The sequence below is a fragment of the Pelecanus crispus genome, chromosome 3, assembly GCF_030463565.1.
Source record: "Pelecanus crispus isolate bPelCri1 chromosome 3, bPelCri1.pri, whole genome shotgun sequence".
Lineage (NCBI taxonomy): Eukaryota > Metazoa > Chordata > Aves > Pelecaniformes > Pelecanidae > Pelecanus > Pelecanus crispus.
The window spans coordinates 121,668,209-121,812,387 of NC_134645.1; the positions used below are offsets into that span (position 1 = coordinate 121,668,209).

Consider the following 144,179-nt stretch of genomic DNA (forward strand, 5'->3'; position numbering starts at 1 on the left):
CACAGCTACAACTGGCTCCTCTGTCACTACAGTGCTAGTTGCAGAAGGAGATATTACTTCCTTTTCAGTTCGGCTCTCAGTCCCAGGAAATGGTTGTTCCTTGAAATCCATTGGTGTTGCCAGTAATGAGGAATTAGTCGGTTCTCCTGGGATTCTCCAGGTGTGAGACTGGTCGGTCAGGGGACCTGCAAAACAAAAAAACAATTATCCTTGGCCAGTTAATTAAGAGACCTATTAATAATATCTTCAGGATGGTAGTCTACAGAGGATACCTAACCTGCATAGCCAATTTTCATAACAACAGCAGTTCAGTTTGTAACTCCTTATCTTTTTCAGTGGAATAACGAAGGGGCAGACCAATGCGCTATTCAGCAATACTTTGTTAGTCATCTGCTTCTCTCCAAGGCACAAGTGCTTGTCTGTTTGCGGACAGGTCGACAAGGGGGACGTCTGTTTTCAGTACACTGGTTGCTCAGGATGGTTATCTGACTCTTTTTCCCATAAATATCTTTTATGTGATTCAGAGCGGTCACCCATACTCAACACCTTTAGTCACTGGCACATTTGGCACCAATTTCAGAGTCTTATTCCTGCAGAATTGAATCTAAAATACAGGCATGTGACTGGAAGGAAGCAGAAGGATACCATGCTTTACCTTCCAATAGCTTGCTCTTTCCTCAGTAGCATCTCCTCAACTTCAGCACTTGAACACCAAAGGTCTCTCTCGTGCAGTTTAGTAATCATTCTGACAGACTTTTTCCCCCCACCCTAAAAATCCTTTATTCTGCTTTTAAAAAATTATGGCCCGTGGGAACTTGCACATCTGATGACAGATAAAATTTGCACTTGATGTATGTTGGCAGGTTAGGGCTTACGCACCCTCAAATGCTATCTCCTACCAGCTCATAAGAGAGGACAAAGGCCCTTCTTACAGTATCTCTTCCCCACAAGTAAAGAATCACTCCAGTTTCATAACATTCTTCACGCAGTATTTCATATTAGCAGTGACATGGAGTATACCTGCTTCTGCTCCCTTTCAAGTCTCCTACAACTCATTTTCTGCTAATTGTTAGTATCTGAAGTAATACAAGATTAATAGATTAGGCTCTTCCTCCGTTTCCAACTCTCACATTCTGGGGTGGAGGTGTGTGTGTGTGATTCCTCTTTCCCTCCCTTTCAGCTTGGATGCTCATCAAGATCTTGATTGCCACATTCTGGAAGGATCAAGCACTAACACTACAAGTGCTAATAACTCACCTGCACCTGAACCTGAGAACGCATCGTCATCATCACCAGACGAATCAAGATCTTCAGGAGGAAGGTTCAGATTTGTAGTTTGCTTTGAAGAGAAGGGGAAAAAGTGTGTTAGTGATGAGATTACTTAAAGTTATCATGTTGCCTGTGCAGAGTCCTCTAAGGGCTCCTGCAGGTTACACAAACTTTCTTTGTTCAGATTGCATTTTCTTGTCTGTCTTCATTCCATCTGCCCTCCCCAAAAGAGTAGTTCTGGTTAGTCTGTTTGGTGTTGGAAAGGTCAGTCTTGCTGTCTCCCTTCTCTGCGCTGCTTCCAGGCTGCCCTTGCTTTGGGAAAGAAGCAAGCAAGGAATCTGTTCAGAGCTGCATCCCGGTAGCAGCCAATGTTCAGTCCTTACACACATAACCATTCTGCTTCAGGTTCTGACTGCTCATGTCTTCACTATCTACTAACCACTTCATCTGTGAATTACTGCATTACTTCTAAGGAGCAGAAAAGAAGCGGGGACAAAGTAATTTGGCTTCTCTACCTTTTTAAGGCCTTCCAGCACTGTTCACATATCTGAAACTACAGCATCTAACTGGAAGTAGAATGAGATTCCGTTCTTTTAAGTGTGGGTGCTCAGACTAAATCCGGAGATAGAAGCCAGCCTTCCATGTAGGAGAATGAAGCATAAATGGAGAAAGCTCAGGGCTGTAAGGAGTACACTAACCAGCACAGAAGTTCAGTTGCCAAAACAAGAGGCCAAGCCCCTGTTCTACTGCACCTGTTTGTCATAACAAACAACATTCAAAGCTGTTCCGGATATCCAAAGACAGCAGTAAATAAAGCAGAGTGATTACTTCATGCATCTTATTGGCCTCTGCTGTATACGCTTACTGTTCCTATCAGTACATCATGCTTGACTCTCAGCTCACGACTAGCCCCAGGTTTATTTCTGCAGGGCTCCCATTACCTACCCAGTCATTCTCCCTCCTCAGATTTCAAACCAAAGCCCTATAAGTCACTTCTGAATTTCATCTTTCCCCACCCAACTACATTCCCTGTTTCCAGAATTTTGACTTCTATCCCATCCTCAAGATGGCCCTGTCATCCCTTTCCAGCACTGCCCCATCTGCAAGTTTAGGAGATACTGCATTGCACCATCCAAGCTGATCATGGTTTTATCAGTGTGAAATCTCATTTTATTATGTAAAAACAAGAACATACGTTCTTGCCAGCTCTGCACCCAGGCCCACTGTATTTCTCTAGCTTGCATTAACAGTGTCACTTAAAAATGACTGTAACACTCATTTTCATCCTAGGAAGAAGTTAGTCAGCACTAGTATGATCTGTCAAACAAAGCAGCTGAGCTCTCTCATTGTCACTTTATTATCTACATGGCTGTATTTATTGGTCCTATTGCCTTTTCATTCATTTAAGATACCAGGTTTATCCAGTTTTCTCTTCCTTAATACCTTACCCATTCCCCACATTTCCATAGAACAACTAGTTTCCAAGGTGGTTAACTAGCCCATTAGATTCGACCTCTCTGAAGACAAAGTATGCAAGCTGCCACCAGCCTAATCAGGCCCAACATCTTACCCCTTCTAGGCAATCATTGTAGTTAGAGATGATTTTTTTTTAAATAACAAAAAAGTAAGAAGAAAAAACCTCATATAGACATTAAACTTTTTAGCACTTTTCTTCTTTACTGGAAAAAAAAACAAACCAAACCACTTTTCGTCAAGCTTCTGCAAGCATATTTCTACAGTAATTTCTAAGAAGAAATTGCCCTTCAATCTTTTGTTTGCTGCATGTCATGCAGTAATTTGGATTTTTAGATTTGTCCCCGCTTGTTTACACTATGCTTTTGCACTCATCCATGGAAAGTTGGTCAGATAAGTACTTCCTGTATGTTTTCCTTCTTGTGTCAAAGGTCAGCGACTTGCACAAGCTGATCTCACTACACTTCAAATATTGAAGAGTATGAACTGTTGGTGCAGAAAGAATATGGAAAGAACTGCCAGGTTTCCCAAACTCCGCTCCCTTGAGCGCCCTTTCCAGCACGTTCAGAAGTGAAGTCAGACTTCAGAAATTGCACCATTTTGGTTGATGGGGGGCTAAGGGACCATTTTTCTCCCTCCTTTCTTGCACTAGCAGTGGCAAGCACAATCCTTTGTTCTCTCACCCAGCTTGGTTTTGAGTGCAAAAGGGGGAGTGCATTCTCCTCCCACTGGGAAGACTCTACCATGAAGCAGCTAGAAAGCAATCTCTCCAGCTTTGTATTGAAGAAAAGGACTGCTGATACAGTTTAAGACATGTCACCATAAAGCCTTATCTAGGATTGAGACTAACTTCCCCCCAAATCTGAAGATTCAGGTTTAGCTCATACAAGATTTCCAAGGACACCTGGACAGATTTGATGATCTGCAGACCTTAGGAACACTCCTGAAAGGATCACAGACTGCCAGGAAATGAAATAGCAACTCTTGATCCTGACTGCCAAGCCAGCACCCCTTCCCCTTGTGGTGTTAATGGATGAGGCTTGTTCAGTCATGCCACGCTTCCTTTCTTGTTATCCAGCATGTTCAGCCAGACTACCCTTACATTCCCCCTCACACCTGAGCTTTTAGCCTCTTCCCAGGCTGCTGCACGTTCTGCTTCTCCATAGCCTTTGTCATGTACTTGTTTGAATCCTAGTTTGATTTCTGTATCTTAGCAGGGATAGCTAGGTCCTCCTCAGAGGAGGAAAGTCCAGTGCACCCCAGTCTAAACCAATGGAGACCCATGCTGTTCCAGTATAGAGCTGCCCAGCTGCTGCTCAGCAGCCACCCTGCAAACACAAAGGTGGACTCAGACCAGTTCCTGTCCCCTGAGGCTGCCTACTGTACTTCATGAGAACAGTAGAAAACATGATTCAGGATTAAAGTCTGCTTTCCACAGCTTTATATGAGTATTCAGTGAAGTTGCACTAAATGTGTCCTTCTACTAGTTATCCCAAAGGGTCCTGTCCCAAGCTGCTCCTCTGGGAGTTGCAGTATCTCCCTTTGACCAGGTAGTTTGAGGCCTGGGATCTGAGAAGGACTTTCTTTCCCCCAAATACTCAAGGGACAGTATAGGATTATGCACATGTGGATACCATGCAGAATATCCAGAGAGTGATGTAACTTCATGACATCATCCAATTTCATGACACATGGGCATTAAGGAACATTTGCCTAATTTATTTAACTGTACGGTTATATAAAGACTACACTTCTTCCTCCACAGACTATAGCTTTAGTAGACATGAAAGGCCTTTCCTTATGGCACCACAAAACACAAGTCCTGCAGAAAGGTCATGCTTCTATAATGATCTGCTGCTGAAGGATTTCAGACACAGCAAGGTTAACATGAAACACTGACTCAAGACAGCATCGGAAGGGATTGAACTAATTTGGGTTTGCATCAGGAAGACAGACCGTGCTGTTCGGACAACAGACACCTCATGGTCAAGGCTCTTCCATGACCTTTTATTGCAGCTGAGTTACACCAATGAGAAAGGTTTTGATTAGTCAAGAGGATTAAGGGCGCAGAACACGGATTAAATCACCAGGTTGTGCTATCATATGAAAGAGCTGAAAATAAATTCCAGCTTAAAGCAAGATTGCTCTACCAACAACTTTGCATTACTTTAGCTCAAAATTTTTTTTGCAGACTGTTAGATATAATCAGTTAATGTGGACGTGCTTTTAGAAATTACTTCCATCATCATCTAGTTTATTTTTCAGTCCACTGAGACTATTTGTGGACCATTCACATTGTAACTGATGCCAGAGAAGCTGGATGAACGCATTTAAGTTCAGGTAGTGGATCCTTTGAAGGGTCTCTGATGGTATCTCATGTATTCTAGTCAAAAACTTCTGATTAGAAATACTTGCCTAGCCCTTTTATTTGGCATCACTGAATTTGGTTGCATGTGAAGGGTAAAATTTTTAACAGCATTTTTAATATGCATTAACCAGTTCCTACTAACCAGTGGAAGACCCCCTTCCCTAAGTCCCTTCCCCAGGTATCAAAGCAGCCTGTTTAGGGGAAACCCTGGGGAGACTGTTAGCCTCTGCTCTTGCTGAGCGCTGTATTGTTGCAGAACAATAGTTATTCAGTTCTGCTGGGACAACCAGAAAGCTGCTTAGCAGCATCTTCAATTTAATCAAGAATGGGCCAGGCTTTCACAACTCATTAACAATACTATTGGCTCCAGAAGTCTGACAGACTCCAGACTTTTTTTTTTCTCTTTTCCCCCTCTCCAAAAAAAGCATCGTTTCTAACTATTTTTCAGTCTTCATCTTGGTCGCAGTCTTAGTACGTGAATCTTTCTGTGCTTATCCCATCAGCTGCCAGAGTTCCCTCCTGCTAGAGCACAGATCTGAAGTACTCTCTCATGATGAGAGGGAGATTTGGAGTTTATTAGTTGATCTCACCCTGCCCAAACTGGGAACCACATTTCTTTAATTTACAGCCATAATATATGTAGAAGGAAGAAGCTGTTTTAAAACTGGTCTTTGAGGTAAGCAAAAAACATTGTCTTTGCCACAAGCTGCTACAAGCCCTAAACTAGATTAGGGATGATTTATATCCCACTCTTATTAATCCTAGTTAGCGATCAGCCTATTACAGCAGTGTCAAAAACCGTTCAAATCCTCCATTATCTGAATAATGCTGTTAAATTTGCACATTTGTTTCTCCTAATAAATCCTTCTTATTCAGCCGAAAAGGAATGAGCTGTAATGAGCTCTCTCCCACCTCAAACACCTCCCTAAGCATCCTGCAAGGTTCTTCCAACTTTATGGGAAGCAAAACCAATGGTTTGCTCTTGTTTAAGAGAGACATATAAGAACAAGACAAGCATTTGCTGTCTAGTTTGACACTGGAGCATCTAGACAACGACTTTCACAAGGATTTGAACAGCTCTAAAATAAACAGAAAGGTTTGTCTTTCACCTTTTTCTATATATTGAAGAGCAGAGCTAGTCCTGCTAACAGAAAAGCTATTGGAGGCAGAGCAGCCTGAAAAGCTTCTAACCTCAAAATACTGATACTAGTGTGTGGGAAGACAAAACCACCTGCTGAAAGAAATTATAGCTTTGTTAAACCTTGATATTCTGCAGTTAATAGCCCACGCATGATTAAGTCCAATCCCAGATGTCCATGGTTTGCAGACAGCTTAAATGGTTAAGGGGGGGTAGGAACAAACCCAAAAAAAACAACAACAAAAAAAACCCACCAGCCTCCTCACCTTACCCCCTTCTTCTGCAAGCGTTCACACTGCTAGCATTAACTTGACCATGCACACCTTTAGTTTTAACAGTCAGCCATAAATTCTGGAGTAGGTGAAACAGAACTGATGCTTTTATATGGCAAGTCAGAAGTGAAGCTTGTGTGCAAGCCTGCTACATCAGAAGTCAGTAGCAGTGTGGCACTATCTCAGCTAAATGCTCCTCCAGTTGTTTCTCCTGTTACTCCACTGCTCAAGATAAGCACCAGTGCTGCTTGGTGACCCTGCATGTTAATGAAGCAGTTCTCTTCCTAGAAGAGCCAAAGATGCAGACTAACAGCACAGGCCAAAGAGCAGAAGGACAGCTACAAACTGTCCCACGAACAGTCCATGGACTGGAAAGCCTGTATTTAAGCAGTACTTTTATCCCTGGCTAGTGTTCCAACCAAGGCTGTTCAAAGCATTACAACTATCTGCCCTCCCTATTTCAGATTATGTCATTTCCCCCCTCCCTCAATGAACTTTTGCTGCCTACCAACAGGCTTCAGCATCCCCACCCTTCCATCCATCAGTTTATGTCAACTGGAGTAAGGCTGGTTAGTGGCTCACAGGGCGCTCCTTCCAAAGGGAAGTGGTCAGGCAGCCCTCGTGGAAGGTAAAGGATGCTCTTTTGCCCAGCAAGAGGTAAGTATGCCAGTTAATCTGGCTGCTTCTCTATCAGATCTTTACTAGTATAAAGAAATCTAGAAAATCTTGGTCAATTGAGTTCTTACTGGCCTTCTCTTCTATTTTTGGCTGGTGACTTGAGAAGGGGACTATCTTTGAGAGAGAGGTCCTAGCTGCAACAGCAGTTGAACCACCTGATCATCGCACGGTAGCCACCTCTTGGCACTCGGGCTCTTGAGGCAGTGAAACACCTTCCAACACCTACTCAAAATAGGATGAGAGCTTTTAGGATCTGTTCCACTCTAGGCAAAACAGACCAGACTGTAAACTCTGCACACTGTCCACTAGGCTTTGATCCTCCTTTTCTCTCAAGTTTTGTGGCCACAGCTGTAGAAGCATACTCTAATCCTTTGAACAAGATGCAGTGGCCAAGAAGAGCATCCAGCTACTCCGTATGCACAGCAGCTACAGTCACAATACTTCTAGAGGCTTACCTGGTAAGTACCACAAAATTGCCCAATCAGCATTACATTCTCCTTACTGTGACAGGGCAACTTTTGTAATTAAGTAGGGCTGAAACACAGCAATCAATATGCCAAGAGCAAAAATGAACCAGCCTGTCACCATCAGGTTGGGTTTCACATTCTGCAGTGGGGCCCTTTAAACTACCACCTCCCACGAGAGCGTGTCACTTCATGCTTCCTGAACCATCCCCTGCATAGCTGTTTGTGCAGTCTCATGGTGAAACAGATCAGGGAACTGGTCTGGTTAAAAAAAAAAAAAAAAAAAAAAAGGAGAAAACACCATGCAAAGAATTTTCCAGCAGGACCAGTTCCCCAATGCTGCTCGGTGCATAAATGCACAAGTGTTTATATTGGCATAGGGCAGAGCACGGCAGCCAGGTGCTTAAGCAATTTATAGAGAATCACAGCCTGGGTTCCCGGGATGCTGACACACATTCACCTACCCTGCGGCAGAGGGGCAGTAAAATACCCTGCCACTGCCCTGCATTATGGAAATGCACACCACCACCCTCAGACTGCAGGCAACATGCAAATCGGAGGCTGACTCAAAGGGCCACGCAGGTTTACACAGAAAGGAGCAAGGAGGGGGGTTGGCAGGGAGAGTTCTCTTCTGCAGAGTTTGTTCATGATGGATAAGGTTTGTTCCCAAGTCTGACAACAGTGCTTTTAAGTCCTCCCTGATCTCCCAAAGACAGTAGCAAAGGCTAGATAGATGCCTTATTCAGAAAAGCAGTACTGCTTTTGTCTTGAGCCACCTGAACTTCACAGGAGGTCTGGTGCGATTGCACTAGGTACTGGTGCTTGACTGGTACTGGACAAGGAGTATATTGCACGTCCTTCAGCGGGAGAGGGCTGAGCAAAGCCAGGGGCAGCAGGAGTCCAACAGGTTTACGGACACCACAGCCAGGGAAGCTTGTGGCCATGCAACACACACAGCATCAGTGACAGCACGTCACTTGTGGACTCTGCTAGGAGCGTGGAGAGCACCACATCAGTTCTGATGCAGAAGAGCTGAGCTGCCTCCCAGTCCTCTCTCAGCCAGCTCCACTAGAAGTCTGGTCAGTCTTTCGGCAATACAGAGAAGTGACTTAGAGCCTGTGCCCCTGCTTTTTCACCTGGAGGATCTCTCAAACAGGTAAGTTACTACACACTCATGCCAACCTGTTCCTTCCAGCCAAGCAATACAGCCCAGGCCGATGACTGAATCTCACTGACAGGTCAACACGTCCACAGACGTGGCACACAACAAGCCCTCGACTTAACTCTGTATCGGTGGGTGGCAGGTGTGGGTTGTCACAATATGGCCAAAGGTGGGGTAGCTTTTGTCTCCCACGTTCAAGGCAGCCTGTGTTTTGAAGATGCAGTCTAATGAGAAAGCTCTTTTCCCTACAGCTAACCTCATGAGAAGCAGCCAGTTCAGTTTTATGCTATAACTGCTTTTCTTTAAAGAGCCTCCCCTGCAGCTCTTTAACATACTTGATAGTTCAGGCATTCATTGCTTCAGATAGCATGAGAAAGCCACAGTCAATGTATAACCTCAGTTGTGCAAAGCAGGTGCAGCTCAGTGAGGCCATACAGCTAACAGCTCCAGTTCATCCTGGGGAATTAATATCAATGTATTTCAGCTGGCTTGAGAGATGAACAGTGAGCTGCATAAGCCAAGACTAGACAAACCTAACTTGTCTTAAAACCCTCTGACTTAAAGTCACCAGCACTTCTTACTTTGCAGGGTAGCAAAGCCAGCAGAGAAGATTCAGTCTTACAGCAACAGCCAGTGCATCTGCTTGTTTAGAAAAGCACAGATGGGGAATTGCTCAGACAAAGCCAGCAGTGGGCTGCCTGTCCCAGGAGCCCTGACAAAGTAAGGTTAAAAGAAGGGAGTATGCCGCAGGTCAGAAAATCTTTATGAAATGGAAACCCATCCAGCAAAGGACTCTAGCAGCCCAAAACCCACTACCCATGCATCTAGTAACTACACCACAGATAAACATGACCCTCCTGATGGGAGAAGAAATTAAAAGTGACAGGATCCAAGGTCCCTGCTGGCTCTTCCTTGCCCTGCAGCAGCACAGCCACATGTCCCCTGGCTACCACATATTCTGACATGGCTAGTTCACAACAGAGCATACACGCAGCCCCTGCTGTGGAGTTCAGACAGGTGAAGTTGAGCAACACACCTCAGACAAGTCATCAGCAGTTATGGCCACTTACATGGAGACTGGACTTTGTAGTGTTGCCCTCCAACAAATATAAACACATTGACCTTATGTCTTCAACAGCTGTCCCAGCAAAACCAGTCCCTATCCTTAGCCAATTATTCCCATCCACTCACAGTCCTCTGTTGCCATGAACAAATAGTCTCGCTTGCATCTAGGTGTACATTAATTTCTTTGCCCCGTCTCTTGCCACCCACCCACCCTGTCTTACGGGATCAGCACTGAGAACCGTCACAGAATCATAGAATGCTTTGGGTTGGAAGGGACCTTTAGAGGCCATCCAGCCCAACCCCCTGCAGTGAGCAGGGACAGCTTTAACCAGATCAGGGTGCTCAGAGCCCCAGCCAACCTGACCTTGAATGTTTCTAGGGATGGGGCCTCCACCACCTCTCTGGGCAACCTGTGCCAGTGCCTCACCACCCTCATTGTAAAAAATTTCTTCCTTATATGCAGCCTAATATCCGTCACTGGAGTGAAACTCACTACAGAACCACCAAGACTTCCTGGCAAGTGCAGTAGTGGACTTCAGACCGCCGATTGCTCCCTGACAGTATGCATGGGCTGGAGAAGCCAGTCTCCTCTCCCCCTAAAGCTAAGAAACAATCCAGCTCCCAGTAAAGCAGAGCAGTTAGCATTACAGCCCTGAGAGTGATGAATGTAGTCCAAGACGGGGTTTAAGGGAAGAGCTGGAAAGCAGCTAGCGTCTCCATTCGTCCCATTTGAGACTGCCTTCTTTCAGTAGGCCTGTGAGCTCAAACTGGTCAGTGCGCAGCAGCATGCCATGCGCCAGGATGCTGAGAGGCTCAACCCTGCACGCTCCCCTGCCGAGGCCGTCACTGCAAAACAGAGCGCAAGCCTTCAGCACACCAGCGTCAGGACACAAGAGAGGCAGTTCAAGGACTTTGGTCCCACAGGAGCACAACTTGCTCTTTTCATCTTAGACTCATAGAACCGTTTAGGTTAGAAAAGACCTTTAAGATCATCAAGTCCAACCGTTAACTTCAACCGTTCAGCTCAGGTCCCAGCTCAGAAATCAGAGACATGTCTATAGCAAAGTGTGACGTGGTCTATGGCATCTCAAGTCTTCAAATTAGGCTGATGGCACACTATGAATCACCAATGCCTCTCAGCAGCCCCAGGAAAACATGTGTGTGCCTCCAGTCCTAGGGAAGCCTGTTTCCTGGAGACAAATGCCATACAACTTGGCTGGTGGAACTACTACCCATTTCAAATGAGCTCCTTGTCAGCCTCTGTGTCATCAGCAAATCTACCACAAGCAACCCGACAGCTGCACGAGTGTTCTGACCTGAGCAGATGTGCTCCCAGAAGTCAGAAGTGACCTCACCACCATGCCCTCATCACCATGCCACACAGTATTCTGGGGGGGTAGGGGAGCTGTTCTGCTTTACCTGAGGAAAGGAAGCCAATGTGCAGCCAGGAATACTTCCTGCCTCCAGGAATTATTATCAGGCAAGAGTAAGTGCAACAGCATTCAGTATCCAGGCACATGGCTAGGAGAAGACCCAGGTTCTTATCTCAATCCTGGGAGTTGCCCTCTTCTCCTCCTTGAACTCTAGCAATTACCTAGTACAAGATGTGCCAGGGAGCCAGGAGACAAAGCTGTAAGATCTTGAAGGATCACAGAAGCATCTTCACTCTATTAGTGACACATATATATGTTTCTAAATTGAGCAAACTGCTTGCAGTGCTATGTGAGGTCAGTGAAATCCCAGTTTCGGACAAAAATCCCTAGTGTGTCAAACTAAGGGTTTACTGGCAGTACGTCTGGTTCCTAGCAGTTAGGAAGTTATTTAAACCTCAGCAAAAGATGAGCTCACAACCCTGGAGTACTAAAGGTCTCAGGTAAAGCAGGTTAGTTGGTAAACTTAATGAGACTACTTAAACCTACAAATAGTTAGCCTTACAACAACAAAGCTGACAAGGTATTCTGATTAGTTATGTAAAGTTGCAGTGGAACCACCCAGACTTAAGGTTTTATAGGAGGATATATCCTATAGCAACTGTCTATGCACAAGACAACAAAAGTTACTTTCCATTTGCTGACACTTCAGTGGCAGAAACACCTGTCAGCTGTAAGGCCTCCTGCTATCAAACTCTGTTTTAGCTTCCCAGCTGATCTGCTCATAGCTTACCCTACAGGACATATATTAAGTCCTTCATATCATGACAACCAGCCTGAGACTCAACAATCCAAGACCAGGCCTTCTTGATTGCTTTTGTAAACTCCACATTTTCTCCAGGAGGCGGCACAATGAAGTCTCCAGTGCTTGTGAAATGGGTTTTTTGCTAACTATCTGTATTTTCCATACACGCATCCCAGATATCTGTTGCCTCCAGATGCTGTATTTCATTATAAATCTCATACCCAACTTCAGTTACAGCACCTCTACCAACCCTTTTCAGGCACACCCCCCTGTGAAGAGCTGATTGATCAGGGCACTGGAATTGTGCAGAAAGAGCTGCCTGGCTTGAACAGACACTGTTCCAGTCTCCATCTCACAATGTGCACACCAGATGGCAGGACCGGTCACGCCCACAACCTGATCCCTCGGTGCTGCTATTTGTCCGTGTGTTGCAGAAGACCTTGACTATTTGCAAGGGAGCTGCAGAAGCAAGTTAGACTTCAGCAGCAAAATAAGCCAACAGCTGGCATTCAGCAGCTCCCTTCTGATTTGGACACGCTCCCTATAGCTAAGCTCTAACCGGTTCTAAGAAACTGTTCTTGCACAGCAGGACTCACACCAGTCAGCCACCGACCTGTTAAGAAGGAACTTGTGAGTCTCAGTCAGCAGCCAGTTGCTGGACTCACGCAGACCATGCAAGCAGTTTTAGAATTTGGTTTTGATCCATTACAGGGCAGTTGCTGCACCTTGGCAGGTCTTACACTAACACACAGAGTTCAGTGTATTTTTTGCATTTGCTTCTATGCCTCACCATTTCCAGTTTCAAGTAAGCCAGCACGGATGTGAAGAAATCAAGTCTCTCCCTACATTATGAGGCATGCTATCAGGCCTGCTTTATCCACAAGATCTTAAGAGTGTTGACTAAGCCTAGACCATTTAGAATGCAGAAGTCATCCCTGCCGAACAGATGCAGTTACACCAGCATGACTAAGCCATGCACAAAAGGACTGAAACATCTGCACCAGATGCAGGAGCCACGTCTCAAGTCAGGAATACCCTGATTCCCCATCCCAAGAGTCTTCTCGAAGAGGCACTTTCAGAATCACCCCTTCCTTCCACATAGCATCAGCAGGTCCTGAGCGCAGGTGCTGAAGAAAAGCACCATGTAAGTGTTTCAGGTGCTACTAGTATCCTCAGAATAAACAGCAGTAGGCCAGATGGTCTTTGGGCACAGCCTGGACCACATTTCACTGAATTACTCTCTACGTAGAACACAGTTCAGACTGCACAAACTCCCTTTGAGAAATACATGTGGTGGTGCACCCTGCATTCGCGACAATATGCATGCTCATAACGGTACAGCAAGTGATCTACCCATATAAAATGGTGCAGAGATCAAGCTCTCTGTGCCTTTTCCTAATGGTCTCTGTGTTCAGGTTTACATAAGCGTTGTTAATCCTGCATGTCAGACAAAGTTCTGACAGCAGTTGCTTACTAGTGCCCCGTTTACAGTTAAATTATGCAACACCTCAATGAGATTATTGTGTACTGGTGTACTTCCAAGCTGAGTCATGAGGGTGTTGAAGCATCATTTCAAAACTGAAGCATCAGATGAAATCCTCCCATCAGAAACAGTCTTAAAAAAACCTGCTGCTGCAATTGCACTCTAGTCACCTATAGTTCTACTCGTTTCAGAAATGAACATAAGGCATTTCTTGACCAAACACCTACTGGATGAAACTAATCGACTCCGGCCTAGAGTCACTCAGTTGCACTGTTTAGCACCACATCTGTACAGCAGAGCCCTGAACAAGGGACTGTTACAAAGACAGAATAAATCGGAGAGCTTCCCTTTGATCCAAGCTGTTACTCAAGTCTCACTGTAACAGATACTAGCTTCAGCTACCTCATACATTCATTTTTGGGTATACAGTTTGTTCAGCTGTCTTCCCCATGCCCTTGTTTCAGAGCAGTCACCAAATCAATTGAGGAGGTTAGAATTTAGGGGGAGATGCTACCACATTTGTGGAGTCTAGATGCTCTCCTGCCTCATATGGGCAACCGTAAGACTTGCGGTTTGGACATCCCTGCATTTTACGTATCTATACTGTGAAGAGACAAGAGACATCACTAATGCTACCTCTGATGGACTGACAGGCATTAAGGCAAGTCAACAAAACAGTACTAAAAATTGCAAGGCAATGTGAAGTGCTTTAATACCAAGTTACTCCTAGCACAACATGTCCATATTCAGGCAAGTTTCTGGCAGGGAGTACCATCGGGATAGCTAGGTGCTACATAATAATAGATCAAACTTGTAAGACACTGTTCAAACATCACTAAGTTAAAGATATTTCATATACAAATAAACTTCTGGGTCTACTCGCTGACTACCAACTCTAGTCAGCGCAATATATCTTTAAAGGAAGTAGAGCATAAAATGTTGAAGGACCACCTTATGGGCCAATTCTAAAAGCACAGGCTGAATCACTGGCATGTACCAGCACCATCACTACTACACTGAATGCTTTGCTGTTCCAGGTTTGTCGTATTCCCCTCGCAAACCTCAGCTGATGGATTGCACAGGATTTCTCACACAACTGTAGTTGCTCATCCTTCTGAAGCATCCAAAAAGGTTGAGTTTTCAGTAGGAGAGTTGTGATCTCCTATTACAAACTTTCACTTTCTTTTATTGGATACTGCAGTTTCCACAATTTCATAATATTCTGGGCCTGCTGCCAGAGACCCACTGGCTACATCCATACTAGTAAATTAAACAACATCAGGGAATGTCCCTGGGCACTGGAACACAATCTATACCATCAAATTACTAGAATGATCTCTGGCACAGTTTCGAGCCTTGCCAACTGGTATGCCCCCAAATAATGCATGTGAAGCTTCCCCAGCAGGCAATCTGGTGGTGGGGGAGTGTTGAAGGATAGGTCAGAAAATAAGATTTGCTATACAGTTGGGACTCTAGCATTTAAGTTGGTCACAGGACAACTAGTGTCCAGCCTGTTTTACCTACTAGAATCAGCGTAAGGAGGTTTGGTGGATCTTTTTGACCCCTTTTGGCTGCATGCTGGGGAGGTGGGGGCATTCTGAGCATTTAGCACTTTTCAGCTACTACAGTAATAACTTCTAATTATTTATAATCGCATCTTCCAGATTCTGTAGCAAGAGGCTCACCACCATTTCACAGCTCTGTGCAACTACAGATGCAGACTGAGGAACTTTCTGTGAGTTAAACATGCTTCCGAGCAGAGCTGATGCTGCTGGAGAGTTAAGCTAGCAGCTTTCCTCTTCAAGACCATGAGTCAGTTGATGTAAGCACACGATAGCAGAGCACTCCTTTGCCACTGCCCAGACATGCCAGAGTCAGCCTCTTTTGTTAGGTGCTTTGTTCACTGATGGGAAAGTAGTCACAATCTAGATGATTCCTCCATTAGGACAGAAAGAGATTTAGAAGTCAAAGCTGTCTAGCTGCAGGCTGTTAGGCAAGTTTCGATGCAAGCCTCACTACCACTTTTCCACTGCACGTATGTGGCACTTATACCCTGTTAGAGCCAGTGAGGTGGACAAATCTCATTTGGCCATCAAATCTGCCAGTGTGAGAGTCTCTATTACAGTTTCATAAGCACTGAGCAGAGCAGGGGAGTGAAAAATATCACACTATTAGTGTTTGTGTTAGATATGAATTCAAGCAAGCTTTGTGGTTCTTCTAGTTTGGGCTTTTACTCCTCTTACCCCTCAACTTCTTGACCAAAGAAAGCCTGCGCTCTGTCTAAAGAAGATATCTATTAGCTGGTCAATGGAATAACAGGTTCTCTCTTCTGCAGAGATGCTCTTACCCGAGACTGATGTTTTCGTAGACAGACAGGCTGCTCTGAGCTCCTGGAGCTGTGCAGAGCACAGGCACCATATCTCCCAGATCACCACCCTGGTGTCAGGGCATACAGCCTCCAAATCCTGCTGTGAGCTGGTCAACAAATAGCACACAACAGGGATAGACATCTCTGCATATAAATATATACATACCTGTATTTATATTTCTCCACTCAAAGCATACAATAAGACACCAATATGATCCTCATTTGTGACAGGAAAGAGCCAGGTAGTCTCTCCCTACAGCACTGTAGCTGCCAGCTTTGATCCCCAGGGAACATACAAAGGCTCCCTACCAACATAGCCACCGCACTACCGCTGCTACGACATGGAGCTTCACAAGAGCTCTCATCTGGAAATCGTTACGTTAATCACTGCTTGCTTGCCAGATGGTAGACTGGCTCCACTCTCCCCTGCCCACCTCTGGCTTCAATATACAGTCTGCTCATCTAGTAATCCCTAGATGCAAGGGGCTGGACTGGAGCTGCTGACTGGCTCTGACCAGGATGTGTACCGCCACCAGCATTAGAAACTAATTAGAAGAGCTTTCCTGTGTACAGCGCAGGACAGTCATGGTCTACAGTGCTTCCCAGAAAGCATTCGGCATGCTTCCCTTACAGCTGGAACGGAGTTCAAGTTTCCTTCCATTTAAGAGGCAATAAGGTCCTCATCACGTGGCACAGACAAAGAGCAACACCCGTTCTCTAGCTATGGCTTGTATACGCTCAGGTGATGGAGCCAGGGCACTCAGAGTTGTGGCATGAACTGGCTGTAATTTGCAGAAGTCTAGTTGACAGGAGTGTGTGTCTGGGACTGCTTACAGCCAAAAATCAAGACTGTCAGCCTTTGTTTCCATGACTGGCATACAAGACATTGTCATTACAGGCAGTGCAGAAAAGTTACAGGGTGGAGTATGACAAGAACGCAGAGCCTCCATGAAAGGCAAGATACCCATGAGTATCTTCAGCTGGTTGGCAGGCAGTTCACCATCTTTTATCAGTGTCTTTGATTTAGTCAGGAGTCATTCTGTGATAGGAATCCCGAATACTTTTCAGTTATTAGAAAAGCCCCGAACACTAAGAGGCAAAATGAGTGGACATTAAAGAGAACCACACTGCAAAAACAAGGGCTACGTAGAAGATAGTTCTGCCAGAGAGCACAGCAGCAAGACACGTAGAGTGAAGCAGCAAGAGCTCTTCAACTGATCAATACCCAAAGGAGTTTCAAACCAGAAGCCTAGCAGAGGAAGCCATGACTTAAAACACCTCTATGACTCAGTTGTAACTGCAGCTCCAGTGACTCAACGGGAAGTTCTATTACCAACTCCATCCAAATCCCACTAACACACTGGTTCCCATCCAGCAAAGCAAGCCTCACTGGTAAGACTGGTCTCAGCAGTGAGATACAAACATTACAGTCAAGCATGGCAAGGAGCCCAAGCTAACAGATTCCATTGGACCCATGCCGGTTCCACAAGACCCAGAACGTCGACTGCAGCCAAGCACTGCTTGAGAAACTGAGAGGTTGGGAAACCACCACATTAGCAGATGTTGCTCCACAAGACTTGCTTGTAGGAGGTCCAAATGTTATCTCACCTTGAGGTAAGGCTTCACAGTGCAGTAACTTTTCCACTAGCATCTCCACAGTAGAAAGTGCACTATCCCAGATAAAGCTCATTTCTGCGGTACACCAGTAGCCTAGCAGAGCAATAGTTCATTTGAAGTACGCTAGTCAACTCTAACTTAGAGACCTGTCAACAAAATTGACACTCAGCACTCCTAAGGAGACACCACGTGCTCTCTGCATTTTAGAGTACCTTCTCAGCTCAGAAGATAAGTGAACCTATAAGAAACACCAGAAGTACTTGCACTGCTGGTCAAAACAACTTCCACTTTGCAAGTTCACTGCCTGTATCAAAGTCTAGCAAGTAACAAAGGCTCCTCGCTTCTAATCCACAAATAAAGTGCCTTTAAATACTAAAATGCTCTGATGCCTCCTCAACAGCTAACAATCTCACCCCAACCCACCCCCCCCAAATATATCCACTTATGCTTCCGCTCATATTCCTCACTTCAGAACGCTGATACAGGACCCAGCTATACTCCCCAATTTCTTCCACAGCCTTTAGCAGAGCAAGACTATGCTGGGGGAGCAAGACTGTTTGGAGGCACTGATCCAGTTGCGCTAGAAGAGCGAGCTGTTGTTGTAGCTCAAAGCTGATGTTTCCCACTGCTTTGCTAGTTCTCTTGGCACAGAAACAGCACCTGTCCAGTCTGTCTGTTTATGGAGTTACCATAAAAGTAAAAAGACTATCACTTCGAGCTAAATTGCTCTCAGATAAAGACACTAAAGTAAAGGTGTCTATGCTCCCCTTATAGGCAAAAAGAGATCTAGTCAGCAAAGCCCCAGCAAAGCAACTCACCTTGAAGTAGACGTGCAGGGGCTGGTCAGATAATCGCTCTCTTTGGCTCCACTGATTACACTGCCATGACTATAATGAGAGCTTAGGCACCTAGCACACACAGAGACACCTACATTTAGGTGCCTTAACATCAACTGAACATTGTCCTGAGGGACTAGTGCTATTTGAAGTACCCTATGTCTCAGCAAGCGCATCAATCTCCAGCTGTCCTGGAGTGCTGTATTAATAGCTCTGAGTTAGTAAAGAGTAGGAGACACCTAAGACAAAAATACTAACGCTGCAATGCTGAAGCACTGCAATTTTATCATTGACAGCACCTCCTCAGGAAAGGGGTCCTGTCTTCTCTCTCCCAAGAAGCTCCCTCCTCCCTGTAGCAGGCCCTACTAAAACCCCAGCTCCTTAGATGCCAGATGACACAGTGTGGAATGTTCCTCCTGGAGGCATTAGTATGGTTCTTGGATACAGGAGTGACTTCAAACAAGGTTAGGACAAAGTGCTACTACATAGGCCACCTGGAGACATCTAAGCGCTAGCAATGCAAAACACATACTTAAAATGGACCGATTTTGCTGCTAAATCAGCAGGCTACATTTCAGGTTAGTGCACTAGCTTAATTTTAGAAGGCTTACAGGTTTCTTGCACTTGCTGTAACTTGTCTTGGGTTGTTAGAGAGGATTGTTTAGTTTCCAGAAGTTTCAGTGCTGCCATTAAAAATGTTAGCTCTTCTAGCCACTTGAAACAGAGAGAAATCTGGAACAAGACTACAAGCTTGCACCAGAGCCCTCTTACACAACACAAACCAGAGGTTATTTGTCACTGCTCTAATCAGAGTTGACCAGATACAACAGAGTCACCATTTTACCGGGAGGTAGCCACCAGCAAATGAGCATTCAGATGGAGAAGCGCTGTTTATAGCGCTTCATAAATAATGTGACGCTGCCTTGCATGTACTATAGAAGAAAGTGCTTCCTTCTTATCCACTGCCTACATGTTTAATAAGCAAGCTGGACTACCTAATTTCTTCTAATTAGTTTATATTCACATAGGAATGACATCACCCTTGGAAAAAGGTTTTGCCTGCCCTGCTAAGCTTGTGTTAACCGCCAGCATGCACCTACACCAGATGAAACAACCAAAACCCCGTTTTCCCTCACGGTACAGGCTGGATTGTCCACCGCCCTCCTGCAGCAGGCTACACATCTTCGCCCAATTGGCTTCATGGCAGGGTTATACCATGTAAAAGCTTCCGTTTGAGAGAATAACCAGGTTAATCCATTAAGATGCTTCAGCCTTCTTATTTCAAAGAAATCAATGCCCCCATCGTAACAAAGGCGGCGATTACTCTCGTTTGAGCAATAAAGCATCACCTTGAAGAAGAATAGGAACCTCCCCAACCATTCCTATGGGTAAGAGTACTGAGAAAGAAAATAGCTATCATTTGGCCACTTTCTTGTTCCTGCTTATTACTTCTACGACAACATGCATGGACGAGTCAAGTCACGCAGGAGTAGCCAAGGGTCCACCGATGTGCCAGCAGCAGCGGCACGCTTTCTGATAATCAGACCGCCAAGAACCCAACACAACCATGCCAGCACCCACAGCACCGCGATCCGGCGCAGGCAAAGGACTGCGTAAGGTCACTCCGCTTTCTGTGCCCAACACAAGAGGTTTTCTGCCACTTGATGCAAAAGCACAATTATTGCAGATGGGTGGGAAAGGCAGCTTAGTCCGTGTCATGGACATTTCGACATGGGAAAAAGACCACGTGATCACCAGAAGGGAAACGGCCTCAGCACTGAGTCACCACAGAGAGCCCCGAGGACTTGCGCTCCTCCATGTGTTCACCCAGGAAACCCCTCGATCTGAAGGGTCATCCAGGCCTGCGTGTCTCTTACGCACAGGAAAACTCTAGACAAGCATTTACTTCATGTCCTTATCATTTCTGGTAAGGAACATTTGTCATAGGGAAATTTTAGAATCATAGAATCGTTTAGGTTGGAAAAGACCTTTAAGATCATCCAGTCCACCCATTAACCTACACTACCAAGTCTACTCTAAGCCAGTCAAGGGTAGACTAGACTAAACCATGTCCCCAAGTGCCACATCTACCCGTTTTTTGAACACTTCCAGGGATGGGGACTCCACCACCTAATTTTTATCCAAATGCACTACAGAGGCTGCAAATTAACTGCAGTTTTACCGCTTTATTCAGCGGAAAACTTACTCAGAAGCTCTGAGCAGAGCCCTCTCCCCGTGAAGCAGGGTTGAGCACGCTCACGTGCTTGTCATTTTTAGCCGTCTCACGACTACTCACTACTAGGCGGGCTAGCAGGGTACGTGTCCAGATCTACAGGTAGAGCTCACAGGCAGCACGGCACAGCAAAACCGGAGGTGTTTTGAGCAGCTTAGATCCTGCCGTGCGCTCTGTTCTGCCACTCCTTATCCAGCTGCCGCCGTAGCTCATCTGCAGGCAAGTTTCAAATCAATTACTCCCTTTCAGAAAGAAAAAAGCGCCAGTTTCGACTTTGATGGTCCTGCCTGCCGAGACAAAGCCTCGCGTCCCACTTTTTCCCTTCGAACGCATCCAGAGAAGACTCGGCGAGCGACGCGCACGCAGGCCTGGCCCGCACCGCAGGGGGAGGGGAGGGCGACCCGGGCTCTGTGCGCCTCGAGGGGTGGCTCACGGACGCCTGCCCCACGCTCGCCAGCCCCAGACCGGGGTCGGGGGAGGCCCGCAGCGGGGCGCAGGCCCGGGGCGCCGCGCAGGCCCGGAGCGGGGCGCAGGCCCGGAGCGGGGCGCCGAGCAGGCCGCGCCTGGGGGTGCCGGGGCCGGGGCGCCGCGCCGGGCCCCTGCCCGCGGGTGACATCTGGCGGCGGCTGCTGCGCGCAGCGGAGCGCGCCAGGGCCCAGGGCCGCCCGCCGGGCCGCTCCCCCGCGCCGGGGCTCCGGGACAGCGGCAGCGCTGCCGCCCCACGGCAGCGTCCCCGCCTTCGGGAGCGGCGCGGAGCTGAGCGGGGACAACGCCGCCGGCCACGGCGCCCTGCCCAGGCGGCTCCGGTGGGCTGGGGGCAGCGGCGGGGCGCCGCGACGGCGAACGGGGCCGCTCTCCCGGGGCCGCGACGGCGAACGGGGCCGCGACGGCTCTCCCGGGGCCGGGGCGGCTCTCCCGGGGCCGGGGCGGCTCTCCCGGGGCCGCTCTCCGAACGGGGCGGCCCTCCCGCGGCCGCGGGCGAGCCGGGGGACTCGTGCGCCGAGCGGGCCACCAGGATTTTTGGTTTAGTGGCCAGAAAGAAAAGGCGTCCGGGCGTAGCCTCTGCCGGCCGAAGGCTCTCCGGGCACAAAGGCGGTCGGGGAGCAGCCGACCCCGAGCCCCCTCCGGCGCCGGGCTCTGCCACGGGCACGGCAAGAGCAGCCCCGTTTCGGAAGTCACCCGTGACGGCGGAGCGCGGGGCAGGGCTCCCCGGCCGCCGCTCAGCCACAAAGGAGCACATGCGAGCGCTCGCCCGAAATCACCGCTCGCTCCCCTCCGGGGCGCACCGCGCCGGGGGAGGCCGCCAGCACGCCCCCCCCCCCCCCGCCCCGGCGGGGGCACCGGGCAGCGCCGCCCGCCCCGCAGCGCGCCGGGGCGGAGCCGCCGCAGGTCGGGAGCCGCCGCAGCGGGTCTGGTTTGAATTAGGGCTGCCGGGGCGGCCCGGGCTGGAGCCCGCCGCCCGCACAAAGGGCCACCGAAGCCCTCCTGGCAGGGCAGCGCTCCCCTGCCATCACCTGCGGAACGGGGGAGCCCGCAGCCCCCCCCCCCCCCCCAGCCCGGCCCGGGCCCCGCCGCCCCACGTGCGCCGCCCCCCGCCCCCGCGGGCTCACCGGGACAGCAGCCTGGAAGCACAGGGCCACCAGCCACACGGCCACCACGGTTATCATCCTCCCTCCTCGCCGGGCCTCGGGAGCGCACAGCCTGCCCCTTCTTCCCGCGGTCCCCTCCGTCGCTCTTGCCTCGCTCCTCTTAGCGTTCCTTTCAGTAGCTGCCGGTTCTCCCCTTTTCTATTTTTGGGTTTTTGGGGTTTTTTTTTCCTTTTTTTCCCCCCCCCTCCCACTTCACAAGCCGCCGAACCAGCCTCCCAGCAGCGATCTGCGGCGGCGAGGAGTTGAACTCTGTCTTTTAATGAACCCACTGCAACAACCTTCACCTTACGGCCACCCCCCGGCCGGCCCCGCCTCCGCTCCCCTCCCTCCCCTCCCCTCCCCTCGGCTCCCCGGCCCGGCCGGCCCCGCCGCCCGCCCCCGCTTCCTGCGCCGCGGTACCTGCGCCGCCGCCCCCCGCCCCGCGCCGCCGCTTCCCTCCCATCGCATTCCCAGATTTCCTCTGCGGCAGCGGCGTTCCTCCCGCCGAGCTTCCTTCCTTCTCGCTAAAAATAATAAGTAATATCGTAATAATGGTGTTAGAAGCTCTCTTCCTTCCCTTCCCTTCCCTTCCCCGCGCGGGACAGTCGCGGGGGCGCGCTGCCGTCTCCGCTTCCCCCGGCGCCGCTCCGGGGCGAGGGGAGGGAGCGCTCCCCGGGCTCCCCGCTCCCCGCCAGCGGGGCTTTCTCCCCGAAAAAACAAGGGCTGGGGTCCTCCCTGCTGCCCGCCGACCCCCGGGGCTGCCCCTCCCCCGCCCCCCCCCGTCCGCCCGTGCCTTCGTCGCATCCGATTTTCTGCTCGGAACAGGTTTTCTGGCAGCGTAAAACGCTGCGAGAGGTCCGTCGCAAGAAGCGCCGCTTTGAAAGAAGCGCCCTCCTGCAAATCGCCCCTTCTTCTCGAGTTAAAAGCAACTTTATCGCTCCTCAGCGCTGCTGCGGGTCGGGCTTCGCGCATCTCGCCGTAGACGGCAAAAACGACGCAGGCAACCATCCTGCAAAAAATGCACCACGGGCTGAATTTTATTACCCTGCTTACAGGGTCAGGGCTGGAGTTCCTGTTTGCTTCCAGTCGATTCAGTTGTCTTTTGTGTTTTTTTTTTTTTTTTTCCCCTCGCGTGTGTGTGCCAGCTCATGTTGAACTGTTGGCTATAAAGAATGCAACTGAATATGTGTGCAAACATTATAAAAAAAAAAAAAAAAGAAGGCAGTTCTTAAGAATTAATACTGCTGTTGGGAGCCACAGGAGCGCACGCTGGCTGCGTGGCCAACAGGCACCGCATGCCCACGGAGCGGCGGGATGGACGAGGGCTGTGGCCAAGCCTGCGGGCACGGGGCTGTGCCGCCCCAGGACTGCTCGTGGGGCAGCGGTACCTGCCCCATCCCATTTGGGATACCCCAAAAAGACCCATAACCGGTGCTTCCTGGTCACTCAGGAGGCTTTCGGTGGGTGTTGGCCCAGGATCCCTTCCCACAGCTGTGGCCCAAAGGCTTAATAGACCTAATTAGATATTCAATGTGGCTAAAACTGTTGTGATTTTATCACGTGTCTTTAATTAGCTTGCTTTCTTTCCCTCTCTCTTAAATTACTCATGCAGCCTCCTCATGATGACTCCTACCACGCTGTCTTTCCCTCAGATGAGCCATGGCTGCCATGTTCTTCTCCCCACGATGGGGCTGGCGGGGAGAAGATGGCACCCATGGGGCCCCACAGCCAAGATGGCTGCTGGCGCATGCGGCGGCCAGGCGGAACGGCGAGGCGGGGCGAGGAAAGGACGCAAAATAAAACTTATAGGGGCATGTGGGTGCCTGGCGGGTGGCTGTGCCGGAGCAGCAGCTCTCGGGTGGGAAGGCAGGCTGCCGCTGAGGGATGGGAGAGAGCGGCCTTTCCGAGCCACGTCTTGAACCTGACACAAGCAGGACATTGGAGATGAGACTTTTGGGATGGGGCTCAGGACAGAGATGCTTGGTGCTGGGGCCTGCAGAGCGAGAACATCACCTGGGCTTGGTGGGCAGCTTCTGATGTGCAGCTGCAATGGGAAACTGGGAAGTGCACGCCGGGCGTCTCCTCGGCCGATTTCAGCGTTGCAGAGGCTGGTTTGGCCAGGGCTGCGCCTGATGCTGGACCCTCGCAGCCACGGAGAAGCGAGGAAACACCTCCACGAGGGCTGCTCCCGGGAGCGGCGGCAAGGCGCCGGCGGGGTTGCGCGACGTATGGTTTTCATGCACGCGTGGGCGCATGTGTGTTCGGGGAGACGGTAGATGGAACAGTGCTGTGGTACTTCTCGCTGCATTTGCTAGAAAACATTCAGAGCTTGATCGGGATGTTCCAGTCAGGATCTGTGAATGGGGCAAGGGAAGAACAATGCTGCGTTGGGAAGCCAAGTGTTTTCAGTGACATTCCCGTGCCCTCTGCTTGATCACTGAAGCATGCTAAGTATTGTGGTTTCAGTCAAAAGAGCTCCATGCTGAAAAGCCAGATGAGACTTGTATGGAAAAGAGTTTCTTGGCAGCCCTGAGCTCAGGGGATGATAGGAGTTGGTTGCCTCTGCCCAGTACAGTGGAGCTGTGGGGATTTCCCAGAACTGGATCAAGGGCTTCCAGCAGTGTAGCCCAATTGAACTCGGCCTCCCCGGGGATAAGGGGCTGGTTTGAACTGTGTCCTGCCATGGGAAGAGGGGAAACACAGGCGGGGGAGGAATCCAGCCCGCTGCTTCCACTACCACCAGAGGCAAGGAGGGGAGCAGGGATGGCGACTGTTGCTTTTGGGCAACCGCCACCATTCTTCCCTGCGTTGTGCAGCAGAAGCCATCGTTCCTTATCCCCTAAAGAATGCGAGCATCCCACGGCAGCAGGAGCTGCCTGCCAGCTTTCCAGGTGTCGGACCTACCCACAGTAGTGTGTGAGGATGCAGCCACTGTCACCGTGTGTCCTCACCTCGTGTTGGCCCACCGGCAGCGGTGGAGCCTGCAGAGCAGATGACTGCCTCTTCTCCTGGAGTCTGGTGCCATGTGTCCTTGGGTGGTTTATTAATGGACTGTGACCAGATGGGGTGGGGTTAGAAACAGCTGATTCTGTTCCAAGTTCCTTAACAAGGGCTGGATCGTACCTGTGACATCGAGCTGGATAGGTTCACACGTCACATCTCAGTGACTTCACCGGTTGACAAACTTGTTTGAGGATGTTACAGCCTGACACCTTGGGATGGAGAAGGGAGTATATTCCCTAATATGCAGTGGGAGGTTAGAGTATATGCAAATACTGAGATTGCTTTAAGGGTACAGGCAGTTGCCTGCCTACTGGGGTCATGGAGTTGACAGCTCACTGCTAATGGGTGCTATCTCTGGTTGGCTTCAGATGGTTGGCTTCCCCGCTAATGATTGCCTGTTTCTCAGTTGTTGCTTTTGTGCCAGAGAGAAAACTCTTTTTCTTCTCCTATTTGGTAGCTCAGTTAACTAAAGGAGGATTCTAAGAACAGGAAACCCACAGCTCCTCACGAGTTTCACTTCTTTCAGCTATAACGTGTAGATGAGGCTTTGAGTCAAAGCCCTGAATGTGTGTGGTGATCGCTGAACAGGACAGAGAGGAAAGAAGGTGCCTTCATGGGGCAGTTACAGGATGTTAAACACGTTCAGTTAAATGTGTTCAGATTGAGCCTGCCCCAGAAACCAGTTGGAGTGAGGTAGGAGATGCACCCAAAACAAGTGATGGTGTCCGGTAAGGGCTTGAAGTGCTGGCACTGACGTTCCCTTCGGTGTCTGGGTTTTTCCAGCAGATGATGCCTCAGGACGGTGAGCTGGCAACGAGAGGTCTTGGTCAGTGGCCTAAAAGCTGGGGATGGAAGAGGAAGGATTGTTTGTTCTGAGAGGGCTGGGAGGAGGTTGGGGCAGTGTGGCTGGTGGTCTGTTTGGGGACTGTGGAGACCAGGAAGCTTTGCAAAGTTTCATTCCTGGCTAGCCTGGAGCTTCTCTACTCCTTCCCCTTTAAAGTCCCTCTGGCCGGTGTTTCTATTACCCATGGCTCACACAACATCCTCCTCTTTCTAACTCCATGCAGTAACAAAAGAGCAATCTGCCCATTCCTTAAATCAATACCGAGTGTAAGAACAAGTCTGCAGAGGAAGCAGCCTGGACCTTCAACCCTGCATTACCAAAACTTGTCTGCCAGCGTGCAACATTTGGCATCCAGTCGCTGCGTTGGCTCATCTTCTGGGAGCCCAGACATTGCGGTCCCTGATTTTTTTTTTGTCCAGGGTGGTGGCACTGAATACACTTAACTCTCTTCCTGCCTCTTCCCATGCCTTGGCGATTCCTGTGCAGTTTGTTTTGGATGTCCTTTTGCACTGATGTAGAAATAATTGATTCTGACCCTTTCAAATGCCAGCTGTGATTTATAGCAGGATCACCTGAACCCACCCAGTATGCTTGCACAGTGATATCTGATTTTGCTTGTTCTGTCCGGCCGCCTTTGCAGTGAGTCAGACATCTCTGAGCAACTCCATCTGCCTCCTGCCTTTCACTCCCAGGAAGTGAGAGACCAAAGGAGGCTCCCCTCTGGCCCCCCCCGCAAGGCATGGAGTGTGAAGTTAGCCTGAGGGGATGTCTGCTCTGATCTCCTTTCTTCTCCCCCATGTAATGCTCTGATGGAAGGGATGACCTTGCTTATTTGGACAAGAATAAGCCTTCTTGCAAAAACTCCAAGGGGTTTTTTTCAGCCTAAACAATGCAATGTTTAATGGTCCAAGTGTCAGTGTAGCTGCAGTGTTGGCTTTATAGATACCAACTGAATCAACTTGGCTGCCTCTCCCAAGAATTTAGTGGGTTTTTTTTCTTCTCCATCTCCTTTCCCTGTGTCCTGCTAACAAGAACTTCTGGGTGGACACTGAAAACTACATATAAACGTGTCTGTGCCACTACTTTAGCAGAGCTTCCTTTGGCAAAAGCCCAGCTGGCAGTAGCATGACACTTTTGTGATTGTTTTTGTAAACAGCTGTAATAAAACCAGCTGCGTTTCTTTGATGCTGCATGTGAGGACCTTGTAGGATCCTGCACGCTCCTGACAGAGAGCCTCAGAACTGGATTTTGGGGGCTGGTGCATCAAAATCTACAGAGGGGTTTCCCATTAGCCTCCATGGGGTTTGGCTGAAGTACGTGGATGTTGCCCACAAGAAAAGACTGATTCGCTCTCTCTTAATGAGGTCTTTTGCTATAATAGTGCCTGGTGCTTTCACTGTTCAACAATTTTGGCCCACCAGTCTCAGGGCTTGTGGACTAGGCAGGTATTTCTCAATGCACTCACCTGAATAACCACCTTTTTTTTTGTTTCTTTCCTTGCCCAGGGAGACACTCTCCTGCATTTCTGTGATTCACTTACCCATGTGGTTAACTCAGGACAACTCGCTTGCAGCGACTGGCACTGATTTGCAGTGCGTGATCCCTCAACCTCTGTGGCCCTAAATGATTTGAGCACAGAATGGGGTTTGCGCTGGTGTGAAAATGAGCGCAGAGAGAAGGTTATCATGATTCCCGGGAGCATACAGACGGGCTGCTGCTGCTGCTGCTGGAGCTTTGGAGAGGAGAGAAGCGGCACGGGGAGGACAGCCCGCCTATCTCCATGGCATCCCCTGCCTGGTACCTGCTGCCTTTCCCTCTGGCAGCCAGGATGGCTCTTCCAGGGGGGTTTCCATTGATCCTGCGGTCCCATGAGGGAGAGGAGCTTTCTTCAGACCAGGACTCGCAGGTTGGATGCCTGAGCTGCAAACCCTCTGACCGTGGATGAGAAATTGGGCCCTTCATAGCTGCCTGCCATCCTGCAAAATAGGGGCTGTGATACTTAGCACCTTTTTAGTGCCTCAATGACTGCCGTGAGAATAAAAATATGTCTAGTTTTAATCCTACAGCTGGCTCTGGCAGGGCCACAGAGACGCATTATTTCCCTGGGAGAGGTGGGGACTCCAGGTCAAATGAGGTATAATCTCTTATCAAAGGACTCCTGTATTTTCTCTGTGTATTCCTTTACTGTCCTCGTTGGTGACAGAGGCTCCTGGATGCTCGAATCATTAGCATAAAACTTCAATAAAAGTTCTCCTTGTGGGATGTGGTGCCTGTTTCTCTCTGACCATACCAAATCTACAATGTACTCTTGAAGCTGGCTGTCAGTTTTTGCATAAACCAGTACTGTACTGCTGGTTAAAAAGTTCCAAATGAAGGAGAAAACTAAAGAGTTTTAACCAAAATATAGAAGTATTCAGTCCACATGAAGCATGTTAACTGTATGCTTCAACACTGTCACTTTTAAACAGCCAGGTGACTTGGGTTAGGTGTTTGTGCTACACGGAGAATTTGAGTAAGCACGTATAGCTCCAGGAATTCTGCCAAAGCAGGTTTAATACTCCTACGTATGCAAAAAAGCTGTGGTCTTGGAAGAAGCAGATGCTGTAGCAGAGCAGTCATGAGAGCAGGGTTAGGCTGCATCAGAGGTTTTAGTTCAATTTTAGTAACTGTTAGAACAGACAACATTTGCAGCATTGGGAAAAACACTGTCGGGTTTTGGGTTTGGTTTTTTTTTCATAAAGCTGGTGTGATCTGGACGCCAGGCTCACTAAGAGTCTCCGAGGAATGCTGCTGTTGGGCTAACTTCAGGTTTTATCATTTACTCCTTCTATCAATCGTGACTATGTGTGCATTTGATATGATATAACATACAGGTTTTCTTCCCGATTAACCAAAAGGATGCATCTTGCTGTAATTATCATCCTTCATTTAGCATTTTGAGGTCACTTACCCGTTTCCGCAGATACCGGCTGCGTGTGCAGTCACTCCACTGCCGTATCCCTCCAGGCGGTACAAGTGTCTCTCAGCCCTTGCTGTCATAGCGTTGATTCACCCATTGATTCCCCACCCATCCTGTCTCATCCTTCACCCTGGACCTTCTCACGCATTCATTAGGAGAACGCCTTTTCCCAGCGCCTGTTGTCACCCCACCTGGGAGTGGGGTTGGTGTAACCCCTACGCCAGGTATGTTGGTGCTCCTGTGCCACAGGGATGGAGCTGGTGCAAGGCTGGAGCAGAGACCAAGGTGTGCTTGGGCTGCCTGCCCACCAGCACGTGCTACTGGCCACCAACCACCACCACGGGAACTTCTGCCCGGGTGGGAGGCAGGGTGCACGGCCAGAGGGAGGAGAGCGGGGGGGCACGGGGGGGGCCATGCATGGGTGCAGAACTGGAAGAAAGGGGGGGAGCAAGGGCAGTAACCCCATTGGGCTGTGGGGTGGGTTTCTGCAGTGCTGACCTAGGTGTCTGGGGGGAAGAGAGCACCTACATGTCTGGGGGTGGGGGGGAGAGCTGGGGTTTTACCTTGGGTTTAAGCTTTGTTTGGCATGTGTGCATGCTGCCTGCCCCACTCTGAGCAGCACTAACTCTGGCATGGTGAACACAGATATTCTAGTTGCTTATTTTTTCCCTTTCTTTTTGTTTCCTTTTTGAAGTTTGATTTCTTTTTAGGTGATTGTGCAGTTAGCTACTATTTTTTAAAGATACCACTGGGTTCCCAAGGTCCTCCTTCTCCCTCCCCCTTCCCCTTCTCCCAGTATTTATAATCAAAAAAGTCATTATGGGTGTTTATTACCTGGTGGTTACAGTAGCTTTGAGCGTGTGTGTGTGGATGTGTACGCTTTGTTTCTCCATCTCTCATCCCGTCCTATTCTGCAATATAAAGCTGTTCTCACTCCCACACCCAACAAACCCTTTGGGCCTGTTCCTGCCTTCTCTTCCCTCCCTCCCCCTCTTAACCACTGATTTATAAGAAGATCCTTATTGGTTTCTGGTACCTTTCAGGTGAAGAGACCCATTGTCTGTATGAAGGTGTCCAGTGCCATCTTAGATGTGCTCTGGAGTGGAAGCCAGAGGCCAGGCTGAGGCAAGCTCCTAGGGGATGTTCGCCTGCCCTGTCCCGGTGTCTTGGATGCTCAAGGGTCTCTCACATGGCACCAGATACCTCAGTAGGCGACAGGTTCCCGGTGCATGTGTCTGCATGGAAGTGTCTACACCGAAACAGAAGTGGTTTTAAGCTGGGATGGTGTCTCCCCCATAGCCTTGCTGATGGAGCGTAGCTGCGCGACCCTTGTGGGAGCATCCCTTCTCGAAGTGGATAGCGGGAGCCATGCAGCACTTCACAGGAGTGTAGAGTGGGTGACCTCTAATGCCCTGATCAGATCTCTGGGCTTTTGGTTCCCCCCGTGTGGAAGGGGTGGCACATGGGGCAGGGCTGGATGAGAGCCCCTTTCCCAGCAGGATGCTAGCTCGTATGACTCCCAAACTGGGATGAATAATCAAACCCTGGTTCTCATGAGACACATGACGTTTCAAGGAAACAGGAGACATCATGTGAATTTTGGAATACTTAAGATAGTCAGTTTTCAAACAAAAAGGCTTTTTAAGAGCCAAATGACACAGTTGAATGAGATCAGTGTATAGCCTGGAGCTCTGACAGGGGTGAAGTCCGCTCCACTTCATGCAGGGAGTTGGAATTGACTCTGTGGCTTGCATTGAGTTTGTCCGTCCTCAGCTCTTCAGCCCAGCTCCAGCCCTCTGTAATCCTTGCTTGACGAGGAAATGCTCTGATTGTTTTACCAGCCTCTGGAAGCCAGTTTATAAACAAAGGTGTGGAGCAGGGAACAGCACTGAGGCAGACCCACTGAGCCCAACGGAGAAGCAACCGAGCTGAACCCTTCCCCAAGATCCTGGCTTGTACGAGCAGATGGTCTCCTGAAACCTCTCCTCCTGGATGGATCCTGGGGCAGGGCGAGGACTGCAAATACTTTCTGATGCTGTATTTCAGCTCTCTTACAGAAAGGGAGATAAGGATTGTATAGGGGAGGAAAGAGAGGTCTTCGTTCCCACGAGGGCACCTCTAACTTCTGGTTCTGCTGAGGTAGACAAGGAATAGGGTGCCTGTATTTTTGCTCACGGGAGAATATAGCTGTGAATGTGCTGTCGTGATCTCCCTTGGTGGCCAGGCCGGCTGGTCCTTTCTGCCACCACCTTCCCGTGTGTTGCCCTTGCCGTAACACTCCCCTTTCTTGCAGTTTCCACTGGCCCTCAGTAAGCAGTTGTACATCTTACTTTTATTTTGGGACCTACATTAAGTGAAATCTGAAATGGCTCTGCTTCCGTAACACTGTGAAAAGCCCTTTGACAGGAGCAGACTGGTCTTGCAGCCTGAGAGGGCACAGCAAACTTGACCTGTAAGGAGAGGGACCTCAGCAGGCCTGGCCAATTCCTCACCTGTCCCCACCGGTGACATTCCTCTGCAGTGGCCGAGTACCACGGCAGCTCCCCGCTGCTGTGGATACGATCTGCAGCCAGCAACCCAAGCGAGCGTTTGTGAAACCGTAGCGTGTGAACCCGCCTTGCGATCAGCAGCCAAGCAGGCTGCGTTCCTTCAACAGCCTCCACCACCTGAGCACTGCTGCGCTGGGGAAGGGTTCTCTCCCTCCCTGCCCCCCTTGGCTTGGCTGGGAAAAGATCCGGCAGCGGAGCTGGGGAAGGGCTGCGGTGCTGTGCAGCTGCCAGGAAACCTGAACCCTCCAGGCAGGTCTTAAGCTCAAGCGAAGCTCGGAAGGGCTGCTCAGCTCAGCGTAGGAAGGGGTTTCTCCCTGTCCTACGGTCCAGTACATCAGCTGTGTCATCTGCAACGTGCCCCTGACTCTTGTTTGCAGATCTAGATACGTTCGGGCCAGGTAGGTCCCGCGCAAGCAGAGGAGAAAGAGGCAGAAGGCCTCTTGTGCCCAGCGTACTAACGCTGCTGAGAGGGAGAACATTTTATTCCCATGTTTGTTCTTGCTAACGAAACGAAGAGGGTCCTTAGAGTAGGTCTTCCCACATTTCAGCTGCTATATAAAAAGCCTCTGGAGTGTTTCCAGTTTGTTAATGGTGGGGGAATGCTGCTCCCAAGATATATTTTGCATTAAGTGAGTCTGGGAGAATCGAGGTGGAGACAAGGATCTGGAGAGCAGAACCTACTCACTCCCACCTGTGTGCTTTAGGAGTCATGCTCCATCTTGTGCCATTTGTGATGCAAGGAATGGTTCAAGCTGTGCTAAAAGCCCAGCCCAGATTCAGGAGCAGAAATTGAACCCACCCAGCTCCTGTGGTTAGGACATACTCCTGTGAAGTGAGGGAGGTGGGTTCAAACCCCTGAGGCTGATAAAGGGAACTAATTCAAGCATCTCATTTGCTGGGCAAGTTCCCTAACCACAGAGCTAGCATGCAGAAGGAACAGGCTTCGTCCAAAAGGCTGATGGAGGAAACACTCCTGCAGCACCTCGCTGAGGAGCACCAACAGTTCGGTTAAACCCGTAAGCTTGGTCTTCCCTACTGGCTGTCTGCCCCCGATGCAGGGCGGTAGCTTCCCGATAGCCTCTATGGTCTGGAGCTTAACACGTAACGTTGGGTTTTGGTTCACTCTCTTGGATAAAGCAGTTGCCTCCTTTCTGTAGCATGGGCACCACACTAGCAGGGAAAAGCCCATGTACCATGTTGGCTCTGGAGTGCTATCAACACTTGATGGACATCCTTCCATCCTTTCCATGTTGGAGGAGGTGACCTATGGTTGGTCTTTCCCCGATAACGGCGCTGGTTTCTAACCCCTTCTGGTGATGGAGTGGGGAGGCCTGGGCTGCTCTGCCACCCAGGAGGGCTGGCACCCCAGGCTCGTTCTGCAGCATTGCTCTTCCTGGGCGGCAGGATCTACATTTGCTAAGTTCTCCCAAACCTCTCTAGCCCAATTCTGCACACTAGCCCTTGAGGAACCAAGCAGAGCCCTGAGAGGGATATGCTAGCCCTGACAGGAACCAAGTTTCCCTGTCCCCAAAGCAAGAGGTGGTTGAAACAGCAATCTTTGGGCACAGAAAGTGTCTCCAACCACAGGAAATACTTCAAATTGAAACTCTTCAGGCAGAGTAAAGCGTTGCCCGTAGCACACACTCATCAAAACACCAGTGTCGCCCATGGACTAACGGGACCTTGGGATCGCTTCAAGTGCTACCAGCAGCTTGGTAAGACGGGAACCTTGTGTTCAGCTGACAGACGCTCCCACCCCATTGCGGGCTGGGGACAGGGCTGGGACAGCTGAGATCAGAGAGATACAGCACGTGGCTTTTCCCTTTCCTTCCTCGAGCAGCAACGCAGAACTACGTCAACAGCAACACTACTGAACGAAGCTACTGAACGATCTGCCGCTCTCGGGATACGCGACGACCAGCCACTGCGCTCTGTATAAAATTCAGCATCAGAGCACTGCGGCCGACCTGACTGCAACCATTCAGTAGCAAACTGCTTTTCTGGAGAGTTAGCATTGGGTTTTCTCCTCAGGCACGTGACCTACGTACAAGTTGCAATTTTAATGACCACTCACTAGATCTTAAAATGCTTTTGCAATTGTTCTCTCAGCTTTACTTCCCTGAACAACATGGTGGGAGGAGTTGTCACCTCACTGTTTACCGATTTTCCTAGTTACTAGTATGTTGAACATCAAACACTCTCACAGAACAAAACTGACTGACAGATCAACCTAATTACCATGCTACTATGCACCGAGTCACGAGCACCTCTTCAAATGCCTGTTCCTTACAGCAGAGGGAAGAAGGGCGACTAAATCAGTTTCTGAATCTCCATCAGCACTCTAAAACATCTAGACATTATGCCCCCAGAAACCTCAATCCTGCCCATACTCTGATGAAAAAATATCAGTGGATCTAGCAGTCAGCGATGGCGGTAGTAGCATTATGGCTGTTCTGTCCATAAGGGGCCACTTAGGCGAGTTCTTTTAACACCAAAAAGCAGACCCACGCCCCTGCGGTTAAAGAGACCAGTTTGCTCCACCCCTTAAGCTAAAAAATAGTCCTTTGAAAAGATCCTGGGCAGTAACAGAAACGAGTGTGGATCCAGTGATGCCACAGAAGCTAACAATCCTAGCCCTCTCAAATGCTCCAGATCTCATCCTGGGTCCAGTGGTGTATGCAGAAACTGTCGTCAGGCTGTAGCCTTAACCATACATCGGTAAAGATTTCCCATACGACAGCATGGTTTGGCTGCTCAGAACTGGCCTCTGGAAACTTAATGGTCAAATACAGGGTTCTTCAACAATGGACTGATTCCCATCAGATCACTAGAAACGAGCACCTTTTCAAAGCTGAGCCCCGCAGCAGACAAGTCACGTAACCGAGAACATAAAGAATGGCTGGTTTCCTACAGGAAAAACACAAGACCAGACGTATTTCACACAGTGTTATTCACACATTTTCATTTTGATTTTTTACAGTATATACATGTGAACATTACATTATTCAATATGAGCCACCTGGAGTCAAACCTAATCAAACTGGTCCATAATTATAATCTATATCAAAAAGCGATACTTGAGCAAAAAGTCTAGTGGTTCTACCCAAAGCCTAAATTACTTGAAAGGAAAACCAGTGATTTTCATGTTCCTGGATAGAATTTGTGCAAAATGATTTTAGGAGAGCAAGTGGAAGATTATGTTCAAGATACTGAAAGCACTAAGGACTGTTTAAATTCAACCATGGCATGAGTGCTACAGGGACAAAGTACTGGGACATTATCATTTCTGCCAGTTCTACCTGGACATCCCCGAAAGCATAACTTGCTGTCTTACACGTTGACGAGAACGTCGGCTCTGTGGGTTGTAAGACACAGCATTTGTACACAGGGTAAAAATAGTCACGGAGGAGAATTAATGTGTCCAAGAAAGTGGGTCAGAAGTCATCCTTTGTGTGACTACAGGAAAGCTTTGGCTGCAATGACAGGGCTTGTACCTCTGGAGAGGAATTTTGTGAACTGCCATGCAAAAACTACTTGGCAATTAGAATTGTGCTTACTAAAAATAATTAGGCCTACTACATCACTTAATGCAGGCACTAAATGACAGATTCAGAAACTGGAAGTCGGCCAGAACACACGTTGCCATTTGCCTATTAATGAGTTAACGCTACCATTAAAAAAAGTAGCGCTTCAGATGTATGCTTTAATAAGATTTATGTAAACCTGATATAAACAGTAATACAACAGGATTCCTTATACAAGTTTATACCACTACCATTTTCTTTCCTCATGATCAGACCCCCACCATAACAGCTTTTATTTGATCAATGCTCAAGACACTGCTTTCAAACTAACTTGTTGATCAAAACTTTAGGTTAAGCCATCCAAATGAATGTTTTACACAAAATACTTACTTCAACAACATACAAAGCACTTTCTTTATCTTTCAGAAACTGAATATACAAAGTAAGCTTTTTCCAAAATATTTCCATAGGCAAAGGATTAAAAAGGATTTTAATTATACACATATGGTCACAATTCTGCCTTAAAAAGATCATTGGGAAATGTACATAAGGCCGCTTGTAAATGTACATCATCTTAATGTTACTGTTACAATGTCATATGTCCAGAGAAAAAAATTGACAGTATCATACATATTTGCTTTATGCTGGGAGAAGGCTATTCAAAAATACAGTACTCTTCTGTACAAAAAAATCATGCCACATTTATTAAGATGGAAGAAGCATTGGTTTCTGTGATAACCAAATATTTCAGTCCGTTTCTTACTATGCTTATTATCCCGACTTAAAATTTGAACAGATTGATTTCCCAAAGTGTCCATATTAACAGAATCAACAGCTATGTTATAAACAAAACATAATGTTTCTCACAATAGATAAAAAGAAAGCCAGTTCATATTTCTGAAACCATATAAAGATAGAATTTAAAAAAATCACTCTTGATTTGCTGAAATAAATTTACATTATACAACACTATATGCCAGGGGGGGAAAAGGGAGTGGGGATATGAATATACACTAAAATGCAAATTTTCATCCCAAAAAGGGGTAAAACAAATTACATTTACAGCATGAAGGTTTACAAATGTACATCTGTACAACCAAGGTAAGCATCACTACTAAATTAGCAAGGCTTGTAATAAACATCGAAACGAGAGATTTGTTTTCAAACTGTAAACTTACACCTATTAACTACACGTATACAATGCATATATTTATAGGAAGCAAAAAAGCTATCTGAATATTTAATCAATCATGCTTAAATGTTGAGCTATCAAGTTTACTTTTCAGTGGCCCCTTTTCTCTTCGTCAATACCTATTTTTTGCATCTACAGTGAGAAAGCAAAATAAATGCTCAACACTTTCAAATCCTTACAATTCTATATGCAAAATAAAAAAATACAAATCTCTACCCTTCCTGCGTTGTAAAACTGACTGTAAGGTTAATACAGGGTTCACTCCTTTTCCAACAGTGTACTTTACTGAGTGGTGAAGTACCACCATCATTTTAATCCCTCTGCCTTGTACAACAATTAAATATATAAGTATATACAGCACTTTTATTTTTAATACATCGCTAGAGAAAACCTTAGGGCACCATTTTAAAAAACCTGTATCCACAGCAAGTGATGAAAGCTAATCTTTTAAAATTTCCATTGTTTTGTTATTCCCTACTTTAATTTACTGTGCCCTGTTTATTATTTGGATAGTACGTTGTGAACCACCAAAATACAACTTAACTTTTCAACGTGTTAAATAATGTTTATGCAGCTGATCAATTTTAATCTGGTATAAAAGACTTCACACAAAAGGGAAAAATAAGGATTAATTCTATATACAACTCTATAAACCTGTTGTGCTATGATGCTGGGTAGACCTACCAGATTGCAAGCCAGTGTATTAAAAGAATACTGTACTTTTTCCCTTTAAAAACTATTTCAGTGACTTTACAAGGTAAAAATTTACAAAATATGTGACAGCTATTTTGATACAATTACATCATATACAGGCATTCTGTGCTTTGCCAGCCATCCAATCTGATAGGTCTCCGGATCAGGGCTGGAGATATTTTTTTCTTTTTTTTTTTAATAATTCACTCCCCAAAAATATACACAAGAATAAAAATTTTACAAATGGATGAACAAAGTCAATAAATAGATTTAAAAAAATGAGAACATTTATAGTTAAGTTGTATGTTTTGATCATTCACAATTCAGTTTTTCTTCCATTTCTTTTTGTCTTTTACAGCATCCCATTTGGTGGTCCACCAATTGGCCCCAGATCAGCACTGTTCTTCAGGTAATACTTTTCCAACTTGGCCAGAATGTGTTTGCCATAGGTGTATTTACGCAGAGTTGTGATGTGGGGTCGAATCTGTAAGAAGAAACTCGTTATTTCCCCCCCCCCCCTCAAATACTTTAAGTATGGGCTACTACACTTCAAAAATACTACGCTGAAAAAATGTCAGAAGCCTGTATTTCAAAATTTTGGAAGTTTCTGGGAAGATGTAAAATTGGTGATTTTGATTTGCCAAACAACTGACGTACCTGTGGCAGGAAAAGGGAGGTAGCCCCGTGGCAGGAGTGCCCTGTCGGTGACTGGGGGAAGCAGAGCTCAGCAGGAATACAGCGGGCCCTGCGCTAAACAGCCTAGAGCAATTACATCAACAGCACTTTTGTCCATGTCTGCATATTCTTAAGTAGAAAATGTGCCCGTATGTTAGGAAGTGTGGGAATCTCTTTTGGGGGAACTGCAGAATGGATTTATACCAGCAACCAGCAAATAAAAAAAGAAACCTGTGTTTCTTCTGTTATATTAATAAATATGACAGAGAATACATTTTTATATTAAAAGTATTCTCCCAGAAAAGCTGGCACAAAGAGAGGATATGAAATACAACTTTTGAAACTTTTCTGTAGATTTACATTTTTAGCTCAGTGCTCAGAGACCTGAACGTATTCTGCTTTATCAGGCTCCACTGAATTTAATGTTTATGCATCAAGTTCTAGATTACAGAACTAGCGAGCTTTACATCTAGAGGGAAAGGTATTCCAGCAGAAAAATTAGTATAAATAACGTTTTCCGAACCAATAAAACTATACAAAAATATATACCTTGTGCATTATTATCTTCCGCTGGGCAGGTTCAGCCATGTCAATCATCTTCTGAACAACATAGTTGGCATACTGGTCCTTCATCATGGTGTATAAGGCACTGTGAGGACCATCATTCTGGCAACAGACCTCATCAATAAGTAAAGCTCTTTCAGCACGAGAAGCGTGAGTTACACATTTTTCTACCACATTGCTGAAAAATAAGGCAAATGCATTCTGTGACTTAAGATGTGACATTCTTTTAAGTAGCAATTTTAAATTCATCTGAACAGTTCAAGTGTCTTACACCACTAAAGAGCGCACTGTATATGCATCAAGTCCTGATTTCCAAATCTTTAGTCTGTAGTGGTCAAGGAAGTTAAAGGGTTACACACACCCACTCATATAAAAAAAAAGTAATTTTCTGATACTTATTACTTCGTAGGTGATATTTTCCACTGGACCTACAGTGGATATACTGGACCTCAGGTTGCAGATGTATTCTAGTACATCTATTTTGGTTGTGGGTTCTTTTAAGACACAACAGAGAAAGCCAGATACGAGGCTTTTTTGAATAAAGGTGCTTTTCAGGAGCATGCCTAGATCGGAGATACTGTCAAATATTTCTTTTTGTAGAGGAAGTCTCTGACCTTCCAGATATCTCAGAAGCTGGAAAGACCATCAGTGCTTTTAAGACAGCAAAGTGATTCTGGTCCTAAGTTTGTGCTTTAGAAATTAAGCAAATTCCAAGGAGAGCATTATGAACAGTTCTATTTAGGCAAAGAAAAATAAAATCCAGATAAACTTGCTAGTTTGCGTATAATCAACTTCTAAAACAAATGCCCCCATAATGTCACAGTGCATTTGTACTTAACATTGATGACAAGGTTAGCCTCACTAAATCATCCGGGATGAATTCTGAGGTGAACCACCACTTTCAAGGCTAACCTTTTTATACTTGTAAATTGCTTGGCTGGACTGATAGAGTCAGGAGGTCCCAGCTTATCACCATTAGCGTATCAAGCAAGTTCTAGGAGAGCTTTTCACCTGGCTCTGGGGATCCTTACAGGGAGACTTGGAACCCATTCCCTGCACTTTTACAAGGTGAACAAAAACCATCCCCATAAACCCGTGGAATCTTCTTTGTTTTGCTACAGAACAGCATTTCCCCTTTTCCTTCCCCAAATCTAGTATAAAATACCACTGCCGTTAATCTCTATAAAAATAGGAGATGTCAGGAGGCAAGTTAAGACAACAGAAAAAACCCTATCCTTTCCTTTTCGTAATACAATAAATAAATCCAATACTACAACTTAGGAAAGTAGTGAACCTTTAATATATGAAGGCTGTGCAATACCTGGCAAATTTATGCTGACTCAGAGCTAGAACTTTTCCTCTTATTTCTGAAACTATTTTACTCTTGTCTTCAGGACGACCGTGCTCCAGTACATGTTGAATAACGTAATTTCCGTACTGATCCTGAAAATAAGATGACTTCAATTTTCTTTTGTGTTCATACCAAGTAATCCATACAGCTTTTGTATATTTCTATAAACTTTCAAATTACTATTTGCACAGATATAAGGAAAAATACGATAATGTCAACATTATAGAAACAAAATGATGTAAGAAATATTGCATCAAGAATTACTTAATGGCCCACAAAATTTACAGGCAAAAATGTAAATAATCTGTAAAAAAAGCATTTTGCTAGAGTACCTTTTATCCTCTTAAAGAAAGAAGTCCTCAAAATTAAGATCATCATTCTTTAACAGCCATAATATCTCCCTGAACTCTGGTTCCCCAAGACAGTTATGTTTTAACTAGAGACTTGTATATACAAGAAACCACTGAGAAAAACTAGACTGGGAATATGTAGCAAAAGGCAATTCTTGCCTTTTTACGTGTGGAAATTCCTACTGAACACTGAGTCCCTTCCAGTATTTTAAACTGATTCAGTTTCAAAGCCATTTGTAGCACTCATTTTGTTTGTCTGAGACCAAGACAGGGAATCGTGTTGTATAAGGTCTTTTGCCTTCTTTTAGAAAATAAGCCCTTTTTGTCTAACAATATGCAATGTGTATTTTTGACAATGTTTTTGTGTTTAGGCATTATTAGAAGTTATCTGAAGGACACTTGAATGAACCAAGATACACTACAAAAAGGCAATCTTTGCAATAAAAAAAATATACTAATTCTGTGCATTTACAATGTATATTTGAAGCTACAGTCAAAAGTGTAAGAAAAAGGCTTTTTATATCTTCTTTGCCTCCCAACTTCCAAATTCATTTTCATTAAAACTATGGAAGGAAAGAAAAACAAAAAAAATCAATGTCTACAAAACTGAAGAGGCAATGCATTTAAACTATTTCTTAAACTAAGAAATAGGAATAAATTATGTCAATAAAAAGCTCTAAAATGCATTAAAAAAATGAACATACGCACTAACCTGCACTAGCTGTTCTGTGTGTTGATGCAGTTCTTCTAAGATTGGCAAAGTCTGCTCAGCAGTACAGTGTTCCAGAATACGCTGAATTACTCTACAACCATATGGATGAGTTGAAAGTACAAATACCTTAAAATAGGATTGCAAACTGAAGTTAAACCAACCGGAGTTTACAGATATAGTAATATTACCATGTTCGACATGGAATTGAATATGCCAACTACTTCTATTAAAAAAAAAGTTTTGCCTGCCGATGTCAGATTTCCATCTCCAGCAGAAGTCCGGAAAAGATGAAAATCCATTTTTTCGTGTGTCAAGGACTCCAGTAATTATACAATTAACAACCCAAGTTTCCATTACAATGTTTCTAGCCTACTTAGCTGCAAAGGAAAGCCTGTAAGTATGACCCTCAGTTAAGCACTGTTCACCTTTCGAGCCTTCCTTTTAACTTCATACTTCATTTTCAAATTTTAAGATTTTGACATTTATAAAAAAGGAGTTCAGTTATTGTGGCTGATTTTCACTAACTTCACATTCCAGCATATACAACAGGCTCCCTGTTACAGATACAAAGTTTGTAAATAAGTATTCAAAACATATAGTCAAAATCTTGCTTATTCCTTTTGCTTGCTTCTCCAGAAGCCAGGTTTGTGTTTCAGGGATTAATTCAGAAGGTTTAAGAGTCAGTGTTGGTCAGAAGTGAACACAGAATCTTGTCCGATTAGACATAGATCCAAACGATGCAGGCAGGTGAAAAAGATACATATTGTTACATGACATGACTAAAGTGTGGTATTTTTCATTTGCCACTTCAGATTAGCTAGTATTTTTTATACATAATTACTTGGAGCTGAGGATGGATGTCCAGTAAATAAACAGAGTCATTTTAGTCAAGGGGCTCTATTTTCCGTTTAGAAACTGCATCTCGTCTATCCCCATACACGCCTTTTGATGTAAAAAGACCCGACCCTGGAAACCTTGGTATGCCATTTACTACTATGTAAAACAATACCTCAGGTATTGCGGTTGTGTAAAATGTGAGAGAAGGATATTGTAGATTTTGTTAAGAAATACATTTGGCCATCCATTAAAGTAAAATCTAGTAACACAGCCAAGTTAGTAAGATTTTTACAATTCTTCTTGAGACTATAAAAGTACACGTTTGTCTCAGAGTATTAAAATCTTATTTAGCTGCAGCATATTCTCTAGCCTGCAGCACAGTATCAATCTTATATTAATAACTTTTTTGGAAACAAAACAAAAACCCCAACCTTAAACAAACAAATACTGCCTCCCTTCACTTCACACTAGCCCATACGTAGGGAACAGATTAGTGTATTTCTTCAAAGTATTTCCTTAATGATAGACATTAATTGGGAAACACTGAAAGACAGACTTGCAACATAAGCAACAGAAGAAGAAAATGGAAATTTTAATGAAAAATATAGGCTAAAGAGCAGATACTTTATTATTACATCAAAAATGGCAGCGTTAGAAGTTAGAAAGGAAATCTGAAATGGCATATCACAAAACTCAAACAGAAAGCCTGGCCTTACACCAAATACCTCTATTGGTATTTATAATACATCCAAACAGGTCTTTCTAGAGTCTCATCTCCAAGAGATTCATCTTTTTTACAGCATGTTAACTGTCTCTTCAACAGCTTTTCCATTTTATCATCCCTTTTTTATCCTACTTAAAACAAGCTGACTGCAAAGTGTTCAACACTGTCTTGTATATGGAAATGATGGAAAAAGATCTGCAAATCAAAGCAATCCTACAGAAGAGGAAATGAACTGTTGACACTACCTGTCCTTTGAATGCATCAATGATGAACTGGAGCGACTGGGGTTGAACGCACTCAATACATTTTTGTACAACATGGTTTCCATTTTGATCTTTCACACATTTCAGAACATGACCATCCAACTCTTTCACCATTTCATTCTGAAAAAAAAAAAAAAGATTATCCTTGTCTTTACAATGATTCATCCTAACTGTCCAATTTTCACATTCACTGGCGGTTTACTTGTATACCTCAGCAATTCAATTTAAACAACTGGTTTAGTCCCTAGGGCATTTCATAATGAAAGGAATGATCAACAATTTAAGCAAGTAAAAAGATGGATGCAATAAAAAGAAATAAAATAAAAAAGTATTGCTCTAACTTACAATTACCTGCTGGTCAGGTGAGATTGACTCAAGTGCTTTCTGAATAACACGACAACCATACATCTGTAGGGCTAACGGCAGAACATGACCACGTATGCGTGTTGCTAGGGCTAACTTTTGATCCAAGCTTCCAAACTAAAAGAAAATAAATACGCTGTTAGCAAACGAAGACATATCTCAGCATGCTGAAATTTACATGTCAGACTAAGTACTTTTGTGATGTATTACAGGTTTACTGTGCACCTTGAATGATTTTTCCCTTTGTATTTTTGGTGGGTATATTTACCAGAAGCTTTTATATTCTAAATGCAACGTTTTGTAATATTCCACATTCCAGTCACATACCCGCTATCAAATGCATGACCTTGAAACACAACAGAAGAGATTGAAGTAGTTTATACTTGACTATCTGTAGGAATATTTAAGTGCAATAACCCACTTATTTAGACAAATTATACCAGGCAAATTAATTACAGGTTACTGTAACATATTAATTCAAATCAGATTTTCTCAGATATCTCAAATTTGTACATGTCAGTGTATCTTACATCTTGTATACAGTAAGCTAGCTGTAACGGGAGGGGCCGGGGGGAAAGATTTCAACCCCTGACGTATCTTCTCAGTAACTTCACGTGGCTTGAAGGATCATTCTTACCATAGGCACTTTGGGAAATCTCGAAATACTTGGGGTTTGTAGAGCAAAATCAGTATGTTTTTGTACACTGGCTGTATTAGAGTACACTACAACCAATGTTTTTCAGCAGTAGCTAATTCCCGCCCATATTATTCCCTCCACAGTGCTACTACAACCTTCTGTGCTGGTCCATGTTGAGCAGAGTAGAAGCCAGTCAAGCTTCATAATAATACACATAACCCTGTTCACAGATCCCCATGCAAGCTCCTGAGTTAGCATGGTACAAGAGACTACCCAGAAGTGATCACCTGGACAATCAGGTTGGTGGCACCAGCAATATTCATGCAGCACTGCTGAGAACTGTCAAACCCCACACCTGTAGTCACTTCAGACTCTGAAGAAAGCTCAAACAACTTTGCCTTCCTACTTAAAAAATGAACTAAGTCCCTTACTACACCCAAGGCCTAGTGCACTTGTTTCTTGAGAACTCTTCTGCAGAATTAAGGTGAAAACACTCATTGACAATGACTATCCATGTATCCCTCCAACCTAACATTATGGAAAAAAACCAGCAATTGGTGACCCTTGAGCAAGATCAAGATCTTACATACCATACGTCAGCCATGCTTTTCAGAAGATATTCTGATTTGTAAAAAAGAATATCAAGTAAAAAAAAAAAAAAAAAAAAAGCACATTGTTTCACAGATTACTCATTAAAAAGTACATTCCTGTTTACAGCAACTATCTTATTTCTTATTGGACATTTTCCAGCTTCATGTTCTATCCACCCAGGTATTTTGATATGGTCCTTGATTTAAAAGTACACTATGCTAGATGCCTTTCCTACATATAATTTTTTCCAGGACACAGGTATTGCTTTTACTTCTCTCTGTAAGTCAAATCTTGTAACTCTTTGATAACACCTTTTTTTTTTACCCCATCTTTTTAAACAAAAACCAAAGCTGTTTTAAATACAAGTTTTAGTAATATTGGATGTATCTTATGACATCCCTTCCTCAAAATTCTTCTGCCTCAATACATTTTATGTGAGTTTCTTCACATGCAGCACTGGATGAAGTTCACACAGCTATTTATTTGGGTGTAAGAGCATTTTCCAGACCCACTGTTTACCAAGGTGCAGTAACCAATAAAAAGTATCCTTCAGATCTTTATGTTCCCCATTGTCCGCCAAAAGTCTCCATAAATTACGCTAAAAGGCTTGCAAAGCCTGAGTGTTCAGCCTGTATATTCACCAATGTTCACCAACATATGCACCACCAGTGTAAAGAGAAACTGCGACAGTTATCGAAAAAAGCGGGGAACACAGAACAGAAAACACGTGTGCAGTGTTATACGCTTGGGTTCTCTGGTGAAAGTCCAGTAGAATTCTGCTATGATGTTAAGAAAAAAACAGTTAAGTTTAATCAGATTTTACAGCATTTCACTCACATTTCTGTTCATACACTTAATGTTATGCTTACCTCAAAGAACTTCTGTATTACATAGTTTCCAAACACATCAGTCATCAATTGATATGCTGCTTGCAGGATCTCATTAAATACCATCTGGCGCTCAGCTGGAGTAGCTCGCTCCAGCTTTTGCTGTATAAATCTAAGCGCAAAAAAGGTACATTATGCTTTACATAAACAGGAAAACCTCTCAAACACTGTTTCAATGAGACACCTCAAAATTCTAAAGCAGGTATTCAACATTTATAAAACTTATTAAAATGAAAGTAGTGCCTTTGCGTATAAAAGGATACATTTTAGTAAAATGATACTGAAAACCTTTCATTTGAAAAGGATTAAAGATGAAAAGAAAAATAATAACTAAGTACCTGATGATGTATTGCTGAAAAATGGTTTTACATTCCAGATGCCAGATATTTTGTTTCCTTAATCAACGCCTTTTTGATACCTAAATACTAGAGTTTACAAGTCTAGTTATGAGGCTATTTCTACACTGAGAACTTCTACAAGCAGCTAAATTTATACTATTTTTATAATGAAATTTCCTAGAAAAGAAAAAGGTCAGTGGAAGAGCATGTGCTCCAATTAATAGTATGCTTTGTATTAAGATGACTAGCAGCTCATTCAAACGTTTGATGTTAACGTAACAGTATCAAAGCAGTAAAATATTATTAAGTTATTAACTTTACTATAATAATTACCTAGAACCATGCTGGTCTTGGGAAAATTCAACAATATGTCCAACAAGGTCTCTCAGTTGAAGATTAGGGAAACGATTGTTTCTGAAATCTTCCAGCAATCGACTACGTCCAGAAGGCATTATATCAGACCTACTGTACCGAAGGCGTGAAGGAGGGAAGAGCTGACTGGTGGAGCTAAAAAGACTGGAGGTACTTGCCGCACTGCGATACTTTGCTTCAGCTCCAGGTGCTGCAGAAATATAGCGACCACTACCATTTGTCAGTCCTCCTACAAGGAAGCAGTTCTGTCAGTAAAAGCCGTAAGGAAAATAAGCAACAGCAAAACAGTTAAGTGTACTAGAACTACGGATACACCCTGGAGCCAAAGAAAACAACAGTGTTGCCTTGTTATTTGTATTTACCTCATTATGGTTGGAGGAGTTAGATAGCTTTATCTTCCAACAAATAAAACCATTCTCCTCCTCATTTTTATTTTATGTGAAGGGCACCAGGAAAAGAAACGTCATTAGAAGAATATAATGAAGCAGGTGAAGTGAGCACCCACTCCGACTTACAGAAACTTTAGAATTGGGTGGGCCTTAGCTTAGTGGGCAGATTTCCACTTCACAAGTAATACTGACTTACACCCTTGTTAGTAGCCTCAAAGATAGCCAATTGTTTCAAAATAGACCATGAAATCTGAACTACCCTTCAGTCCCTGCTGAGGTACCTTTCCAACTTAGAGTGTGAAAGGGCATTTTTGGGGAGGCACACATGGTACCTCTTCTCATGCTGTACCTGTTCTGCAGGATATTTGATGACTTCAGCATCCCAGGCTTTCAATCTGGTACCTCTTGTAAGCACTAAATATGTCAAATTTCAAACCAAGTAACTAAGAATGTTCTACTTAATTCTAAAACAACCAAAGATATATCAAACTGAAGTTCCTTTTAGAAACACTAAGTCCTTTCCCTGCTGTGAAAACACTCATCACTTGCTACACTTTGTCTTTCTTTACTAAGAACTGAATTGCCTTCCTGTGTTTAGGTCCTACTCCTTTTTGCTAGTGATTCCACCTACAGCTATCGTCATCTCACAGTCCTGTGAATTTCTCATCACATATTGCTCTCTAATCAGTTTACGTCACTGAACTCCTCCAGCAGGCCTCTCTCCCCTCCGCTTTACAACAGGCAGCAATTATCATAATAAGCATGCAAACAAAGCATCTTTCCCAACTACAGTATGATTTTAAAAAGGATACTGGTACTATACTATGAGCAGAAATATTCAAAGATAATTCCCACCTAGAAACCTCAACTCTACTACTTAAAAAAAATCCCAACACAACCTAAAATTGTCGAGTATAAATTGGAAAATGAAAGCATTTTCAGTTTCCCTACAAATTATCTAGAAAGTGAGATAGCAACTGAAAGCCCTTTCAAAGTCAACAGAATAAATATCTACATTTGAATTTAAAACAAATTGCAGTATGTGCTGTTTGAATGGTGCTCGATTACAAAATTAATTAATTAAAAAAAAGAAAAAAAAAAAAGAAAAAAAGAAATCAGCTGACAGTGCCCCAGCCAAGCCTTCTTTTGGTTCCAAGTGTTTATAAGGCCAGGCAACAACAGTGTTACAGTGGGCTGGTAATGTATTAATGGTAAAGTATCTTTTTTGAAAGGTCAAATTGCAATACCAGAATCTGAGACGTTAGTGCTCTGCAAGACATATCAAGCATCACATTTATTGCACTGTATAGGATTATGCCCTAACATAGAAATAATTAGTACTTATTTTACAATTAGTTTTCAAAATTCAGTGGTAAATATCAGTAAAGAATCAGCATATACTTTATGCCCCACAATACCTTCTAAAAAACACTAGATTTTCTTTTAAATTAAAGCCTCTTAGTTCTTTACAGCCAGAAAAATCAAGGTGTTTTTTTTAACTAATTTTTAGTTTCCATTGACAATCACTATTGCCAGAAAAGAGCTGACAGCGACATGATGCTAACAGGCAAAAAGAAAAAAGAAACCCAACATTCTGCAGGTGAAGCAGTATGCAGAGTGATGCTCTACAGTCACTTCTCTTCTAGGAAAAGCCTTCTAGAGAACAAAAAGTTATGCTCCTGAAATCATGTTATTTCTCATCTAGATTATTTAATACATGAATGAAATCCTAGCTTCCCTGTAAATGCGGTGTAGTAACACTATTTAATGCCACGCGAGGGCAGCAAAGCCTGTTCAAAAGGAAGTCTCATGGACTACCTCCCTGTTGTAGCATTCTATTGCTCCTCTGATCACATAACTCAATTCTGCGCCAGAAACTAACAGGATGGTTTTTGATTATATGCTCACAAACTGCATGGCTCTAATTTGCATAGACATTAATGGAATTGCACATGTGAATCAGGAATTGTTTCAGCTTTTTTTTTTTTAACTGAGCCTTCATGTAAGTATGAATTAAATGTGTCAATTTATCCAGCAATTAAAACAGAAATTAAGAAACTTAGTAGCTTTTAACAAATCTGCTATGTATGTGTAGTAGAACTGCACGTATACATTTCACACTCAGGAGTATCAAGCCTTTCTTCAGTCTAATTTGGGAACCATCCCTTTTTAAGACTTGTAAGACGACTATGCTGCAACTGGGAGACTCCTGTCTAGCCTGTGAAACTACTTAAGACGATCATGTTAAGCAGGATCATGATACAGGAAGGCTGAAAACATATCCACTGCGCCTAGAAGAACCTGTCATACTTCAAAAGCACACAGAAAGCTTAACCTTGTAAAACCCTGGATGCTATTATAAAAACCAGTAATTTAATAGGTAATTAGCTTTTCTTCTCATGTAACCTTTTATTACAGCAGCAGTGTTATAGCTCAGTGGCAACTTTGCAGACTTGAAAAATAGTAAACCCCCCAAATAAAAGCATATTGCCATAGGTACTTATATGCAGATATACTCTTGTATACAATGGACTATTTTCTTAAGTATTGTACTCATTACTTTCTCAGTAATGAGAAACCACTAAAGCATTAGTGTGGACATTAAGGACACCTGGTCTCCTTTCTGAAAACTTTGAGTTAGAAATGGAAATAGCTTAGAAACGAAAAACTAAAATCTGAATGCTAGTTACCCAAATCCTCCTGGTTAGCCTACTGCATCCCCCATGCTCTTCAAGAACTCAGGACACTTGTTTTACAGATTCCGATTCCAAACTAGAAAGGTAACAGCCTAGGTCTTATAAATTATTTGGGGAACATACCCTACTGAATAAAGCACCTAGTCTAAACATTTTTGCAAACACTGAAGTGTTCAAAGACTTATCAAGCATCAGTGTAGCCACACAATTATAAACCGTTGGGGAATAAGGTGTGCAGTTCATTCTTCAGATAATCACTTAGCTATCACTTCTGATCTCGTAAAACAAAGATCTCCGATGCAATGAATAATATTAAGTTGTTTTACAGTTTAATTGAACCTAAATCCCTGTGGCTAGTCCATAGGGAAGAAGAGGCACAGAGGTATAAAGGGGATATAAATCATCTAAAACAGAACCTTACTAAGCTTGAAGGACACAAAGCATGTTAAATTACCAACTCCTTAACAAGGATAGCATATTTAATGTAAAGGAGAACATGAAAAAAATATTAAAAACTAGATCTAGGCACATTTATTTTGATAGCATTAGTCTGTTAGTACTTATCACCAAAGTATTTTTTCAATCGTTTTAAACCAAGACATAATACAGATTTCCTGCACAGTAGCTGCTGTTTAAAATCAGTCAGCAATATTATTTTCTAGTAAAATACATACAAGTCTATAAACACTTCAAACTTGATTTCTGGAATGTATTTGTTCGTCTGTAAAAAAGTAGCTTCATCTCATTCTCAGCTAAAAATTTCATTTTCATATGGAAAACAATTACACATATATATGTACACATATATGCCTGTGTGTATATATATATGTATGTATATTTTATGAATCAATGCAAGTCCTTATTATGCCTGGTTTACTGAAGCCCTACAGAGTAGGTACACAGCAGAGGCAATGCAAAGTTCCCCACACTGTCTTGCCAACTGGCCTTTACTCTTGCCCAGAATGACCACTTCTGAAGATAAACAACATCAATCTAAACTACTAACAAGCTTGGCTTGCAACGCACAGAAAGTAATTACCTCCAAACACCCAGATTTTAAAAATCCAACTCTGCACCAAACCCTTAAAATGCTGCAACGTACCATCAAACAGAGTAAGCACTACCAATCTGAAAGGATGTTTTATAACATAGGAAAAATACTTCCTCTTGCAGTTTTTTGTTCCTGGGAGTGAAAGGGTAGTTCAAATTCATGACCTTACTGCTCCAACTGATTACAGTAAAGAAGCAGTTACAGACAACTGACAAATCCCTTCAAATACAGGAAAACTGACACTAGAACAAAGTAATTAGCACATTCCTATTTTAGGATGTTGGATAAGAGTTGGTGAGAAGAGATAAAAACAGTAAAATATCACAAATTTCTTGTAAAAGGGAAACTGGTCTTTCAAGCTACAAATTGCAGCAGAGTGTCTGACAAAGGGGTTATAAAACCATGCACCCTTTCCCAGTATTGTGCTCTAGTATTCTGGTGGCTGAAACAGGAGCAACCGACTTTGATGCCCATTTTAAAACAGAAGTTAAACTTAGCTGAACCTGTTGATATAAGCAGGCAGGACAACAAGTTTTGAAGGTGGAGGGAGAGCTGCATTTGACAGGCATTATCAGAATACCAATGGAAACTGCATGCAGACATGAACTTACAATGTTGTTCTACTCTGAAAAGTGACTACATGATATCATACCCTTCTTAAAATACACTCCCTGTTTGATTTCAGGTATAACTTCTCATTTGGTGAGAAAGCTTTGCCTTTTTATTTTTTGTATGTGAGAACAAAACAAATGCTTCCAGAAGTGGTTGATGAACACACCAGAATAAATTTAACAGGACAGACAATTAACCGCAGAAATAGTCTTCAACTTTTCGTGATGGTGCACCTTGGATGTAACTGCACAAAGATATGACACAGGGCAGAGTGCAGGAAATGCTAAAAAAAAAAATTACTGCATTTTGTGAAAGCAAAAATCCAAAAGACCTCAATTTCCAAATTTCAGATTGATTTGATAAGGTAGCAAAAACTTTACCCGTACTCAAGGTCCACTTCATTTGGAAGATGAAGAGGCAGTACACATGGAAGCCAACAAGGTTGTGTCAATTTTCAGAGTACAACTGTACATTCTGGCCTTTATACACTGATCTAGTACATGATTTTAACAAACTATTATGCTTAGTTCACACTGCCAAACAGTCCAAAATGGATTAAAATCAGTATTTAACAATTTCTGCTGATAGAGGTAATCCTCTATACTGATCGCATCTTATTTTCTCAGAACTGAAGAAAGTCTTCTAACATTTATCAAATGTGAAACAACACAAAACTTTAAATGTTTTGAATTTTAGATAATGCCTTCCAAAATTTGGTTTAAGTATAGTTTTCAGTAATATGAAAACTATTGTGAGAGTACTTTGAAAAGAAAGAAAGAAAAAGATTTCCATGATAACCCCATTGTCAGATGTTCAGAACTTTCTCAAAAGCCTCCATTTGGGCTGAAACTTTCCATGCTTGGTCTCAGCCCAAAGGTGCACTTTGTAGACCTGAAAAAGGAAAAAAGGTAAGTAAAAAAAAATAAAACGTGCTGAAACATCCCCTTGCCCAGTTTTACTTTGGGTATTCAGCACTTAACCGTGAAAGGGATACTGAACTGTAAATGTAATATATTTAAGTTACTTTTAACCTTGTTATACAAATCACTCACACATTTCTCACTTAAAGTGTATTTTGGTAGGCACTTTTAAATTTTTTCCTGTTTTATTTGCACTAACAGAAGTACATGGGATTAGGTTGCCCATTACATGCACAAAACTGTGCACTGAATGGTTACTGGAGCAACAGGCAACTCAATCTTGAAATCACATCCAGTTTCATTGTATGATTTTAGCACCAAAATTAAATGATCACAAATATTTGCAGTGAAAACAGGGCAAGTTTATCAAGTAACCTCAGGTTAGAGGCATTCTCTTCTAAATATACTGTAGGCTGTGGTGGGGTTTCTTTAGATTTTTTTAGTTTTAATTTTTTAAAAAAGGTTCAGCTACCATGTCATCTAACTAGCTTAAAAATTTTCTAAAAGGTTACTATCATCATTCCTTAAAAAATACATCCAATAACAGAGAGCCACCACTGACAAAGCCTTTGCTGCTACTTTCACAAATGCATTTTCTCTTTTTCCACCAGCCTGGTCATAAACTGTTGTCTTCCTGGCAAAGCATCTGGGCCATGACATAGTAGGCTCACCAATTAAAAAAATCACCTTTCAATACATTTTACATTGAGAGCTTTGCTCACTTTTCTATTTTATCATGGTAAGGGGCAGTAGTGAAAGTCACTTCACTGTTAAACACATCATCATCTTAAAATTCCTTAAAGTGGTAATACACTGAAGCAGAAACAAAAATAATGCACCTTTGCTTGTCATACTGTAGAAACATAATACAAAAAGGATGAATAAGTCTTACTGGGCTCTCTATCGGGCTTCTGCAAGGGAAGAAAAATCAGTTGTTGGCCCGATACTGCAAAAAGCTGAGTGCCCTCCACTGTCAAATCAATGAGCATTTGAGCGTGCTCTTCACCTTTCAGGAATGGCCCCTCTTCATTACAAAACTGTTTAACAGCAAAGGTAATGTGACATCTCTTATGCAACATATATTTTACACATAGAAATACATACACACATACAAACAAGAAGTGTTTTTTTGGTTTTTTGTTTTTGTTTTTTTTTTTTTTTTTTTTTTTTTACCTAAATGCAAACTGGATGAGGATCCATGTGATGAAAGTGATGGCGGTGGCGTAAGTGAATGTCCTGGCGTTTGGCTTGGCAGAGGCATGCCTATTGGACTTGGAGAGGAGGAAAATCCCAGACTATTGTAAAATGGCTGCCCTATGGGTGCTAGGCTGCTACTAGATCTTTTGTACAAGTCAGAGCTAGTAGATAGAGAATCTCTCCTTGTGGCACTACTACTTGCAGAACTGCCAACTGAAGAAGAAATAAAAAGACCCTAATTACACAGTGTCAACTGAATAAAACCTATCCCCAACTACAGCTGGGCAATAACAGATGCGATCACAATAATTACAGCAATCGTTATGACAAAGACAATTACTGTGATAACCACACATGCTTTTAAGTAGATCTAAGTGGGTATAAACATACCACTGATAAGTAATTTCACCAATGCCCATGTCTTTCAACATTTCATTCTAGACTTCTCAGAGAAATATTGCCGTACTGTTTTAACCGCCTGGCTTCAGGCTTTGGGACAAATACGGAATTTATGAGATTAGATTACACTGTCACTTTACAGAACAAATGATTCTAAAAATACTTCCCCTAAACTCTTTGACAAATTTTTTTCCACCATGAATTATTAGTTAGACAGTGATACTTGATTTCAGGAAAAAGGCTAGAAACATTGGTTGTCGTTGTTTAAGGGTTCACAAAATAATCTATGTTGCTGTTCAACTGTTTCTGAACTTCCTTGTTTGTGAACCCCTCACCTGTAGGAAAAAAACCGACTACTTAAAATTCCCTATGAGAATTACGGTTCTCAAAGAAGTGTTTTGAAAAGATATTATAAAGGAGGAATAGGCTAAGAAGATGAGAAGCAGAGGAGAGATAGGAAAATTAAGGTGAGAAACTAAAATTGCAATTTTTCTGCTACCAGTATTTCTGAAAGTCAAATTAGACTAGAAGCTTTGGATAACAGTGTATTAGTGAAGGACTGGTTATCCTGCACAGCATCATTCAGCAGGCGATGAACAGTCTAGGATAAATTAGGAGAACAATAAAAACTTTTTAGAAATGTTAAATTCTAGTATCTGTTGCATACTAGTGAAGTGTTAAACTAGAGTGCCTATTTCAAACACTGGAACATTATTATACTCATGAACAAAACCAAGATTATGGATATTTTGATAACAAAGATGCTTTTTAAGCTGAATTTGGAAAATTGATTTCTACTTCAACTTAAAAAGGAAAAGGACAGAATTTATACTTCCATAATCTTTACCCTTATCAGGTAGCTTCCTACTAAAGCTGGCAGCACGGTCCAATATAAAGGTCGCCTGATACTTCCCATTTTAAGACACTTATTTGTTTTCTCCTAACATTAGCAACTTGGCTAATACTTTTCATGGCAGGTACCTGCTTGGACCAGATTTTTCAAAGAAGTTCTGCCCAAACAACACTGCCATTTCAGAAAAACAGGCAAGGAAAGATGCTTTATCATTAGCAAAATAATCCAGCTACCTATAATTTGAGAAGTTAACGTTTTCATGTACTCAGAACAATGTGCTACCAACAGGAGACCTTTATTTTCATACTCTCTTTGACTGAGCTAAAAATCTTAGGAAAATCACAGTTCATACAAGTTCAGCACAGATCTGCTACAGACTCACAGCTGAAAACTTAAACTCCTGTCCATACATGGCACATCTGAGATGGCTGATACAGGTTTACCCTGCCATTGAACTTCCATGCTTCTGTGTGCCATGCCAAAAACGGACTCTAAAACTGCTGTCCAAGATCCCACCTTGTGTTTGGAAGGCCCATCAGGTAGTGTGGAAAGGAAGTTTTCTACTTCAAATGCAGGAGACAAAAGCCAAACACAAGAAACAGACCAGGGAAAAAGAAAGAAGAAAAAAAAAAAAAAAACCAAACCAACCAGAAGCCAGAACCAGGAAGAAAGAAAGGTCGGACAAAGGAGCCAACAAGGAGACTGCCAGAAAACTGGCAAGCACGTTCAAAACCAGTGGGACTGAGGATGAAAGAAAGGAGATCTGAAGAAAAGTTAGGTTGTGGAAGTTACGTGACTGTGGGGCAAAAAGACTGGAATAGCAAGCTAATGATGGAAACATCACACAGTACAAGCAGAAACAGAAACATATTTGGGAGGGGAAGCAGGAGATAAATGTTGCCTGGAAACTGGGAAGGAAGACATACTAGAGGAGAAGCCAGAAGGAAAAGATACTGGACTAACTAGGCAAGGAGATTCAGAATAAGAAATCAGAAGAGCAATTTAAGGCAACAGTTCAAAGAAATCTCAAGATTTGAGACTAGCTCTACAGGTTCTGGCTCAACTGGTGAACCATGTGAATGTTAATACAATGCTACAGGATGGATTGTTATTTTTCCAACTATGAAAAAAGCTAAGCCAAACTTCAGCTTTCTTTCAGGGTTTTTTACTCGGCTAAATTACTGCAGCTTAACAAGTTACTGGGAACCAGCTGGGCTGCATTTTCACAAACACACAAGCACAGGTCCCAAAAAACCAAGACAGTTTGAATTAGCTTACCCCTCTTCACCACTAAGCTAATGTAATTACTTTACACTTGTTACAAGCCAGAAGTAGGCATCTGGAAACCTGCCGTAGTTGATCTAATTCTTAGTTACCTGTTAAGCTGCAGTAACTTATCATGTACCTAAACCTTTAAAATGGAGTACGAATAACTTTATTATAAAAGAACAGAGACTGTAAAGTACACATAGCCATTTATATGGTATGCTTGCCTCTTCCTGTTTTTTACTTTATTGTTCAGTCATTCAGCTAGAACATGCTCATCTTTGCATTTTTTGTAGAGCTATTTTTTTTCCCTGCAACAACTGAAAACTTAAGGGCAAGATCTGTATTACCATCTGTCAGTCTTCATGACTATATTTTAACTTAAATTCAACCTTTACAACACACTGCAGGGAGTTACAAAGAAGCTGAAACTTCGGCAAATAAGAAATTAAATTTGTTTTTAAATTTGCCTTAACACACATTAACGCCATTTGTGTAAGTACTCATCTGTGTAATTCAATTCATATATACATACAGCTTAGGAACTCTCTAAAAAAATTATCAGGAAGCATTTTTTAAGTGGCTATTATGGCAAGTACAATTTATACTTGGCAGACGGGCACTTTCAATATACTTTTATTCCAATAATACTACTAAAAATATTTCAGGTTTAGATAGCACCTTTCATCAGCACTTCTCAAACTGCAAAAGCATAGGCTTCCTGCTTCCCTGTGGAAACTACCATGCTAATGCTAATTAAATCACCTAGGATACTGCTACAAAATTTCAGCATATGCTGTCTATGCTGAAGGCTTTGGACAAAGCTCTGGAACTGACCTGTGCTACAAAAAAAAGTCTTAATCTCCTGTGCCAGAAAGAACTATGCTGACTCTTCTTAAGTAGATATACAACTAAAATTTGTATTCTATGGTCCTTGTGATAATGCAGGATAAAGAATTTTGTGACTTACAACTATTCTATCTAGAGACTTAAAATGGGTGCACTGCATTAAATATGCAGATACACTTATGATCACTATCAATGAAATGAAACTGTACCTAGATCGAAACACAGCTGCTAAGAATTCACTGAAATCCTACAAGTAGCTCAGGACAAATTATATTACAAAATACAGCACTTGGATAGCACAATTACTTTGTAAGTAAGAGTTACCTGCTGTGGTATTATGGAAAATTAACAAACATGACTGAGTAGCCTCTACATTTTTAAATTTTTTTTTAAATTAAAGATGGTACATTTAGAGTCTTCTACTCCACTCTTTAAAACCAGGTATTAAGAGAGAATCAGTGTAGAACTTGATTCTGGATTTCCTAGCATTAGTTTTGTTAAATAATTTTTCAGATTGTTTTATGAAAAACAACACTGAGAAAATCTCTGTGTTGGTACATAGTATATTTGATGTCACTATTCACCTCCACTTAGTTACAAAATAAGAGGTATAATATTTTAACACTGAAGGGCTTGCTTTTCCTTTTTTTTCACCCCCATATGTTAAGCTATCTTGTAATAATCTTTCTTTCAACACTTAATTTATTTTTTTAATTATTTCCCTTGGGGCATTTAACTCTGAAAAGAATACTGTTAACAGTACATAAATTTCCCCCAATTTCTACCCCTCTGCAAGATACATAAGATTGTAAACATGCTCCACTGATTTCATTAAAATAATAATACTACTACGAAGCAATTCAGTGCTGTAACTTAAAGATTAATAGCCAAAGGAAATATTCTTCAGAAAAGATATTTTGCTTGCCTTACTAATACTGAATCTGAAATATAAGAAAACCTACCTTGCATGTTTAAAAACTGCGAGAATAAGAAATTTCTGCTATAGAGCAGAAACATGTCAACACTGATTTTTTTAATTTTTTTTTTTTTTAAATACAAACAGGTTATATTAAGGAGCACCTGTTGCAATAATTTAAGGCCCCAAACTGCACAGACCTATTTACACTTAACTGTATCTAAGATTAAAGTTAACAAGGACTATCCTTGGATATTAAGTCTTTCTGGTTTATAAATCCTATAAAAAATGTTATGGAAACAAACACTTCAGTATTAGACCAAATTTAGAAAGTCATATGCTACTTAATTTTTTTAAAAAATAGGAATTTTCCTGACATAAAAATTACAACAAACAAATGCATATCTCAAGTCATCAATTGTTATTTTAAACACAGAATGAAGACTTCCTTGAAAATAATAAAAAAAAAGCTTACTAAAAACAATAACAAACTTCTGGGGCAGAGTACAGTGCTCAATATGGAAAAGTATTTTGGAAATATCTACGACTACCGGATATTCTTCAAAAATGCATCTTGTATACAGAGCCGAAGTGAATTTAAAAACCCCTTTTTCTTCCCCTATAATTTGTTTTAAACGTGAATAACCTATTTTTGCATTCTTTTTAGAAATGTATGTGTATATAATATGTCTGGATACAGATACATTTTTTTGCTTAACACAAAAGTCTCACAGAATTTCCTCACTACATTAATAACCTACCTGATGAGCCAAATCCACCAAGTGCAGAGCCGATAGCTGCTCCTAAAGAGCTGCTACTTCCAAAGCCAAGAGATGTGCTTCCTGGTTGGCCAGGACCATGTGAAAAAAGGGAACTGCTCTGGGAGTTATTGGTCAAAGAGTTACTGCCATAAAATGAATTGGATTGTAGGCTACTATTTGTTTGCTGTTGCTGTTGTTGTGGCTGGGCACCAAGTGGCCGAAATAGACCGTTCGTGGCTCCCGCGAGATTGTTTGCTGTTCCTCCAGCTGAAGCAGCTGCAGCTGTAAAACACACGTTTTCAATCATAATTACTCTCTCAAACATTTCTGACTGAAAATGGACTATTCAGATCTAAATCTTATTTTCTTGAAGCCCTCTTAAACAAGCAGAAATTCACATATTAAAGGACTAAAGAGACTTTATAGTATTACACAGTCTTAATTACCCGAGGAAAAAAAATGAAGACAGCATATGTTGTAGGCTAATCAAGGCTGCAGAATTGTTAATGTAATTGAGGGAATTTTCAGTGTAAACATGTAAGACATTACTGTTTACTGAACTGTACTTTTATATACAAAGTCACAACAGCAGAGTTGCAGCTACAAGTCATTCAAAGACATCTTCAGCTACTAATGTCAGAAGCAAGTTCTGCATAGAGAAAGCAGCTTACAGATTAACTTAAAACCTAATTTTCTGAACAGATTAATTAATCTGCTGTTAGTATTTCGGATTTTAATTTAACAAATGCAATAAATACAATGGTTTAGTAAAGTAGTACTAGACCCTACCACTGATAAAAAGAGAAAAAGAAAACTTGAGACTTTCGATATAACTAATTCTCCCCTTCTGCTGTCCATTCTAGATTTTTTTTCCCTTGCCACACCTTCCAGGAGAAAATACTTTCAGAAGAAAAGCACAGCAAGGCCCCAGAGCACTCCATCATCTTCTGCCAGGCCGAAGCAATGACATGATGCTTCCTAGAGGACACCATTTAGGGGATTGATGAGAAGTGCATGTTATATGCATGGGGAGAGGAAAGGGGAAAATGTTCATATCTGACAAGCAACAACATTTGCAGAAACATGCCTGTATATGTATGGGGAGAGGACTGTAAATTTGAATTAAAAAAAAAAAAAAAAGGAAAACTACATCTCAGAAACGGCAGTGTCTCTTGAGAAAGGGAGGCAACAGAGTAAGAAAGAGAGCATGTATGGTATATTCTTCACAACTAGAAAACTTCACAGATGCATACAAAACACATCAACAACAACAAATACTCATCAACCAACATTACTGTTAAGATTCAGTACAAAAGCGGAAGAAACCTCCATGCAGGATCAAATACTTACCTGCTTGTGCTGCTGCAGAACTGATTATAACAGGAGTTGAGGCTACCAATCTGACGGGTGCTCCAAGGCCAGTTCTTGCTCCAGGGCCTACTAGTAAGGCACCAGTCTGATCGTAATAGGCAGTAGGAGCTAGTACTTGATAGCCTACACAATACAGAATACAAGAATTAGTAGCACAGATAGTCCCATGTAGTCAGCATTTCTTCTCTCCTTGAAATATCCTGACAACGAACTACAAGGGGGAAAACAGCATTTCTGCCATATTGCGTTAGAATGTCAACTGGACATCAAAAGAAAAAAAACAGTGAACATCATAAAACAGTGTGACAAAAACTTATTTAGGAATGCTGTACACAATTTTTAAAATTAAGCTAAATTTAGTAGTCTAAAGTTGAATTTTATTTTCAAGGTTAACAAAGTAAGTTTCTAACACCACAGTTGAAAAGGTACAGGAAAACCACAACTGGCCATACCTGGATCATTATCGAATCAACTTCTTTTAGCAATTTAAAATATTCTACATTTCTCTTCTACTCCTTTGTACATGGAAAAGGTATTGAAATCTATACAATTAAAGGGCTGAACTAAATGCAAGTTTGGCGATTCCATACATTACTTAGCCACGCTTAAGAGTCCATCTACAACACCACATTAGGAAAGGAACACTCTATGTGCAGCAATAGCTTAGACCAGAACAAAAATTATCTAGTCCCAGTCAGTTTCACAGAAAACAGACCTGTAATCCAAGTATAATTTCATTCAGTTGCCAGTTAAGAGTTGGAACTGGCAGAGAAAAAGGAGGAGGAATTGAAAAAGGAGAAAAGCAAGCAGTACGAAGGAAAACAGGATACAAGATATGAATGAAGAAAAGCAAGAGACAAAAGAGCAAAACAAAATCCCTTTATTTAGGACAAGAGCAAGAGAAGTAATTTTAAAGCTCTGACACTTTATAATGAAGAAGAATTGGAATAAGGATCCCTAAAAAATGGAAGACAAGAGCTAGGATAATCTAAGAAAGGATGCTGACAATGAAAAGATAACACCATCTAATTTTTAGGTTGACTATTCTTACAAAATAATAGAACAAAACCCAAGAGAATTTCAATGGTCCTCCCATGCTCAAATATATACTAATGCTATTAAGAAAAAAGTCAAGATTGCAAAAATCACACATCTATTTTTGTACATGTAAGAACCAAGATTTTGCATACTACTTTAAGTCAGTTCCCATGTATGTTCTGAACTAGGTCTAGAAGAGTTCTCTCTGAAATACATATGGACCTGAACGTAAAGACCTGGGCCTCTAATTCCAGGTGAGTACCTCAGTCACCAGGCTTCCAGGTCATATTTTCTCCTCCTCAATTTCTAAAACATCTGTGTAATCTCTTCTGCCTAGATGCCTTGCTCCAAAACCAGTTGGAAATACCACCTGCCTACTGGCCTGGTGGTTACAGTACCCTGCAGGGAAGCTGGAGACAGGTCCAAATTCTCTCACACTAAGAAAATCTGAAGATATGAAGGAGACTCAGATAGTAACTGAATAGGAGAGAAGTGATGAAAATCCAGATCTTTAGGTTCAATTCATGGTTCTGGAGATGAATGCACTATACTGCTTATGAAAACTTGTCTTACTATCACTCCAAACCTGTTCTCACTGCTCACTACCTCTTTTGCATTCCAGGTGCATCTACCTTCTCTTTCCCACCAACAGCACAGAAAGATAGTTTGTCCTCTACAGAATTTGTTGGAAAGTTTAGCTAGTTAAAAACAACCAGAACAGGTTCTTACGATTGAATTGGTTAGGCAACCTTTGCTATAGGTGTTACTGCCTCTTCCATCTAAAAAAATTGTGCTGTGCTGCTCTACCACCTTCACTACTCAGAAAGACTGCTACATTCCCAAGGTAGGGAAAGGTGAGAGCGACCACTGTCTGTTTTACTGTAGTTCTGTAGAGAACACAGCATAGAATATTAGAAGATTAGTGACACAGTAGGAAAGCTCTTTATAATACCACATATGTTCCTGCATACATTAGCAATGTTTAATTACTAGTATCTACATAATTTCTATTTTACTCATAGCACGTTCAATTGGACCATGTTGGTCCTGCCATTTGTTAATGCTGTATCATATAAAAATCACTGTTTCAGAAGTCAGAATTGCCTAATACTTACCAGTATTTACTGTCCACCTACCCTCTGCAGATGTTCAAACCCATGGATAATGCTATAGCTGTACAAAAAAAGGACTGATCATCTATTTACACCCTTGTGCTCGTCTGAAACTAATACACAGCATTTTATATGACTTCAGGCCCACAATGTAAACAAGCCTATTTTCCAATGCAAAATACCTGGAGGGGGACACAGGGACCCAAAAGGATAACTTACACAGTATTGCATAAATTAAATGTACTGGGATTAATACTAATGCAGTTTAATACATTAATTTTAGATTTTCTAAAATAATTGACTAGTATGACTGCTGAATTAAAAAAATAGAAGCAACTTGCACTTGCTCTTTGCATTACAAAATGCCCAATTTCTCTGGATACTCCCTTGCCACTATCTTTATCTGTGATGCCACTCACCAACAGGTCATTTAAAATTAGTAATAATAAGCTAGGTCATTAGCATCAAGATACCATCCATCACAGAAGGTTCAAGCTACGCATGAGAACTGATGCGTGCTTTTATGTTCCTAATCTCTGAAATGAATACATTCTGACCTGGAACAGGAGGCCTCTCAGCTTTCTACTCAAATCTACTAAAACAAAGCAATGTAGAACTATTTGTGAAATTGCTGAGACCTTGCTAAGTGCACCTGCAGCCTCAAAGATATAAAATCATTTGTTTTGACATCAAAAATACAGAGACACCATCTCAGAACAGATAACTGCAAAACAGCAAAACTTAAGTCTTCTGCTCTCCCTTCCTTCACAGTATTCTACAGACTTTGCACCGCACCCCAGAAAGGTGAGCACAAAGATAAAAACTATTTCCCAGCCTTCTCTCTTATTAAAGATGGTGCCTTGCCAGATCTTCTCCCCTCTAATTCCCTCTCTCCTCCTGTTTCAGTTATTACCTCTCCATCACATCATCATCTCCCTGTGGTGCAATTTCCCCTCCAAATTAACAACTATCAAAGCTCATTTCAGTGCCTTCACATTCAAGCTTACACTGTGGTCTTCCACAGCAACTAAAAACCTAAAACATACTCTTTGTTTCCTAATCAGTTCCTAATCACACCTTTTATTTTAGAATTCAACTGCTCTATCTACACTTACTGTCTCCAGATCAGCGGGGAATACGAAAGTAAACAATCTGGTTTACCAGTACTGTGCTTTGCTGAAATGATTTCTAAATGTCTCCAAAACCACAGACTCTGAAAACTTTCTGGATTCTCTTCACACAAACCTTAAATGTTCTTAAAGAATGAGAGAATGAGAGGAAATCTGTTCTCTTGGCTCGTGCAGCCCATTCCTAGTGTTGCTCTTATCCATCCAGTAATTTCTTCAGTGTCTCTGGATACTTCACACTCTCTTCTCACATTTTTGTATGTAATACCACAAAGCTCTGCCCAGATCTCCTACTCCTTTCCCTCTATGCAGCTTCCCTCGCTGATGACACCCAAACGTATGTCAGTTTGTCACTTCTCTCTACTCAATTTAACAGATGTGACACTTCTTACTGCCAACTCAATTATCTGCCCCTTTTAACACTACAATCCTGATACCTTCCCCCCCAGCACAACCTGCAAGTCACTGTAGAGTGCTCTCTCCCTATGTAGAAAATGTATAGCTTCTCCCTTCTTAACATTCCCAAGATCCAATTATTTTCCTCTGCATATAGATTTGAAAATGTATTCAGCTCTTAATCTTCCATCTTTCCTTAAATGTTGCAGTCTTCAATTCAGTCTCCCAAGCTCACAAAAACCTGAACCACTATAACCTTTCATTTGTTCTGATGAAGATACGGACAGCCTTATCTCTGCACATGTCCTCTCACAAATCAAATTCAGAACTTACTATCCCACCAGTAAATTATTTATAATTTTATAGCCATTGTAACTTTGCCAAACTGTAACTCCCTGTATGTCTGCCACAATTAAACCTGACTTTTATTTCATACTACCTGGAGGCACAGAATGCACGACCCACTGCAATGTCACACTTCAAATTCCTCTACATAATGAAAGAATGCAATGCCAATTGACAGAAATTGTTGATTTTAATGTTTTAAACATGTTTTTCAGACGACTCAATTTATGTGCCCATCTGCATGCTAGATGCCCCATTACAGTCAGTGCTAACAGCTTCACTTGGGTGAATTCAACAAAACTAAGTTGCATCTGATCTAGCCAACGCAGTCAATGAAGCCTCCAGAGGGATTCATCTGACCCATCGCTAGACACCTATTTTAGAGTAAGCTGAGCAGCTCTGCAACCTCTGTACAGCAACTGCACTAGGGAGATCTCCACTGAGCACAATGGCTCCTTAGACAACTGAGGTCACATGCAGATTCCTGAATTTGGATGACTAACCCAAGTCCAGCCATTGCCTGTGATGAGGACTGGTTTTAGTCCTAGAAAAGAATGTATACTGATCATATAATGATGAAATTGGGAGTACTCTCCAACTTTGTCTTGCACATTTATTCAATCAGAAACTGTCTGGTTTTTAAGAATCCTTGTTACTGAAAGACTTGCTAAATTAGGACTGGAAGAATTTAAAATGTAATTGCACAACTCCAACGCAAAATGTATTTCACTTCTGATGGTTTTAAAAAAGAACCTGAATTTTTCTGAAAAGAGACTTAACAAAAACATGTGAAAAGTAACCCGGATTTCAGACACTTTCTCTTTGCACTTAGGATATGTGCCTTAAGTACTACATGAATATACCCCCCTAATAATTAACACAGAAATACCAGAAATATCAAATTTGAAAAATAAAACCCCATAGCTGGGATAGCTCATCTATTTCATCAAACACAAAGGCTGTGGCAAGGAGAAAGCAGCTGGAACGATTTAAGACAGCAGTGTGGACAAGCTGAATAATATACTCTCATTTGTATCAGAAATAGCATGGCCAGCAGGAGCAGGGAAGCAATTGTCCTCCTGTACTCAGCACTGGTGAGGCCGCACCTAGAACAGCGTGTTCAGTTTTGGGCCCCTCAGCACAAGAAGGACCTTGAGGTGCTGGAGCGTGTCCAGAGAAGGGCAACAAGGCTGGTGAAGGGTCTGGAGCACAGGCCTTATGAGGAGCGGCTGAGGGAACTGGGGTTGTTTAGCCTGGAGAAGAGGAGGCTGAGGGGAGACCTTATCGCTCTCTACAACTACCTGAAAGGAGGTTGTAGCGAGGTGGGGGTTGGTCTCTTCTCCCAAGTAACTAGCGATAGGATGAGAGGAAACGGCCTCAAGTTGTACCAGGGGAGGTTTAGATGGGATATTAGGAAAAATTTCTTCATGGAAAGGGTTGTCAAGCACTGGAACAGGCTGCCCAGGGAAGTGGTTGAGTCACCACCCCTGGTGGTATTTAGAAGACGTGACGTGACACTTAGGGACATGGTTTAGTGGTGGACTTGGCAGTGTGTATTGGGTTTGCGTGGCAAGGTTTGGGGGGGGGGGGGGGGGGGGGGGGGAGGCGGGCGGGCTACAGGGATGGCTTCTGTGAGAAGCTGCTAGAAGCTTCCCTTATGTCCAACAGAGCCAATGCCAGCCGGCTCCAAGACGGACCCACCGCTGGCCAAGGCCGAGCCCATCAGCGATGGTGGTAGTGCCTCTGGGATAACCTAGTTAAGAAGGGGAGGCGGGGGGGAAGAACAAGGGGACACAAACTGCAGCTGGAGTGAGAATATGTGAGAGGAACAAGTCTGCAGACACTGAGGTCAGTGCAGAAGGAGGGCAGGAGGTGCTCCAGGCACCACAGCAGAGATTCCCCTGCAGCCCCTGGTGCAGCCCATGGCGAGGCAGCTGTGCCCCTGCACCCATGGAGGAGCAGAGATCCACCTGCAGCCCTGCAGGACCCCACGCTGCAGCAGGCTCCTGGCAGGAGTTGTGACCCCGTGGGGGACCCACGCTGGAGCAGGCTGCTCCTGAAGGGCTGCACCCCGCGGAAGGGACCCACGCTGGAGCAGTTCGTGAAGAACTGCAGCCTGTGGGAAGGACCCATGCTGGAGCAGTTCATGGAGGACTGTCTCCCGTTGGAGGGACCCCACGCTGGAGCAGGGAAGAGCGTGAGGAGTCCTCCCCTGATGAGGAAGGAGCAGCAGAGACGATGTGTGATGGACTGACCGCAACCCCCATTCCCTGTCCCCCTGCGCCACTTGGGGGGAGGAGGTATAGAAAATCAGGAGTTAAGTTGAGCCTGGGAAGAAGGGAGGGATGGGGGGAAGGTGTTTTAAGATTTGGCTTTGTTTCTTATTACCCTACTCAGTTTTGGTTGGTAAGAAATGAAATATTTTCCCCAAGCTGAGCCTGTTTCACCCATGATGGTAATTGCTGTGTGATCTCCCTTGACCCACGAGCTTTTCGTTATATTATCTCTCCCCTGCCCAATTGAGAAGGGGAGTGATAGAGCGGCTTTGGTGGGCACTTGGCATTCAGCCAGGGTCAACCCACCACACAGGGTTAGGTTAACAGTTGGATTTGATGATCTTAAAAGTCTTTTCTAACCTAAAGAATTCTATGATTTATTAGCTCGCAGTGACGCCAAACTACAAATAGTCTGCCTGTAAAGAATATTCAAAAGCTTGAAATTTGGACCTACACTTTCCTGTAAAACATCTAAGTCCATTGAAACAAGAATTGCACACATTTTCTGCTTGTTTATTACATGATATATGTTGTTCAGTGGTTACTACCTGGGATTCACTTAATCGCATTTTGGTATCTAGATGCCATTTAGTGATATTGCCTCAATTTTATAGTAAGTGAATAGAAAAAGGCACCTCTAGAGACAGAAGGCCTCTGTAGTACCTCTAGGTACCCACTGTATCCTAAATCAGGTAACTAAAATAGAAGCAAATGAATCAAGACTAAAAGTTCCTGTTTCTCTTCACTACCTATAAAAGGAGCCATAAGTATCTAGCTCAAATACAGACATCTAAAACAGTATCATGATTCCCATCTAAAATAGCTAAAAAGGAATCACAAGCACTCCCTATGACTCACTATGAAGCCAGCTCATGATGATCGAGAAAATCAATGTCCTTTTTGTTTATATTTTGAGCCCCATTCCCTGCAAGAGTGTGGTCAATAAGGTTGAAAGCCAGTTGCACACTATTCCTATTACAGAGCAATCTGAAATACGTTCACATGAATAAAGTTTTCTCTGGCCATCCAGGCATGCAGCACATGGGACAAAGAAACAACCTACAACGGAAACAGAACAAAAAGGTTCCTGCCCTCACAGAAAACCTCTTGGGGCTTGTGGAGGAAGAAAAAAGTCTTCAAGTCCAATCTTCACAGGACAGGCTCTTGTATTACTGAGTTTATGTATTTGACCACTCAATATTACTTTCAATCACCCATCTGGACACGGGGCCTTTTTGTGGGTTTTATAAATTACCCTTCAATTGTTTAAGATAGATACTTTTATTTTTGAAAATAATGCTCTCTATATCTTCCTATAATGAAGTCACAAATTTGGACTGGGTCAAGATCTCAGATGTTGATCTGACTCAAGCTAAATGTCACAGGCTTCTTACAAGGCATGGACCACTCCACAGTCTTAGAGCTCCATGTCCAAAGGAAGAACTAGTAAGTAACTACAAACACACAAAAAAGGTATAGCTAAGCCTTTGAGGCTTTTGCAAAGATGCTTATAGCACCTCTGATATGCCTCACTGTTTGCAGGCCTTCTCCACTGCTTTGGTGAGGTGCAGAGATACCACTTGACAGGTGCTGTGACAGCACACTTTGCTGATTCCTCATTTTAGGTGAAAGAGAAAGATCCTAAAAGCTGAAGATACTACTGCATGACAAGAAATAAAAATGGCAGTTATAAAACAAGTGACAAGAAAAACACAAGAGCCAGTCTGTTCTGCAGCTAGAGGCGTAAAATCTGATTGTGTGAGGCAAAGTGCACAATGCAGTCCCAGAGCATCCAGCAACAAACTGACTCTCACTTCTATAGGTTGTGAGGCATTTCAAAGTAGCACTGACAGAGGACAGAACCTGTACAAGTCACATGCATTTGCAGCTACCATCAACATTCTCTAACCTAACTATGTAAAATGTTAACTTGCATACTGAAGAATGGCCAAGTACACTTAAGTTGTTCTTTCTCAGGTAATTGTGCCAAACACTTTAAAGTGATGCTGAACTTCAAGCCAACACATTGTGCATTTATGACACATGGTACTGGGACTCAGAATAGCCATTCCCCGGATAAGTCAGAAGCCATGCATACTAAAAGGATCTGAGGCTCCAGGCTTTGGAGTGCTTCTTCAAGCATGTTGTGATCTTCAGAGATGATTAAGCAGTACTTTTCTTTTAATTTCCTAATTTTGGATTCTGAATTTTAGATTTCATTATAAAATATTAGTAAAAAATTACTTCAGAAAGAGAAATTAATACTTCCTGTTGCTGAGTAACCATTCAGACGACTCATGACCTTTTAAGGCAGCATGTAGTTGCTTCATTATATATGAAATTATCCTGCAAAAATCTATGACACTCCTTGTGTGTACACTTGTAACAATACAGAGAAAATGCTCCAAATCAAAAATGTGAGAGAAATTTCTCGTGCTCTAAGAATCCTGTGCCAGTATTTTAATCCAAATGAACAACATGAAACTATATAAAACTCAATTCTAAGCAGCTCATCATAAACATAGCAGGACTTTGATAGTTAATCTGGTATCTGATAACACCAATATTTTAACTTTCAGTGATTCTCTTGGTCCACTGATAACACGCATACCTGGCATGCCTGTAGCAAGACCCTGACCAAAAGCCAAAGCTGGATTTGCTGCTGCAGCTGCTGCAAGTGACTCTGCCTGCTGCCCTTGCTGACCCTGATTGGGTGTAAGTGGGCGCTGAGTTGCTCCAGCACGCAGAACCTGGAAAAGACCAATATGACACTCTTTCCTTAAAAGGTAAGAATGCAAGCCCATTTTATGCTTAAAAAGGTCTAAAAAAAGATCTAGAACAGTTGCTTTGTATATTTGATGTCACTTAGCTGTTAATTTCATTTTGGGAATACTCCACTTCATTGGTTTCAAGGATATAAACATACAAAGAATAAAAGGCATAAACTACTTTGCTGACAAATGTGACTATAAAATATCTGCCCTGCTCTGGACAACAGAACTCATGTATATTCCATCAATGAGTATAAAGTAAAGATGAAAATCTGTAAGAGTGATACACTTATGATCCACATTATTTATTAACTGAACACATGTCCTTCCCTGATAAAAGCATTTGTTTACATTATTTTCAGGCAATTGAACGATGTGAGTCTGAATACTTCAGAGCTTGTAGTAACTTGTCTAAATAATTAACACTATACTGCCAACAGTGCTGTAAAAATGCACCCACTGAGTTTTAAGAATTCACATAACACTCCATCACCGTGCAACACAGGCTTATTTTATTATGTTCTGACAGCTATCTCTGGGAATCTGACTGACAAGCAATCAAAATTCTTGCAGCTACTCTATTCCTTTTGCTTAAAATAATCTTTTCCAGGTCCAAAACAAGAGGGAAATACAGTATTCGATATATGGCCACAAAATATCTTACATGTGACTTGCATAAATTGGATATAAATTTTACAGAGAAAGCAAAAACGCACTGGAGAGATGATATACATTCAGTTATCAATGCAGTTAGATGATAACAACAATCAGTAGGACGAAAGATCCACCTGAATATTAAAACAGTGATGAAGCTACTCTGGAACTTCACAGTAACTCAAAGTCACTTCTCCTAAATTTATAAGAATGGCATTGAAATTAACCATATTGCTAGTTAAAAAAAAAAAAAAAATTTACATTCATTCAAGCATAAGCTCATTATAAGACTTGTATTTTTCCTTTGTGGAAAAAGGTCATTTGTTTATACTGAAAGATCATACAATGGGTTTAAAAAGCATCCACAGTAACAACAGAAAATTAGCTTTTTTTTTTTTTTTTAAAAAAGTTACTTAAATGGAAATTGCAACAAGTTCTTGTACCAATTGCTTACTCTTGTTTTACCCAGGCAAAAATAACATATGGCACATGGTGATGTTGTAATACAATTACTCTGTCAAAAAATATGCAGGACAATCCTTCTTCCTCATGAAGCAACAGAACTACTGATAAGACCTTTATTTCCTACTTTTTAAAGAGACAAAGAAAAAAGTGTAATATTCCGTTTTCCAACTAATTAATAAAAACGCAGATCAATTTTTTCCCAAGCTTAAAGAAAAAATAACCTCCTAAAATTACTAACATATCTCTTTTCATCCCCTTATGTCAGCTTTCTAGATTAGTTTTTAACTTTACATTAATTTTTGAATAACTGTACAGACAGCATTATCTAGACACAAACATAACAGCACAGTAACCTGGATTAAAGGAACTATTTTTAATGTTTTTTATTTTAAAAAAATGGGACTGCAAAATAAGCGAAGTATTCAGTATGGAGTAAACGAATCTTTAAAGACAATGATAATCAGTAATGTAAAGAAATTGAGAATTTTTAATATTAATTTATTATTTGATACAACACAAAATATGAATTATGTAAAGTTTTCTAGAAGCTGATCCTTAGATACCGAAAATGTTAAGGTAAGGCTTTAAATGCACGTCTCCTTCTTATGAAGAACATACCGGTTGCTGTCCCTGTTGTGCCTGTGAAGCCGCTTGCTGATTTGCTGTGGTATTTGCTGCTGCAGCTTGCTGCTGAAATAAATTGGCTGGATACACCCCCCATGGAACACCGTAATACTGAGGCGGAACCACAGCAGGACCTAAAAAAAGAAAACATGATTGTTCCATCTATTGCAGCTAGTATATTGTTTGTAGCATCCCTCATTGATCTATCTTCTAAATGTCAAAACAGAAATCAGTATTAAAAAGAAGTGAATTCCCGTATTAGCCAAAATACAGGAACACAAATGGGTTAATTTAAAGGATTCACATCAAACCATACCTTCTCTATGAAAAAATACCCTTCTGAGACTTAGGTGACGAAGAAAAAGCTTGAAGTAATCAAAGCTTGTACACCAAAGAACACTCAAAATCAGTTTCCATGGTTGGAAAAAAGATCATTTCACAGAATGAACCAAATTCATCCTCCTGATAGTGATATACTGAGACTTTGATCATCTATTATTCCTCCTTTCTGTATGCTTCCTTTGCTTATAAACACAACTATTGCCTCTGCCTCCCCTGCCTACTGCATCACACTCTGAATTCAGAGTACGCACACTTACCTCTACTAGTCTATTGATAAAGAACCCATAGAAGAATGAGCACTCTGTATCACTATTGTTCACATAATGCATTACATATATGTATATTTTAGTTCTTTCTACTGCCTTTCCTGTGAAACCACCAACTGGAGATACAAGGGTTTTTTTGTTTTGCTCCTGCCCCCACCGCAAATGTTATGCACAGGTCTGAGCACTAGCTGGGACTTGAATACTCAGTAGTTGTTTCACAGTGATATCTATTAACTTTTTAAGAGATTTTCCTGGGCTTGGGGTTTATCTATTGTCTGAGCCTTTTAGCACACCGGAGACCATCTTTATTCTCATGCCCACTAGGAATGAGAAAACCTGGAATTAGAAAATTAATACACCAAGTAAAAACATGTAAGGAAAGGCTAGCTGTCTTGTCTTTTGAAAATAATACATACTACTAATGTCAGACGAAACCTTATTAAGGATAAACATTTTTAGAACAGAAGAAACCTAATTGTTGCATATAAAAGTCCAGTGGACAGAAATATTCAGAACCCATATATAACAGAAACTGAATACCTTTACATTTTAGTGAAAATTTTCAAAACGGCAATATTCATTTTCCTACATGTCCCTCCTTCCTAGAAATATATTTACAGAGAATAAACAGGATGGATTTCAGCTTTTTTCTGATTTCGTTCAGTAAAATTATGAAGACAGACACTAGAAAGTGTTCAGTTACCTGCTAGGGTAGCTGCTGCAGCTAATCCAGCTGCAGTGTATGGGTCAGTACCTGGAGGAGCAGCACTGATAATGTATGGGTTTGGCACAAAAGCAGCTGGAGCCAAGCCTGCTGAGAATACGCCTGCTACAGTAATAAACAGAGTTTAATTATAGCTAACATACTTAGCAAGCATCATCATATTCAAACCAATCAAATCACAAAGCATATCTGTCAAAATCAGAACTGCTTGCACTTTGGAAGTTTCTAAGAGCAGGTACACCATTACAGAAATCAACACTTTATTTCTTCTCACCAGTTCTTTCTTACTAATCCCAAGTCCTAACGGCTTTGTTTTGCTGGATCTACAGACTCCAAGAAAATTTATCTCATATGTATCTACCCACCCTTATATAGAAGGAATTATTCAGAGTGGAAATTACCTTGCCCACATTTAACTATCTAAGAGTTACACTAGTCTTACAACTAGTCTGTATCAGACAAATCATCTAGTGTCTGAAGTGAATCAGCCAGATAGAATGAATCACCTGCTAGAGATACAAATCTCTTCTCATTGACAATAGGAAAAAAATCTAACCAGATAGTTTAAATCAGATATCTGGCTTTTAAACAGCCAATTATGAGATGCTAATCTTACTTTCAAGAATCTACATTTGATTAAGGATTGTAATGCAAGGATACAACTGAAGAAACTCAAGAGTCATCAAACAAAGCATCGCTACCCAGAGTTTCCCCCATCAGTCAGGTTCATGTACTTTCTCTAACACTGAGGCAGCAACTAGTCCAGCAAGCACATCACATTAAACTATGCTTCTCCTTCCAAATAGGAGGCTTCTCGCTAAGTGTCTATTAACATGCATATCAGAAGATGCTGCATTTCAAAGGGGTAAGACACAGCTGACTGCTCAGTCAGCACCTTCTATACAGTAGGGGCTTCTCTGCAGTTTAGAAGTCAAAGCCAGGCAGAAGACACAACTTGCAGACTCACACAAACATCTCAATCTGCCATGCTCCCAGCTCTAAGACTGTATTGGTCAACTACATAACCCTAAAGAGCTGCCACTTTTAAATCCCAGTTATAGGCTGCCGATCCCTGTCTGAACAGGCCTCACAATCCAGCTAAACAAGCCGGTGGGAAAACTGAACTGTCACCATATCACAGGACAACAAGGACACAACCCTCTGGAGATGCTGCTTCCTATTGCTGTCTGCACTTCTGATCCCGAGAACTCTTTTTCCCTCACAGAGGAAGGAGACAGGTGCACACACCTCAGCAGCCTACTGGTGGAGTGTGGGAAGGGCAGGAATCTTTAAACCTGCCCTACAGTGTCAGAATCTGAGGAGCTCCCTTCCTTAAATAAGGAATTGCTTCCATGTGCATTCCAACCTCCCTCACCCCAAATATACAGCTTCCCCGCAGTGGCAGCTAAAACTGTTGTCACTGAAATACAGACTCCTTGTTGAGTTGCCAGCACATTAAGAACTTTATGCATTTAATTAATTCACTGAATTACTTTAAAGGGACAGAAAAAAAAAGCTTGCTAAAGAATAATTCCATCACAAAGAAAGGTACCCGCAAGAATAAAGACCTATCTGTTTAAAATGTGCCGTTAACAAGGAAGAAAGAATTAACACAAAAATTTCATTTCAAAATCCTACTATACAATGTTTTTTTAACTGGATTATCAAAACCACTAAACTGGAATAGAATAACAGAATTGCATGTTTTTGGTATTTTGGTAAATAAAGCTAGTGTTTTCTATCACTACTTAGAGCAGAAAAGCTTTTTTACTTTTTCTCCCATCAAAATTCAACTATTGTGCTACACAAGCAAAAATAATTTTTATTATTTTGTATACAACAGTTCAAAATAGGCAAAAATTTACACAACAGAAAACTTTCTCGAAGGACAGGACAGCCTTATGCAGTCATTCTAAGCAGTTTTCAGAAGAACTGCTAAAATGGGCCAATTGCTCGGCATCTATTTGAATTAGAATACTGTGGGTAAAACTGAAAGGATTATACCAAAGCAACACACACACTTTTGCCAGGGATGCTTGCTGTACTTCACAAAAACCTCACCTATGTGTGGCTGCTGAGCTGCAGCCAGGGCATATTGCTGCTGCTGGGCTGCTGTTAACTGTTGAACAGTCAGAGCATTAGTCCTCTGGAAAAGCTATGGGAAAAGAAATAAAGATGCATTTCAATTTTCAAAAGTCAGGGCTGTAATATACTGGGATTTACTTACAAAAAAGATTTTAAACAGTGTCTATCCCAATAAGTTACTAAACTAGAAAATTATGCACTAATATTATTCTAGGTTAAATATACATTTCTTTACCCTTGACTAAGTCACACACAAAACAAAATTAAATGCATTATATGCTTAAATGACTGATTATCAAAGAGGATAATGCACAACTTAAAGGACCAATTTGGCATGTTTTCAAGTCCACTACTAACCTGCTGCTGAGAACTGTAGTCAAAAAGTCCTACAGTAGCTCCTGAAGAGTCCATTTGTACCTGATTGCCAGGATAGTCAAACTGTAGAGAATCAAGACCAACTTGTTCCATGGCATCTAGATTCTGATTTTCTGGATTTGAAAATTCTTCTACCAGAGGCTTGTGGGCTGTAGGATTGGGAAGTGGACCTAATCCTTCTGCAGTGCTGGGATTGGGGCCCAAGCGTTCAGCTACTTCTGTTGGGGAGGCTTGTCGACTTCCAGGGGTACGACTGTTTAGAAAAAATTCAAGATAGACTCTTCAGTCTTAAGTAAAGCTGTCCATGGACAGACTACAGCATTTCTATTTTAAAAGGATCTCTGAACTTAGAGACCAGAGACTTTACAAAGGGAAGTGACAGACTGATTTTAACAATTTTACCCAGCATGCATTGATGGCTCAAGATAAAGGACACATTTAATTTCAAAGTGTAATTTTATTTGTTTTTTTAAACTTTAAGACTATACAGCTCTTCAGATCATGGTGAGAGAACCAAACTAATCTTTGAGTGAAATGGAGTGAACTGCGGTCACCTGTAACTTCTAGGATGGCTCTTTATTGCATTTTGGAAGCGACAGGAATTATTAGAAAATGTACTGAAGAAAAATTTAAAAAAAAAAAAAAGGAAAATGGCTAAGTACATCTCATGCCAAAGGAGAGAAAGAGACAATAAAACTTGAACTGTGAAAGACAAACATACAATATAGCAAGTATCTTTCACATCTCAAAAGCAAACAATGAATATTTTACCTTAAGTAAAATGGTCAAGTAACTGCCACATTTAGCATTTGACTAAAACATTTCATTTCCTACACAAGTCACTTAACAGACTACACTACACCAGATGATTGGTCGGGGGAAAGAAAAGCGTTCCTAATATAGTCCCGTTGATTCCATCGCAGTTTCCCTGAGAATAAATATAGCCTGTTGTTCCAGAAGAAAATTTTTAGGATGGAGCAAAATGTAGATGTTTGATATCTGTTGATAGTAAGAGATGGAGATGGAAATTGTTTACGATGCCAACCCCCGGAAAGTTCAGCTTCCAAATATGAAGGCTGGTGGCGACTGAGATGTAGATAGCTATGCACCTCTAGGTGCACTAGTGTTTAAATTCCCATCAGAGGGGAATGAAAATCTAGTCAATACCATTGATGGAGCCTAGACAGCAAGTCAACTGACCAGTCACTAGGTGTTTACTTTAGGGTAAAAGCTGAATTGCCCTCTCAGCTCCACTGGCTGTATTGACTACATCCACACTGACTACAGGGGAATCTCTCTGCATCTATAAACACCTACAGGCAAACACCTGAAATAAGATGTCAACAGATTCACATTCTAAACAGATTCCCAACCCTGTATTTGGTTAGATTTAGGGTACTTTCATTTGGAGTGGTACCCCACCTTCTGTGTCAGGCCACATTGTGCAGACTACCAGTTTTTACTGGCAAAAATATAAGCCAACTACTAGGAGGTGAATGAGAGAATTTATGATCCCTTAACAGCATTATTGTGTTGGCAGAACTCTATAATTATATATAGTTTCTCAGGAAACATACAACTTCCAGTTACGTTTGCTTTACTGGTGAAAACTGGGCTGACATACTAAGTGCCATCTTGCAGGATGAAACTACATTTATTCTAGCAGTACACTGCCAGATCAGTATGGTATACTGCTAATTCTAGGATAGAGACACAGCCTTAGTACTACCTGTCCTCCTCCCTCTTCAGGGCTCAAAGCTGAAGTATCTGTTCCTCACTGAAGCACAAGATTAAGGCAAGGAAATCTGCTAGTAGTTATGTATTTGCTGATAGCAACTCTAAAGACTGTATAGCTAGAAAGCAGTCTTTTAGTGAGTTTATTCAACAATACCGTACAATCTATTACTTTGGACAAAATACTTCAAAGATAAAGCAGTTGCACTCTTTTTTTTTTTTTTTTTAATGTAACAACCCACCTCATGATGATCGTCTATAACGTATTGGCTACCATCTAAGTATCCTAGCTAGCAACCATGTCTTGCTCAATGTACAAAACTTGAATTTGAAGCCATTTAATATTCCTTATGCTTCCCAAGTGACATACAGTATCAACAAAGTGAAGAACAAAAGGAAAAAAGGCAGTTATTTCAGTACATAGTTTAAAAGAGCTGTAAGTAGAATAAAAATACAAGAAGGAGGACAGGACAAAGTTTCTTTGTTAATATTTATGTTTACCTAATATAGGTTGCTCCTTATATTGGTGCTGTTCTGTTGCTATAGTTAAAGTTGTGTCAATACTTCAATTATAAACCTCTGTTTAGAGAGCTTTATACAACCACTTTACATGGCCCATTTAAATTAGATGGCCTTATTTTTCTGAGAGGTTTACTGGCTTTGGATGCTTTTTTGCACTTGTGTGTTTTTTAATAATTTCTCTCTTTAAATAATAAAAAAAGGTACTTTGCAAGCAACTATTTCAAAATTAACATAGATACTGGTAAAGAAAAGCAGGACAAAATTTATTCTCTATTTTCTACATATAATACTGAAGGTAACTTTTATTGTGCGTATTGCAGCATGCATCCGAAAGGAGATAATTTAAGCTAATACACTTGGTATTATATTCTTTTCAATAATATGTCTTGAAAAATAGACTTGAAGAATCCCTCCTTAGCCTCAGGTAAATACATTTTTTTTTAAACGGTAGGAAATACTTACGTATGGGATTCAAACATGCATTTTAATATACTTGGTCAATTATGAACTAATGAAACCACAGCTATTTGGTCACATTCATCACATTAATACAAATTTATGAGCAGCACTCTAGTTTTCTGATGTTGTTAATTCTTCTGTGCAACAGTTACAAATGCATCACAATCATTTAAAAACAAAGATCATTCCTTTAAAAATACCCAATTTAAAATTCAGTTTAGTATTAGGAAAAAACAGGCTGGCTGTACTGTCATACAGGACTTCACAGTTCAAAAGCTGGAGCTTGGTCCAATTTTTTTTTCCCCTAAGAAAACAACCAAACCACAACACCATTCTATACTGTGAATAGGTGACATTTAACTACGTGAATAGGGAAATACATTGTTTCTCCTTAGTCAAATAAATGGTTTCTATAAACTTTTGTGGGACAGTAATTGTGCTAGGCTGTGGTATCCAGTAGCAAAATTAGAAGGAAAATTAAAATTCTGTAGGACTTACTCTCTACAACAATAATCAGATGCAGAAGTTATAGAGTATTAAAAAGAAGCAGAGAGAGAAAGGGATTTAGTTTGAAATTAAAAGGGTTAAGCTTTCAGCCCTCTTTAATTCACCACATTTTGAAGGTACCCATTTACTTGGAATAATTACTATATTAAGATGAATTTGTTTCATGAGAAGTGACACACACATTAATGACATCCTAAGAAACATGTGGCACAGTGGGAAAGGAAGGACATGAAGTAGGAAGAATCAGTCTGCAGCTGGGTAATGTTTAAAGCTGACACACAAACCAGAACTGTAATAATGCTCTTAAGAGACATGCTCGTCTTCTTGAGAAACAGTTAAAAGCTTACTTAAAATCTTTGCAATCGGCATCCATTCCATTTGGCAAACCTCTGCCATTTATTTTAGTAACATCCTCATCATCTCCTTGTTTAAGATCTCTGTTTTTGTCCTCCTCAAATGGAGAAGCCTTGCCTTTCTGATCTCCTTTCTCAGGTCCATCTGTTTCAGCATCTCTAGTGCCCTGAGGAAAAAGAATCTGTTTGATTCTGAATATTGAACAGAACACAATAGGAGCACCACAAGGTGACCTAATTCTACACTACAGTGCACGTAAACAATACAAACAGTTTTGTTTTCAATGAAATTGCATTCGGTGGGTAACTTGGTCATCAAGTTTCAACCACATGCAATTAATAACTGCCAAAATGTGAAAAGGAATGCCAAGATTTATAATGGAAGAGCTAACTCAACCTTAACTATAGCCGTGCTGCTAAAGCAGTAACACTTCAAATTAGATAAAGTTTGTAATATTTTATACAGTTAAAACATCTACAAAAGTACAAAAGAAACCCATATGGAAACATAGAATAGGAAGATCTAGAACAAAGCCCATCACACATTTTAAATTAAGCTATTTGCAATCTTTTTCCTACCTTTATTTAAAGGTGTTAGGAAAGTACTTTTTTTAAGACAACTATTTAGTCAAGATTCCCAAACCGCTTCCCTCTTCTGCCCCCTCCAACCAAGGAAGACACACAGATAGCAACTACACACTCCCTTTTAAAGAGAAGAGTTAAAAAAGGAAAATGGATAAATAAGGAGTAGAAAATATAAGTCAGTAAGACCATAGTAGGTAACTAGGCAAGCTTAACACACTGCATTACTTACAAAAGCTCCTTTCCTAAACCGGGAATCCAATTTATCAGCTGGAGAGGAACTTAACACATATTCTACCATGCTCACTCCAAGGCCACCACTTTCTGATCGTGGAGACAATACAGCATTTACTTCACTGTTTCCATGAAAACCCTGTCCAGGCTTTCTCTGTACCATAATAGGTTGGGACATAGAATGGTCTGTTAAAAACAAATAAATAAATAGCACTATTTTATTTTTTTAAATACAATTTGTAATGTTTTTGAATTTCATTACAGAGGCAATCTTAAACAAGGCCAAAATTAAATTAAATAAAAAATTCCAAATCCCAGTTTCAAAAAGTGTTATTATCACACAATCACCAGTGCAACATACATTTGCACAATTAAAATTAAAGGAAAATCAAATTTAATTTATTTTGAACTAACATCTAGGAAACATGACTGATTTTTCAATACATATACATCAATCACTTACGAGGAGTTCCCCATGCAGTCTCTCTCCACTCATCACCAAGGAATATCCCTTTTTGTCCATCTTTTGCTGAATCATCAGGTTCCCAAAACTTTTTGGCAGGTAAAAGCTGTTCCAAGAAGAGAAAATGGTTTTATTTAAAATACGCTTATAATGGGCAAAAAATAGCAATACTATTAAGACGATATGCAAGGAATTAATTTTAGATACCACAGTCATCTTTACATAAGGAAGCATGCATTGCCAAGGAATAAACACTTAAAAGTTATGTTCTGTTACGGAAGGTGATGCTGTATAACAAATTGCTCAAGTGACCTCAACAACGCTGAGATTCTGAAGTTATGAGAGAGAGATACAGAATATAGAAGTAGCTGTGAAAAAAGCTAACCAAATTAATCCCTGTGTTAAACCAAGTCAACCTTCTCGGAAACTTTAACTAACACCGCCTTCTTTCCATGTTGGCTCAAAAGTCTGGCCTTTAACTAATATTATCATGATAACCAGAAACAGCAGCAGTTCATTGTAAAGTTCTGTTCACTTCAAAATGCATCATGTTCCAAATTTTAGAAAGCGACTAACACATATAGTGGCAAGTCAGCTCCCTTAGATCATAGGGATCTATCTGCTGGTTACAAATCTGTGACATTCAAATTTAAAGTTCCACGTACCAACAACGTACCAACAATTTCATTTAGCTGTATGATTTTTTTTTTTCATTACTACTTCTAAAGCAGAAAGTTTCAAGTTAGATCAGTATCGCTTCTTGTACTGTCTTCAAGGACAGAAGACTTACTGCACTGCACAAATAAAAATACCTAAAATGTCAGCATTCTTTTTACTTTTATTTTACTACTTTTACTTTATTCCTCAAACTTTTCCCACTGATAGGAGTACAACTGCCAAACTTTTCTCTGGAATATGTAATTAAAAACCTGTATTCTCAGACTATATATTACTTCACAAGGTCTATCAACTGAAATGACAATGAAAACAACTTGCAAAAAACCAGGGAAGAGCTCTGAAGACAGCAACATAATCCATCAAATTTTGCAAAATGTAATGTTCAATATTAAATTTAAAATTTTGCAAATTTAGGAAAAAACCAAATGTAACCTGATAAAGCTTTGTTTGCAATAAATGAGTACATTGTGGAGCTTTGGTTCTCCTGTTACTTAAGTGACTGAAAAACCCTTCTGAACTTCACAAGCTGCTTAGAATGAGCCTTGATTAAACTACTAACAAGAGTATTTTTTTAGGTATTTCTTAATGTAGCATTGAAAGAGCTCATGAAAACAGCTTAAAGAAGTCCCTTAAATATTTAAATAAATGGGATTTTTTTAAAGTTCACAATTTTGCACCTCCCTGAGGGCCAGTGACTTAGATTTATTATTTACTTATTTTTGACAGATGATGGATATGACAAACACTATAGTCTTTTTAAAGGGATGTTTTAGCTAATGGATTGCCATATAAATGAGCAGCCCTAGCAGCTGCCAACTATTTCATTGTGGAACTTGAAAAAAAGAGTACTTTTCAGAAAAACAAAACAAGTGTGTTCCTCTTTAGCAGACAAGAAAAAAAAAAACCCACTTGATTAGTTCTATTGAAAAAGACTTGAATCAAGAAATCATCACAAATTAATACAAGTAGCTAAAATCATCATGCTTTACCCTTTGATAACGAGCATTTTGCTCCATATTTTCTGCATTTAATCCAATTAAGAAGAAAAAACAACTTTACACAGATACATCCAATCGTCATTCAAAATAAGGGAAAGGATTTCTGTGTTTCTTACTAAGATCTTCCAACTGTACGCTAAAAAGTGTCTTTTTCAGTATCAGCACTGATCCCTGTTATGTCTGCCAGATGAACAAAGCCTTTTTCTATGCATAGATAATAACCAATTATGCTAAAGCTGCCTCTTAACCAGCTCTCCAATAAGTAACTGCACAGTCTTGATTACTAGCTCTTGAATCAAGAAGGTTTTAATTTTTTTTTTTTTTTTTTTAAGATCAGAAGTTATTCCTAGTCCCTAACATGAAATTTGTATGTGCTTTGACTCTGTAAGTTTCTATAAGAATAGGCAATATAAAAAAAAAAAAGATTGAGTTTTATACTCCATTTGGCAATTAATTTTACGTATGCATGTATTAGGTCACACTAAAGGTCCTGAAGCCCACTATGCTGGCCCTGAAATAGCAAACAACAGATGCCTAGAGAAGAGAAATAGCACCACATGTCAGTTATTTCTTCAGAATATTATCATGACCTGAAGGGTCATGATAGCTTTTGGAAGCTGGAGCCAGAGGCATCATCTGTGTTTAATTAATCTAACAGCTAAAATTTTAGGAGACATTTAGAGAAAGATGGCTGCAACAGAGCAGATCTCTTGCTAATAAAACTTCAGCCTGTTTCTTTACAGAATAAATTAACAAAGAATTGCAAGGCAGAAACAGATGAAGGAAACCGTACATCTGGCTCATGTTACGCTGTCCTATTCCTGATACTGATTGATACCAGGCTCCATCTGAATGCAGCTCAGATGGATAGCTTAACAGAAGGATTTCTAGCACATAGTATTTCCAAACTGTGTTATGGTACAATGAAAACAGATTTCATACTATATTCCTTTACATTAGCACGTGGAAGAGATACTTGCTTGAGGATTCACAGACAGTCTTGATTTTAGTAATGATGTAAAAAGTAAGACTTAACAGCCTCCTAATGTCAAGTTTTGGTTCCCAGTAAGGAAAAAAAAGACCAAGGATTAGAATTATGAACAAGAAATTAATTTCAACTCAGAGAAAAATCCGTCCAGACAGAGAAAATGAGGAAGAGAACAACTTCCCAATAGCTAGAAACCAACCACTTGACATGACCTCCCTTTCACACCTTTCAAAGTAGACAGAGGGCAGCACGTAAGAGTGTACAACTACCAATTCTAGCTTACAAGGGCATTTATGAGGGCATTTCCTTTAATATTTCAGAAGGTTATAATCAAAAAGAAGGCTAAAACAGCCATGGAATCTATTCCAGAACTACTTCATTGCTGTGGAATACTAATGTATTGCTGAGTAAGTCAGCCTAGCTATGTGAACCTGTATTACCTCAAGATACCTGGAAGACACCACTGAAATGAAAGACATAACAACCTCATAAGTGCAGGATCACAATACAGTATCAATTCTGATGTTATATTACTGTACCAGAACTCTGGCTTTTTTTGTGTATGGATTTTTTTGTTGTGCCTTTTTTTTTTTTCTTAAAAACCATCTTCACAGATCCACAGAATACCATGAAAACAAAATCATAATCATGCAGAAGCATCTCCCTCAATCTAAGATAACCTAAAACAAAGAGCTGTATGAGCAGTCATATATATACCTCAACTGAATTCCCAGGCTTTTGTGCCATCCTTCACTTTCACTGCTTTCAACCTTTCAGAGTACTTCGTAGGTGGCAAAAGAACAAACACCAATACGAATTTTACCCATCCACGCTATCACACTGTTGGTACTATCACAGATACCTTACTAACACCTTTACCTTTCAAAAGGAGTTTTAAGAGCTGGGGGAAGCGAGCATATACAGTGTGGCTACTCGGCTTTCTAAAGAACAGGGCTTCATCTATTGCTTTTTCAAATGGGAGATGGTTCAAGAAAGTCAACGTGGAACCCTGGATGAAGTAAAAATTGCTGAAAAGCCAACTGATTGATTACATGTTCCATTAAAGTAAAAAAAAAAAAAAAGTAAGAATAGCCTTGTGTAAGCCCACAAACATTCAGCAACTAGAACATGGAATTTGTTTTTCATCAATAAGTTATGGTTTCTGTAGAAATCACAGGCCTATCATAATTTTAAGAAAGTTAAGCTGAAATATTGTCACTGGTTCAATTATCAACTGAATTAGGTAACTATTCAGCAAGACAAAAGGATCAGTATTTGAAATCTTAGTTCAACGTGAATTTATTTCATTACCATGTCCTGTCAGGGCAAGTAACCCTAATGCACGTTGATTACTTTCTAAATAGTTCAGGGAACTGCTTTTAAAGGAGCTAAGTCATCCTCCATGATCTTAATTTTTTTTTTCCCCTCAAAAGTACACTGACTTAAAAAAACCACCCAAACGAATAAAAAAAAAAAAAAAGTCCTTCTTCCCTCTAGCTAAATTATACAACAGCACCCTTCACCCTGGTTAATATCTTCTTTTAAAGAGTAATTACCAGTAAAAAAAAAAAAATAGTAAATTAGCACACATTTCTGCTAGGGTATGCCAGTTTCACTTTTTCTGGAGCCAAACCTTTTTCAAATCCCAGTCTCCTTGGTTTCTTAAAGGTAGTAAGCAATTTTTTCACTAGCTTAGATACAGTGACACTGAAGACATGCCTCATTTCATAGAATTGCACAAAATTTCAAACAAATTACCCTGTCACTTCCCCAAGGGTATCAGTCACCTAATAAGACTGACATAGTAACACAGTAGATCCAGTTAACAACCATCCCAGTGTTCTTGCACAGTACTTAGTTTATCTTCACCTTAGAACAGAAATCTTCAGTTGCCTGAAAAATCAGTTTGGTCTTAAGAGAAGCTCTTTGCTTCGTGTCTTATTTCAAACTTCTTAAATTGTATCAACATTTCCAAACCACCAACTGGATTTTCATCCCTCAATAATTACCTCTCCCATTCCCCGAGATTCTAGGGCAAGAGCTTGAAACTCATGATTCATCTCATCCACAGATCGAACCTGTAGGAGGAAAACCAAAAGAGCGATCCATTAGTCAAATATATTTTCAAAAGTTGAGTTTAGAATGCTCCACAAGATTTTTGACAGGTGAAAGCACACACAAAATTTGCTACTCAATCTAGGCTGAACACGAGTTTAGATTTCGTGTACAATTAGCGACCAATTTAATGAACCGTGTTAATATAACAACATGTAAGAAATTCCGAAAGACTTAATTTTAATCGTCATAAATCCAGATGGGTATCACTCACTATGGAAACAATGACCAATATTACATTATCAACAAATGCAAAAAAAAAAAGTGCAATTGAAAGATCTGGACATTTGGATGTCCTTCGGAAAGGAGATGAGCCACTGCACAAATATTACCAAGTACACTTCACAGCAAACAAAGAAAAGCTCACAAGACAGGTCACAAAAGCTACTAGCAATGCGTTGCTTTTAAAAATCTAGTAACTGACTGCATTATCATAATTTCTTGTCTTTCTTCCAGGAAATAGCACTCTTCCTTCTCTGTGCCTTGCCTTCGTTTGTTTGTTTGTTGTAAATATGAATGGTATATTACTAAAGCAAGAGTTGCTGCTGCAACAAACCGCCTCCTTTTCCATGGCATGCAGACACAATGCACTGGGTGCATTCTTTCCTGAGAAAATGGTTTCCACAAGGAATTTCCAAAGCCATTACAAGCTTAGAAAAACAAATACAAAAGGGAAGTTCAGATTTGTTTCTCCCGTTCCCTTCTTTCTCAACAGTGAGATGCAGCAGGGTAGAATGGTAGTTATTCAAGTTCAAAGTAAAATTAAAGTTTCCCTCCCAATACCAGTCTCTCCTGAGGAGTTGATTTCACCCAGTAAAACCATCTGTTTACATTAACAAATAAAACAAAATTAAGTTACTCCATACAGCTGATAACGCATTAAGATCATTCCTCAAAAGTACTCAAAAAATAGGCAATCTTGTGCTTTTAATATTCTGACACAATTTTTCCAATTCTTTCTTAGCATTGGAAGTGTTAATTACCTGGCAATAGATGCTCTATTCTCAAAATATTGTTACTGCCCCCTAACCATTATAAGCCATTAACTTCTGAGGTTGAGTGTCTCCGTACTTTTGAGGAAGAAATTCCACAGCTCAAAGAAATATTACCTCAGAAAAGAACACTGTAGTTAAGTTGGATTCCAAAACCAGTTCCCAACAATTTTGGTGAGCTACTGAAGAGCAAATTTAGTTCCACAGTGAATTGGGGGTGGGGGAAGGAAATCAGCACCTTGACCTTTTTTCCAGTGATGCTGACATTTAAGTCAATTAGGTTGATTTTATTCTTTTAAAAACTGAAAGATTTTCATGTATCCTTAAAAAAGCTAAAGACATTTTTTTCAAATGAATTTAAAAAATAGATTATTTTAATTTACATGAAAAAAGCTCTTTTTTGATTAGCTACGAGGGATACCAAATCTTTGTGCATGCACATAGAAAAATTAACTGTAGAAGAGGAATTATTTAGAAAGGAAAAAAAAAAATCAGAAATTCAAATTTTGAAGACTTCTAAATTTGGATATTACAGTTTCTGAAAACAGCTACTCCCCATGCTGAAGTCATGCACTTCAGTTTCAATTACAATCAAGTAGTAAATTAGATACTTCTGGCTCAAAAGGTGGTTTTGTTCTAACGCTATCTCTAAACAAAATTTGCAGCTAATGCTTGCCAAACTATATTTACCATAAACACTACCCAAATCACTGTTAGATAAAAAACAACCAAGCTTGAAAGATGTTTAAGTTTTTTGGTTGTGGGGTTTGGGTTTTGTTGTTGTTGTTTACTTTGGGTTTTTTTGGTGGTAGTGGTTTTGTTTGGGATTTTTATTGTGCTGCAAGACCTAATACCAAACACTTATTTTTCACAATTCAGCAAAGTTCAAAAACATGGCCACATACACTTCCAAGTCTCTAAGAAAAGACAATCCAAGAATCAGGGTAATAGTGCAGCAAACTCCTTTTTTTCCTGAGCAGTTCAGAGTCAGCTCTAAGAAACTGAAGTTTTATGAAAATGTAAATAAACTTTAGTACACTGAACACTGATTTTGCTCACTGCCCCCCCTTCTTACAAACATGAAATTTAAGTTAGTGTTTTCTATTGCTACCAGCAGCAAGAGAAATAATACAGTCCTTTTACTGTAGCAAAGATGGTCTCCATTTCTGTTTCCATCAGAAAGAGCAGCCCACAAAATCCTGTCCCATATCATGAACAGTTTCACGTATCACTTTACAGACTGGAGAAAATACAGGCAGCACTACTATCTTCTGAAGATCTGCTTTCTTCCATGCTAGCCCTATTACTACAAAAACATCCAGAATAGTGACAACCAAGCTAGATCTACTACATATAAAGACAAGCCCTCTCCCCAAAGGAGAAACTTTGCTTAGGATCATCTATATTACCAGGAAGTTTTATTTTCTCTAATTCAATGCCAACATACACCTAATTCATATGCTCCAGAAATAAACATCTTTAATATGTAATTTTTACCTCAATCAGAATATTTAAAAAGATTTTCTCTATTAATTCCCTGTCATCTGGAATAATTTGTAAATTGAAAGAGGCCTATGAAACGTACTGCTCAACATTGACAACTTTTTCCTGGTTTGGTTGGTTTTGCTTGGTTTGTTTTTTTTTTCTCCCCCACAATCGCCCTGAAGACTCCTCTTTCTCCATTTACCACCTACCTGCTTTTGGGATTAGTTGCAAGATCTAATCTTAGTTTTCAGGAGTTGAATGCTAATAAGCCTTTCCAACTAAGAAAAGCTGGCAACAGTTCCACACTTCTGATACACATCAGATCATTCCGCAGGGCCCCTGAATTATGTACAAATGGATACTACACACCAAAGAAGTCTTTAGGTATAAAAATTCCTCACACACTGCTGTTAAATAGATAGAACAGATTAAGCGTATCCATGAACTTTTCCCCTTTGACATAGTGGTAGAAAATTCTGATTTTTTTTCCCCTTCCACAGAAACTGGATACAACATACCAGCATGTATTAGTCCATTTTTCATCACAACATTAGGAATAAGATTTTAACACAGAGTAAAAAGCAAAACTGTATTTTTAGTAGACTTTCTTCCTAAAGTTTACACTTTCTCTCTCCCCCCGAAAATGACAAAATAATTTATTTTAAATCTAGAGGCCTATGCAAAAACCTTCCTTTACTCTGTCAGAACTCCTAGTAAGAGTAGTTACCTCATTTCTACTATATTTCACTACTACCTCACGTTACGTCCACAAGGCAATCTTCAGTCCTGAATGCTGCAACGTTCAACTAATAAATTGAGTTAATGACAGACCTAAGCACATCTAACCAGGTACTGACGAACGGGACAGTCCTTTCATCCTTCCCCCAACAGCTTTTACTACTCCCCTTGCAATGAACTTTGTAATCATCAAGTAAAAGGTTTGATTCAGAAGTTTTTTTTCCTTCTTTTTCTGTGCATGAGAATTTTACCAGATCAGCCAGCTGAACTGGCCTAAAACACCAGAGCAGCGAGGCCACTGGACTTGATACAGGGAAAGCAACAAGAAGAAACTGGTCTGGAGCAAGGTAGGGTAGGAGTACCTGCTTAGCGGCAGCCAGATGATAAACCACTAACGTGAAACCACGTCCTGACATAACTCAGGACAAAATTCAGGAGGCAGACTGTTGACTGGTTAGTCATCTAGGATTACCACAAGAAACACTGCTTAAAATAATATCCAGTTCTGGAATCCAGGCATCCAGATCTAGGGACAAGTACTCTCTGCAATAACCCTGAATCCTGCCAGAAATAAGCTTCTAACCATTTTCTTGCAACAGCAAAGATCAGCCCCTTCTTTGAAAAAAGAGCTGGAGAAAAATAATAACAAAAAATAGAATATAAAAGAGAAAGATATGACTTAATTTTATACATCAAAAGTGTTTAAACCAGCTGACCAGAAAGTAGGAAAACCATTTTTTCTGCATTAATAAATTCCAAATCTCATCCCTCCCAGGTGAACATCCTAACCAACTGTGACAAAGTAAAGGACACATTTTGCAGTTGAAGCTGCAGTACTAGGCCAGAAATTCAGCACAAAACACCTGGTAATTACAGTACTGTGACTGGAAAGAAAGGGAAGATGCTGCTCATACTGCAAATGCTTCAGCCTTTTTTATTTTGCTGAATGACTTTAATGCAAAGTAACTTTCTAGTAGTTTTCTACAGGTGTGGCTCTTCTGCAGCATTTATCTTATGTATGATATATGCTTATGGCAGAGACTTAGCATTCAAGTTAAACTATTTAGGAACACAAAAATGGCTATATTTTAAAACACAATACATAGCAATTCTGCCAGCCCTCCATTACTGTCTTGTAAAGTCATGTCAGACACTTGACTAGACATTAAAAAAAACCCCAAAAACAGAAAAACCCCAACCAAAAACCCAAACACATTTCAGATGGGTAGCCAACTTGAAACTACTAAATAAAAATAATATTTGAATACAAATTAAAACATTAGACACAAATCTCGTAGAGATTTATAACAAAGGAGAAGGGAAAACTATACAAGCCTAAACTGCAAATCCCCAAACCTCTGTAATGAAATATTGCAGTTCAGGGCTGTATATACAGATTTCTACTCCAGAATATTTTGCCAAATTACCTAAAATGTCCTTACTTTAGTTTAGACACCAGCCCATAGTGCATCCAGATAACAAAAGCTGATGAGCAGCTGAACAGGCAACTACTGGAATCACAACTGAACTGTTTTGTACACAAGTTAGTTACAAAATACTAAATATTTTGTGTAATATTTTGAGAAATTAAGGCATTTCTTTGATTAAAGCTGCCTTTGGCTAGATGCATCTTCTCATACCTCTTTGAAGCATAAAAGAACCAAAGTTTTGCTTACAACCAAACTGGTTAATAAAAGTTGCTACTCCCAAGTAATTCAAAGTCTACAGGTATGCTGTGCTTTGAAAAGAGGTAACATTTTCTGAGGACCACATGGAACAGTAATACAACTGCAGACTTACCTAAATACTCCAAAACACACAAGCTCCTTAAGCAGTCCAAATAAACAGGATGTTAGGCATTGCTGACAAAACACTCAGGCAACCAATTTTAAGTTTTAACACATATTTCCATGGTTATAATCTCAAAAGCATAACATCCTCCCCCAGTAAGTAATTAACAATTTTCATTGCATTAAAATCTAGTATTCTAAAACCAACTCAAACTTTTTGCAGGCAAGCAAATAATTGTTCAATCTCTGTATTTTAGGCTTAACTCATTCTCAGATTGAGCTATACTTTTGCACTATATGACTTTTGCACTACATTCAAATACTCTAATAAAAACAAGTCTAGTTTGTCAATTTAGTTGGCCTGGCTCAGCAGTCACTCTGGATCTTAATGTTCTTGTGTTTTATCTCCTTGTGAACATTGTATCGTAAGTTTGAGAAGCAATCCTACCAGTGCTGAGGATGTCAATGATGAAAAAAATGAAACTAGAAGATTTCAAGGTAGGGTTTCTGCAGCATGTCGCAAAGGTGGGGAGGGGTAGGAAACATACTCAGCAAAAGCACTGTCCAGTCTGCTGAAAAAGCTCAGTCAGAGGGGCAAGGTGAACCTAAGAGCTGACACTTGTATACACAACACTGACTAAATGTTTTGCATGCTTTTTTTTCAATAGGAATATCAGTAATCTGGAAGCATGCACACAGGAGTAATGAATTTCATAGGTTTTTATCAACAGCATATATATATAAAAATAAGTATATAAAATTATGCTGGATAGCATCTCACAAGTCACCACCAAGTTTGGAAATTACAGATCTATTTGCAACAGACCATACAGAGCAATCATAACAGGACACCACCTCCCATGAAGAAAAGCAGAGGAAAATGAAGCACATCTTGCCACCTATTTCAGAGCTATGTGATGGTTCATTGGCCTAACAAGACTCAAGAGCCATGGGTTCTGTTCCTAGCTATGGAATGAAACATGCCCTAAGAAATAGGTAATTGCACTAGTTCCTCCAAACATGAACTCTCATAAGAAACTTATCACATAAGAAACTTATCTCCTCCTTACACAGGCTTTCACGCCTGTCTTCCCACCCAACAAGTTCAAGCTTCACTCGAAGAGTGGCACAACTGTTTAGCAAAAGTTTTTCTAAACTACTGTCAGGTATATTTTAGGTGTGTTCTCCAGCTCAGGATTTTAATCCCTACAGTCAAATACTGGTCGAACTACCAGCCTCACATAAATTAATAATAATGTGTCTGTACTGAAACCAGATTTTATAACTATTTGTAACAGTTACACTGTTTGCTCTATTTGAAGAGCTAAAGTGATATATTCCAATATAAGTAGGGCATATAATTTATACTAAATAACTTAGCAGGTTTCTCAACAAAGTCTTTTAATGGTGTAAGAAATTATGCACTCAAGAGAGTTTCTAAGAAATGTCCAGAACAGGAAGTCAGGCTGACAGATGTTGCAGAAGTCTGTAAAATAAAAGTCTAGCAAAGAGACAGCAGATAAAAAGTTTATATATGATTTTACAAAGTAGAGGAAAAATCCCATGAAAACTTGTCCAATGAGAGTTTTTGTAAACAGGAAATTATTTTTTAAAATTTAATTAAAACCATTGATTAAAATAACATTTATCCATACATTTTTGGCTTATTATTTAAATGAGCTACAAGAAAAGGTAATTCTTCAAAAAAAGAGGCTGACTGGTCCTTTACTGCTTGTAAATCAAACTGAAGAACTGTCTTTCATACAAGAAAATGAAAATGCACAGGTTTAATCTTCATGTGAAACAGTTTAGGTGTAATCCCATCTAGTTTGGTGAGACTCTTAACCTTCCCCCTACTGCGCTCCTAGACATGCATATATTATTCTGCATCTCTCACTCCAGTGTTCCTGCATAAATATACCACAAACAAAAAAGGAAACACTAAGTATATTCAGAAGTTTGAAAACCAAAGCTGTGAAATGAAATTTGAATTGCAGTTCTTGTCTAAACATGTTTATTATTTAATTGGTGCCGATTACTTAGTATATGTACATGATAAACCTCTTTTTTCTAATTTTAAAAATCTACACTTTTCTTGTTAGGCTAGTCAGTTAGCATCACCTTCCTATAACAGAGTAATAAGTGCTACCGGTGATGTAACAGAAGCTTAGGGGAATTCATGAGACAAATTTCTAACCATTATTGTTCCATTCTACACCGAAAGACTTTGTGAGTAATAACGCTATACAGCTACTTCTATAAGGAAGCGTGACATTAATTTGCTGCATCGCTGTTTTGAGACATCAGCCTTCGTTACTTCACCATTCGCTCTTAATCAAAAACTTCAGTAAGTTAAAAAACTTAAAAACTTGAGGGCTCTCTAGGCAATATGCTATAAAGACAGACTTAAAACTTTGCCTTTTCTGAAGATGAAAATCCTGTATAAACCCAAAATTTATCTACACACAAGCAGGAACCACTGCCAATTTATCTCAATATATATTGTAACTACTAATGAGACATATAACTTTCCTTCTAATAGAGAGTCGACACGCTTTTCTTAAATGTGTTAACAAGAATCATTACACTTAGAATATACAGGCCCAGAATCAAGTAAAAATTTCCATAAATTAACTTTCTACATTCCAATCAAGACTCTTTTTTGCCGATGTTTTCTTTAGATACCTAAATTATTTTCACTTTTCTATTTGCTACCAGAGAATCCAAAACCGAACATCTCCCCCCCCAAAGTAAAAAATAAGCTTTAAATTTTTGTTTCAAAAACTGTTATATTTTTAATACCGCCTTAAAAAGAACGTGATTTTAAGGAATCCCATGGCACATAACGAATTTATAAACAATATACTTTATACCAAGAAAAAGATTCTGTACATATGTATTTACCCCCCCCCCCCCCTTAAAAGTAGGGCTGAGGAAATGACAAAAGTCACTCTTACAGAATTTCCAGGAAACAGTTTTATTTTGTGTTATCGTAGCACTAATATCAGAGAAGTTCCTCCCACCCCCAGCAATTCTGGATACATAGCAATCCCCTTCCTCAGAGCATTTGCTTTCATTTTCCTTGCTCCTGAATACAGCAGATGCATTTACAGTAACATTCATTTTTCAAGGATATAGTTTTCAAGAACACTAGATGCAAAACCCGAAGTCCCGCCAGTAACTCTCCTGCCCAGAAGTTTCTAGAATCATGGCTTCTTCACCCTCGCAGCCCAGTACCCTTTGAACAAGCTCTGTTGGTTTTTTTCCTTCTCCAGCAGGCAAGAGGAAACCAGGAAACACCACCAGAGTCTGATCTTCTCAAAGTGGGTGTTAAAACCAGAGATGAAGAAATGGAACTACCTAGTCTTCAGGCAACGAACTGAATCACGGGTAGTACAAAGAAGAAATTCAGAATTTTTAGACTTCTCACTCCACTATGAATACTTCGTTGTTCGAAAGAAAGCTGCTGATAAAGCACACAACTTCTCTGTATCACCAGCATAAAATGGCAGTGAAAAACCCAAAAGTTTCAAATATATCCCAGTCTGCTTCAAAATCCAGCTTGGTTCTTCGAGCCTTTAAACTCTGCATAACCTCAAGGACAGCCACAGAACACTAAAGCACGTTTCTTTTAACGTGTTTGAGAAGAATTACTATAGGGAAGTGCATGTGTTTTCTACTTTATCTGTCTATAGCAGGGGAATGGACACTTAAAGAAATTGCTGTTATCAGTTCTTTCAGCTGTTTTCTAAGGATGTTCTCTTTGGACAATACACGTATTTAGGCAATCTGTGGTTAGTTTAAAAGCTGAAAAAAACAGCCAACTGTAAAAAACCTACAAAGAGACTACTTCTAATTCAATAAGCCTCATTTTTAATTCAGTAAGAGCAGCAGCTTAGCCTTGGACATTAATATCTCATTAAATGTTGGCCAGCACAGTCCTTCAAAGGAAGTTAAAAAAAAAAAAATCTAAAATAACACCGAAGACTTTATACTGATGACAATTAAGCTACTGGAAATAAAGCAGGCTATTTACAATTCAAATTAAAGTAATAAAAGCTTTGTAACAAAAATTAGTTCAAAGACTGGCATTAATACATCTGTGTATGATGGATTTAAAGCCAAATTCTTCAACCTTTTCACTTAAGAAGCCAAAAATTTTAGAGCACTTACATATAAAGGCAGCTATCAGCATATCAACAGCAGAACTTAGGGAAGGCAGAAGCAACAACTGTGGACAACCGCGCCCCCCCCCCCAAAATAAAGAGACAAATGTTTGAATTACCAACTAACAAAATAAAGGAAGTGATCTTACAAGCAAAACTTCTGATTAGATGTCTAAATTCCAGGTTATTAATTCTCATCCAAACTAAAACATTCCCTCAAACCATTTACCGGGTTATGTGTTCCCCCCCTGCTTCCCTTCACATACTACCCACCACTTTGCTTTGCTCCCTGTGAATTCCAACCTCCATTGTCTTCACTAAAGAGAAAAAGCTTTCACATAACTCTTCCATTACTTTCCAAGGTAGCCAAGGGCCCTCAGCACCTTGACTTTAACATAAAATGTACCAAACCAAGGTAGTTCTGAAAACTAAGTGTAGCTCCTCCATGCAATAAAGCAGTGTCATACATTTTCAGAAGCCCCAATTTTAATCACATAAAAAACCCTACATTCTAAACCTGCAGATGAGAACCTAGATTAAGCAAAATAAATAACACTGACCCAAATTTAATTTTTTTTTTATTTACGTGACACCTTGAATAATAGAAGAAACTGAGTAAGAAAATATGAAGAAATATACTGCAAATGCAAAATGCCTGAATGACTACACGCAGCCTTTTTTCCCCCGAGCTTACTAGCTCTCACCACCTTATCCTGGATGTCTATGCAAAACTCTCCTAGAATGTCTAAAACAAGTTTTAGCTTTGGGACAAAACTCCACAACCACGTAATAATCATGTTTGGAATGAGGCCTCACTCATAATCCCACCTAGAACCTGGAGCACACAGGAATTAAAATGCAAAGAAACTTCAACTGGCTCCGTAAGCAGCCAGCTCAGGTCTCTGGTTCCCATTATGTCAGGCTCCCAGGTGCATGAATATGCATCGGCTGCTCCCAGCCCATGTTACCTCCAGAAGCAGTGCTACCATTGAGATTTATGCTATTGTCAGTGATTCCTCACAGACCTGAACTGATTCTGCACAGAGCTATTGCTGCACAAGTATACAGGATAATTTATCTATACATAAACCAAAGATAACGCAGTTGACCACATGCTATTTGGCTGCAGTATAAACCAGAGTCTCCCTATGCTTATTACTGAATAAGCACTAAAGTACAAAGGACACTGCTTCAAAGAGCTCTCAGTCTAAGCATAAGACAAATTACAAAGATTGATACAATGAGAAACTGAATTGGTAAAGTAAGAATAAAGTCATCACTCACATTAGACACTCAACAATGCATGAGTGCCAGGTATTTGGAGACATCAAGGCAGGTGAAAATATAAAGACTAACTCAAGGAGTATGTCAGAACACAAAAAATCTGAAGAAAGCACAAGCACGCTTGTGAATATAAAGACACAACTAATACTACAATCCACAAAGAGAGGGAAGCAGTTCACAGCTTGACAGCATGAGACAATATGTAGCGGGTAGGAACTGGTCAAGTAGCTCACGAGCTGAAACTCTCACCTGCAGGTCGAAATGTTGGTGAAAAGGTCAGAAACTATGCAGACGCATCAAAACAGCAAATGTGATTGGAAGGGGTGATTAAGGAAGAGAGTCTCTGAAGAACAGAAGTTACATGGAATAAACTTGTTTGCATAAGTCGGGTGACTGCAATTACTCTCCTTGTCCTGATAACCATTAACGTTTAAGACGTCTATTCCATGCATTCCGTGCTTGAAACTACTAAAAATACAAATCAACTATCTGCAAAATTCAGTGCTGTGATTTTCTTCTCTCTAGCTAGAGAAGTGATTTAAAGTATATCATAGCAAAGTTCTCAATGCTTTTCTTTCAGCTGAATTACATGAAAACACTTTGCATATGTCACAAAATATTCCTTTTTAGCCATTTCAAATCAAGAGAGGGGAAAGACAGACAAGTTACCTCTTTCCAGCTATGTGTGCTACCAGAACTGTGAGAGTCACAAGCAGGTAATAAGGTGATGTCTCAAGTATGCAGGTCTTGCAGTTGCAAGACGTTTAGATTTTTTTTAAACACACAAAAAGCCACAACCTTAAAATTCACCTGAAAAACTTCTAATACTTGCTCCAAATTATACAGCATTAGTATGATGGAAAAATCTCACCAAGAACTTAACCAAGGTTGTTTTAACAGGGCATACAACATTTTCCAGAACAGGAATCAAATGCCCTCCCCCCAGCTCTCCCCTAACCACAATGGAAAATCCTTCCAGCCTAAGATTTCTTTTCCCAGTTTTACTAATTTGCAAGTTTGAGAAGCTGCTTAAATCATACATTTGACATGCATAATCTGGGTTTCTAGTTAAGTGGAGCTAAATGCTACTGTAATTACTTGAAGAAAATAGCAAAATAAAAAAATTAAAACCACTGCAAACTTAAACACGGAAAGACAACACTTATAACAAAGTTGTTATAGAACCTGTTGATTGCAGAAACAGAAATAAATGATCTTCAGAACAGCTTCAGATGGATGTTAACTTTACAGGGAGAAGGAGCCATCAATCAGCTAAGATAAAACTTGAGCTTTTACTATGACAGACTAGCAATAAAAGGAGAGTATTTATGTGCTGCATAGTTGCTTAGCACTTGAAAAAGTCTTAAAGTATCTGTTTATGAAACTTATTTTGAAAGCACTTTAAAATAGTTATATTTCACAATTACACTTTATTTTTAAACTTAAGTAAAAGTTGCAAACAAAGGAAATCAAAAAACATGGACTGCGAGCTCACTTAGATTTCTAGGGACAGTTTTAAGTAGAATCTATGAAAGGAAGAACTAATGATTCAGGAAATGTGACTCCCACTGTAAAGTCAGGAAACAGATTATGTTGTTCCCAATTTGAATGATGAGATTATGTTCACTGTTCCAAGGGACAGCTACATGACTGTAAGGTCTCATATGGGAAAATTACTTCCCAGTTTCCACTGCACAAACATATTAGCATATCTTATTTGAACAACAAACAAAACAACCTTATTGTTTAAAATAAAGGCAAGATTTTTTGCTAGAAATTGTCCATTTTATCCTGGAGGCAATGTTAAACATTTGCACATTTTATTAGTTTAATAACACCCACCCATTTTCTCATGGCTATATTAGTTCTAGCAGAACCCCATGAAAGTCATGCTGAATACTTGCAAAAACTGATACGTAGAGCTTCTTCTCCATACCACAGAAGTGCTAAAAAGCTCTTGAACTCAGTAAAACTCTTTCCTTTTATTCTCTCCATCCCCCCAAAAAAGGATTTTTCTTTGTTTCAGCAGCTATTCATAAAATTTACAAACTTCTGGAGAAGTTTTAACACAAATGAGTTACAGCAACTGCAGCTCAACTGAAGCTTTGTGTAAAGACACAATTTATATTCTTTTGTTTATAGCACCACTATCCTTCAGATGCCTTGAAGAGGCTGCTACAATCAGAGCATTTCTCTGGCATTCTTTTGCTTATCAACTCTTGCTTCTTCAGGTTCTGACAAAGGCTCTGGTGGACCTAGCTGTAGGACTCTAAAGTGCTCACCATCGATCAGTTCCTACCCCTTTCCCTCTACTGGAGGCAGAGAGAGCAGAAGCCAAGGTCATGTTAAAACTCATAACCCAATGTATTTAGCTTAAACTGCTGAAGTGCTTAAGTACCTTTGCAGTGAGGGAGGGAAGTAGGTAGGGCAGATAGGGGAAAAGACAGGACAACTAGCTTGGACAGTAACACGCTGCTGTAGCTCTTTGCTTCAGCACGTGGGAAGAACATTTGCAAGTACTCTGACATCCAAGAAAATACACCCTGAGCTTCCCAAAAATCTCCATAACTCCAAACGTTATGGACTGTCTGCTGATCACTAAGCCTTTGTATCCTAGAATGAATCATAGAACCATGGAATGCTTTGGGTTGGAAGGGACCTTTAGAGGTCATCTAGCCCAACCCCCCTGCAGTGAGCAGGGACAGCTTTAACCAGATCAGGTTGCTCAGAGCCCCATCCAACCTGACCTTGAATGTTTCTAGGGATGGGGCCTCCACCACCTCTCTGGGCAACCTGTTCCAGTGCTTCACCACCCTCACTGTAAAAAATTTCTTCGAATGTCTAGTCTAAATCTATTCTTCTTTAGTTTAAATCCATTATTCCTTGTCCTGTCGCAACACGCCTTGCTAAAATGATTCTCCCCATCCTTCCTGTAGGCCCCCTTTAAGTACTGAAAGGCTGCAATAAGGTCTCCTCACAGCCTTCTCTTCTCTAGGCTGAACAACCCCAACTCTCTCAGCCTGGCCTCATAGGAGCAGTGCTCCAGCCCTTGGACCATTTTTGTAGCCCTCTTCTGCACCCGCTCCAGCAGGTCCATGTCCTTCTTGTGCTGAGGGCCCCAGAGCTGGACGCAGTGCTCCAGGTGGGGTCTTACCAGAGCAGAGTAGAGGGGCAGAATCCCCTCCCTCAACCTGCTGGCCACGCTTCTTTTGATGCAGCCCAGGATACGGTTGGCTTTCTGGGCTGCAAGCGCACATTGCCGGCTCATGTCCAGCTTTTCATCTACCAGTACACCCAAGTCCTTCTCCGCAGGGCTGCTCTCAATCCCTTCATCCCCCAGCCTGTATTGATACCAGGGGTTGCCCCATCCCAGGTGCAGGAACTTGCACTTGGCCTTGTTGAACCTCATGAGGTTCACATAGGCCCACCTCTCCAGCTTGTCCAGGTCCCTCTGGATGACATCTCATCCTCCTGGTGTGTCAATGGCACCACTCAGCTTGGTGTCGTCTGCAAACTTGCTGAGGGTGCACTCAGTCCCACTGTCTATGTCATTGATGAAGATGTTAAATAGCACCGATCCCAGCACGGACCCCTGAGGGACTCCACTTGTCACTCGTCTCCATGTGGACATCGAGTCATTGACCACGACCCTCTGGATGCAACCATCCAGACAATTCCTTATCCATCGAACAGTCCACCCATCAAACCCATATCTCCGCAGTTTAGAGAGAAGGATGTTGTGGGGGACTGTGTCGAACGCTTTACAGAAGTCCAGATAGATGACATCCATTGCTTTTCCCTTGTCCACTGGTGTAGTCACTCCTTCATAGAAAGCCACTAGGTTGGTCAGGCAGGACTTGCCCTTGGTGAATGTGTGCTGCCTGTCTCGAATCATCTCCCTGTCCTCCATGTGCTTGAGCATAGCTTCTAGGAGGATCTGCTCCACGATCTTCCCAGGCACAGAGGTGAGGCTGACAGGTCGATAGTTCCCAGGGTCCTCCTTTCTTCCCTTTTTAAAAATGGGCACAACATTCCCCTTTTTCCAGTCTCCAGGGACTTCACCTGACTGCCATGACTTTTCAAATATCATGGAGAGTGGCTTGGCAACTACATCAGCCAATTCCCTCAGGATTCTGGGATGCATCTCATCAGGTCCCATAGACTTGTGTACATTGAGGTTCTTCAGGTGGTCTCGAACCTGATCTTCCCTTACAGTGGGAGGGGCTTTACCCCCCTGCTCCCCATCTTGCGGTCCATCAGTTTGGGAGGGGTGAGAAGTTGCCGGTGAAGACTGAGGCAAAGAAGTTGTTGAGTACCTCAGCCTTCTCCTCGTCCGTTGATACAAGGTCGCCACTCTTGTTCATCAAGGGGGGTACGCTTTCTTTAACCTTCCTTTTCTGGTTGATACACCTGTAGAAACCCTTCTTGTTATTCTTTACGTCCCTTACCAAATTCAGCTCCATCCTTGCCTTGGCCTTCCTGACCCCCCCCTACACAACTGGGCTGTTTCCCTGTATTCCCCCCAGGACACCTGTCCCTGCTTCCACTGCCTGTGCAGTTCCCTCTTACTCTTTTGTTTGACCAGCAGGTCTCGACTCAGCCATGCTGGTCTCTTCCCTTCCTTGCCTGATTTCTTACACTTGGGGACTGATAGCTTTTGTGCTCTATGGAAGGTGTCCTTAAAGATCTGCCAACTCTGTTCCGTTCCCCTGTCCCTGAGGACCGTTTCCCAGGGGGTCCTTCTGACTAACTCCTTGAAGAGCTAGAAGTTTGCTTTCCTAAAATTTAGGGTCCTGACTGTACTCCTTGCTTTCCCCATGTCCCTCAGGAGCATGAACTCCACCAATGAGTGATCACTGCAGCCCAAGCTGCCTCCAGTCTTGACATCACCGATGAGCTCAGTTGCATTGGTGACCATCAGATCTAGTATCGCATCCCCTTGAGTAGGTGTGTCTATTACCTGGCTTAGGAAGTTAATGATCCTTCCGCAGGTTCACCTATGGAAACCTTGTTACGACTTTTAATTCCTCTAGATAGTCAAGTTCGACCGTCTTCTCGACGCTGCGGCAGGGCCAGGGCCGACCCTGCCGGGGCCGATCCGAGGACCTCACTTAACCATCCAATCAGTAGTAGCGACAGGCGGTGTGTACAAAGGGCAATTCTTCATTACAGAGTGATGCGAATTAATGATAAACAGATCACTAACCTATCTGCAGCCCCATGGGGATGTTAACAAAAGGTTGACACCACAGTGGATAGTGGTCTTCCCCAGATGCTGCGCTATCAAAGAGCCTGAAGTGTTTTTTTCTTCCCCTCAAGACCAAAAAAAGATATCAAACCCCCAAGTGAGATAGTTTTTATACTTAGTTTGTTATCCTTTATAACTCTTTCCAATATGAAATATTTTAAAGGAGTATTAATGAGACCCAGCACCAGTTATTTATAGATTAAGAAGTTTATTCTTAATCCGGTGAGAATGGCGGTCTCCTGACTCAGACTGCACTTTTGGCTTTGACATCTTGTATTGAAGAGTTGCACATGCATTACCTTTCAGCTGAGTGTCCGATGATTTTTGGTTATCATCTCTCATGCAAATGAGTGCTCCTCTAGCCTCTGCCTTCCCCTATGTTGCCAATTATTCTGTAGAGCCTCCCTCTCTGCCAAAGTAGTTCAACTTTCCAAAGTTTTTGCCATGAGAGTAACTGCTGTCCATCACCTTCATTTTCTGTTGCTACAGCTGAAGCAACCTTAGAAGAACACAGACAGAATGTGAATGTTAACAGCATCACACATCTCTGTGCCTCTTATTCTGAAGTGTTCTGTGAGCCAATGATACTAGTTTTGAGTCAAGAGTGGCTAGTTAATTTAGACACCAATGTGTCAACTGTACACTTACCAAAAAGATTTTTCCATCTGAACTGAGTGTTGAATTCCATTCAACCGTGGCGTGTTTGAACTTCCTGCTCCTCTTAAATGTGTGTGGCACCTGAAATTTTTCCATTGCAGTCTTGGTAATTTCCAAATCAGCATACGTTAAGTCTCAGTACCACCACGGAACTCCAGGATAACCCACCTGATCTTTCCCTATCAATGGCCTCTAATGCTACTGTGTATTAATATAGAAAATAATATTTCAGTTGGAAGGGACCTTCTAGTCCAACTGCCTGACCACTTCAAGTCCAAACAAAAGTTAAAGCTTGTCATTAACAGCATGAACTGCCTTCCAACTATTGACAGTTCACTGATAATTCCCATAGTTCAGTTTTCAATAATCCCTTATGACAGATACCAACAAGCAATTCTTCAGTCTTTTAAACAGTAAAAATTAAATATCCTATTAGACACATAATTATCTTTACTAAAGATGTTGTCTTGCCTTACGCTTAATAAGATATTCAGTTCTTTCGAGGACATTTCAGATGGCTTTCCAGAAGAACAAGAAAATGTTTCCCTAGTCTTCCCAGGAATTCATTTCTTGGAATTAATCAAGTATATTTATTAACTTCTTATTCTGTTACTCAACTTCTTTAGCACTTCAACTAATTTGAAGATTCTTCAAAATCCATTAGTGATTCCAGCCAAGTTGAACGGTTCCTCTTAAAAACAAATTGCTCACAACAACTCCTCTTTTCAACTCACTTCTATGTACCACTCAGAGTCAGTCAAAAGTATCAGGTATCTTCCAGTACAGAAGAGAGGACAAAGTTTTTGCACATTGTATATTTACTTGAATCTACCTGTTAAGGCCTCAGGCTGATGTGAGTTTCTTGCCAGAAGACTAGTAGGGTTTCATAGGATAATTTAAGCAATCCTTATTTTCAATACATGAAAATTCCTTACTTTTTGTCATTATTTTTGCTTGAAAAATCCCTGCTGAATTTACAATTTTCCATTTTTGTATTTCATTTTCTATACATTTTAAGTTCCTACTGAATCAGTGGGGCTAGAGCTCCATTGTGTTCACAAAAAAAAAAAGTTTCAGTCTTGCTTTATTTATCTAAAATACTTTTTTTTTTACTTCAGTATTTTCTTACATTCTTTGACTGCACTATGACATGCTAAAATTTAGGTAAAATCCATAGCTTTAAGATATGCTTAGATATGTTGAATAAAAGGTTTCAGTATCTTCATTTCTACTTCTTTTATATATACCTATATAACAATCTGGGCAACTGGCTCTAGGTGGTCCTGCTTGAGCAAGGGGGTTGGACCAGATGACCTCCAGAGGACCCTTTCTACCTCAAACCATTCTGTGGCATTTATCTACTATACTTGCTTCTATTAATTTTCTTTCAGATTTTTCTCTAAATGCATAAGATATTCTATCTTTTGTATATTCATTTATACAGAGATTGTCTACCCAATACTCACAGAACGCAATTGCAACTAAACTCCTTCCACAGTTTGCATAAATTTAGATTTCAGAAAACCCATTTCTTCAGTACTTCTAACTCAAGAGTTGCCAGTTCTTAAAAGAAAAAAACCAAAACAAACAAACAAAAAAAAACCCCAAAAACCCCAACCAGTAACTTCTGTCTTAACAAAATCCCCAAAACCACTGGTACACAGAGAACACTCAAAGCAAAGAACTGAAATGGAGAAGTCTCCTGATCTGTACTTGATTTCTGTTAGTTCATATTGCTAAGGAAGAATGGGAGCAGTGAAAAATGGCAGAACATAAAGGCAGTACTGATTACAGTATGTTGGAAAACACTATTTTCACACGGGTAACAATGCACAGCAAAGTAAGAGTCGTTTCCCTTTCACTAAATCTTCATAAGGCATAAAATAACTGAAGCACTTTAAAAAATAAGAGTACTTCCCCTGCATCCCCCCTTCAAGTTACCAGAAAACACACATGAGGTTCATGACATTTACTTGCTGGAGGAATGCAGAAATATTTTGATGGACCTAACTGATTCTTAAACAAAGCTGCTGATTAAGACATGGCTCTGATTCGCACTGGGGATGGAAAGCAGGTGGCAGGAGAGAATGTAACTGTTACTCAGCATTTACTTATCAGTGAATAATTTTATCTACACAACGTATCAGCCTTGTGAAATTCTAGTGAAAATTGGCACAGTTGCCTGTATAACAGACTGAACACTGGCAAGGAAAAACCCAACATTTTCATACTCAGGAAGTGTGTTTAAGTGGACAAGTAGAATATTGTAGAATTTTGTATTTACACAACTGCTTTACAGTTTCTGTACAAGTGTAATATAGAACGTGATATAACATGAAGCAGGATGTTGGGGAAAAGATTTTTTATTTTGCTATGTAGATCAATGTAAGAGGAAGAAAAAAGTAAAAGAGCAAAACCAGAAAAAAAATGCCAAAAGAAATTAAAGAATGTGAAAAAACAGATGAAGAAGAAACCAGACAACAGATATTCCTACTTTCGAGGTCAGCAAATTTTGTTCATTCACATTTGCTCCTCTATTTACTACATTTCTTGAACACATTCTGTAAGTCCTTGGGCTTGGGAAGGTGCAAAAAGTTCCTCATGGACTTAAGTGTGGCACATTACAAGAGTCATGGGGAAAAAACCCATTCCCATCTGAAATTCCAAATTAAGTTTTTAAAGAAAAATTAGGAAGCTGTATTAATTAAATATTTGGGGGTAAAAGCTTAAAACCGGATTTTTTTTTTCTTCTAGGTTACTGTCTGCAAAAGGAAAAAGTTAGGTTTTGATCTACACTTAATTCTACTACTTTTGTTTTACCTGAACATTTTTTTTTTACCTGCAAGTGTAAAAAGTAAGATTGTGTACAAAATTCATATTACTTCCATAAAGCCTACCAGAAGGTAGCCCCTTTTCAAACTAAACCAACTCTTTTGCATAAATTCAAACCTAATGATTTGCTGGTATTCTGATAAAAAAAAAAAGGTACTCACAGAAATATGAAATGCTTATGTAAGTTAAATGAATGGTTCAAACTGAACATCTCAAAATTATTTTATGCAGTTTCATTTATAACTGCTTTAACAAAATTAATTCCAAGTTTTAGAGTTTGGGCTACTACAGGCTTTGAAAAACTAGCTTAACCCACACATATCTTTCTTAAAGATGTCGATTCCACACAAAACACAGGAACTGTTTCAATGAAAAACAAATAAACTACCTACTAAACGATCTATATGAATACTATCCCCTGTGGGCCAGCGATGTTTGCTGGAGTAGCCATTCAGCTGCTCACCAGCCTGCCTCTGGAAGAAATACCCAACCGCGGCACTGTCCTGAGAACGTCCACTGAGGGGTACCTGGACATTGGAAGCCCCTGACACTGCAGTTGCAGGGATGGTGTGAGGAGTGTTTCCACCTGAACTGGGCCTCGATATTGCTCCAGCTACTGTTCCAGCTGGGGCAACCCCTACTCCAACCCCACTGGCTTCCTGACCAATGTTCACATCCATCATTTCTCTGGTCTCCTGCCAGACCACTTCATTCATGCCTAGAAGAACACATGGAATGCTCATTCCACATAGAAACCTAAAAAGAAAAAGTCTTGATAACATAAAAGGCTTTCCCACACATCTTTAAATATGTAGTTCTTACAATTAGGATTTAAAAAAAAAAGTCCAAGCTATACAAGAACAATATTAATTGTCAAAATGTTTATTGATTTAAGCTTTAAATTTTAAATACCATTACCAAACTAGGCCTCTAAGATAAACAAAGTACCACAGATTTTTTTTTATAAGACAATATATTAACATGGTAGAGTTCCATACATTATAAAAGCTTGCCCACATATTTCCCTGCTAAAAACAATCAAAATATAATTTTCAACCATAATGGCAGCAGTTTCTTTTACACTATTACTCAGCATGATGTGTAAAACCACTAATTCTGTCATACTGCTATGTCTGATTTTATACATTGGTAGACTATGTAACGAAGTGGCACAGAAAACTAACTTCTCAATCTGAACTACATCTCGTTCTTACACACCAGCCTCCATTTTTCTTTCAAATTTGTTAAGCTATGTAAGATTCTAACAGAGTAACTGACATTAAACTTCTCTAACCCACATTATAGTAAGTTTTGGAGTTTTCACAAAATAAAGATTTCAGGCTCAGATTACAATGAAGTCTGCCAACTCATTTTTGAAGCATTTAAGTCTTGGCTTGAAACAACTATAAATTACAACAGCAAAAATCTCTTGATATTGACAAAACCCTCTGCAGGAAAAAAATACCTGCCCCTGAACACATACACTTAATGATCTCCACACATATTCTTAATCTACCATAACTGATGTGTTCTAGTATGTAAATGGACTTTTTAAAGCAAGAAGACTACATATATAAACCCCAAAATATCCCCTACAATCTTAACTAAGTCCTTTTTGAGAAAAGAAAAAAAAAAAGAATTTAATTTTCAAGTCCAAGAAATGTCCCACTTTTCATGCTAAACAAGAGAGTTAAGTCCAAACAATAAAAACTGACATATATGGAAAGATATTCAATCAGAACACTTAGGTCTGAAGAGGTAGACAAAAGAAACCACAGTGCTCTAATCCCTCTACACAATTCTACATTTTTAATCTAGCCTTATCGACTACTGAATGTCCAATCTTTAAGGAGATATATAATATACAGACAGATATGGTAGGAGGATTTTTTTAATAATCTTGAACAATCTTGGGTTTTTGAGTAACACGTAAGATATAAAGCTACTTTGTCTTATTATTACTGTTACAGCAGACATTTGCTTATTGTAAAAATACCCTACGAACATCAGTTCTGCAACTTCTTCAGACTACATGACTAACTCATCATTGTGGTATGCCCCAGAACTAAAGTTTAAGCAATATATATCGCAATGCAGATAAACAGCAAGATACTTGAAAAATATGAGTCAAAACAGACTCACTCGTTATTTTTACCTCAACTACATAAAGTCATCTCCAGTGAGTCTAGCTTTGTATTTAATCAATACACACAGGTAAAGACTTACGGAACTAAACACATCAACCCAGCTTTTAAAAATTCACTTCCTCTTTGAAGAGATTTGTGAAAAAATTTTATATGAAACCTCAGACCAGCCACACAAAGAAAGAAAAAAATGTATACAACTAGTTCAATACATCACTCGAAATTCTTCCTCAAAATAACATGGATGAAACCTAAGAGCAAAGTTACAAACATAGGTCTGACACAATCCTTATTTCCATTAGGATCTACATGCTGAGAGCTTTATAATGTAAAGACAGACAACCAGACCTATTACCTGTAACTGAGAGTTTTGCCAATACCTCAATAGCACTGATGAAGCAAGAGGTAACCTATCTTGGAATTGTATAAAAAATTAAAATTGAAAATAATCAAAATTACAAAATGTATACCAGATTACTTAGTCCAACATACACAAATATATGTTGCAAAAATCTGCCTGTTAGAAAAGCTGCAGATGTGACATTTAGCACAGCCTGTATAGAACAGAATATCCTATCACCGCTCTGAAGTTTAGTGGAAATAGATGCATATATAGAACAGCTAGCAAAAAAGTCAAATGTGGATTATTACAAATACACTTTTGCTACATTTCAGAGTTTCACATTTCTTTCTCAACTCGTAAGATGGTCGTTGTAACCTCTTCAGACATATTTCTTCTATGTGTCTACAACTGTTCTTAAAATAGCCGTGTTTTGGGGGTGGGGTGGGGGGGAAATATCTGTTAACCAATAATGAAATACAATCTTTAAAGATATTGCTAGAGATGACATCTGGTCTTTATTTGTAAGCTAAACATTTCACATACCAGCTTGAAAAGCTCTTTCCTACTATTCTAAGAGCCACAGCAGGTATGAGTGGGATTCAACCTAAATCTTGCTATAAAGTTTCAGTATGCAAGCCGTTACTATAAAATAAATTTTATATAACTTGTTTGAAATTACACCCAAGCTGAATACTTGAACTGAAGAACTGAATACATTTACAGGTTCTGTCATTTAAAACTCTTTTCCACTATATGACTGAGAAATGCCTCCAACTTTGTTGTTAGAAGTGCTACATAACTGGTATTTGTTGTTATAGGAAAAGAAAATGAGCTTTTAAACGAAAGAATTCTTGTCCCATTTCTGAGACAAGAGCCTGGGCACTGGCTTTGTGACAACATTGGAATGGTTGCATTGTGTGGAATAATCAAGACAACAGCTATGTTATGGGTGGGGAAAATTCACATTAAATGGGGTAAGCATTTTCAACTAAATTTATCGAAGAGAAGAGAAAGATGACTGATAACTCGCATTCATATACATATAATACACACAATGAGAATTATTTATAAAGCATGTCTACTCTACAGTTTTATGTTGCTTCCTTTGCAGAGTTTCTATTAGAAACTTTTTTAAAAGAAAGTACAATGTATTAATACTTGTTTCACAGGAGATTCCCAACACAGAAAGAATTTAACATTCAAGAGAATTTAGGTTTCTTTTTACTGCAATGGACATTGAATTTTTATATAATTCCACATTCAAAAAGAAGCAGGAAGACTTACAAGCAGGAACTCAAACCATCTACCGGATTACTTGGCTCTGTGTATAAAAACTTGGTCTAATCATTTTGGGGTTTTAGAAACCACTATACAAAAAAAAAAAAAAAAAAAGAAGAAGATGAAGTTGTCAAGGAGAATGCTTTCAGAAGATTCTACCTATGCTGATTATTCAATGTACACTCAAATATCATTAAATCAAGGGGGAAAAAAGATCTAAAAGTGAATTAGAAAGTGCTGTTGAAAATCAGAGCTAGTTCACAGTATTGAACAAGCTGATGTCCTGTTAACATACTTGGCCCAAACATCTGCAAGATCTGGCCCAATGAGAACACTGCAAAGAAGCACTTGAGAGCACAAATCCTGAGGAAAACATGTACATAAAGCTTTCAATGTGCACTACAATCCTACATAAGATTTAATATATACTGTCGTAATAAGAGGTTTCTATTCATCAAAACACAGGCAAGTCCAATTTTTTCAGCCAACTGCTTCTTGCACTATCTCAATCATACCAGATACAATTATAATTGCCTCAGCACTGTGCCAATATCCCCAACGTAGAAGAAAAATATTAAGTACTGTAGAACAAAAGTACCATTCCCTATTAATGCACACAAAATACTGTTCAAATAACATGGACTTTCCTACATGCAATAGCCACATAATAAACGGCAGAATCTCCATTATCAAGCAGTTTCTCACATGCATTTGCTTACTAACTGTTCTGCTGGGACAAATTCCAAATTTTCAACTCTCTGAACACTTCAGAAAACTGTCAGGTGATTTAGTGTCGTTTCTACACATATAACCCAAACTACACCACCACTAAATTATCATTTCCCTTTTTATTCCAGTTTCCTTCTCCCACCTACCTAACATGTTTATATTTGCGTTGACACAAATTGAGTTGCAGAGCAGAGAAAGGCAGACAATAATTCTCTCAGCTTCTCAACAGAACTACGACTGTTGTTAACATTTGGTTTTAAACCTAGACATGACTAAATATAACAAAATACTGTATTTTGTATGTAAAAATGGTAACATGGGGTAGTAATTATATTTCAAATGCATTCATATCCCACATAGTCGAAGAGCTGTACCATCAAACCACGGTAACTGAAAAGGCCTGATCTCAGTTGAGATGCAACAACGACTTCAGTAAAAGAGAAACTGAAATAAATCTGAAAGTATCTTGTTAACATGTAGCATGTAAGTGACAAATAATTAGGCGACATAAGAAGTTTTACCGATTCTCATTTGCAGTGACCTATATAGCTCATACACAGCTACATTACTCAGAAAAAAAGCATCCCCAAGTCAGCCAATAGAACCTCTTTATCACATCAGTATAAAACATGCTACACGTTTTGGTATTAAGCCATCTTGCTTCAAACAATAAGCCAGAAGAACATAAAGCGTCCCGAGTATATTAATTTTCTCTCAAGGAATTAAGAGTCTGAGGTTATGAAATACACGAAAGAGAACAATGCCAAAGAAAAAAAAAAAATCTTTGCACAATGACCGCCAAGAAGATTAAAAACCAAACTGTTAGTTGTAAGCACGATCCACTCAGGGCAGCTGGCATTTTTCTCAACTTTCTGTTATTGTTGTCTGCGCAGGCACGTTTGAAGAAAAATTAAAACCTAACACACTTCATTGTGCGGTATCAACTACCAAAAGCATTCGGCCTTCTCGCTCCGCCCTCAGAGAGCGGTCGCTATCCTTAAGAGCAGTAAAAAAGCAGAATACAAGTTTTCACGCTCTCGGTGCATTCAGACAAAGCCCATTTGATCCCCGCTCCGCAGCACGCAACCGCCCGCGGGGGGCCCAAGCGACGCCCCCGCGCCCCCGGCGCCTCGCAGCGCTGCGCACCGCAGCCTGCGGTAACACCCGGCGCCGGCTGCCCGCCCCCGGCCTGCCCCCAACTCCGGCCGCCCTCCCGCGGCTTCGCGCCCCGGCGCCTCTCCCCACCTGAGCGCCCCGCCGCCTCCCAGGGCCCTGCCCCCGGGCTCCCCTCAGGCAGCAACTTCGCTCCCCCACCGCCGCCGGGACGGAGCCGCTCCCCGAGCCCCCGCTCCCCGCCGCGGGCCGAGAGCACAATGCCCGCCGCCCCCCCGGCGCCGCCGCCGCCGCCGCCGCCCGCCCCCCTCACGGCGCTCCCTCCCCACCTCGGCGCCGCTCCCCGGCGCGCCGGGAGGACACAAAGGCGGCGAGGCGCGGGCGGCCGCCGAGCAGGCCCCGCGCCGCCCGGTGACCTGCCACAACATGGCCCCCTCCCGCCCTCCTCCTCCTCCTCCTCCTCCTCCTCCTCCCCTCCCTCGCCTCTCCCCTCCCCTCCCCTCCCTCGGCGCGCAGCCGAGGCCGGAGACAAAAGGGGGCTGGAGGAAGGGGGGCCCGTCCGCCCGCGCCGCCCGCCCGCGGCCTAGCCAGCGCGGCCCCGGCCCCCGAGGATACTCACGGGCTGGCTGGCGGCGCTGCTCGCTGCGATGGAGCCGGAGCGGGCGCTGGGACACCCTGCCCGCCCGCCGCCCCCCGCCTCCTCCTCTGCCTCTGCCTCCTCCTCCCGGCGCCTCTCCTTCCTGCCTCCCCTCCCCCCCTTCGGCCGCCCGGCGCTCACACCAACATGGCGGGAGGGCGAGCCCGGCGCGCACGGAGGGAGAGGGACAGCGAGAGCGCGGCAAACCTCCCCCGGCCGCCGCCGCCGCCGCCGCTCGCCCCTGCCGCCGCCACAGCGCATGCGCGCCCCCGCCCGGGAGGGAGGCGGCGGCCCCGACCCCTTCCCTTCCGCCGCGCCTGCGCCCCGCCCGCCCGCCTGCCCTCAGCGCCGCCGCGGCGGGCGGCGGGCGGCGGGGCGGGCCGGGCCCCTGCCCTCCCCTGCCCTCCCCTGCCCTCCCGCCAGAGGAGCCGGCCGACACACGGCTGTCGTGGGGCTTTCTCCCCGCTCTCCGGCACTTCTCGCCTGCGGGGAGGGGTGGCGGCGCCCGCCCGCAGGCCGGGGCTGAGGAGACAAAAGGGAGGGCGAGGCCCGCGCCTGGGGTGCGCGCTGGCTGCGGCGGGCCTGGCTGCTCTGACCGCAAACAAGCGCAGCAGCGGGGTGCTGCTTCAGCTGCTGTGCCGGCAGTCCGCGTGGCGATTTTGGGGGAGAGAGTCGGTCGTTCCTTCCCTCGAGAGGGTTAAATACAGGATCTCTGGTAGAGCTGGGTGGTTGCTGCTGGTAAGCACAGCGCTGGACGCTCGCAGACGCTGCTGGTGGTGGTTGCGAACAGCCTCGCTCCATGCCAGCAGAAACTGCTGATTTAGCAGCCCCTCAGAAAGGGCGCTCTGCCTGTCGGTGACAGTAAAATACGGATTTCACCAGCAAATTTCACCCTAAAATCCACTATTTGCTTTTTTACCCATTCTTAAAGGAGTCTGGTTAGAGTACTCCATTTCAGGAAACAGCACACACATGCCATCCACAGATCAAACCTTCGGACGAAACCCGGTTATCAGTCCTGCGGCGGCTGTTCAAAACACTGCTACCAGGGTTTTTTTTGGTAGGCAGAAGGGAGGCAGGCTCTGCCCGTCCCAGCGACCCGCTCCGGGCACGCGGGGCGAGAGCAGGCGCGTTGGGGTGCAGGGGTACCACGGGCACCGGTGCTACCGCTGGCGGCAGCAGTCGTGGGGATGAGATGTCTGTGAGTGCCAGCTGCGCTCTTAAAAATAGAGATGTCTCAGAGGAAAAAACCCTCGCTGTTTTCAGTATTTACAGACATGGTTAAAAACCTGAAAGTTCCCAGCTCCTCATAAAGATAGAAATGTTTTCCCAAGAAATGAAAATGATTTCTTCAGCTTAACGGTAGTCAGCTAAGTACCCAGATGCCTGCAGTCTGCTGCTGCTGGCGTGGCTGATCCCTGTGATCCCCAGTGTCCCGTCCCACTGCCACCTTTGGGCTGTCTCCAGGGAGGCTGCAGGGCCGAAAAGCCAATTCCTTTGCTCACTTCAGGAGAGAAGGCCTCTAAGTCACAGCCTCCAGGTCAGCCCTTCCCTTCGTGCAGACTGGCTGGGACTGAAGAAAACCCTGTTACACGCTTGGCATCCCGAACGCTTGCAGCAGCTGGTCTGCGTTACACCAGCTCTCCAGCTCAGACCGTTTTGGGGACCCTGTTGGTCTGGATAATTCTGATCAGTGTTTGTGTAAAGCATTAAATGTTCAGGAAGAACTCAACATGAATTTGATCAGCGTAAGCTTGAACAACTACATCAGTCTGCTCAGTACTGAAAAACTTGAGCCCATCACGAAACAGAAAAATGTTTAAGTGCAATCAGCTTGGGGTTTGATCTGCGAAATACAATTACTTAGTTATTTTCTGATGTATTTGTCCAAAAAAAGAAAAAACAAAAAAATTCCACCACCATGCACCTCACAGTTTAATAATGGCACTAAAGTTTTTGTCACGCTAAGATAGTTCAAGAAAAGTCTTTCTCTCACCTTTGTTCTGAGTGGAAACTTTAAAAGTACTTAATGCTTTAGATAGTTTGCTTGGTATCACTCCATTACAAAATGCTTTTCCTAGATATTCCTGTTTTTAAGGAGGTGTTAACAGCTGACTAGGCTCTGCTTACACTCCAAACATTTCAGATAAACTCCACTAACACAGTTGTGCTTTGTTTTTTCTGCGAATAAGCATCCCCAGTGAAAAATGCAAAACAAATACACAGTCTACAGTTTAGAAAAGTAGCCAAGGATATGGAAAACCTGGATGCTGTTGCCTTCCTCCACAGTCTTCCTATGAGACCTTGGGCAAGTTACTTAACTGAAGAGCACTCACAGAGATTGAAAGCTGCAATCCTACCCACCACCACTCAGCTAGTGTCTAATCCTGAAGATGTCTGCATTTTCTAAAGCCACAAACTTTGGGTCGTAAAACTCTCTACATGAACAAAATTTGTCCTGCTGTGCCATGACATCCACATCCCCCAGCAAGTTTTGACAGACAGTGCTGTTAGATCTAACATGGTAGCAAATAATTAACCTGTATTAATCAAAACCAATGTATTCCTCAATGGAAATGAAAAAAAGACCTAGATGTGGTAGACCTTCTCAAAGCATCTCCAGAAAAGATACAGGTACCTACAAAAGGTTGCACTCTTAAAAAAGTGTGCAACACCCTTTACTCCCAGGACTGGGGAGCACCCAGATTTGATTCCTTTGCTCAAGATCCACAGGTCTGACTTCCTTAGAGAGTCCCAAAAATCAGCAGACTACTTTGGCTGCCCTCTGCTGCAGCTGGGCTGTTCTGCAGGGAAGAATTCCAGATCCTCGTCACAGGTCTTCTACTTAATGGCCTTGCTGGCCTTGCAGTCATAGAATTGTACAATGGTTTGTCTTGGAAGGGATGTTTAATGTCCAGCCCCCAAGTCTAACTACACCCAGTCTAATCCCCAGTCTAACTACTATCTTACTGCTTAAGAGGAGCAGTCATAAATTGGTGAGCCTGGCTCAGTTCTCTGAAATGACAGCCGTAGTTAACTACCTACCACCTTCACAGAAGCACAGCACTGCAGCTCGAAAGCAATTAGAGTATCTCTCCACGTTCCAGAGAAGGGCCCTGGGATGGTGGTTTATATCCTTAGCATGTCCCTTATTACCTACATCTCTCTAAGATACGCTGACCCGTAAAATATGCTGACCTGGACGTATGTTTCGTGCATTTGCTGGAGCGGATCCCGTTCTGAAGATACTAATTTTCCCACATACTGCGTAGCAAATCTAGGCACCCAATGCACAATTCTGGATTCCACTCTGCCAACAGACATACAATTAGTTAATTAAAAAACCAATGAGTCTGAAATCCTACATTCACAAGACTTGCTGCTAAATGCATTGCTATAGGAATTGGTTGGTGTTTCATGTTTTAGGCCAGCAGTGACCACAATACGTAGGAGGGTTTACCGAGGTAAGAACTCTGGCCCAGTGGGCCAAGCATCCCCTTTGGCTAGCCTCTCCCCAGGGCCTCAGAGAAACGTGCTTGTAAGCCGCAGGCTCTTCGTACAGAGTGACTTTCCCACCGCACATCCTTTTGCCCCACCACTGCTTCACAAACACAGCCTTTCCCTGCTATAACCATTCACCGTGCTAACCCAGCATTGGCTCTTCTGTTCTATTGCTTTTGACTGTGTAACCTGTGCGTTAACTCAGCGCCTGCTACATCTCGTTGTACCAATACCGTTGCCTTAATTCCTACAAGCTTCACAGCCCATTCCTGCCTCAGCCCTCTCTCTTCTGATATAGAAACATTTGGCCCACTATATGCAACTGCAGCCATTGTCCAATTTTAATGTTTAAAACTACACATCTTTAAACTTTTTTCCCATGTGTGTGAAGAACTCTTCTGAGTTACCTTAGCATCCTTCAAATTTCCCATTTAACACAAAAACTGGTAGAAAAAGGCCTTCCTTTAGGATGATTCCTGTAAACCCATTTGACAACAGCCAGGCTCTCAGTGCGCTGAAAAGCCCAGTCTGCTCTGTTGCTCAAAACTGTGGTAGTATTTCCATTTGTTTCCCCTACCTGTCTGTGCAACTGTAAGTTTCTTCAAGGAAGACCATCTATTCTGGGGTTGGTTTTTTGGGTTTTTTTTTTTTTGACTAGCTAGCAACTGGCATAACATACTGAGCTAGTGCAAATGAGAACACTTCAGTTTAGGTCCAACAGAAAATTCACAGCTGAATTATAATAAATTTTGTCACTAATCCCATTTTGGGACTTAACTCATTACTATACTACTGTTCTAAAATGCAGGGATGCTGACTTGCCATTCAGTTACATGGTCATTGCTCCTGTAGACATGATCAGCTTTTCCAAAGATGCTGTTCTGCAAGAAGTTTAAAGGAAATGCAAGAGAGGAGGTGTCAGCAAATGGAGCATGCAGCCCTGCAGCACGCATCTTCATGAACTTGTCTCAAGAAAGAAGTGTCCTTCGTGGAAGTGCTTTGCTAAGTAAGTCTGTGCTAGACTGGCTGAGAAGGTAGGTGTCAGCTGAAGACTCATTTCACCAGCAAGGAGGCTTTTGTCCCTGAGTCATTCACCCCCTTATAATTGGCTGAGGTATAAACAAGCTTCATAAACACACCTCAGAGTCACAACCACCAGAGCCAGCCATTGTAACACAACAAGAGTAACTAATGGCATCACTTCATGTACATGAATGTGAATAGCTTTGGAGCAGCAAAACCAGAGATAACGCCAGCTGTTCTTCAGATTCACATTCACTTCATTCATGACAGAGTGGCTATCAATGCTTATCTTAAGAAAAAAGCCTGTCTCAATAGAAGTATATTTTTCTTTCCAGTGGAGAATTAAGTTCCAGGAACTCTTCATGCTGAATGAAGACTGTGGCTCTTAGAACTGAAGATCACGTATTATACTCAGTACAAAGAATGAAACCTCAAAGGTGAGCATCAAATTGATTCTCACTCATTTCATATATTAAGCAGTAATGAGTAAACACTCTAATTTCTAAAAAGGGAAAAAAGTTCAAAGAAATATCCCAGGCAATGGAAGCAATCACAAGAACTCTGAATAAGAGGCAGTATTTTTTTTGCACACTTCGAATAAGATAGTTCAGCCGTATCAGAACAAGGAAGAGTAGGAAGAATGTGGGTTTTTTTCTTTTTTTCCCTCTCTTAAGGAAAAAATTCTAAGAATCTTAAAGGCATATCCATAGGTTTTATTTTTGTTGCAAAAGTCTCACCAACTTAACTTGAATGAACTAGAAATTCTCTGTATCTTCAAAAATGAGAAGCCATACTATAGATGATAAACTAGAAGAAAGATCTGCAGCAGTGCTTTGGCTGATACAATTTCTCTCATCTTAGGTTCATCAGCACCCTCCTACCTATTGCTGTATCAAATACTGATCCTCCCAACTGCAGTAGGTTCTTCTGGCAGGGCTCTGAAGAATGCGCCCAACACCAAGTGGTCTTTGCTTAGGATAACACTGGACATCTGCAGTCATGTCTCTACATTATATATTTTTCTTCTATTTTACCCATACCTGGAGCTCCCCAGAATTTCCTGTTCTTACACACTGTCAAGGGGGCTGACCACAAGCAACAAGGTATGTCTGCGTGACAGGACACGTCATTTGAAGCATGAAGACATACCTGCTGGCCCCCATTTCCACATGGAGAACCCAAACCTTATTCTATGCCAAACATGCCTTCAGAGCACCAAGGCATAGTGCACTGAATATACAATGCCAGAGATATATTCAGGAAGGGAAATCCTACCTTGAGCATAAACAAAATGGTTGAGCACTGTAATACTGAAAAGTAGGTGTCAATGTTATGCATGTATTGCATAAAGTATTACATAAATAGCGACAGTGTATTCATACATATGTGGGCTTACCTTTAATTATATCTGCGGGTTTTACAGACTTCTAAAGTACCTCTTCTGTTTCCAATGCATCCTTCTTCCTAGGCAGTTAGTCAAACACTGAACAAAAAAAACCCATCAGTTTTAAATAATGTATTTTTTCATATTGCAAAATTCAAGTTCTGTTTCTGCGTCAGCTCTCCCTGCCTTGCAGTACAGGACCCCTGGCTTCAGCTAATCTCCTATCAGGGCCCAACAGCCGTTCGTGCATCCGCACCCCCCAGTGCTGGGGTGGGGGCCCAGGGGTGAGCCTGCATCTGTAGCAGAAAATAGAAACAGCAGAGCAAGAAGGAAGAGCAGCACTTTGTTTTTCTGCAGGAGCTGCTGGGGGAGGAACCCACCACCCACCCAGCTGTACCTTTGCCATTCCTGTAACACGGAGCAAAGAGCTTTGCAAGCGGGAAGCAGAGATTAGCTGTTCAAACGGGAATAATCAATTCCCATTTCCCTGGCACAGGAAAAGTAGGCACCAGACCACACCTCACAGCCTGCAGCTTGCTTTGCCTACTGGCTTGAGCTGGCTCCAGACGGAAATCCAGTTCAGCTGGAAAACTTCTTCTTCCCTCGTAATACATCCTGTTAGTGGACTGCAAAACAGGAAGTTTGTATGTGTAAATATGAGTGCCTTTCCACTCATTTTGGCTAAGGGCTAAGAATTAGAAGACAACATCTGTAGATTCATCCAATTTGCATTCAAGAGAACAATACTACTTCAGAGTGATTATTGGACATTGTCATTACGTCATGAATTTATCATCTGACTGCATCACTGACAAGGGCAATTAGGAAGCTATGACCTGGGACCAGAAGAGTCCTCCAAGCCTTTAAGCACAGTTCTTTTGTTCATACAATCTCAAATTAAAATTTACCAAATGGAATTAAAACCTGGTCCCCATCTCCCACACATACTTCCCCTGGAAGGCCAAGACGTGTAATCCGTTTCATCCTTCCTTTTATTCATATCTATTTATAACTTTAACCGAAGCATACAGATGGGAGTAATTACAATCTCAGCACATCACTATCTTCCCGAAATCGTTAGTTTTCCTATTGGTAAAATTGTACAAGGTGAAGCATTAGCTGCAAAATACATGTTTGTTACAACTTCAACAAGCACCAGCCAGAGATACAAAAGAGTGTCACAAGCTATGTGACTTTTCCAGGCAAACGGGTTTTTTTCCTTGATACTTGGCAGAGTCAATGTGAAATTATAATTAAACAGAGTGTTAAAATTAATCCCTTGTCCTGGCTTTTTGAGAAGCTAGGCAGTAACTGGCACAGAGGCAGGCTGAGCCCCCTTGTCCCTGACTAAGCTTGTTGCAGGAGATCAACTTCACAGCACCCTAAGCATGGCCCAGAGCCCCTCGTACAGCCTATACCCACTCCACAAATGAAATGTTCTGGGCACGCAGGGGCAAAGCCTGACCTCACGCTGGCCCTGCCTGCCTGCTGAGGCACATCCCACCCCAGCGCGGGGGAAGAGCAGTGGAAGAGGGATCTGCCCCACACGCGTTGACGGTGTTGGTGCGATGCAGGGATAAGCCTACCCAGCCCCACCCCGCACTTCGTTCTGTGACCGAGAGAAAGCAAACAGGCAGGGGCAGCCCGGAAAACTTTCAGGAGCTGCTGCAAGTGATGTTACCCTATTTTTCTTCCTGGCTACAGTGCTCTGAGTGTCTTTCCTAGTCCCCCACACAGGTCCTCTGCTCTACTGTGCTACCAAAGCTGGATGCTCCATCCCTTTTGCCCCAGCGATTAAGAAGAAGAAAAGAGGCAGGAGGGCAAATAGCACTCCAGTCGTTTGGGTTGTTGGGAGGAAGATGCTGTCCCAGCAGTGGGGTGGGCTGGGAAAGGGAGCTGCCTTCTGGGGGCCCTAAATGTCACATCTGGTCCAGGGTTTCATTAAAAAACTGGTATCGGCGTTGGTGAAACCTTTAAGGCACTAAGTTAAGTACCTTCAGTTACTATGTCCCCCTTTCACCAAAGAAAAACTGGAATTATTTGGGCCAGTATTATCATGACATTTTTGACAAGAATTGTACAGAGGACACTATTTTATTATAGAATGACACCTAACACAGTGAATGCAAAGTTATAGGTTAAGTTCTAAGCATGTGTTGTAAAAGTTTTGTTGTAAAAACAATGAAACTATTTAGTGTTAGTGAAAGTATTATTATACATCTACTCATAAATGTAGGAATGCATTTCACTGATTAAACAGAATTTCAGAGTTGAAAATATAGCCATGTCTTAATTCTATTTTTCAACTTGCTTGGTAGAAAGTTTTAATGAAAATGTTTATTTGTATTCTGGCATTTGAAATGGCAGCATTCATTTGATAATGATTCTGCAAAACGGACTTCATATAGGACAAGGTAATCTAATCTTGAATTAAACCTAATAAATAAATTAAAAATTAATTCAAAAATTTAGAAGGAGTTCTTAAGAGTACAAACAAATGCAAAGAAATTGTTGAGGCTAATTTAAAACACTGCTAGGAAAAGAAAAAGAAAACAGGACAGATTTGGAATACTGTGTATATATACACATTTATACACTGTGTGTATATATATATATAGCCATAAAATCAGGAAATATGGATGTAAACAGGAATGGTGGAAGAAATTGTATAATATTTCCTCAGTGGGTGAAAGAAAATGTAACAATGGCACTTGAGACAGTAACTGCCTGCAGTGCCAAAATGTGGACTCCTGGGGCCAACATCAGTGTAAGACTGTTGATTCTTTGTAGTTCTGGGTTTTGTTTTTGTGGGTTTTTTTTTTTAGTGAAGTCACTGCTCCACCAACCTGAGGAATAAACACTTAGACAGATACTCTTCTGTTGCGTTCAATCTTAGGATTGAGATCTTCTTCACTTAGGTTCTTCTCTTGTGTTGGTTTCTAATGTTTGCAGTGTCTAGTGGTAAAAAACGCAATCCTTATTTGCTTGTTCGGCTTCAGAATGCTATTCTAATCCTATCAGAAGCAGCGTTATCTTTTCTAGTTTTCTAGTTTTATTGTAAACCTTTCTAATAATTATTTTATATTTCTAATAAAAATAAAATGTTTGTAAACTGAACTTTAAGTCACAATTCTTGACCTTTCCAAGCAGCGGTTGGAATCAGTACTTGTGAAAGTTAAAATTATTTTATTTTCAGCTATGGTTCTTACTTTGTGTTATTGCATCACTGTTTTCTGTAACAGTTCTTTTATTTGAGAGTACACCCATGCAACATGTAAGAGTGGGACTGTTATTGCCCTATGCCCAGCTCCATAGAGCAGCATGGAGAACATGCACTACAACACTAGTAGCTTCCTCCTGAATGCAGTAAGAGAACTAAACAAAATATTCAGTATCTGATTGGCAACATGTGGGATACCAAATACGTTTTCATGCAGAATATCTGGAAAACAAAAGCAAATCTTTTAAAGTTTAATAGGTGCAGAACTGGCATATGCTGAGCCCTTACTGAACGAGAGCGGGGAGCCTTGAGCTCACCTTTCTGCGGCCCCCGCCGCAGGCTGTCTGCAGTCCCAGACAGGAAGCACTAACTCAGCTTACGGTAAGTTCTTGTTTTTTAGATTCCTTCTTAACCCCCTGGGCTCAGATCCGCTATTGTAACATGACAGGGAAAGGCAGTTACTGTCCAAACTTAAACAAGCTCTGTTTCAGTGATTATTCTTCTTGTGAAGCCTAGGGCTGTCATGCATGCTAAAAAATGCCTTTTTTTTTCCCCCATTCTGCTCCCAGTAGCCCAAGCTGGGGTGGTTTTTTTTTGGTTTTTTTTTTTTTTTAATTTTTGCAAGCTGCATCTCACACTGGCATTTTTACAGTCCCAGCCAGAGCTTTAGTGCTGCAAGCCATGCCAGGGGCCCTGGTCCCTTGGGGGCAACTGGGCGCTGCTGGTCCCTGGGTGCACAGGGGCTGACAGCACCACAAAAGGATGTGGTGAGGCCAGGTCATCTCCGGCGGAGCAGAGACCCAGAGCTGTGGTGTTTGGGGGCTCAGATGTGAGAAGTGCTAGGACACACGGGGGAGGTAGAGGCTTAGAGTCAAACGCTATAGGGCACCCCTTCCCCAGGCAGACACCTCTGAATGAGCCCTCTTTCCTTCTCCTGTTTTCACACAGGGCACATGGGACATGTTTTCTCCTGCCCCATTTTTTCTTCCAGGCTCAAGACCTATTTCAGAGCTCCCCTTTCTTAGCCTTTAATTCCTCCCTCCTTTCAAGCAGGCATCTCTACTTATATCACAAATGCAGGTACCAAGATCTGCCTGCAATTGCAGCTCAAAGCCTGCATTTTGGAGGTGAGGATATTCAACTTGGATTTGTGGGTTTCCATGTTCTCAAGTAGAGAAGGGCATTGAACCCGCTTCTTACGTCCTGGATAAATTCTCTAACCCTTAGTTCATCTCATCAAAACTTGGGGTTTGGTTTGGGGTTTTTTTGGTATTTAAAAAAATCAAATCTTGAACCCTGCACAATTTTGTAAATATAATATTGGTGTCTGCCTCTGAAGAAAGTTACCAGCAATGGCTTTGGCCACTCCATCCTCAGATTGTGGGTTATTTTTAATCTCCATTCTGAGATTTGTAACTCTTTCCCAAGTTTGGGACAGGGAAGCCAAGCCCATAACTGTGTTCCAAATACCACTCCTGGGACCTGAAATTAAATATTGCAAAATATTTGCCCACATGTTTTGTCTAGTTCTTACCACTGACATTGGCCTTTACCTTAAATGAGCTTTCTCTAGTCCTTGTAGCTATTGCTGGGGTAAAAATACCCCTAAACGCATTAAGGAGAATTTTCATTCGCGACTCAAGCATACTATTTGTGTTACCTTAATACTGAAGAACTAATACTTATTGTAGGGTTTGGTTTTAATCAGTAATGCAAAATATCAAAACCAAATGTAGAGTGAGCCATGTTTCACTGGACAAAGCTGCCTTATTGTTTTGAGACCAGTAGATGGCAACCACCCATTGCAATGTCAAAGGTAAATGAAAAGTGAGAGTTATTTAAGTAGGGGGTTTATTATGTGACAGCTTGAGCAACACAGTTTTGCTACTCCACATAAGAAGAAAGCAGTACTTTATTTTTACTCCTGCTTATACACGTCTTTTGAAGGGGAGCAGTGAGATGCCCTTTGACATAGCCAGTTTTGACAAATGATAATTGTGACAATCCATTTGACTAAAATCTCTTATGGCTGCTCCTTACTGATGATACCAGTCAAAAAAAGAACAAGCCAATGGAAAAAAAAAATCTAAAGCAATCAGACTGTCTTAGCTTCCACAAGAATAGCCTCAAGTTGTTATAATGATTAATTAGATTCATTATTACTTTAGGTAGAAGCAGTTAGAACTGAGTAACAATGGTCCTGGGATTGGAAATAGACCTCCCTTTAGGAACTGACTGAAGCTATTGATGTACCAGTTAATTAATCCTTGTTATCTGAGAGGTCTTATAGAATTTTTTTTGACATGATCACATTTGAAGAAATTCTGATTCTTTCTACAACATTAGATTAAAAGTTCTCAATTTTGAGGAGGAGGAAATGTAAAGCTTTGAAAAGATCCTCTCAGGCCCTCCAAGAACCTAGCATTTACACTGTAGAAAAGAAGCTCCTTCATTAAAACGGGAGAACAGTTATGGAAATATATCTGTAACCTTACTAGAAGGGTACTTGGCTACTTGTAGTCATATTAACTTTTCCTTTAGCATTGATTTAACTGTATTTGTGAATACATTTTCAGTTAGGATTGGTATACGTAATACATGTATGGATGCACACAGAAGTAGTGTCTATAGTGCAGAAAACCCCAGACCTTTAGAACTCTGAAGGACTCCAGCATTGCCTAACACTGTGATTAGCAATTTTTAAAAGAATATGCTACAAATAGCTAAACCAGCTAACAAGAAGAGCCCTGTCACTTAATAGCAGTAAAACAAAATACTCTGCATTACTGGGATGCCTCCCTCCAAGTTCTCAAGCACTTTGCAAACCATTAACTTGAAATGCATTAACTTGCATCCTTGCAGTACAAGGTGTGTTTATTCTCAGAACTCACAGCTTTGCTAGGAAGACTTAAAAAAGCTACTTGATACAGATAAAGTAATCTTTCACTCTTGTTAAAGCTACAGCTTGATCAGCTGTGAATTTTTATAAGTGACTTTGAAATTAGGAGAAATCCAGCTGGGATCCATTTCCTAGTGAATACCAGTGAGTCGGTATTAGGAATAGCTTCTTGTATCCCTTACAAACCCCCCAAACTTTTCTCATTATTTCCTTCATCTAATAATAAGATTTATACTGTTAAAAAAACCCCTACTCTTTAATGAGTGTCATGGTTTAACCCCAGCTCGCAACTAAGCCCCACACAGCCGCTCGCTCACTCCCCACCACAGTGAGATGGGGGAGAGAATCAGAAGAGTAAACGTGAGAAAACTCGTGGGTTGAGATAAAGACAGTTTAATAGGTAAAGCAAAAGCCGTGCATACAAGCAAAGCAAAACAAGGGATTCATTCACTGCTTCCCATTGGCAGGCAGGTGTTCAGCCATCTCCAGGAAAGCAGGGCTCCATCATCCATAATGGTTACTCAGGAAGACAAACACCAGCCCTCCGAATGTGTCCCCCACCCCTTCCTTCTTCTTCCCCCAGCTTTATATGCTGCACATGACGCCATATGGTGTGGATTATCCCTTGGGTCAGTTGGGGTCAGCTGTCCCAGCTGTGTCCCCTCCCAGCTTGTGCACCCCCAGCCTGCTCGCTGGTGGGGTGGGGTGAGGGGCAGAAAAGGCCTTGACTCTGTGCAAGCACTGCTCAGCAGTAATGCAAACATCCCTGCATTATCAACACCGTTTCAGTTCTTTTTTTGCTTCTTTGAAGAAATTAAAGGCCTTCAGCCTGATGCTAAAATTTGGGCAACTTTATTTGCTTTAGCATGAGAAATTATGTGACTTGTATATATTGTTTTTCTTACAGGCCCATGAGTTTTGCTAAGAGTCCAAGAGTTAATTTTGGACTCTTCTTGCAGAAAACTGCAAAGCTAGTGAGGTGATTTAAAAAAATAAAGCAAGCAAAGAGAAATCTAAATGATTTAGAAGAGAAAGAATTTTTAGACAAACAATAAAAATACTCTTCTGTTTATATTCATGCTTTTTTTAGCTCAAATGGTTGAGGAGGACAGATAGTTTTAAAGATTCAAGGTCTGCTCTTTCCATGAAGGGCTAAGGAAGGTCTCATTCCTGTTTTCTGGTACTTATCACAACAAGTCTGCAAGAGACCACCAAGGACAGTAACTCTCCTTCTTTACAGTTGCAGTCAGTAAAGTTTAGTTTAAGTTCAAAGGAATCCATATGGACATTCCCTTCTGCTCAACACTTCGTACATATCACAGATCACAAAATACACCCTCATGCACTGTAACAATATTCAGATTTAGAGCAGAACCCTTCCCAAAGTGTGAAATTTTACGTGTTAGATATCTAAGTAGGGGTCAGTGACATTTCCAAAAGCTTGTACCTCTACATTTCTCTTGGGTGTGCACTGAAATGTGTATATGATGAGGAGTGACGAAGTCCTCTGAAGATCATGGTCTGGTAAGAATGTGCATACCTCATGTATATTGGCAAAAAGGGCCCATAAAAATGTAATTACAGCCTTTTCACTCTGCTCCTCCTGTGCTTTCTAAAATTTGAAAAAACAGAATTGCCCCCTACAATTGTGCAGAAAAACATTCTCTGGACTATTTTTAGCAGAACATTTCTGTGTCTTTGATTAAGACACTGGAAATTTTCCTCATTGAGCAAAGCAATACCATGTTGGGTGACAGGCTTGTTTGCTCACTTTACAGTGGGGAATGAAAATACGATTGAGCACTAAAGCAGGTGCCTGAGCATTGACTTTTAATCAAAGAGTAAAGTACAGACTTGCATGGGGATTTTTCTTACCTGTTCCTTATTTCGGATGCCATGTGAAGCATAATTTAAAGGAGAGGTAATCAGGGACACAGTCCAGTCAGGTGCTGAGTGGTTCTGAGGTGGTGCTGAATGCTATCCATTACCATTGCTTGCAATGAGATTCAAAGGTAATCAATCTTGGCAGGATCTGAGCCATGGTAAATTGCTAAGATAAGATGGGTAATGGAAGAATGCAAAACACGGAAGGTGAGTTTGTATTTCTTGACAGTGTTCAGCGTGACTTTTGTAATTATTAACTTAACCCTAAAAGCCTGAGATAGTCCTTATTCAAGTGCCTTAGTCTGATTCCATTTCATCTCCTAACAACATCTCCTAACCTTTCCACAATGAGGAAAAGGAAGACAATGGATTCACCTTGTTCGTCCACAGATGTGAGTGAAGGGAAGGAGAAATTAAGACTGAAGCAAGAGGTTGGCCTGATTAGTGGAGTGTCATTAATTGCAGGCACTATGATAGGCTCAGGGATCTTTATGTCCCCTGAGTGGGTGCTACACCATATGGGGAGCCCTGCCAGCAGCCTGCTTATCTGGGCGGCGTGTGGTCTCCTGGCCATGTTTGGAGCCTTGTCGTACGCTGAGCTTGGAACCATAATTAAAGAGTCTGGAGGAGAATATATTTACATCTTGAGGATTTTTGGTTCTTTTCCTGCTTTCCTTTTCGCCTACACTTCTGTTATCCTGGTGAGACCAGCTGGTTTGGCAGCTGTCTGTCTGAGCTTTGCTGAATATGCCGTTGCGCCATTCTACCCAGGATGCTCATCTCCACAGGTTGTTGTCAAATGTACAGCTGCTGCCTGCATCCTGCTTTTAACTATCATCAACTGTCTCAACGTGAGGCTGGCGACGTCTATTATGAACATTTTTACAGCTGCCAAACTCTTGGCTTTGCTGATGATCGTGGTGGGTGGATTGGTGCTGCTTGCCAAGGGACAAACTCAGAGTTTTCAAAATGCTTTTCAAAACACAACTGCAGGTATCGGGGCAGTGGGAGTGGCATTTTACCAGGGACTCTGGTCCTATGATGGGTGGAACAACCTGAACTATGTAACTGAGGAACTGAAGAAGCCTGAGGTGAGTGAGCGAGCTGGGTTTTACTTCCTTAATCCTGCTGTGAATATGTTTGATTCTGTTTATGATTGTGTTAAGAGAGTCAATCAAGGGATTAGAGAATCAAGGAAAGACTACTGAGCTTTCCTCCTGGTTTGTTCTGTCCTCTGGAGCAAGACACCTATGGATGTGTCCAGAAAGGATAAAAATGAGTCCCTAAGCAAAATAACAGCCTACGTACAAGAAAGCACTAAAATACCCCATTGACTGGAAGAAAGGTATTAGGCAGGACTTGGATGCTTTGGGGATGAAGTTTTGTCTTAGTGTTTAGAGGATCTCACTGTAGACAGCTAGATTTATGCAGAAAAGCACTCACTGCTATAATCCATAAAGGTTTCTTAACACCACGTATTCCCTAAAAGACTTGATCCATAATGCATGCATCAAAAACCCACCTCTCTCTCCTCATTGCATGGAGAGGGAACTTCAGAGCAAGCCAAGCCTCGCTGGAGAGGGAATCTAACTCTCTGGATGATCCTTGCCTTTAAATGTCTACTTTTTAGGCATTGTTCTGTCCATGCTATAGGCACCGAAGTAGATCACCTGCATCTCACACCAGCCCTCTCTGTGCCATATTACCTCTTTTCACAGATCAGACACTACAGCAGTGAACAACCCTTTTTTAGAAAGACCTGTGTGAGTGCAGAGTGTGTAGAGTGTACTTTCTACCAGTGCTGCACACAAGATTTTACAGCTTAAATGAAAGTACACAGTTAAATATTAATGTAAATGGCAGCAAAGATCCTAGGGTCATGTGGCACTGTCTCCCACCAGACCGTGAGCACTGATATTCAGACCCTTGCGGGGTAGAGGCAACAACATAAGGAATTGCTGTATCTTGTCCTACGAGGGGAATGGGGAATGCAAAAATTGGTATTTCCAGTTTTTAGATGTATACAGTTGCTCTATGATCACCCTACTATGCTTTTTTTCCAGTGCTTTCAGCCGCATAAGATAATGTTTGCTGATTTTTTTGAGCCTTAAAATGGTTCATGAAGTTCCAAGATAGCATCCTGTCACTAGGAAGAAAAAACCAGCTCCTTCTTAGAGCAAATTTCCCTTGTGCTGTCCAGCTTTGATTTGGCCCTTAGAGCAGTTAAATGTGATGCAACACACACTGGTACTTCATCCATGCCAGTGGGATGTTCGTGGGAAGATGCAGCACACCAGGAGACATAACACACTAGTAACAAATAAATCAATATTAGAGAAATTGGGAAGTATGCAACAGGCATCTTGGGCAGCTACGAGCCAAAGTCTTCTTGATTCAGATTTGGAGGGGTTTTTGTTGGGGTTTTTTGTTTGTTTTTTTTTTTAAAGACTGTCTTTTGAAATGTAGAACCTTACTGTTTGCCTGACATCTTTGGGAGACTGGTGTAAAAACTGCCGTGTGAATCTGGATCTAAGTCTTATTCTGTGGAAAAGCTTAGTGAGCAAAGGAGTTTGAATGAGAGATGTGGGTGGTGGCAAAGACAAAACAAACATAAAAAGCCTAGTGTAGGTATAAATGTGCTGCACCTAACACTCTTGTCATCCCTTTTCCAGGTCACCCTTCCCAGAGCTGTGATGATTGCCATTCCTTTGGTTACATGCCTGTATTTGCTGGTAAACGTGAGCTACTTAGCAGCCATGACTCCAGTTGAACTGCTGTCCTCAGGAGCTGTGGCCGTCACTTGGGGGTGAGCTCTGCTTGTGGCAACACAGCCAATGCAGCCCTGTAAAATATGGCTTGTCTCCTGAGTTTCAGGAGGGTTAGGTGCTGTTCCCAGTGGGAATAACAGCACTGCAATGGTCAGGCCAGGAAGACCTGTCAGGCCATGTTACAGGGAAGCATGCTGCACGTCTCCGCTCTGTCACCTTCAGGGCAGTGGATAGCCTTCCCCCACCAAAGGCCAAGGCTGACCAGCTCTGTCTGGCCCACGGTCTCCCAGGTGCACCTAGGCTGCCAAGATGGGGTGCTCTGCAGCACACCCTTAATCCCCATTCCCATTCATTTCCACTGCGAACCTGTGGCTCCCCTCCAGCTCATGTGTTTCACATGGAAAGTGGCTATAAAGAAGGGTTGAAGTGCACACCAGGAGCATCTCCCCACAGGCAGTGAGGATGCAGAAAGGGTGCATATCCAGACCTGGGGACTGGGAGATGTTCCACATTTTAGATATTTCCAGAAAAGTGGAGAGGACAATGTGCTGCCCCATTAATGCAGAGGCAGTGGAGTAGACTGGGCTTCTGTCCACTTGGCACATGGAAATTAGACCAAACCAGGGTCTTTTGGTTCAGTTTCTCCATCTGTGGGGAAATGGAAGATGACACTGATCTCTGCAACACCTTTGAGAAGGAGAAGTGTTATACATGGGTCGGGTAGCCTTTGTAATTGTGTCTTTAAGTTGGCTTGTGCTTTTCCAGAGTTGCAGAGAACCTATTTGTACCTTTCATCAACCTGAAGTGTTTGGTGGTATTAAACAGACTCTGTGCAAGACAAGTATTTTAGGAAGAGAAGGAAGGGACCTTCATGAGAGATGTAGGCACCATCGACTTCCACCAGAACATCCAACCTTAGTCTAAGTATTTCCAAAGACACAGAACTCATGGTAGCCCTAAATGAGTCATCTGGCAGAAGCGATGACACAGTATATCCAGAGATTATGTTGCTGCTCATCCTCTTCCTAAAAAGTCAGCAGCAGCTTTGCTTCTGTGTGCATTTCACAAGATCTCCAGTTTGAAGATCTGACTGAGCTCTTGCTAGATGTGTTCTCTAATAGCCTTTCATGTCATTATAAGCAGGAGCTTTCAAAGATCTAGTGCTTTGTTTGAACAGGTTACAAAGACTCACTAAGCTGCAGTGTCATGAACTTTCTCTGCACTTCCTTTCCCATCATTCCCGATTAACAAGTTATTTGTGAGCTTCCTCCTTTTAAACACATCTTCTTTTCCTGCCTGATAAACCTTTTCACCCTGTGAGTGCAATTTAGGAAGAAACATTGAACTAGCAACCAGGAAGCTGGGCTCTCAAAAGCTTGGAGAACAAGTAGATAGCCACCAGCTGAGGAGGGCGTAATGGCTGTGGTTCATGAGCAAGAAAAGCAGCTATTCAGGCCATTAAGGAAGGCCAGGAGGAGTATAAAGAAGCCAGAGGAGGACACATCACATTTAAATGCATTTATTCCCCATATAAGAAGAAAACTGCTAGAGAGAAACATTGCTCAGTGGTGCGAGGTGCAGCCACAAAAGGAGCTCGTGAAATCCTCCCCATCGTTTCTTTGGTGCTAGTGATTTAACAGCAACTGCAGATCTCAGTTTGCTTGTAAGAACTTACTCTCAGTAGCCCATGTAGTTCATTTTCAGGGTCCAAACAGCAAAGCACCAATCTCATAAATGCAAAATACACAATTGCTAAAGATTTTATTATTAATTTTGTGGTATATGTTGTTTTCCCTTGAGATCTTGAGGTTATGGAGTCACATGATCATAGGAGATGCCCAGATTCCATCATTTTGAAAAAGGGAAAAAATTTAGTTCTGGTTATTGCAAGTAGTTTAATAGCTTGAAGCCTGAAGGACCATAACCCAGATATTAAGCTTCTAAACTACATTTTTGAAATTCTTGTGGTAGATAAGCTCCTGCCGTGATTTTGGAAAGCCCAACTCTTGATTTTTGAACGTTTGAGATAGGTGATACTAAAAGATACGGCTTAACACCATACAATTCAGATGGAAATATAAAGTGTTGTAAAAAACTTTTCAATTTTGGATTTTTGCCAATCACATGAACAGTATGTTTCTTTGTGTATGTGTGTGTGCACATGTATGTGATAATTACCCCAAATCCCAGCATTTATTACTCAATTAATGTTCTTTATGCTGCTTCATTCCAGAAGACAAGCTTCACTTTTAGGTGAGAAGATTATCATATCTTCCAAATATTTACCCCACACTCTATTTGTAACCCTGCTACTTCTCCTGTTATGGAGAAAGCAAACCATAAATGTCTGAACATGTTGTAGAACCAAACTTCTGAAATTCAAACAATTGCTTTGGCTTACCCCTGATTCACAGAGTAGCAGAAATACATGCATATGGGATTAAAGGGTTAAATTCTTATGCATATTGGGGAAGAGGTTATAATGCAGGCTATTTCTTCAGGTCTGGTGGGAACAGTTTTTCTGTGATTTCCGAGCTAATATTGTTGGCTGTAATAGCAATATCTCCAGGATTTGCGCCACAGCATCTGTACACAAAAAGGGGGTTTTGCCTGTTGTGACAGCTTTGTACACCATTGCAGTGTAGATGGTGTAGATATATATACACCAGGCAGGAAGAAAAGCTGCCTTTTCTGGACAAGACAAAGCTACCAGTGACTAAATATTCTGGGAACTGGAAGAAGGCTTTACATCATTAGGAAAGGTTTGGAAAAATTTCAGTGAGAATAATGGAGAGAAGAAACCTGTCTGGTTCTATGATGAATATTTGATACATCTACGAGCTGGGTGTTATGCTGTGAACTGTTTCTCACCTCAGGGACAAAGTCCTGGGCAGTTGGGCATGGCTCATCTCCCTGTCGGTGGCACTGTCTACGTTTGGTTCATCGAACGGCACGTTCTTTAGCGGAGGCCGCGTGTGCTACATTGCTGCAAGGGAAGGACATATGGTAAGGACAGAAAAAAGGGGGTCTGGCTTGCTTTGAGCAACTTTACCTTCTTGTGACACTAAAGCAGAGAGGAAAACACCATGTATGTTCAACCGGTAGAGTGTTAGCTTTTCAGCGCCTTGTTTCTTGCTCAAAGACTTTCTTCCCCATCTTTTTCAAATGCAATGTATACGTTGTCTCCTGACTTTCTTCTTCAGCCACATAATTCCAGAAAGATACATAATTACATCTAGCCTGAATTTTAAGGACAGCTTTGACATGAACAACTGAAATGCTGCTGTATTGGAGCAGCTGGCACAGGCTCTGGGGTGACCTAGCCAATATACCTGCCAGCGAGGGGAAACCTGGCCGTGCTTGCGTGTTGTAAGGCACCCTTGCTCGCACTGGGAAGGCAGCCCAGCACTGGCAAGCTGCCTTTGCAGGCAATACTGACTACGCAAGCTGGTCTCAGGGGTGTTCCAGCCTTCCCATGGGGTAGTCCAGTTCAGACACAGCGTAGGGTATCTCTGCTCTTCAAGCTTCATAGCAATTACAAGGTGACACTGAGCCTTACATCTACCCTAGCCAGGGTTTTTAATTGGTTTTGTTAGGTGGGGCCAAATCTGGTAGCCCAGCGGAGGTCAGGCTGCTGCAGGTCCATGCTCCCTGGTCCAACTGGTAAGTTGAGCGTGTATTCCCAATAGGCACACACACACGAACACAAGTATACAACATATATATACACATATACATACATATATATACAGATACAGATACATATACATATACAGATCTACACACGGTCTACACACGGCGATGCACTCGGCGCTCACACAAACACTAGCACCAACAGCACCAAGGGTTTCATCTTGTTCCCCTCTCTGGCTGATCAGGGGTCTGTTAGTGGGAAATATATATATGTAAACATATGTACAGCGTGGGTGCCTCCAGCAGCTGGGCTCAGACATTCAGTCTGCCCAGTAGCTGCCCCTGGGTCCCAGTCTCACCAGCTGCTGGTACCTGGGCATACAAGCCCCCAAGGCTGCTGCCCCACTCCATCTTCTGGTATGGACCCCCTCACTAACAGGCACACACCCCCACACCTACCCACACTGCTTCTCCCTCAGTGCTTCAGCTGAGCTGCATTTGTCCTCCTCTGTTCTGAGCAGGCGTGCTGTGTTCCTCATGGACCTATCTGCTTTTTTGGTCCTTCCTCCCCACACCATCTGGCATTTCTGCTCTCAGGTGCGAAGGATACCACTCTGCACCAGCTCCACTCCTTGTACACAGGAGGGAAGCTTTTATGTAGATGAATGCCCAGATTGGTGGAGATGACTGGGTTGGTGGTTACTGGTTTTGGTGGGTACTGGTTTTGGTGATTACTGGTTCCACGGCTTCTCTTCCTGATGACAGTGTCTGCTGTATCGTGGCAAGCTCTGTGCTGAGCAGTTCACAGATGGTCTGAATTTGACCATACCAGACTAAGAGCTGAATGCTTACACCATTTCTCAGACACTCAACGCTAGCAGAAGTGCTTGCATGCTGTTTCGGTTGGAAAGAAAAAAAAGAAGCCTTTCTCATTAAACTTTCCCAATGAACCAAGCAATAAAGAGGCTAATAATTCTCTCCGTGTTCTGGAACAAATCCTGGTTTGCTTTGTGGTTGGTTACATAAATGTTTCACGAGTAGTCCTTGTCTCATTTTCCAGTCAGCCCAAGAGAAGTCAAGTCCCAGAGAGACGTGACAGAGGGCAGAAGAGTGGGACCATGCACATTCCTGATGATGATCAGGAAATCTCTGATTTGACTCAGATGTCTGTCACACTGGTGGTTTGAAAACCTTATCTCGCCTGCCTAAACCGAGCACATATGATATGAAATCAGCGAGACACAATAAAAATATCCTTGAGGGGGGTTTCCATGTTTACACTCCTCGGAGCTGAACTGCTTTTATATTATGATGCTTATTTGGTGATTAAGAGTGTCTCTGGCTGCAGGCAGAGCTCCCACCAGCAGCTGAGGGGGATGAGTAAGGATCTCCGAGTACGTGATATGATGGTATATTGTTTTGCTTTGGCTTTCAGCCAGACATTCTGTCCATGGCTCATGTGCGATGCCTCACACCCTCCCCTGCACTGCTGTTTACATCTGCCATGTCTTTAATAATGATAATATCAGGAAGCTTCACCAGTATTGTGAACTTTTTCAGGTACGTATGTGTAGCGTTTGTTTGCATCCCCTGTGGTCCTGGTTTTTGACATTGCTTTAGAAGTATTTTCTTGTAATAATTTTTTGACCCTGGGCTGTTGCTTTCTAACCAATATTGGGGAGGGGAGGGGGGAAGAAGGAAAAGAAAGAGCTTACGGACCAGCATCTTTGCAATACATGAATGCTTCTGTCACTATATACTTAACTGGATGCGATTCATCCTCATATTGAAATGAATCTGTAATATTCAGATCATTCTAAATTTCTCATTGTTTGTGCTGGAAAGGAAAGGAATGGAAGAACTGCTAAATTTATATCAATATTCTCCTTTTTAATTGGAGATATGAACTTCTAGGATCTGGAAGGCAGGACTGACATTTGTGGATTACCTCACCCCAAATTTCATGCTGTCTTTTTTTCTTTTTCTTTTTTTTCTTCCAGTTTTATAGCATGGTTTTTCTATGGCATGACTATTTCTGGTCTCCTATATTTAAAAATCAAGAAACCAGAGTTGCCAAGATCTTACAAGGTGAAGTAATAACATAAACCCCTCAAACCCTTTTCCTTTACTGCCTAAAAAACTAAAAGGGCATTATGAGAAAACAAAGAGCGCTGGGGTTGGTTGCTTACAGATTTAGTGTGGTTCTCCTGCCTTTTTTTATTTCATGTTTTGTCTCAGCAAAGTCAATGAGGGGCAAGATAGTGTGACTATACAGGCATAAGTCAAGGTTGAATTCGCTGTCTTGCTAAGTTAATAATGCACTGTCTCCTCATTGTGGAAAATATATCTACCATATCCTCTTTTTTTCTAAGAAGTTTAAGAGGAAAATGAAGGATGATTCTGATCAACAGTGCATTCGCCTGTTCATACTCTCAGAGCTCAGTCGCACTCCTCAGAGAGTAGCCCAGGTGTAAGAGCCTTGCAGAGGACAGAAAACTCAGCCAGAATGCCCCAAGTCCTTTGAGATGATGAGGGGACACATTTGTGCCCCACAAAACAGCTAAGTGGAAGGAAATCAGGAGTTACCTGTTTTTTCCCCTGGAGCCATGAGCGAGTTGAGCTGCAGTGCTTCCTCAGCAACTGAGAGAAATATTTTTACAGAAAAAAATCCTAGGAACAGGGGATCATGAGACCGTGAATGCAGAACAGTGACTTTTCCCTGAGACGAGCTGAATGAACATGCTGGTTTTCATGGGGTTCCTCCAGGAGACAGAGGACAGGCTGACACTGCCAGGCTGTGCGAAGCAATATCCAGTGTCCTATGGGCCTTAGCATGAAGGAGAAGAGCAGTGCTCTATTAAGTCATCCAGTCACTGGCTTCTGTGGCTCTGTCCTGAAATTAGGATGCTGGATGAGGACATTAACCCAACTTGTTGGCTGAATGGGCTTTAAGGAAAAGGAGTTCTGTTTCTGCGATAGCGTTTCATACCCTATGTAAAACTCCCGCAGTCCTCCAGGTCAGTCCCCTGAGGATGTCAGCCTGCTGCAGCCTTTGGCTTGATGGCCTAACTCTTTCCTTAACTAGAAGTAGCTCATGTCTGAAGGTTCCAGGTCAGCTGAGAATGTATGCCTGATGTCCTGCAGAATCTGTATGCATGTTGCAGATTTATATTTAAGGGTAAGATTTCCCTTGGTTTGAAAGCAATCATTTTTATTAGCATTGTGCCAAAAGTGTTAGAACAGAGTGCGGAGGGAGCAGGGTGGAGCATCCCACTAAGGCAGATGAAGCCAACGGCAGGTCTTCTCCATGCTTTCATGGGTAAGCATGAACAACATTTCGTTTGGTCTATATCAGTGCTGTTGTGTTGGACAAAAGGCACAAAAGGAAAAATTGGAAAATCCCAGCTAGGACATTCAGTTTTTCACTTTGTTGTGAAATCATCTTGTCTTGTGCATTCACTAGCCTTTGAGGGAGGTTGGCTTCCAATTTAAATGCTTTGTGACCAGACTTATAGAAATAGCCTCTGAGGTTGCCTGTTCACCTATCTGTCAATACATGAATAATCCTTTTTGCCCAAGGGTGTTAAGGTTCAGTTACGTGATTTGTGCATGTTGCTGTGTGTTTTGTCTACAGCTCAGCTTTTGGATGCAAGGTAGTAGGGAGAGCAAGAACAGGCCTGGCACTAAACCCAGCAGTTTGCATCTTCAGGTCTAGGAGGGCAGGGAAGACCAGGGTTTAGGGTGTGTGGCAGTGATGTAGCTCTTGCAGGGATGTTCAACCTTGGAGCGGGGGTGGGCTAGGAAACGGGGTGTCTGGATTAATTTGGATTTCTGAGTAATACCTAAGGATGCAGCAGGGTTTAATCTAAAAAGCCTTCTGCACAAATTTCAGGGTTGTCCAGACCCACAGTGGCCCAGGATTACGTGAATCTTTACACTGATGTTTTGCTTTCGCAGGTCCCAATTGTCATCCCTATAATAGTGCTGGTGGCAGCTGTGTACCTGGTGTTAGCTCCCATCATTGATCAACCCCAAATTGAGATCCTCTACATCGTCCTGTTCATTTTCAGTGGCATCATTCTTTATTTCCCACTGGTTCGCTTCAAGTGTCACCCTCGCTTTTTACAGAAAGTCACTTTACATCTCCAGTTGTTTCTGGAAGTTGCTCCGACCACCAGAGATGCAAACTGAGATAATGTCCTCCTGGCATATGGCTGCCTGCCCCTCATGGTTTATCCCAGCACCTTGGTTTTTAAGGCTTAGAAAATATTTTTCTGTAAAGGAGAATGAGTAGAATGAAAGTGTCACCAAAATGTCTAGCTGACAGAGACTAGAGCCATGACTCTTCACATTTCCTTAAAATTTGGGGGACATGCTTTTCTCATTTTCAGCTCTGCCTTGGCAGAGTATATACAGATTCTGAAGGAATATGTGCTTTTGAATTTTCCATCCCAAGAAGAGCTGTTCATCAAAATCTTAGCTCTTATATTTCAAGGCAACAGGCAACAAAAGACTGACAGAGAAATATTATTCCTATAGCAGGCTGTGACCCTAAGCCATTCCTGGCAATGCCTTTAATTATTTCCACCTAGTTCTGCCCACTGTGACCACAGAGTTTCTCAAATAAATAAAGCACGGGCACACCATGTTCACAACAAAAAACCCTTTTCCACTCAGGTATTCGCTCTGGGAGCATGTTTTTCCCTTGCTTCTTCCAGTCCCAGGTGCACAGTCACAACAGTCCTTTCTCTGTCTCAGTACATGGTTCTACCACATTTCAGCCCTAAATCATCCTACATATCCCATAGAAAAACCTCTCACATGAGACAAGCGCTTTAAAGCTCTGTTAGTTTACTCAGTTGAGAATGCACTTGTCATCTGGGATCCATCCATTTGTGATAAGGACAGAGGCAATGCCACTTAAGTACTGACAGTCACCCAATACCCTTCTTGTAATTCCCCCAAAACCAAATAATTTCTCTTGTGACAAAGTGAGAAAAACAAAAAAAACCCACTACAGCGTATATGCTAGCAAGATACTCTCGTGAATTAAAGAAACCGCACACTGGGCTACATTAGAAGTGTCGCCAGCAGATCAAGGAAATAGTCTCTCAGTGGACTCAACACTGGTGAGGACAGACCTGAAATACTGCATCCAGCATCGAGCCCTGCTTTTCGAGAGGGAGTTGTGAAAACAGCAGAGGTAGGCTCTTCTTGGTAGTGGCAACTAGGGGCAACAGCCACAAGCTGTGGCTTGGGATGTTCAGCCTGGACTTCAAGAAAATTTCTTCACCATGAGGGCAGTGCAACCTTGGAGCAGTGTGCAGGAAGGTGGTGAGATCTCAGTTCTTGTACGTTTTCCACCACTGCCATTTCCACCAATTTCCACGATTCTAAAGGCACAGCACAAAAAAGTCATGGGCTGTGCTCTCACCCACAGCTAACACACTGCAGTTGCTCTTATTTCCCGTTACACTGAGGCTCAACTCTTTTTCTCTTGTTCTAGGAGAAATGGGACCTGTCCTGTCATAGGCTAAAAAGGTCTAGGTGTTAGTCCGTAAAATGTCTTCTTGTGTCCCAAAGTATCTAATGTTACTCAGGTCAACTTCCTGTCAGTGTTTTTCTGCAGATCTGTACCTAACACAGCATTCCTGGAACAGGGTAACTTGATCCAGCCCCTCTCAGAGCTGTGTGTTGATTACAGTCTCATTCTGCATTGCCACCCCTTCTGTTCCTCTGAGCGGTGATACCAGTAGCTACAGAGCTGCAACAACAGTCTTTTTTTCCAGGTGTTAGGTATGATAATGGGACTGGCCAGTTGCTGCTTATCTTCTAAATCCTTAGCTTAAACAATGTGTACGAGGATTTCCTTCCACTGCTTTTTACTGGAGTTGTCAACAAAGGCCAATGAAGGAACAGTTTTCCCTCAATCCTATGACAATGCAAAATTCTTGGGATGCCACCTTGTCTTCCCTCCCAGTATACCTTGATGGAGAGTGTGTACTTAAAGGACTGATGAGCTCAGGAGCTCGAGGTTAACTTCCCACCACTGCCCCACGCTCTTCATCTGATGTCAGGCAAGCTTCTTAAAGGAGCTGCATCTCAGCTACTTGTCTGAAAATGAGGATAATATTATTTCTCTAATTATCATTTTTTTGGAAACAATCTCTATTTCCTACACATACTTATGGAGTCTACCATAAGGGACTGTGCTCTTTTGAAGATCTACAGTCCATATCCAAAAAGTGGGAATTTAAAGGCTTATTTAAAGGCTTATTTAAAGGTTACACAGGCACAATATTTGTGGCTGTCGCCACCTATCCATGCGTATCTAAGTACAATCAGGGTTGGTATTGTCCGCACATAATTCTTGTGGAACAGGAGTTATTACCACTGTTTGATATTATGGGTGTAGTATACTATAGATGATGAGAAGATGAAAAGATTAAGTGTCTTGCTCAGAGGCACACAGGAAACGTGTGGAAAATGTGACTGTTTCTGCCAAGGTCCAGTCAAGTATCTTATCATGTAGCCCATCATTTCTCTCTGTGCACCTGTGACATATGAACAATAATAATGAATGCAAAAAGACTACACTTTGGATAAGTAGCCTTTATATGTTATTTGTTTGTATATGGATAGAGAGGAGCTGAAAAGCTGCAAGTATCATATTTTGCACCAATCTCATTTTCTATAGATATTATTGTAACAAGATGTTCTTTTAATTTATGTTGCCTAGGGCTTGCAAGCACAGGTGTTTATAATGCCAAAACGAGATACTGAAAGCTCAGAGAATGGCAAGATAATTACAATAAAATGGACATTAAAATGAAGTGAGTTGACGTGGTTGTTTCTGTTTTTCATCCAAGAAAAACAATTCCATAGAAATTTTACTGCGCAAACATAAACAATCAGCATCAGGCTCATCTCTCCTTGGATGGAAGGTTTAACTACATGCGTGGGTGCTTATATGTGCGTACACTCATTTTTCAAAATGATTGCTTATCTATTTCAACCCCAGCATATGCAAATTAGAATCTCTCTTTCCTTCATCAGACATTTGCAATAGAAGTGTCAGGAAGAGGCAGCGTGTCCTTACCATTCATTACTACAGCACAGTAACAAACGTGATGGCGGGCAGAGCTCTATAGCTGCCATTGCGTGTAGGTCATACAGGTCATACTGTAGGTCATACTGTAAGATCATGTTGGTTCTGTCTGTGTCCAAAGCTCCAGATCCCTGTGACCTGTGCTTAGCCCATTCCTTCATGGGCTCTGAGGAAAACTGGACTATCAGCATTGCCCTCAAGGTAATCATAAGATCTATGCTTCACCTCAGGACCCTGAGTATAATTGAATCCCATGCTTCAGCTGGCAACCTGCAACCAGCAGGCGGGAGTTTTACCTTGGTGCACAAACCTGAATTCTGGGTTTTTCCCTGATTTCCTCAGAAGCATCAGAGGTGGGCTATGTTTGGGGACAGTCAAGGATGGTCCAGTGTGTGAGAAGGTACAGAAAATCCTCCTTTGGTGATTTTCTGATAAGCCTTGCTCATATGCCCAAGTGCAAATGATCATTTGTGGTTGAGGAGGAATTTCCCCTTGGGTGAGACAGAACAGAATCTGTAATGATTTTAATTTTCTTCTGTTGCAGAAACACGGTTCACCTGCTTGCATTGGCTGGGTTTATCTTATCCGTTCACTGCCAGTGCAGAGGGTTTGGTGTTCAGTCTCTCCTGCTCTTTCCTGGGACGTAGGGAGTAATCAAGGCCTCACTGCAGCATCTCAGCAGTGCTAACTTGCTCTCCAGGTCATCACGCTGAGGGGATTGTAGAGCTGTTTTCAGAGATGAAATAAATCCAGCCAACTCTGGGAATCATAGACCATTAAAGTGTGGGTTGGAACCAACGTCTGGAGGTCTCTAGTCCAACTCCCTGCTCGGAGCAGGATGATTCCCCACACTAGATCAGGTCACCTGCGACTGTCTCACCATGTCTTGCAAAACACCAAGGATGGAGAACCCACCAGCTCTCTGCACTGCCCTCTTGATAAAGAAATTTTCCTGAAGTCCAGTCTGAACCTCTCAAGTTACAGCTTGTGGCTGTTGCCCTTCACTGTACCATCTGCTACTGCCAAAGAGGCTGGCTCCATCATTTCTGTAACTCTCCTTCATGGAGTTGTAGATTGCCTTTAGATTGCCTCTTATCCTTCTCTTTGCCAGACCCAACAAGCCCAACTCCCTCAGCTTGTTCATGTAGGTGACATGCTCTAGGCCTCTAACCATCTTGGGAGCTTTCTGCTGGATCCTCCCCAGTTCCTCTGCTTCCCTTTTGAACTTGGGAGGGGTGAGAAAATTGGATGCGTCATTCCCAGTGTGCCCTCACAGGTGTCGAGTCTACAGGGTCACTGATGTCCCTTGATCTGCTGACTGTACTTCTCCTGATGTAGGCCGCTATGTGTAACCCCAGCCTCTTTCAGCCAGTGAGTTCCCAGCTTGTACTGACACATGGAGTTATCCCACCCCAGATGCAAGACTCATGCTTCTCATTGCTGAACTGCAGGATGTATCTGCTGGCCTAATCCTCAAGTTTCTCTGGGTGCCTCTGGTTCGATGCTCCACCATTTGGCATGTCAGCCACTCCCCCTAATTTAGTACCACCTGCAAATTTGCTGAGAGCACATTTTCTCACATCATCCATGTTGTCCATGAAGATACTGAACAACATTGGCCCCAGGCTCAACTCTTGTGGTACTTATTACCAGCTGCTGAGCAGACGTCGGGTCACTGATGTAGCCTCAGCTTCCTTTGTGTAAGGTACACACTTCTGAGAGCTTCAGCTGAGTCAGTGGAAGGCAATGGCAAACCCTTATTTTATACAGTTGGTGCTAGTATTAGAAACTGGATAGGCTGTGATAAATCTACCCATCAGGATGACCCAGCCTAGCAGTTGGGAGGGATCTATATCTTGCTCTTCCTCATTTATTGACTAGTCAGTTGAATATCATCAGGGTCTTTGTGTATGTGACTCATTCCTCATGAAGGTATGATTTTTGCTAAAAAAGGATGCAGACCCAGGGTCATACAATAAATGGGTGGTCTTAGGTTTGTGAACTAGCAGTGAGACTAACCAGTAATGAAATAGCCCATCTGTTTTTAGAATCAAGCTACCATGTCAAATTTGTCCTCGGAGTCAGTGAGCCCTATGGCTTGAGTGTCTGGCAGATAAATGATCATCTTTTTCTTCTAAAGGTTGATCATTAATTCTTATTGTTTAATTTCATGGACTATGCCCTCATACAGTGAGATGACAGGCCATGGGGGAGCTGAGAAAAGGGAAAATGAGAAGTAGATTGAAAGAGAATTCCTATATGTGCAAGTCCTGGCTTGTATGTCTGAATTACCTATGTAAAATCTAGACATGGACAACACCTAAGCAGCAAAGAAACATGCCAGAAGTTGAAAAATGCCAGAATAAGGCTGTTGGTTCAGCAGTGATTCCTTTCCTTTCTGTTTGTGCATTCTGGGCCTATCTTTTAGTGCATAATCTAATAGCACATCTGTGTCATTAACAGACAAAGTAGAGCAAAAGTTCAGTATTTTGCCTTTTCTCATTGTTAAGTCAGTGGCTGCCATACTTCATCAACAGGTCATGCTTTCTCTGAAGAGATGACTCCAGAATGAACCCAGACTTTCAGCAGAACGTATGAGCCCTGGCACAAGTGGCATCACCAGCGCCCCATTATTCCCGGTCCCAGAATTAGGAATTCAGACCTGCGCCGGGGATCTCTCAGAGTATTGGTCCCGCTGTCCTCCTCCCTTTGCTGTGGCCTTACTCCAGGGCTCTGCATGCTCAGCTTTCCACTCGCATCCCACCCTGATTAAAAGGAGGCTAATGAGACTTAAGCCTTTCTGGGCTGTTGTGAAGCTTGGTTCATTCACATTTGTAAAGTAAAAGGAAATCATGTTTCTGAAGAGGAAGCAGGAGGGTCAAATGATGCCAGTAACGCTTCTTTCTCCCTAGGCCAAGCAATCCCTTTTAGCTATACTCCATGTTAAGCATGTAGAGCCTGCAGAAAATACTCAGGGTTTCATTCTGGCTGAAGGGCCACTCCTGTAAGTCATAGAATCATAGAATCATTTAGGTTGGAAAAGACCTTTAAGATCATCCAGTCCAACCATTAACCTACACTACCAAGACTACTCTAAACCAATCAAGGGTAGACTAGACTAAACCATGTCCCGAAGTGCCACATCTACCCGTTTTTTGAACACTTCCAGGGATGGTGACTCCACCACTTCTCTGGGCAGCCTGTTCCAATGCTTGACCACCCTTTCCGTAAAGAAATTTCTCCTAATTTCCAACCTAAACCTCCCCTGGCGCAGCTTGAGCCCATTTCTTCTCGTCCTATCACTAACTACTTGGGAGAAGAGACCAACACCCACCTCACTACAACCTCCTTTCAGGTAGTTGTAGAGAGCATATCCAGCTGAGCCACCACCTTGGTGTCCTTGGCTTGACACCAGTCCATCAGGGCCATGTGGGTGGTGAAGGCACTTTGCAGGCTGCAGCCATGCCTCGTGCACAGCGAGACAGTGCAGAGGAGCTTGGGTGTGGAGCATGCATTTGAACATGCCCAGGGGATGCTGCAAAACGTCCCAAGGATCGGGGTCCCTGGGATCCCCTATGCCTGCAGAGAAGCAGAGAGCTGTGCCCCTTGGATTGAGGTGCAAAGTTTGGATCGGATCCTGCTGGGTATTCATGTCAGGCTCCCCATGTACCAGGCACAAGCATGACTATGAGTGAGGAAGCATACGTGACTTTTCATCCCCTTGGTGCTGCCTGGACTCCAAGCCACTGTGGGGTCAGAAACAGTCCTTAAAAAATCCCCCGCAGCCTTCATCTACTTCCCAATGGCTTGTCTGACTCTGCTCTCCCCCAGCACTAAGCCTTCCTGCTGCCCCGAGGGCTGTGCTGCCAACCTGCCCAGCAACCCCCTGCCTGTTTTTCCACTCTCATTTAGTTCACTTCGTGCAAAAAATACCATTCCTCAGATTTGCAATGCAAAAAACCACCCTAGGCAACACCGAACCGCTTTTCTCAGGAGACCTGAATGCGGGCTAAGGGCAGGCTGTTGGGAATACCCACGGTAGAGGTGAGGCCGACGGGGAGGGAGGTGGGCAGGGTGGGCATCGCACAGCCTTGGGCCGAAACCTCAGCTCAGACCTCGGCTTCATCAGCGGCGACACGCGGGTGTGCGCGTCCCCCGTGCTGTTGTCCCCAGGGCGTGGGTGAGGATCCCACTGCCCACAGGCAGCTGTGGGAGCTGGAGGCGTCTGCCTGGCAGCTGGAGGCCGGGAGGTGATTTTGCAGGGGGAATGGGTGCCGGCAGATGGCGGTGGCAGCCCTCCGGTGAAGAGCTGGGAAGCATCAGCCTCTCCCCTTGCGCCTGCGGCAGACGGCGAAGCAGGACAAACAGCAAAGCAGGACGAACAGCAAAGCAGGGCAAACAGCAAAGCAGGACGAACAGCAAAGCAGGGCAAACAGCAAAGCAGGATGAACAGCAAAGCAGGGCGAACAGCAAAGCAGGGCGAACAGCAAAACAGGGCGAACAGCAAAGCAGGATGAACAGCAAAGCAGGGCGAACAGCAAAGCAGGGCGAACAGCAAAGCAGGATGAACACCAAAGCAGGGCAAACAGCAAAGCAGGATGAACAGCAAAGCAGGACAGCAAAGCAGGACAAACAGCAAAGCAGGATGAACAGCAAAGCAGGATGAACACCAAAGCAGGGCGAACAGCAAAGCAGGGCGAACAGCAAAACAGGGTGAACACCAAAGCAGGGTGAACACCAAAGCAGGGCAAACAGCAAAGCCATGCTCGGGTGTGCAGAAGCAGCCGAGGAAGGGATGAGCTCTCATGCCAAGGGAGTTGTTTCATGGTGCAGCCGTAGGCAGCCAGCGTGCAGCCCCTTGCTTACCCAGAGCCCGCTCTGTGGTACCACGGTACGCTTCGATCCACTGAAATAGCAGAAAAGCTCGTTTTGGGAGCAGGTGGATGAGATCAATCAGCTTTGCTCGTGGGGAGACAAATGCCAGCTCTGGTGCAAGGGAGAGGGATCCTGTGGCTGGAAGCGAGATGGGGAGAGGGAACAAGCCCTGTCCTCCTCAGCAGCGGCCTCGGGGTCCCTGCACCCGTCTGCCCCCATGGCCGTACCCCAGGCACCCGCGATCGAGCACCCACCAGAGCTGCCCGGTGAACAGCGTCGGGGAGACTTCTCTTGGGCTGCAACTATTGCCCTGCAGCAACCTCTCCCTGCCCCGGGACAGGGCATTCTCCTAAGGGCTGTTGCTTTTTTGCTTAAAGCAGTAGTGGTTAGAAAGGAAGACAGCTTAGCAGGCTTAAATCAGCACGAGTCCGTATGAAGTCAGGCAGATTCATGAAAACTGAATTATTCATGGCTGTATTCGAAACTATTCCCCTGCCATGCTGGAAATCCAGATGAAATGCTTTCGTGCTGGAGCCGGATACCCCCAGATGTACTTTTGTAGCGCACTTTAAAAACACGTCTTTTTGCCTTGTCTTGAGATCAAAGCTGTTTGGGAAGCAGGAGCCGCCCCCCCCGGAGCGTGCAGGACCCTGCCCAGATGAGCTCAGGGCTTGCTGGAAACCCACAGGGTAAAACTCAGACTCAAGTTGTGTAACTGAGCACAAGGTGAATCTGACTTTTGCATTTCACTGCCCAAGGTGAGTGCAAACAGATAAACACGTGGGATAATGGCAAACGGTCAATTAGATGTAAATTTTCCATAGCTCGGTGCTTTGGTGGAAGAAAGTTAGCATTCATTTACGGTGGGTTGGTGCATAACAGAGAAGCTGTAGCTGTGTATTAGGACCTGCATTTTGCTAGGTGCCGTACATATGCAGAAGCCTCCTCAGAAATTAAACCTTTTGCCAGAGACCATACCAGCATAAGTGCACCATACAATACCTGAACTGAGCAGAAGAAAGATGCTTGTGTTTTCAGTGGATGCAGTTTATGTCCTGGAGCTCCAATTACTGTGCAATTCAATGTGCTTTGGATCACACATGCAAAGTGTGACCCATGGAAATGCTTTGTGGGACAGTGTTTCCTCCAGGAGTGTTTTCTTAGAAGAGGGGGGACTGGGAAACAAATGAAGTTTTCCCTTTCCAGCATTCCCACAGGTAGGACAGTGGGGGAGCGTGCTCCTCCTGGGGCAGAAGAAAAACAGACCTATCAGTCCACCAGCTCAGCTTGTCCACCAGGATGTATCTCCCTCCCCTGCCTCTCCTGTAGGGAATACCTGGATCCATGCTCATGCCCTGTCAGCAGCCACAGAGATGTCTTCTTGTCGTGGTAGAGCTTCAAGCAGAAATGGAGATAGATAACCTGTATCACAAAGCTTGCAAAGCAAAGAATACATGTAAAAACAATACACCTGCTTTCTTTTGTAGGAGGACATAGAAAAGAAAATGCAGAAAGGGCAAAAACTTTGGCTGTCTGCTCTGAAAATGTCCCGGGCAGATGTAGTGAGCCAGCCATGAAAGGCATTAGCTGTAGCTAATTAATTCACTAAAAGCATTTTGAGTATTAGTAGGTTACTTCGACCTGGTAATGATGCTGTTTCTTTGTTACTGCTCTGAGCAGTGAATTCTCCAGGGTTACGATGCATTATCTGGCTTTTCTCAAGCCACTGCCCTGGGACCCATGTTGCCCCCGGAACGCTGAGCATCCTTTCCATGGGAGGATCTGTGCTGTGCAGGACACTATCCCAGCGTTTTGTGTGAGTGGCTTTGGCTTAGACTTGGGTTCTGTCTTGAGGTTTGTTTAAAAAAACACAGGGATTTTGCCTGGTGGTGAATGCATGACCCAAAGAAACAGTCAGGAGAAGAAGGGAGAAATGAGAACACAGTGGGGGGGCATGAACCTGGATGGCTTTTTGGAGGCACTGGGAGAGACAGACCAACAGATGGAAAAGCCAGAAGTTTGTTGAAGCAGGGACAACTCCACAGCCTACAATGCCATCGGCTGGGGAAGGCTCAGTTTTGGAGTTACCAAATAGAAGGAGAAAAAGGATTTGGTGGAAACCAGGGTGAAGGAGTGGAGGAAAGGGGAAAGATTAGCTCAGTGTACAAATGAGATGTAGTCTTTTGTATCTTCATATCATGAACCAAAGAAAACAGACATTTTTCCACCCAGCATTGCTGTATTTAGTACGATTTTTTACATGCTTGGTAAGCGGTAGCTAGAGATGGTACTTGAGGCTGGAGCCCCTGTGTGAAATCAGGCACTGTGATGGGAGCTGTGCCCCAAAGTGCCTGCAGTCCCCAAAGCAATGAGACAGGGAGCAGACTGTCCTGGACCAGTGCTGGAGTGATCTGCTGCTTCAGGGGTGAAAATCTCACTTCTTCTCTCCACCACGACACTGAAGAGGTCCCCTGGGGAGGTACAGGTGGACCTCCTGGCCCCTCCTCTTCCCCCTCCCCATAGCCCTGTTTGCTACTGAGCTCCGCAGGCGGATGGTGGAGGCTGCCAGGGATGGGTGCTGAGTGCGGGGGGTGCTTAGGTGACCGGAGCCGCTCTGTGCATCATCAGCAGGAGGATGTCACCGTTCCTCGAGTGCTCCCTTTGCAGCCACCGAGCCATGCAGAGCCCTGCGCTTGGCACTGCAGCAGAGCCCACGTAGGTTCAGTTTGTGCTTCTCCGCTGAGCAGCAGGAATGCCGCACGTCCCTTGGTTCCCTGTAGGAGTCTGATCTGAAGGCTTGTGTTGTCCACTCTGCTGCCCAGTCTGGTTCCCCGAGCGCAGCCACATGCTGTGTTATCCCTGGCTGGGAGGTGTAGGGGGGGAACAAGCACAACTAAGAAAATCAAACCTGGTATAAAAGCTGCATCATTTTAATCACAAAGCCTTAAAACCACTCCCTGTTGCAGCAGTGCCATTTGTGCATGGCCAAACTGCCCCGCACTTACTGCTGAGCTTCTTCTGAAGGCCAGTGCAGCTCCCTCTCAGGGACACACAGGTCTATATGAACTTCTTCCCCCAAGTGAGTTTCAGCCCCTGGTCCCATCCCAGACTTTAGTCTATGAAAATGCAGCCAGATCCAGCTCCCTGTCTCTCATGGGCTGGGTGGGTTAGGGGGAGCTTTCAAACAGTCATGCATTGCCAGAGACGGCGGAGAGCAAATGGGATCCAGATGTGTCCTCCAGCATGAGGCTTTTCTTTCAGAAGGAATTTTCCCAGAT

The 144,179-nt window shown here is 42.3% G+C and overlaps 3 protein-coding genes across 20 annotated transcripts in view; 1 reads left to right on the forward strand and 2 right to left on the reverse strand.

Annotated features, from left to right (window-relative positions):
• The window catches only part of SDC1 (syndecan 1), a 5,293-nt gene extending 1,387 nt beyond the window's left edge, over positions 1-3,906 (reverse strand). The window contains exons 1-3 of the mRNA XM_009487705.2: positions 3,859-3,906; positions 1,258-1,339; positions 1-185 (exon numbers count right to left, since the gene is read on the reverse strand). The exon at positions 1-185 is cut by the window's left edge and continues 309 nt beyond it. Coding sequence (XP_009485980.2) covers positions 1-185; positions 1,258-1,339; positions 3,859-3,906 — 315 coding nt within the window. The remainder of the gene's footprint in view (positions 186-1,257; positions 1,340-3,858) is intronic.
• Positions 3,907-34,517: 30,611 nt separating this feature from the next.
• PUM2 (pumilio RNA binding family member 2) lies at positions 34,518-114,690 on the reverse strand. 18 transcript variants are annotated; one of them, XM_075708347.1, is made up of 22 exons: positions 114,527-114,690; positions 99,173-99,372; positions 83,065-83,133; positions 78,392-78,497; positions 77,927-78,141; positions 77,107-77,279; positions 73,520-73,790; positions 73,139-73,232; positions 71,057-71,182; positions 69,740-69,879; positions 67,843-67,981; positions 58,917-59,060; positions 57,567-57,848; positions 52,499-52,735; positions 45,619-45,886; positions 44,930-45,059; positions 42,815-42,949; positions 42,452-42,589; positions 40,646-40,771; positions 39,554-39,675; positions 38,218-38,410; positions 34,518-37,477 (listed from the first exon to the last, which is right to left on the reverse strand). In XM_075708347.1, exons 3-22 carry the CDS (start codon positions 83,113-83,115, stop codon positions 37,346-37,348), a joined length of 3,222 nt encoding a protein of 1,073 aa, XP_075564462.1. In that variant the 5' UTR covers positions 83,116-83,133; positions 99,173-99,372; positions 114,527-114,690; the 3' UTR covers positions 34,518-37,345. The 18 variants fall into 18 exon arrangements, with proteins under 18 accessions (XP_075564462.1, XP_075564461.1, XP_075564460.1 ...); XM_075708346.1 differs by lacking the exon at positions 114,527-114,690 and adding an exon at positions 106,134-106,149; XM_075708345.1 differs by lacking the exon at positions 114,527-114,690 and adding an exon at positions 99,522-99,547.
• A 7,052-nt stretch (positions 114,691-121,742) lies between these two features.
• LOC104031626 (b(0,+)-type amino acid transporter 1) lies at positions 121,743-133,109 on the forward strand. Its single transcript, XM_009483668.2, has 7 exons — positions 121,743-121,854; positions 122,859-123,608; positions 125,190-125,323; positions 128,162-128,291; positions 130,354-130,478; positions 130,919-131,006; positions 132,876-133,109. The coding sequence occupies exons 2-7, from the start codon at positions 122,865-122,867 to the stop codon at positions 133,107-133,109; spliced, it is 1,455 nt and encodes a 484-aa protein (XP_009481943.1). The 5' UTR covers positions 121,743-121,854; positions 122,859-122,864.
• The last annotated feature ends 11,070 nt before the right edge of the window (positions 133,110-144,179 follow it).

What these genes read in the sequence shown, in the direction of transcription:
- LOC104031626 (XM_009483668.2), top strand. Translation starts at nt 122,865, where the DNA reads ATGAGGAAAAGGAAGACAATGGATTCACCTTGTTCGTCCACAGATGTG. An exon ending in CTGCAAGGGAAGGACATATG is followed by an intron (nt 128,292 to 130,353) that starts GTAAGGACAGAA and finishes TTTGGCTTTCAG; the next exon opens with CCAGACATTCTGTCCATGGC. An exon ending in AGTATTGTGAACTTTTTCAG is followed by an intron (nt 130,479 to 130,918) that starts GTACGTATGTGT and finishes TTTTTCTTCCAG; the next exon opens with TTTTATAGCATGGTTTTTCT.
- PUM2 (XM_075708344.1), bottom strand. Translation starts at nt 83,115, where the DNA reads ATGAATCATGAGTTTCAAGCTCTTGCCCTAGAATCTCGGGGAATGGGA. An exon ending in CTCATCCAGTTTGCATTTAG is followed by an intron (nt 45,887 to 52,498) that starts GTAAAAAAAAAA and finishes GCTTCCTTGTAG; the next exon opens with GAGGACTGACAAATGGTAGT. An exon ending in TAATACAGAAGTTCTTTGAG is followed by an intron (nt 42,950 to 44,929) that starts GTAAGCATAACA and finishes ATTTTCTTTTAG; the next exon opens with TTTGGAAGCTTGGATCAAAA.